Raw genomic sequence first — 144,179 nt, 5'->3', positions numbered from 1 at the left:
CCAAACTACCGTGACGAAATTTACGAAAGTAGCACGAGTTTCGTGACATAGCATAGAACAATGAACTCTGCATAAAACGTAATTGAAAAAGCACATACTCAGAGGTCATACGTACACGCAGTCAAGTTCACTGCACCAATTGAAATTTGGTCAACCTTACCCAAACAAGTAAGGCAAATGGGTTTGTAACACAATAGCTCAGCATTAAAACTTAAACTGTCTTGCTCTTTCATATAAGAGTACTTAAAATGTATGGAACCGTTAATAACATCGTATAAATTATAAGTGTATAACTTTGCATTCTTTCATGTATGGTATTATTATCGTTATGCAATAATCCAATTTTTAATTGTAGTTAAATGTAAACGAATCATGTATCAAATACATAAGGCGGATATACGTTCTGCAAACATACTGATGCTGTAAAGGATCCAGTAACTTGTAAAATACAGCATCAGGTTAATCATCAGATAAATGATAAATAATTACATTTTGATCGCAAACGCACAGTGTCGCCACCCACATAAAAATCAATTTGACCCACTTTCTCTTTGACAAAGAAATGAATTTGACCAACTGCTCATGTTTGGCATTAATCTAAATCGTGAGTTCTATCCGAATGGAAGAATGGTTAAAAAATAATTAACTGTACGTTTGTTCAAAATGTAAGCATAGAATAGCTTAAAAATAAAAGTATAGTTCGATTATACCTGAAATAGCTAAAATGAAATCACTCCAGTCCAAAACTATCCATAAAACAAAAAACAAAATCACATATAATTTTGAACAAATTGTTTGATAAGAATCACAAGTTAACACATCAAATGCTGATGATAAAAGGAAGTGACCATAATGCACTTACACGTGAACTCGTGCTGACCCGCAAGATCATTGACCAATAAGAAAGATGAAATCCAATCATGCATTGGTCATAAGTGAAATTTCTCTGCACGTGGAAACAGCTAATTTCTACAATTTATAGTTCAATTAAGTAGGACACTCTGACCCTTTGACCAGACTAGAGACATCATACATTCAGAGTATTAATAGCTCACTCTTTTATTTAAGTCGGTTAGTAATAATAAACCAATTAAAACAGAATTATCTTCTCTGCTGTCTTAAATTATTTTATTCCGCTTAATTTTCAATTAGCAAATAAAATTGGTTATTTGTTAGTTTTGTGTAGCACGATTACCCTTTCCTCAAATTCTGCTTTGTATTTTTTTGATAAGGAACTCTTGACCAGACTATTACTTTTTGACTCTTGACCTCTGCATATTGGGTGTGTCTCTTGGTTTGATTACCTTGACGACAAGTCATGAGTCTCTGTTTTTTGTTGATCTTGTATGTTTTTAATTGTAAGTTCAGTTTTATGTTTTGGAGTTTGAACTAGTACACTTTGTTTAAGGGCAATCTGAAGCCAACCTCCGGTCGAGGGATTTTCACGCTTTGTTGAAGACCCATTGGTGGCATTTCGACTGCTTTCTGCCTTTTTGTCGTGTTACTGTCTCTTTTACACATTCCACATTTTCATTCTCAAGTTTTTAGAATGTTAGGTTCAAATGAAAACTAAATCCTTTAATTTCCGTGAAAAAATTGAGTGGGTCTCATTAGGGTCTAAGTGTCGCGGGATTGCTGACTTTTTGTAAGTATTACACGTGAAAGTCAAATTATGTGCCGTAAAAACGGGAATTGAAGTCTAGCGGGACACTGGAATTTACAATTCAAAGCGCTGTAAGCGCTAAAGCCAGTAAACCAAAAACCAAGGCAACCGTAATTATGAAAACTGTGGCAATGTTGCCTCAACATTAAACATTTATATATAGTACATTCATGTTTATCTAATGATTTATTTATAAAGGCAAATAATTTATATGTTATCAAGGTTTCAAAAGCAATGCATATATCTATGTTTATTTTTTTATGGTGAGTCTGCAGTGGTACAAGTTCCCAATGATTGCAGTTGTTCTACTTGGTAGTTAACCTTGGTTTTATTTGACTGCTAGAAGTTCACTTTGACTTAGTATGAACATGTATTAGTATGAATGGACTGGTTTCCCTGGACAGAAAACTGAGTTTGTGTTCTATAGTACAAAAGTTATGAGACACGAATCAGACAAATGTTCACTATAACAGGTGAGGTCTGACTCATAGTAAATGTAAATGATTTGTTATTTTGTCCCATACATATGAATATATATAATTTAGGGGTTGGGATCTCAACGGGTTTCAAGTTCTCAAACAGGTAGGGGTAGGCAGAGGATTTAGGGGGCAGGGGTCCCGGCCCCCCTTTTTGGTAAACAAATCGGTTGCTTATATAGGGAATCACTGAAGCGTGACTGGAGCGGGCCCCTTTAATGTCGGTCAGTGGGGCCCACTTTTGAAAATTTCTGGATCCGCCACTTGGGGTAGGGTGACCCTAGGGACTTCCCCTACATTTCATTTTATTTGTTATATTGTCCCATACATGAATATATATGGTTTAGGGGTGGGGATCTCATTGGTTTCCAAGTTCTCAAACAGGAGGGGTAGAGTGACCCCAGGGACTCCCCCTATATTTCATTTAATTAGTTATATTGGCCCATACATGAATATATATTGTTTTGGTGTGGGGATCTCGACCGTTTCCAAGTTCTCAAACAGGAGGGTTGGGGTGACCACAGGGACTTCCCCTATATTTCATTTGATTTGTTATATTATCCCATACATGAGTATATATGGTTTAGGGGTAATGATCTTGACCATTTCCAAGTTATCGAACAGGAGGGTGAACAGTGACCTCAGGGACTCCCCCTATCTTTCATTTGAATTGTTATATTGTCCCGTACATGAAAATATATGGTTAAGGGGTTGTGATCTCAACGGGTTTCAAATTCTCAAACAGGAGGGGTGGGGTGACCCAAGGGACTCCCCCTATATTTCATCTGATTTGTTATATTGTCCCATACATGAATATATATGATTCAGGAGTGGGATCTCGACCATTTTTTAATTCTAAAACAGGAGGGGTGGGGTGACCCCCAGCGACTCTTCTAATGTTTCATTTGATTTTTCATATTGTCACAAACATCTATAATACTAAAATTACGAGGTCCAATTTGTCAGCCGTCATCGGGTAAAAACGACAAATCAAAGAATTCAACTCTATATATAACTAATATAGGACAATGGTGTAGATTTAAAATTACACCACTTCAGACCCTTTTGTTTCCCACATAATTAATATTGCCAATAATTAACAAGTTCCGAGTCTAATCCGATACCGATACCAATAGTATATTCACCTGTTAGCTATTACCTTATCTGTACGTTCCGCATTTGACAGGCGCTACACCAAACGGTGTATTTAGGATTTTGCTATATACACGGGTCATAATCAAAGGGCTGACACTACTAAATTCAATCATTGTCAAATTGTTCCCTATTGTAGCTTTATTCAGCAAACAGCAAGACTTTCTAAGATAACTAACATAGGACAATGCTGTTGATTAAAAAATACCCCATTCCTGGATAGCCCGGACCTTTTGTTTTCCAAATAATTAATATTTCCAATAATTGATAAGTTCCAGGTCGACGGGTTCAAACAGAAAGATTTGAAAGCAGAGAAAACTGTGTATCTTATAATCGACATGACTTTATCAGATGACAATACCAATTACTAAAATAAGGCTTAGGCATAGTTATATACTTTAATTCAGTCACGAACACGCGATATCACGGGTGTGTACTTGTGAATATATATGGTTGAGGGGTGTGGATCTCGACCGTTTCCAAGTTTTCAAACAGGAGGGGTGGGTTAACTCCAGGGATTCCCCCTATATTTCATTTTTTTATTTATTATATTGTCCTATACTTGAATATATCATGCAGGGGCTGATTCAGACGGGGGAGGGTTGCAGGTTTGCACACCCCTTAATTTTGCAAAGCATGGGTTGTTCTCAGCTTAATAAAGAATATTCCAATAATTTTACCTCAGTTTTTTTTTAGCCTCGCTCTGTTCGGCGAAAATATAAGTTGGCGCCCCTCCTAACCTAAAATCCTGGATCTGCCCCTCATATGGTTTAGGAGTGGGGAGCTCGACCGTTTCCAAGTTATCAAACAGGAGGGGTAGACTGGCCCAAAGAATGCCACCTATATATCATATGATTTACTTACATTAAGGTATATATAATATAGTTGTATTATTTGTGAAAATAAAGAAAGAAACTTTCAGCTACTTTAATTGACCCTTCAAAATTGAGAAAAACAAATATCCCTTCGAAATTGCAGTAATATGTTTACACTTTAAAAGCATCTCACATGCATTATCATCATTTATCATTTATAAAGAAAATTTAGACTGTGACTATGAAAATGTATAGTGTTAGATATACTGTTCCAAGCTGTCACTTTGTATTGGATTTTTAACCGGATTTTTGTGACAAAAATGTCGGTTATTGATTTGGGGATGTACGGCGGGCGGGCGGGCGGCAATCAAATGTTGTCCGTGCATTAACTCATGAACCGTTCAACCAAAGCTTCTAAAATTTTAATATGTTGTTACTGACAACTATACGAAGGTCAAGTTCAATAATGGCGATTTTGACTTTTACCGTTCAGGAGTTATGGTTCTTGAAATGCGGCAATCAAATGTTGTCCGTGCATTTACTCATGAACCGTTCAACCAAAGCTTTTAAAATTTTAATATGTTATTACTGACAACTATACGAAGGTCAAGTTCAATAATGGCGATTTTGACTTTTACCGTTCAGGAGTTATGGTTCTTGAAAGATTGAAAAATGGAGTTTTCAGTCGTGTCCGTGCATTTACTCATGAACTGTTCTACCAAAGCTTCCGAAATTTTATTATGCTGTTACTGATGACTAAATGGAGGTCAAGTTCAATAATGACGATTTTGACTTTTACCGTTCAGGAGTTATGGTTCTTGAAAGATTCAAAAATGGTGTTTCCCGTTGTGTCCGTGCATTTTCTCATGAACCATTCAACCAAAGCTCTGAAATTTTAATATGTTGTTACTAATGACAAAATAGAGGTCAAGTTCCATAATGACGATTTTGACTTTTACTGTTCAGGAGTTATGGTTCTTGAAAGATCGTAAAATGGCGTTTCCATTCACGTTGTTGCATTTACTCATGAACCATTCAATCTAAGCTTTTCAAATATTATTATTTCAAAATGTTGATACTGATGACAAAATGGAGGTCAAATTTGATATTGATGATTTTCACTTTCACCATTCATCAGTAATGGTTCTTGTGATATTGCCAGGACACAAATAAATGTAAATAAATCCGGTTTGCTGTCGTTGTGACAGCCTCTTGTTAATTTAAAATTTGTCAAAAAGTAATTTTGAGTTTCTGAATAAAATATTTTTCTGCTTTTTCTTTCTTTCACATATATCTTTTGGTTTACAATTCTACTGTTTATATTCATTTACCATGCATAGATGTATTTTTTCACCGGCTTGGGTTTATTTTGTAAATAATCGCCAAACCCGGAATTACCCTTATCCGCTTTTTGTCGTTACGGCCGCCATTGTTATGTGTTTACAATGTTCTTTTTGTCAATCAGATACGATTTTACTCGAATTTATACAATATTTGTCGGCGATTTTCTGTATAAAGCTAGCGGTTGAACAAAATGAACATCGCTGCCATGACTAATAATGATAAAAATAAGTTTTTAGCTCGTTTAATTGGAGACTTTGGTGAACATGGTGAACATATTTGCAAAGTAATTTCTTTCAAGTGGAAGGTGACAACGTCGGGCGTAGCTATAGAAACCAACTATCCTATTCGAAATTCCGCTTGCAAAAGTGGAAGGTCGCGGACCTCGGACCACCGCTAATTTGCAAACCTGCCTCCAAATTGAAAAGCTACGAAAATTTCTTTTTCTAATTTGAAATTGCCGCCAACAGCATGAACAGTTGAACTTATTATATAATAGACTACTGACGTAGTTGTACTACGTATTGATGACAAACAATATTCCTACGACTTTTGTCATTTGGGAAATCTGAACTACTTGTCTTAATGATTTTCGGCGATTAAATATTTCATACAATTGTTCTTTGACATCTTAGCTAAAAGCACAAGTCATAATGAACTACACAAGAATTCTTAATAAGCACTACTTCCTATACAACTTGTGTAACTTTAAAACTTTGGATAAATCAACGATCATTTAAGGTTTTTCTGGTCATATTTATTGTAATCCAGAATAAAAAGTATTAAAAAAGTGTTCAATTAGTTATACATAACATAATAGCGAGCTAGATAATAACAATGGCAAGTATTTCAGCATTTATTGGGTAGAACACAAATCTAGGGTGCTCGCATAATGCAGCTTAACTGCATAAAAATGAGAATTGCTTACGTACATAGTGTAAGCGGGATACGGGAATCTGACAAAACAGTAAGCAGGATCCGGAATTAAAACCCCCAACCAGACCCCCTTTAGAGAGAACATTTACTGTTTTAGTAGCACCATGTGCTGCCAGTTGTGATAGATAATGCAAAATGTTTTAATCATTTTACCTTAGAGTTAATTTCATTTCATGGACATGCAGATAGTCTGTTTTTACATCTAAAAAAATCACACAGAAGATATACGCATATCAATAAACTGAACTCAATGCAAAGAACCTTTAAAGTACACTTAGACAGAGAGCTCAATCTAGTGAAACACTTTGTTATGCTGGTCACATGTAACTTGAAATACCTAACTGCACCGAGATCCTGAAAAAAATATGCAAGTTTATTCAGATTCAGAAGTAGAATTCAAAGAAAGTAAATAAGCTGTTTACTTATATTGATTGATTGTTGGTTGCTTAACGTCCAGTGGCAATTATTTCATGCATATTCAGGACGAGAACAAATTCACAATAAATACAATAGGTAGGTTGATCTAATAGAGGCCATCTGGGCTGATGGTCGGGGAAATTTGGACTGCCACTGGAAAATGAGGGTACATTGGATAGGGACAGAAATTTTGCCTTGCAACAGGCCACCTACGGACCCCTCAAAGAGTTGTTGCAAGGGTTCTTAACGTGCAAAGAGCGTGACACTCTCTTTACACGAGGCATCGGATTTCGTCCCCTTCTGACGGACGTGACTGCGAACTTGATACATCCCGCACAGCCAAACGGACGCCCCACTTCAGCAAGCGTTTTACTGCCGGTCGGGAGAAGACCAAGTGACCATATTTCTATACCCCAGTCACCCTTGAATATACCCGACAACAACAGTGCTAGATACTAATTTAGGTATAAAACATAATGAGTTGATGATATTCAAAATTCTCTAACCAAATGATAAGTGTCAGTTGTATGTTATGTTGTAATAATCAATTATCTAGATTAAACAGTCAAACTTGTCCATTAGCAACTACTTCACCAAAACATAATCTGTATGGTAGAGAATTTAATCTTGAGATTTGAAAATCAAAGATTCTTTAATATTATTGTATTTCATTCAAAGACGATTGCATCCAAGAATTTGGATGCCATAGGTGTCTTCAGACATCAGTTGGATTGATCCCAAAAAAAGAAGACAAGAAAAACTGTACATTTTAAGAGGTACACACATTGCTGTGTACACAATCTAAAGTCACTGGTGTCACTGTGTACTTTTCAAATGTAAGTAATTTCTTCTTTCTTGTCAATTCATATTTTATTGCCTGCTATTTACTTACAGTGAGACTTAGGCATGCTGTTTTAGGCTGCAGCAGGTTTGATTTCAGCTTTAAAAATTGTGAAAGTGATTGGTAAGGTCGGTTTAAGTCAACAAGATTTCTACAACTTCCTAGTGAAGATGAAATTATTCTAGATTAAAATAATTCCTTATTCATAGCTGATTATTCTGCTGCATACAGTTTCTGCCTTTTTATTATGCGACCGCAAAAACTAAATCGAAGTGCTGGATAGCACCTATGGAAAGTTTGCAACGGTAGATTGTAATATTTCAAATAGATTTTAAATGTGTAGATTTCGTGGTTCAGTGGCAAATTTTTAATGCATATTCAGGACGAGAACAAGTTCACAATAAATACAATAGGTAGGTTGATATGATAGGGGCCATCCGGGATGATGGTCGGGGTAATTTGGACCGCCACTGGAAAATGAGGGTATATTGGATAGGGACAGAAATTTTGCCTTGCAACAGGTCACCTACGGACCCCTCAAAGAGTTGTTGCAAGGGTTCTTAACGTGAAAAGAGCGTGGCACTCTCTTTACACGAGGCATTGGATTTAACATACCGATTTGACCGGACGTGACTGCGAACTTGATACACCCCGCACAGCCAAATGGATGCCCCACTTCGGCAAGCGTTTTACTACCGGTCGGAAGAAGATCAAGTGACCATATTTCTATCCCCCAGTAACCCTTGGGGGTTCTAGGAATTGGAGCTCTTCCAAGTAAGATACAACACTTTTTCCTGCATGAAAATAATATTAGGAAATCTGGACACATAAACAGGACTATGTATCACTGGACAAGTCAGATGTTACAAAAAATCATTATATGCATACAGACAAAAGCGCATTAGCCAAATGAACGACCAGAATTCAAAAACAATGCATTGATGAGATGTAGAGGTACAGATCCATGTTAAATGGATATTACGACAGAAATAACTTCAAAAGCTGTTTTCTATTGGACAAATACAATGCATTATTAATGTATTTTGTTTGAAAGTCATTTTGGTAGAGGCCATTTTTGATTGGTGATTGAAGGTAAAATGCCCGCGGAAAACCACCGACCTACGTTAGAAAAACTGAAAATCTTAGTCAATTAAGATTGGAGTCGAGTGCACCTGTACACGCGGCTCAGTGTTGACTGGCTTGTGACTTCAGAAGTCACTACTTAAGACTACTCGCCCTCGGAGCTTTAAGACAAGTAAAAGAATACTATAACACGTTATTAAGATCATAAACAATGTCAGTACCAAGAACCTACACTTCGCAATAATCGTCTATTATTTGTTAATACGGATTATTTATAAATCAAGGTTTTGGTACCTTCCGACTATTTTTTTAAGGTAAAGATTCATCAAATTTCTATTCAGACCGACAAGACAACGTGAAATGCTTAGTAATCAAAACAGAAAATGTCGAAATGAGCCAATCTAAATACAACCAGTACAGTATTGAACTAATAAATTTGTAACACCGAGATCACAAATATTACCTGTACAGGTAAACTTTACCTGGTATTGATTTTCTATTCACAAAAAAAAAAAAACAGGTTGACATTTAATCTTGAAGTTAATACAAAATACGAAATATTTCATTATATAAAAGAAAGCTCAATTATGAACATAATCATTAATAGCAAAGATACAAAAAAGATAATAGACAATACTTTGTCATGTTATATGAAGATTTAAGGTTCTGTTTTTAGAAAATGTATTGATTTACAAATTTCACTTGCGTTCATGTATCTAAGTGAACGAATATCAAAGGTAAAATACAGAAATTGGACAAAAATGTCATTAAACACGTTTATATGAAAAATAAACATTTGCGTGTATTGCATTACATTTAACAGTGCTCGTCCTAACCAATTTTAAACAAATTAAAAGTACTCAGCACTTTTGGTGCTGACATGAATTATCATTGATATGGTTATATTTATAAATTAAATGTTCACAAAATTTTAGAATTTTTGAAATACTAAGGCTTTTCTACCTCAGACATAGATTACCTTAGCTGGATTTGGCTAAACTTATAGGAAATTTGGTCCTCAATGCTCACCACTTTCGTACTTTGTTTAGCTTTTTAACTTTTTTTCGATTCCAACGTCACTGATGAGTCTTTTGTAGACGAAACGCGCGTCTGGCGTATGTACAAAATTAAGTTTTGATATCTATGATGAATTTATTTGTAAAACATGACTAAGTATTGTCTGACCAATTTATAACATGATACTATCATAATTAAGGTTTCTCAAACGACTAGGGTTCGGTTAAATATTGGAGTGAAATAGACATTAAACCCAGTCATTTAAGAAAATTTAACCTGATAAAATTCATTCTCTTGCCATGTTTAAAAGTTTTTGACAAGTTTTTTTTTCGTTCTCCCCGTATCAAGTTAATAGTTCGTCCAATTATACACAATATGACAATCCCTTACTCACAGAACTACAGTTTAGCAAAAAATAACAGGATGACTCACCTGGTCTATTCTCGCGAGATCTCAGTTAAGATATGATACTATCATAATTAAGATTGCCCAAATAGACTAGGGTTCGGTTAAGTATTGGGGTGAAGTAGATAAAAAACAAAGTCACCCACCTGAACAATGAACTTTTTCATACATAGCCAAAACAAACCTTAAGACTTCCCAAAACTTATCCCAAAACTCAAATCTTAAAATTAACCAATGCCATCAGCTTTTTGAAAACAGAAAGTACACACATAAATTGGTTCCGGGAAACGTTCTAAACTTTCAGCAAGGTGCAAGTATTCAATTTCTCTGTTGTAAAGTCTCAGTGACTTTGAGATAAAGACATGACGATCATAACATTATCTTGTAACATTATTATGTTAATCTCTTTTGAAATCTGTTATTTGAAATGATTTTTAACCATTCATTCCTCATGATCAACTCCCGTTGTATTCACATTAATGATACCAATAAAGAGAACTATCAAACTTCTAATAATACAATAAAGATGCTAGAGGAAAACAAATTGAATGAGGAAGAAACTGTTGCTAGTGCACTTTATGCCAAACGCTATCAGTTATTGGATTTGGCTATACTTTTTGGACCTTTTGGATTATAGCTCTTCATCTTTTATATAAGCTTTGGATTTCAAATATTTTGGCCACGAGCATCACTGAAGAGACATGTAGTGTCGAAATGCGCATCTGGTGCCAGAAAATTGATACCGTTAATTTTATTATCGCAAAACAAGAACCTTATGTAGAAGGACGGCAAAAATGCAATGTCAAAACGAAGCCAAGGGTTACCTTGTACACATATTAGACAAGAGATTATCACATTGTATTCCCCGAAAACGGTTTGCAACAGCTACTTATATTATATACCCTTTTTTTTCTTTTTTTTTGGCTTCAGCTCTTGGTCATTCTACAAAGCACTAAACCAATCTGCTATAAAGACTTAAAATGTATATGTAGCCAACATGTTTTTATATACTACTAAATTGAATGGAGAGTTGTCTCATTGGCACTCATACCACATATTCTTATATCAAGTAATACGTATGCTTCTATTTTATTATGTATGTCAATCTTGTAAATCACCATCTCCAACAGCATTAGCAATTATCAGTACTAAAATAAGACCGATGTAAACGGGTAAATTAACATTTAAGTTCTGAAGCACTTAACTACATGTTCTTGCAGAAGAAAAAACAGTACCAGTGTCTGTCTTCGGAACGTTGAGCACCATCACAGGAAGCAATACTAAAGTCTCATATATATATGACATGCTAGTCACTTTCATTATATACAGAATAATATCAGGATATCAGTCAAAGAAACTTTTTTTTCAACATTTTATTATATATATCTCAAAACCAAAAAATAAAATAAAGTCGTGCGCTCATACCAAATGATGAAACTGGCGATTCTTAAACTTTCGTACGAGAAGCATCTAGTGCTCTAAACAAAAAAAACCTGTTGTGACATCTATATCTATAGCCCCAACATTGTTAACATATCTATATAAACCTTCAACTGGACAAAGGACCTCGCCATTTAATTTTTGAACAACAAATTCATTCACTTTACAATTTTTCAAAGTTTTTACAACAGTGTGGCAAAATAGTAACCTTTTTCCATTAGTGTAATGTATTGAAATTGTTTATCTAAGGTCACTACAGAACTTAATTACTTAAACAGATGCAGACCGTTATAATCGCGTCTTATCATGTGTGTAATTTGTATTAGTTTATCAGTTGTATTAAAACCATGAAATTGTGCAGACGACCTTATTTATCTCTCTAGCAATTAGTAGATATTTTATAATTAGGAAGTCTTTTCACTTCTTGTGCTACACACAAACTTAAGCCATGTTCCCGATCGCCGGCAAAAAGTTTAAAGAAAGCCTGAAATATAAAAATCGTTTGGAAAGTTTTAAATTTGGAGTATTTAATTTTTTAATGATGTGATCACAAATCTTCCTTAATTTGTTTTCCCTCAGTGTGAATGGGGAATAGAAATATGGTCACTTGGTCTTCTCCCGACCGGCAGTAAAACGCTTGCTGAAGTGGGGCGTCCGTTTGGCTGTGCGGGATGTATCAAGTTCGCAGTCACGTCCGGTCAGAATGGGGACGTTAAATCCGATGCCTCGTGTAAAGAGAGTGCCACGCTCTTTGCACGTAGAGAACCCTTGTAACAACTCTTTGATGGGTCCGTAGGTGACCTGTTGCAAGGTAAAATTTCTGTCCCTTTCCAATATACCCTCATTTTTCCATTGGCAGTTCAAATTTCCCCAACCATCATCCCAGATGACATGTTTTATTTCAAGACCTACATATAGTATTTATTGTGAACTTGTTCTCGTCCTGAATATGCATGAAATATTTGCCATTGGACGTAAAGCAACCAACAATCAATCAATCCTTAATTTGTCCAAAAATACTGGTTTTGCTTGCTTAATAGGTACATGTGCAAAATATTGTTCCATTTGTATAGCCCGCAAATATCTACTAATAACTGTACTAGAAACAGGATTGCCTTGTTTTAACAGGCTAAATTCTGTCCATTCATCTTGTCGTCCACAATCGTCAAATACGACTTTAATTGTCCCAACAAAGATGAAACAGTACCTAAAGCCAGTTTTATTGGACAAAAACAGTTTTTTTTTTTTTTATGTTTGCCTAAAAAAGAACAATTTAGCTCATGAACTTAAGTTTTCCCTTTTTTGTCCTGAAACATTAAAAATAAACTTAAATCTTCAGGAGTAGCCGAAATCAACGTCTTTGATCGACTTTCAAGAAATGTGTCAAGCTCTTTTTTTAAGCTAACTTTTTTCTTGTTATAGGCTGTAGAAATTATCATACTTTTTAAATGGAGAATCCTATTCTGGTCATTATACTCATCTAAAGAAAAATGATCAACAGTTTCCTCATTCGGTAGCCATCTATTTTCTTCACAGACTTGACAGAATCGATAATTTTGTTCTTTAAGATACGCCAACAAAGGCAAAGTAAATTTAAAAGGGGGGTTCACATATAACCTCCTCTCGTTCCGCAAATTATGTGAAAAACATTTACTCCTGACGAGCTGGGCGATGGAAATAGTGTTAAATGTTTCAAAGGATTCTCTTTACTGTCTTGCATTGCATTAGAATCCAGCGACATCATGTCTAATGTGTGTGGCCCAAAAATGCTATCCACCAAACAAACTTTTTCCCTAGACATATAATCTTGAACTGAAATATTTCTTGAAACACTGACAGCAGGATTACTTTTTGAAGGAATATAAATCAACTAAAGATCCAGATTGAAATTGACTGGAAAGTAATAAAACTCTATCATTATGTTATTCAATTGGGGATCATTTCCTTTCTGGTTTTCCCAAGCAAATACACAAGCAAGGTTGTCAACATATGCATCTACTCTATGATTCATTACTCTATCTGGAACAGACCTTAGCGTATTAAGCAAAGCATGGGCTTCCTTCAAATGAATAGCCCTATCATCATTTTGGGGCCAAAAATCAGAATCTTCCATCTCTCTTGTATCAGAAAAATCAAAGCACCCCACCCTTCTGGAACCATGCCGTGTAGATTGGCCGTAAAAATGTCCGTAAAAATGCTGGTGATTATTAGTGTTTGTCACGGTTAATTTACGGTGGTGATAAATTATGTGCCCATTGTAAAAGGACCGTGAAATGTATATGTACTACTGATTATGAAAACTCCTGTATAATGTTAAATGTATTCTCCAGGCCATAATTCAACAAATTATTTATAAATATACTAAATAAATAAATGATTTGGAAAATACGTTGAAGGTATAAAAAGTCAAGAGAATTCTGAATGCAATTAGGTTATATCCGGGCACTCTGGTTCTAAACCTTGGTTCCATCTGGGTTTTTTGGTTCTGAACCTTGGTTCTTTGGTTCGAAACCATGGTAACTGGTTCAACATCCGGGTTGTTTGGTTATAGCAACCCAACTTCTTGGTTCCATCTGGGTTCTATTCTAGATCATTCTAATTTTTTCGTTGAACTTGGAGAAGATAACCGCAAGTATCCGAATAAAAAGATAAAGTAGGTCAAAGACGCTAAAATTGTTTTATAACATTAAACATTTCAGCATCGGCGGCAAAGGAAGCTGTAAGGTATTTATCTTCTCTTTTAATTATTTTCATTATGAAACTAGATAAAAATAAAGCATCGTATAGATTTTAAAAATAAATCGAAATATACAGTATATCGAACATCCTTTTATTGAATTCAATCGTTCTGTTTTCATTTATTTTTCTTTACTCATCCCTTATTTCCGTTAATATTTCTAGAAGTTTTAAAACGACATGTCGTTTAATTTGCCGACGATATGTACATTTAGCCACTTGACCAGTTAACGACTTGCATATATATTTGAATGATTGCATATTTATTTTCAAGTTCGACTGAATTTTATTTAATTGGCTTTGTAATAATTCCAGATTTGATAGAAATACATGTGAAGTATATGTAACAAATCGTTTTGTTCAAAACAAAATGTTAAAAGACATATAAAAAGAAAGAGATGATCAATTTAAGTTTGTAAGCTTTAATTAGTTGAAAAATAAGCTATAAAATATTACAAAAAAGTAGTATATGTACAATAAATTTGTCAAATTTGAGACTCCTTGTGAAGGGGATGCATATAATCAATCATTCGCCCCCCCCCGCCCCCCCCAAAAAAGAAATCAAAATTAAGATTAAATATTTTAATAATAAAAGTGTGTGTGTGTGTGTTAATGACAGTGCCAGTGGGATGAGTATTACCAGCACAATAGTCAGAACTTCTGTGTTGGTGCCATAGTAGAGAGGCATAAGGTGTTACCCTTGTCCGTCCTTTCCGAACATCCCAAAAATGACTCAACAAATATTGGGAAGTACTACAAAACTTACACACAATATGAAAAAGAAAATCTGGCATGAGTGTCAATGAGAACTCTCCACAAGAGACCAAATGACTCAGAAATTAACAACTATAGGTCACCATACGGCCTTAAACAATGAGCAAAGTCCATATACAATAGTCAGCTATAAAAGGCTACGAAATGACAATGTAAAACAATTCAAACGAGAAATAACGGCCTAATTTATGTACAAAAAACAAATATGTAACACATAAACAAACGACAATCACTGAATTACAGGCTCCTGACTTGGGACAGGCACATATACATACAGAATAAGGCGGGGTTAAATTTGTTAACGGGATCCCCACACTTTACCTAATATGGCTTGAGTGCCAATGAGAACCCTCTACAAGAGATCAGATGACACAGGAATTAACAACTATAGGTCACAATACGGGTTTCAACAATGAGCAAAGGTCATACCTCATAGTCACCCGAAATGACAAAGTAACACATTTTAAACGAGAATAGAAACGGACAAATTTATGAACGTAAAACAAATATGTAACACATAAACAAACGACAAACACTGAATTACAGGTTCCTGACATGATATTTTTTCAGGATCTCGGTGCAGTTTGGTAACAGACAACGATATTTCAAGTTACATGTGACCAGCACTAGATCACTCGATCATGTAGATTGAGCTCTTTGTCTAAGTGTACTTTAAAGGTTCTTTGCATTGAGTTCAGTTTATTGATATGCGTATACCTTCTGTGTGAATTTTTAAGATGTAAAAACAGACTATCCATATCTGCATGTCCATAGATTGAAATGAAATCTAAGGTAAAATGATTAAAACATTTTGCATTATCTATCACAACTGGCAGCACATGGTGTTACTAAAGCAGTAACTGTTCTCTCTAATGGGGGTTTCGTTGGGGGTTCTGATCCCGGATCCCGCTTACTGTTTTGTCAGATTTCCGTATTCCGCTTACACTATGTACGTAAGCAATTCTTGTTTTTTTGTAAATTCCCGTGTTCCGCTAGACTTCAATTCCTGTTTTCACGGCACAATAATTTGACTTTCACGTGTAACGCTTACAAAAAGTCAGCAATCCCGCGTCTCGCTTAGACCCCAATGAGACCCACTCAAATTTTTCACGAAAATTAAAGGATTTAATTTAGTTTTCATTTGAACCTAACATTCTTAAAAATTGAGAATGAAAATGTGGAATGTGTAAAAGAGACAGTAACATGACAAAAGAGCAGAAAGCAGTCGAAAGCCAACAGTGTGTCTTCAACAAAGCGTGAAAATCCCTCGACCGGAGGCGGGCTTCAGATGGCCCCTAAACAAAGTGTGTACAAGTTCAAACTCCAAAACATAAACTGAACTTATAATTAAAAACATTCAAGATCAACAAAAAACAGAGACTCCTGACTTGTCGTCAAGGTAATTATACCAATAGACACACCCAATATGCAGAGGTCAAGAGTCAAAAAGTCATAGTCTGGTCAAGAGTTCAATGTCAAAAATATACACAGCAGTCATGCACGAAAGTTCATCATGGTACACGTAATAATGTCTTATGTCATGATGCACGCACTACACATGCCAAATACAGAAAACCTAGGTTAGCGATAGAAACACAAGACATATAACTAAACTCAAATGGAACGGTACCTGTATTGCAGGTCACTACAATTGCCTTCAAAATAGAACATATTAAACTCTCCCAACACTGCAAAATTAAAACCGTCTTTCACAAAAGTTTAACAGGATTCTTTGCAACGATTATCTTACCACTATCAATTTGAGAATCGAGTCGTACAGATATGTCAATAAATTAAAACGGTAAGCACTAAAAAGTAGGGTTTACCATTAATTTCAAACCTAACCATGTGATAGTTCTATGGTAAACTGATGGAAACACATGATACAGTCATATAATTTAATATTTGCAATAGTCCGACCAGAACAATACAAGACAGAGTTGTAAACAAATGAAAGTAATGATACATACGAATTTTTAATCACAATGCACAAATATAAGGAACCGTAGTTTTCATTCAATTTATTTTTCTAAAATGTACGCTAGCCTTGCGGTAAACAATGGAAATTAACACTGTATATTTATATAAACGATCAATCTTGTAAATAAATAAATAAATAAATGCTGTTTCAATCAAGTGAAGTGAAATCCTGAAAACCTAGTGTAAACATCTACAGACAACTTATTTAAGTACAATGCAAGTGAGACGACAAAAAAGAAAAATATTATTTTTAATAGAACTGTAGTAATTATGTAAAGAACACATAAAACACACAAATGTCAGTGTGAGTAAGAAGCTAAAGTCAGCTGTAACATGTATTGTAGACATTTTGTATCAACTCTTGGGTCTGATTTGACTACTTCAGCAATATTTGTCTAATGTAATCCTTCACTTCACTGCCCTTTTGAATAACCATTTCAGAAAAATAGCTTTTGTTGGTCTTCCAACAGACTATTGGAATCCCAATGGGTACCAATTGCGCTTCTCTACTTATTTATTTTTGTATTCTATGAAGCAGAATTTATCCAAGGGCTGGTACAGAAAGGAGAACAGAAATTAGCCCAGTCTTTTAATATTACCTTTCGGTATATTGATGATGTACTGTCTCTTAATAATAATAGATCCAGTGATCACTTACATTTAATATATCCAAGTGAACTTGAAACTAAAGATACTACCGACACAGATGAATCTGCTTCATATTTAGAACTTTTCCCAAAATGACTACTGATGGTAGGTTAAATACCAAAATTTATGACAAAAGCGATGTTTATATTTTCCTATAGTCAACTTTCCATTTCTGTGTAGCAACACCACAACGGCACCAGCATATGGAGTATATGTGTCTCAATTGATGCATTACTGTAGAGCTAGCTCAAAGTACGTTGATTTTGTTGAACGAGGAGTACTGCTTTCTCAAAAGTTGCTTAGACAGGGCTATGAATCAATCAAATTAAGGTCATCATTTAAGCAATTTTACGGTCGCCATAATGAGCTGATTGGCCATTCGTGTCATTCGTGTTGTTTCTTATTTATTATTTATAACTGTTGATTTTGTTTTTGTTTTTTGAGTCTTTGTTGACCCCTTGGTTTTGATTGGTATTGTCTTTGCATTAAAAATTTAAGATTAATGCGCTCCGCAGTATACTAAGGAGTAGATTCAGTAAGACCCCTTTTGGTCCCAAATATAGCAGTTAAACAAAATTGTTAAAATGTAAAATCTTAGCTATTTATTCGAAAGTAGAATACTTCTGTTATATAAATATGGGTTGTTTTTGACAATACAATACACATGTATCGGGTACTAGCATCATTGCAGTCATGCTAAATTACTGAAATCTTCATGACTTTAGCATTTGAGTTAATTTGTAGACGTTTTTTGTCTGAAATGGATGTGGCGGCATTTATATTCATTCTAAATATTTTAATGTAAGTTACTTGATGATAATACATAATATATATAAAGGTTAAAGATGAACACGGATGCGGCCACTTTCATTTTTGACAAAAAACATCTAAAAAGTGACATATTTTGGCATATTTGATGGATTTTTAAAACTTAAGCTTAAATATGAGCGTGTTTAATGACTAAATCAGTTCAAATCTATCACATAAATAAATTTATTCTACTAAGGTAGACACTTTTGTGTTTAAAAGGTGTCCACAATACTTCTTTTATTATATTGCAGTTTTACAAAACTGTTAAAATGTAAACTTTTAGTTATTTATTTGTAAGTAGAATGCATCTGCTACATAATGGACTATTTCTGACAATACAATGCACAAATATCGGGTACTAACATCACTTAGTCATGCTAAATTACTGAAATCTTCACAATATTAGCTTTTGAGTTCATTTTCAGACGGTTTCCGTCTTAAATGAAAGTGGCCGCAATTGTGTTCATTCTTAATATTGATTGATTGATTGTTGGTTGCTTTAAGCTGCATGAGCACAAAAAGGCTATATCGCGGCGAGAGCTAATTCGAATATTTTCACAATTTAAAGCATATTTTTAAAAATAAGACAACAAGTCCTACAATATACTAAAATTCTAGACTTAGGCCAATTAAAATTAATTGATAGATTTTCATCCCCGCCCGCCCCTCTGAAATCGTCCCGCCCCGATTTTTTTTATTTTCAAAAAATTACGATTTCCGGATTTTGTTCATTTCCGTTTCCGGTAACCGTAAAAAAAAAATTGTTTCCTTCAGAACTTCCTGTTTAGAATTTCGGTTTTCGTATTTCTTCGAGTAATTTAAAATGATTCTGCAGCTCTATGATGACAAAATCATCTACCGAGAATAGAGATTGATTACGAGAAGGGCATGAAATAATCGGGTTACAAGTAATATGCTGTGTCCAAGAACGCAAATCGCGGCATGACACAAATTTCTGTGGTTTATATAAAACCGTTGATTTTTTTATTGATAAAATGACTTTGTGGCAGAAATTTTGGACTGTGAATTATATCCAAAGAGCAAGAACCGTGGAACACATTGGTACAAAAACATTACTGGATTAAAAAAAATGACACAAGCACGAACTTGTTAGATTTATGACAGTATAATAAGTTCAAAAAGTCGGCAAACATACACTTAGGTTTACCAATGGCAATGGCTATTGTTTTTTTGTTGACAAACAGCAAACACCTTCTGTCCCAGTACCCTCAATAGAGTCATTAAACAATTTCTTCTTCTTTGTTAAGTTCGTGTTTTACATATTAATTATATTCGCATCTATAAGAAGAATCTTAAAAACACCAACCCTATTATTTTCAAAACTGTTTGAGTTTTCATTTTATTCTGTACTCATAATTCTTTTGTTGCATACCAATGCATATTTGTTTCATTTTATGGAGACAAAAAAATACATCGCTTAGAAAGACAAATAAATTTGGTGAAGGTAGTCGAACTGAAGAGAGCATTTCTCTATGTTTTTGCTGTCTACTAAAATATAGGTTTCTAAAGCAGCAATTACATGTAGAACAGTGGTTGCCAATCAGAGGTATTTATTTAAGATTTGAAAAATTAAATATGATTCCTTTAATATACATGTATATACATGATATAAGCTTATTATTACACTTGCATATATGAAGAACACATCACAAGAGGGTTTCATAAGAAATAAAAATTAAAATATCAAATCCTCCCACCCGCCCCATTTTTTTTCAAAAATTTGGATGAAAATCTACTAATTAATTTAAGTTGGCCTTAAACAAATTGATTATTTACAAATAAAAATCAACAGTAAGATAACGTGATAAAAATTAAAAACGACTTGAATATAATAACATTTTCATATTCTATAATAAATTCCAATTTCTTTTAAAAATGCAACAATATTTGTAAATGGAACATTATTAAATAAATCATACATATTATTGACATTGAAATGCTTCTTACGAATATCAGCAAAGTCAATACAATTAATTAAAACATGTTTAATAGTATACTTGCAGTTGCAAGGTACACATTGTGGTTCATCTTCATTTTTTAAACCACCCCAAGGGTGACTGGGGTATAGAAATAGGGTCACTTGGTCTTCTCCCGACCGGCAGTAAAACGCTTGCCGAAGTGGGGCGTCCGTTTGGCTGTGCGGGATGTATCAAGTTCGCAGTCACGTCCGGTCAGAAGAGGGACGTTAAATCCGATGCTTCGTGTAAAGAGTGTGCCACGCTCTTTGCACGTTAAGAACCCTTGCAACAACTCTTTGAGGGGTCCGTAGGTGGCCTGTTGCAAGGCAAAATTTCTGCTTTATCCAATATACCCTCATTTTCCAGTGGCAGTTCAAATTTCCCCGACCATTATCCCAGATGGCCTCTATTGTATCAACCTACCTATTGTATTTATTGTAAACTTGTTCTCGTCCTGAATATGCATGAAATATTTGCCACTTGCTGTTAAGCAAACAACAAACAATCAATCAATCATTTTTTAAAAGATACTCGTGTGTTATTCTAGTATGACCAATACGACATCTGGAAATAACACACTGATCTTTTCTGCACATAACATTATTAAAAGGTTTACCTAAATTAGTATATGGTATATCACAGTTAGATAAAGGGTCACCCAGGGCATGCTTTGCCTCAAGGTCTACAGCTGTGTCTTAATATTGAATTGTAAGTTGTATTTGATGATAATACATAACATATATAAAGGTTGAGGATGAACACGGATGCAGCCACTTTTATTTTTGACTAAAACCATTTGAAAAGTGACATTTTTTTGGCATTTTTGATAGTTTTTCATATTTAAGCTAGAATCGGAGCGTTACAAGGGTATTAAATGAATATATGTTATGTAACTTAATTTTAAGCTTCATATGGACAAGTTTATGTTACAGGACAAATTCTGAACAGTCAATGCAGGCAAATTTGTGCCGAAATAAAATCCAGCATGAAGGTACTAATAATAGCCTGCATAAATGTGGCTGAAGATGGATTTAGAGAAGTAGAGAAACATCTGCCATCAGATGGGATGATGAAAATCAACACCGATAAATGGGAAATACCCCTTTCATTAACAATGAATATAATGGGGGTAACTACAATGGTTCTATTATAAATAAAGTATTGATAAATATGTAGCATTTTAAAGTGCGATGGTACTCTAAAGTGCAATGGTCACGATAAAGTGTGATGGACCAAAATGGTAAAATTCTAGGGGTTAATTAAAACATCAAGGTTAAAAAATAGTCTGCTAATAGTATGCTTAGGTTTAACATATGTCTTAGGCTTTATAATTTACCAGTAGGCTGAAGTAATTGTTTCTAAATTTAGAAGAAAATCAGTTGCAGCCAAATTTTCAATGGCATATGTCTTGAAAACACACAGACCTACAGTGTTTTCTTCATGTTCAGTTCTTTTATTCATATATACCTTTAATTTATAAGCCCCTCGGTGGATCGCTAACCTTGCCGTGGTCGGGGGGGGGGGGAACTTGCGTGTCTCAGTGACCCCAAGAGCTATGCCAGCTGGAGCTTCGTCTCCTGGTAGGGTTACCTATGATGAACAGGTCGAAGGGTAGAGACCAGACTAAAGTGATCCGAACATCGTGAGATGCCCGATGTTTTGAATAAAATAGCATCTCCAACCCGTTTGCCGTGGGTTGCTACCCGTGTCGGTGGTTGACGAGATCCTTGTGGATAAGGGCTATAGCCAAACTCCTTACGGTCAGAAAATACCCGGACGGACGAGACTATAGTTCAATAAGCTGCTTTGGCTCAGATATCATCTAAACGGGAGGTCGGATGGACCCGGTTCGATCAATCGGCTGGTCATGTCGAGCCCTTCAGTTAATCCTCAACAATAAGCTTTCTTGTAACAATTTTCATAATATACACATGTATTTTAAATTAAGCTATTTATATTTCGGATAACTGAAGAAGGCGATGGCTCATGGGTCAATCAAGTGGTACGCTTTCTTTTTCGCTTGATGGATACGCTCTGCTTGAGTATACTATTCTTGGAACATCTGGTGCTTTCCGCAGTGGATCTTAGGTGCTAATTTTGAGGACCAGCTACATTATATTTGAAGCTCGTGTTCAGCATTAGCACTTGATCCCGGTTCGCCACGGAAACACAGCATCGCCCTTGTAGGCACTCCGAGGTGGGTGGATGACAAGAATAGTGAACCTTTCTCCTTTCATATGGCACAACAAAACCAACCCTCTGAATCAGCTTTAATACATAAGAAAAGAAAATGTGATGATTCAGTGCCCTGTCGGCAAGATGACAGTTGGCCCATATTTATTGTAATAAAAGGAACGGATGAAAAACCAATTTCAAAAATATCACCCTTTGCAATTCACAATCAAATTCAAAGCGTTGCTGGTACTGTTTAAAAAGTTTCAAAAATGAGATCTGACAATTTGTTGGTTGAATGTTCAAACAAAAGTCAATCAACAAATTTTTTACAATGATTGATTGATTGTTGGTTGCTTAACGTCCAGTGGCAAATATTTCATGCATATTCAGGACGAGAACAAGTTCACAATAAATACAATAGGTAGGTTGATACAATAGAGGCCATCTGGGATGATGATCAGGGAAATTTGGACTGCCACTGGAAAATAAGGGTATATTGGATAGGTTCAGAAATTTTGCCTTGCAACAGGCCACCTACGGACCCCTCAAAGAGTTGTTGCAAGGGTTCTTAACGTGAAAAGAGCGTGGCACTCTCTTTACACGAGGCATCGGATTTAACGTCCCCCTTCTGACCGGACGTGACTGCGAACGTGATACATCCCGCACAGCCAAACTTCGGCAAGCGTTTTACTGCCGGTCGGGAGAAGACCAAGTGACCATATTTCTATACCCCAGTCACCCTTGGGGTGTGCTTACAATGAAGACAATTACAAACTTTCCTGTTTCTGCCTCTCCTCACAAGTTTAAACAGCTGTAAGGGGATCATTCGAGACAGAAGTCAATATCTTGGTGACCTTACCGTGGAAGAAATCGGCGAGGAACTTTTAAGCCAAGGTGTAACTGATGTTGTTCGATTTCAAATAAAAAAGAATGGAAATATAATCAAATTAAATACATGCTTCAAGTGTTCTGACGAAGGACACGAGGGAACAAACTGTCACTCTGAATCTTCTAAATGTGTAAACTGTGGTGAATCCCATTTTTCATCGTCTAGGGACTGCCCTGTTTACCTTAAAGAAAAAAATATTATTAAAATTAAAACAGAAAGAAACATAAGTTACCCAAAAGCTAAACAGATAGCTTCTGTTTCGAATGATCTCCTTGTTTCAAACAGACCATCGTACGCCAGCAAAGTTGTCCGCTCATTCAGTCACGAGAATACACAAACTCGCATGACTTGGCCAATTGATGCGGACAATTTTAAAATGCTGCCTGTTGAAACAGAACCTACCGATAGAATATTAATTCCAAGAAAACCAATATCTTCCAAAACCAGTACTCAGTCAACTCAATCTTCCCTACAGAGCTCACTATCATCACCAAAAAAAATGAGAAAAAAAAAAAATAAATAAAAAAGAAACAGTAGAAATACACAATTGGAGCGGTGAATCTGTCTGGGATCTTCCCAGTGACATAAATGATTCTTCCACCTCCAAAAGTCTTCCTTCATCTGCATCCAAGAAGGTATCTTCTTCGTCCGGTACACAGTCTACCAGAGCCCCATCTCCTCTTCGTTCTCAAGAAAAGAAGGTTGTCCAAAAGAAGCCAGGAAATACATCCTCTCAGAAGTCTTCTGATTCGAGGTCGCGGGGTAGGGGTCGAGGCGGAGTAACACCAGCTGCGCGTAGTCCTGGAGATCGACGACTCTCCTCGCACAACAGATTTTCAACACTTATCATCGAAACTGAAATGGAAACCGAAAGTGTTCCGCCACCCGAAAGATCACGATCTCAGGGTGAGCGAAATAAGAATTCTGGCAAACTCGACAGCATTCGCCCTTCTTTTATTAAATAATGACAAATATAAAAATATAATCCAATGGAATTGCCGAGGTCTTAAAATAAATCTTCTCAAGTTAACACTTCTAGTTCAGTCTTTTTTACCTATTGCATTTTGTCTTCAAGAAACTCATCTAAAAGAAAGTGACAACGTATCTTTAAAAGGATACAACATGTATAGTACATTTTCTAAGGTAGATGAACGTGCTGCAGGCGGATCATCCATTTTTGTGAAGGACAACGTCATTCATAGCACTGTCCAACTCACAACGGATCTGCAAGCAGTTGCAATTCGTTTATCATTAGACAAAACAATTACATTATGTTCGATATATATTCCACCTAATTCAATTATCGATAAAGCAAAACTCAAAAACTCAAGAAGGATTATGCATTTTTAATGATGGATCTAATACGTATCTTCATCCTGGAAACGGGTCTTATTCTTCTATTGATATCACTATATGCGATCCCTCTCTGCTTCTGGATTATTCATGGCGTGTTCATGATGATCTATGTGGAAGTGATCATTTTCCAATAGTACTTGAACATCTTTTTAATTCTGCCCAACAGAGAGTACCACGTTGGAAACTTGACAAGGCGGACTGGTCCTTGTTTGAGAATCTCTGTCGAGCGGAACTTCAGTCAAAGATGTTTGAGACTGTGCAAGATCCAATTTTAACTTTTAATACAGTTCTAACGTCAATTGCTGACAGAACAATTCCTAAGACCTCGGCAAATCCAAAACATCCCAGTAAACCATGGTTTGATGACGCATGTGATCAAGCCATAGGTGACCGTAAAAAATCTGAAAGACGGTTCAATCAACAACCAACGACGCTAAGGCACGGCGGACTTGTAGGCAAGCCCGACGAACATCCTGGAAAAAATTTGTCTCGGGGATTACATCTCGCACACCGATTACAAAAGTTTGGAATATGGTAAATAAAATTAAAGGTAAAAATTCTAAAGCCACTGTAAAACATTTGAAAGACGGCAATAATTTATTAACATCTGAAAAGGATATTGCCAACAAACTTGGGGAAACTTTTGCGAAGTCTTCTTCTTGTAACAACTACAGGGAAGACTTTAAAAAAGTTAAAAAACAAAAAGAAAAAATTAAATTAAACTTTAAATAAAAAAATGGTGAAAATTATAATAAACTATTTTCTCTTGAAGAACTTAAAACATCTCTGTCAAAAGCCCATGATACAGCTTGTGGGCCTGATAATATTCACTACCAACTCTTAAAACACTTGCCAGATTCCTCGCTAGAAGCTCTCTTGCAGCTCTTGAATAACATCTGGGAATCTGGTGATTTACCATCAATCTGGAAGCTTGCAACCGTCGTGCCTATTCCAAAACCAAGTAAAGATCATACGGATCCTATTAATTATCGACCAATTGCTTTTACCAGTTGTGTCTGTAAAACACTCGAACGGATGGTCAATGATCGCCTTGTTTGGTTCCTGGAATCCAATGGACTATTAGCCAATATCCAGTGTGGATTCCGACAGGGTCGCAGTACTCTTGATCATCTTGTTCGATTCGAATCATTTGTCCGTAATGGTTTTGCGAAAAATGAGCATGTGGTGTCGGTCTTTTTCGACCTTGAGAAGGCCTATGATACTACATGGAAATATGGTATTTTAAAAGATCTATTTGATATGGGGTTGAAAGGCAATATGCCTAATTTTATTTCTAATTTTCTCTCTAACAGACAATTTAATGTTAGAGTTAATTCGACCATGTCTGATCTTTATGATCAAGAGATGGGTGTCCCTCAGGGCAGTATTTTATCTGTTACATTATTTAGTCTTAAAATCAACAGCCTTGTTGAAGTTTTAAAAAGTAATATTGAAGGTTCATTGTACGTTGATGATTTTTTAAAAATGTTACAGAGGAAAAAATATGAATAACATTGAAAGACAATTACAATTATGTCTTGGAAGAATTGAAAAATGGGCCTTGGAAAATGGTTTTAAATTTTCCACTTCAAAAACGGTCGGGATGCATTTTTGTAACAAAAGAAAATTGCATCTTGATCCAGAACTAACTTTGTACGGCAACCCAATTAAAATGGTTGATGAAACCAAATTTCTTGGTTTACTTTTCGATAAAAAGTTAACCTTTCTACCCCATATCAAAATGTTAAAAGCGAGATGTTTAAAAGCTTTAGACATTTTAAAAGTTGTCGGCAGCACTGACTGGGGTGCTGATCGCAACATTTTACTCAATTTATATAGATCTCTTGTTAGATCTAAACTAGATTATGGCTCTATAGTGTATGGCTCTGCAAGGAAGTCCTACATACAGATTCTCGATGCTGTGCATCACCAAGGTTTGCGTCTCTGTCTTGGCGCATTTAAAACTTCACCAGTTGAGAGTCTGTATGTAGAGGCTGATGAGCACTCACTCACTGACAGACGTTTGAAGCTTGGACTTCAATATGCTGTCAAACTAAAAGCCCATTCAGATAATCCTGCCTACAGCTGTGTTTTTAATCCGATTTATGAAGATATTTTTGCAAAACATGAAAATAAAATTCCTCCGTTATGTTTACGTTTAAAACCACATTTAGCTTCTTTTGATTTAAAATCTGTTGCTCAAGTTCAAACTTGCAAATGTCCTCCATGGGAACTTCCCAAACCAAAAATGATATTTGATCTCCGTGAACACAATAAAAATAAAACAAATCCTCTTTTAATTCAGCAACACTATGCTAAAATTAAAGCCGATTATCTAGATTTTTCAACTGTCTATACTGATGGATCAAAAGATGGTGATAGAGTTGCATCTGCTGCTGTCTTCAGTGACAGAGCTGCAACCCTCCGTTTGCCATCTGATGCATCCATCTTTACTGCTGAAGCAGAAGCAATAATTTTGGCTTTGAAATTTATTGCTTCTTCAGATAAATCCAAATTTATTATATGTTCGGATTCACTTTCATGTTTACAAGCTATACGAAATACTAAAATTAAAAACCCAACAATCCTGAAAATTTTATATGTAATGAGGAATTTAAAAATTCTTCTGAAAGAAATAATATTTCTATGGGTTCCGAGTCATGTTGGAATCCTTGGAAACACAGCTGTAGACCTTGAGGCAAAGAATGCCCTGGGTGACCCTCTATCTAACTGTGATATACCATATACTGATTTTAAATCTAATATTAGAGAATATGTTTTTAATATATTGAAAAATAAATGGAGTAAAAAAGATGATAATAAATTGCATGAAATTAAACCTAGTTTAGGCAAACCTTTTGATAATATTATGTGCAGAAAAGATCAGTGTGTTATTACTAGATGTCGTATTGGTCATACTAGAATAACACACGAGTATCTTTTAAAAAATGAAGATGAACCACAATGTGTTCCTTGCAATTGCAAGTATACCATTAAACATGTTTTAATTAATTGTATTGACTTTGCTGATATTCGTAAGAAGCATTTCAATGTCAATAATATGTATGATTTATTTAATAATGTTCCATTTACAAATATTGTTGCTTTTTTAAAAGAAATTGGAATTTATTATAGAATATAACTAGAGGCTCTAAAGAGCCTGTGTCGCTCACCTTGGTCTATGTGCATATTAAACAAAGGACACAAATGGATTCATGACAAAATTGTATTTTGGTGATGGTGATGTGTTTGAAGTTCTTACTTTACTGAACGATTTTGCTTCTTACAATTATATCTATAATGAACTTTGCCCATTAGTAACAGAGAACTATATTTGGTAAAAATTTACATAAATTTACCAAATTAATGAAAATTGTTAAAAATTGACTATAAAGGGCAATAACTCCTTAAGGGGTCAATTGACGATTTAGGTCATGTTGACTTATTTGTAGATCTTACTTTGCTGAACATTATTGCTGTTTACAGTTTATCGCTATCTATAATAGTATTCAAGATAACCAAAAACGGCAAAATTTCTTTAAAAATTACCAATTGGAGGGCAGCAACCCAACAACCAGTTGTCCAATTCATCTGAAAAATTCAGGGTAGATAGATATTGACTTGATTAACAATTTAACTTCTTGTCAGATTTGCTCTAGATGCTTTGGTTTCATAGTTATAAGCCAAAAACTGCATTTTACCCCTATGTTCTATTTTTAGCCGTGGCGGCCATCTTGGTTGAATGGCCAGGTCATCGGACACATTTTTCAAACTAGATACCCCAAAGATGATTGTGGCCTAGTAGTTTCAGTGGAGATTTTGTAAAAGATTACTTAAGATTTATGAAAAATGGTTAAAGATTGACTATAAAGGGCAATAACTCCTAAAGGGGTCAACTGACCATTTTGGTCATGTTGACTTATTTGTAGATCTTACTTTGCTGAACATTATTGCTGTTTACAATTTATCTCTATCTATAATAATATTCAAGATAATAACCAAAAACAGCAAAATTTCCTCAAAATTACCAATTCAGGGGCAGCAACCCAACAACCGATTGACCGATTCATCTGAAAATTTCAGGGCAGATAGATCTTGACCTGATAAACATTTTTATCCCATGTCAGATTTCCTCAAAATGCTTTGGTTTTTGAGTTATAAGCCAAAAACTGCATTTTACCCCTATGTTCTATTTTAAGCGGTGGCGGCCATCTTGGTTGGTTGACCAGGTCACGCCACACATTTTTTTAACTAAATACCCCAAAGATGATTGTGGCCAAGTTTGGATTAATTTGGATCAGTAGTTTCAGAGGAGAAGATTTTTGTAAAAGATTACTTTAATTTATGAAAAATGGTTAAAAATTGACTATAAAGGGCAATAACATCTAAACGGGTCAACTGACCATTTTGGTCATGTTGACTTATTTGTAGATCTTACTTTGCTGAACATTATTGCTGTTTACAGTTTATCTCTATCTATAATAATATTCAAGATAATAACCAAAAACAGCAAAATTTCCTCAAAATTACCAATTCAGGGGCAGCAACCCAACAACCGATTGACCGATTCATCTGAAAATTTCAGGGCAGATAGATCTCGACCTGATAAACATTTTTATCCCCATGTCAGATTTCCTTAAAATGCTTTGGTTTTTGAGTTATAAGCCAAAAACTGCATTTTACCACTTTGTTCTATTTTTAGCCGTGGCGGCCATCTTGGTTGGTTGACCAGGTCACGCCACACATTTTTTAAACTAGATACCCCAAAGATGATTGTGGCCAAGTTTGGATTAATTTGGCCCAGTAGTTTCAGAGAAGAAGATTTTTGTAAAAGATTACTTTAATTAACGAAAAATGGTTAAAAATTGACTATAAAGGGCAATAACTCCTAAACAGGTCAACTGACCATTTTGGTCATGTTGACTTATTTGTAGATCTTACTTTGCTGAACATTATTGCTGTTTACAGTTTATCTCTATCTATAATAATATTAAAGATAATAACCAAAAACAGCAAAATTTCCTCAAAATTACCAATTCAGGGGCAGCAACCCAACAACCGATTGACCGATTCATCTGAAAATTTCAGGGCAGATAGATCTTGACCTGATAAACATTTTTACCCCTGTCAGATTTGCTCTAAATGCTTTGGTTTTTGAGTTATAAGCCAAAAACTGCATTTTACCCCTATGTTCTATTTTTAGCCGTGGCGGCCATCTTGGTTGGTTGACCGGGTCACGCCACACATTTTTTAAACTAGATACCCCAATGATGATTGTGGCCAAGTTTGGTTTGATTTGGCCCAGTAGTTTCAGAGGAGAAGATTTTTGTAAAAGTTAACGACGACGGACGACGACGACGGACGACGGACGACAGACGACGGACGACGACGACGGACGCCGGACGCCAAGTGATGAGAAAAGCTCTCTTGGCCCTTCGGGCCAGGTGAGCTAAAAATGTTATTATATTTAAATCGATTTTAATTTTTATCACGTTATTTTACTGTTGATTTTTATTTGTATATACTCAATTTGCTTTAGTCAAGAATTTTAGTATATTGAAGGACTTTTTGTCTTATTTTAAAAATATGATTTAAATTGTAAAAATATTCGAATTAGCTCTCGCCGCGATATAGCCTTTTTGTGCTAATGCGGCGTAAAGCAACCAACACTCACTCACTCACTCACTTATCGACAAAACTGAAATGGAAGTCGAAAGTGTTCCGCCACCCGAAAGATCGCAGTCTCAGGCTGAACGAAATAAGAATGCTGGCAAACTCGACAGCATTCGTCCTTCTATTATCAAATAATGGCTAATATCATCCAATGGAATTGCCAAGGTCTTAAAATAAGTCTTCTCGAGTTAACACTTCTAGTTCAGTCATTTTTACCTATTGCATTTTGTCATCAGGAAACTCAAAAGAAAGTGACAATGCATCTTTAAAAGGATACAACATGTATAGCACATTTTCTCAGGTAGATGAACGTGCTGCAGGCGGATCATCCATTTTTGTAAAGGACAACGTAATTCATAACACAGTCCTACTCACCACGGATCTGCAGGCAGTTGCAATTCGTTTATCAGTAGACAAAACAATTACATTATGTATATATATTCCACCCAATTCAATTATAGATAAACCAAAACTCAAAAACCTCACTGATAAATTACCTTCACCATTTATACTTATGGGCGACTTCAATGCCCACAATCTATTATGGGGTAGCAAGACTCATAATGCTAAAGGTAAGATCATTGAAGACTTTGTCTCTCAAGAAGGATTATGCATTTTTAATGATGGATCTAATACTTATCTTCATCCTGGAAACGGATCTTATTCTTCTATTGATATTACTATTTGCGATCCCTAATATTTCTATTGGTTCCGAGTCATGTTGGAATCCTTGGAAACACAGCTGTAGACCATGAGGCAAAGAATGCCCTGGGTGACCCTTTATCTAACTGTGATATTCCATATACGGATTTTAAATCTAATATTAGAGAATATGTTTTTAATATTTTGAAAAATGAATGGAGTAAAAAAGATGATGATAAATTATATGAAATTAAACGTAATTTAGGTAAACCTTTTTAATAATTTTATGTGCAGAAAAGGTCAGTGTGTTATTTCTAGATGTCGTATTGGTCATACTAGAATAACACACGAGTATCTTTTAAAAAATGAAGATGAACCACAATGTGTACCTTGCAACTGCAAGTATACTATTAAACATGTTTTAAATGTTTTAAATTATAATCCTGGTACCTTTGATAGCTATTTAATTAATTGTATTGACTTTACTGATATTCGTAAGAAGCATTTCAATGTCAATAATATGTATGATTTATTTAATAATGTTCCATTTAAAATATTGTTGCATTTTTAAAAGAAATTGGAAGTTATTATAGAATATAAAAATATTATTATATTTAAGTCATTTTTAATTTTTATCACGTTGTCTTACTGTTGATTTTTATTTGTAAATAATCAATTTGCTTAAGTCTAGAATTTTAGTATATTGAAGGACTTTTTGTTTTATTTTAAAAATATTCTTTAAATTGTAAAAATATTCGAATTAGCTCTCGCCGCGATATAGCCTTTTTGTGCTCATGCGGCGTAAAGCAACCAACAATCAATCAATCCATTACAAGGGTATTATTTAAATACATGTTATGTAACTTAATTTTAAGGATTATGTACCCTTGTGTTGATTCAATGCTAAAAAGTAAAATCACAAAAATACTGAACTCAGAGGAAAATCAATTCGGAAAGTCCATAATCACATGGAAAAATCAAATAGCAAAACGCATCAAAAACGAATGGACAAGAACTGTCATATTCCTGACTTGGTACAGGCATTTTCAAATGTAGAAAATGGTGGATTGAACCTGATTTTATAGCTAGCTAAACCTCTCAATTGTATGACAGTCGCATCAAATTCCATTATATTGTCACCGATGCGTGAACAAAACGAAGACACAATAGGTAAACATGTCAAATAATAGGGGCACAGCAGTCAACATTATGTTATCATCTTAATCATTATTAAAACAACAAATGTAACGAAGAAGCACAAAAAGGCATACATCAAATTTAACATCCTCATTTTGTTTATATTATACAATTTAATTTATCTATGTAAAATGCACCCATGAAGGATGGAGGGTTTTAAGTACTGGCGTAAAATTGCGCGTTTGAAATTCGCACAGGTAGACATGAAATAATTTTGACGTTCAAAGTATGACGGGATACATAAATAAAGTCACGTAAAATAGATATAACAAAAACTGACAGGAAAAGTTATATATAAATTATATATAAATATACTAAATAAATAAATGATTTGGAAAATACGTTGAAGGTATAAAAATCGAAGAGAACTTTGAATGCAATTAGGTTCTATCCGGGCACTCTGGTTCTAAACCTTGGTTCCATCTGTTTTTTTTGGTTCTGAACCTTGGTTCTTTGGTTCGAAACCATGGTAACTGGTTCAACATCCGGGTTGTTTGGTTATAGCAACCCAGCTTCTTGGTTCCATCTGGGTTCTATTCTAGATCATTCTAATGTTTCCGTTGTACTTGATGAAGTAGGTCAAAGACGCTAAAATTGTTTCATAACATTAAACATTTCAGCATCGGCGGTAAAGCAAGCTGTAAGGTATTTACCTTCTCTTTGGATTATTTTCATTAGGAAACTAGATAAAAATAAAGCATCGTATAAATATACAGTATATCGAACATCCTTTTATTTAAGTCCGTCGTTCTGTTTTCATTTATTTTTCTTTACTCATCCCTTATTTCCGTTAATATTTCTAGAAGTTTTAAAACCACATGTCGTTCAATTGGCCGACGATATATGCATCTAGCCACTTGACCAGTTAACGACTTGCATATATATTTGAATGAATGCATATTTATTTTCAAGTTCGACCGAATTTTATTTAATTGGCTTTGTAATAATGCCAGATTTGATAGAAATACATGTGAAGTATATGTAAAAAATCGTTTTCTTCAAAACAAAATGTTAAAAGACATATAAAAAGAAAGAGATGATCAATTTAAGTTTGTAAGCTTTAATTAGTTGAAAAATAAGCTATAAAATATTACAAAAATGTAATTCAAACGAGAATAGAAACGGACAAATTTATGAAAAAAAAATTAAACGAAAAACAAATGTGTAACACATAAACAAACGACAAACACTGAATTACAGGTTCCTGACATGCGACAGGCACATACATAGCGAATAAGGCGGGATCTCGACAATCACCCTAACCGGGGACAATGCTTATTACCACACAACACAAAATAAATTTGAAATTTGGTAGCGTCATTTTTAGCTCACCTGAACTGAAACTGAGCTTTTCTTATCAATTGGCGTCCGTCGTCCGTAAACTTTTACAAAAAACTTCTCCTCTGAAACTACTGGGCCAAATTTAACCAAACTTGGCAACAATCATCCTTGGGGTATCTAGTTTAAAAAATGTGTCCAATGACCTGGCCATCAAATCAAGATGGCCGGCATGGCTAAAAATAGAACGCAGGGGTAAAATGTATATTTTTGCTTATATCTTAAAAACCAAAGCATTTAGAGCAAATCTGACATGGGGTATAATTGTTGATCAGGTCAAGACCTATCTGCCGTGGAATTTTCTGACGAATCGGACAACCTGTTGTTGGGTTGCTGCCCCTGAATTGTTAATTTTAAGGAAATTTTGCAGTTTTTGGTTATTATCTTGAATACTATTATAGATAGAGATAAACTGTAAACAGCAATAATGTTCAGCAAAATAAGACCTACAAATAAGTCAAATGACCAAAATTGTCAGTCATCATTTAAGGAGTTATTGCCCTTTATAGTCAATTTTAACAACTTTTTCGGCATTTTTTTCAACTTGTACAAAAATCTTCTTCTCTGAAACTACTGGGCCAAATTTAAACTTACTTGGCCACAATCATAATTGTGGTATATAGTTTTTGAAATGTGTCCGATGACCCCACCTACCAAACAAAATGGCCGACATGACTAAAATTAGAACATAGTGGTAAAATGCAGTTTTTGCTTTATATCTTTGAAACTAAGACATTTAGGGCAAATCTTTCTAGATTTAAATGTCCATCAGAATAAAATCTATCCCTTCAAAATTTTTCAAATGAATCCTACAATCCGTTGTTGATTGATTGATTGATTGTTGGTTGCTTAACGTCCAGTGGCAAATATTTCATGCATATTCAGGACGAGAACAAGTTCACAATAAATACCATTGGTAGGTTGATATAATAGAGGCCATCTGGGATGATGGTCAGGGAAATTTGGACTGCCACTAGAAAATGAGGGAATATTGGGAAGGGACAGAAATTTTGCCTTGCAACAGGCCACCTACGGACCCCCAAAAGAGTTGTTGCAAGGGTTCTTAACGTGCAAAGAGCGTGGCACTCTCTTTACACGAGGCATCGGATTTAACGTCCCCCTTCTGACCGGACGTGACTGCAAACTTGATACATCCCGCACAGCCAAACGGACGCCCCACTTCGGCAAGCGTTGAACTGCCGGTCGGGAGAAGACCAAGTGACCATTTTTCTATACCCCAGTCACCCTTGGGCAACCCGTTGTTGGATTGCTGCCCTAAAATTGATAATTTTAAGGAAATTTTGCAGTTTTTGGTTATTATCTTGAATACTATTATAGATAGAGATAAACTGCAAACAGCAATAATGTTCAGCAAAGTAAAGATCTACAAATAAGTCAACATGACCAAAATTGTCAGATAACCCCTTAAGGAGTTATTGCCCTTTATAGTCAATATTGAACAACTTTTTGTTTTTGTAACTTGTACAAAAATCTTTTCTTAAACTATGGGCCAAATTTAACCAAACTTGGCCACAATCATTACTAGGGTATCTTTTTAAAAAAAGTGTCTAATGACCCCGCCTACCAACCAAGATGGCCGATATCAGTAAATACAGTAACAGGTGAGCGACACAGGCTCTTGAGAGCCTCTAGTTTCCGTTTATGAGAATTCGTGTCCCAATAAAAACATAGTAAATGCTGGATTTTTCATTTCCGTTCTCGTAAATAAGCCAGGGAGCCTGAAGACAGGGAAAATATTAAATCTGTTGTTACCGTTTTTCAACTTCAGTTTGCCTTTACCAAATACTTTTAAACTTACACATAATGTTTATGGTTACAAAACGGTCAAAATAACGTGAATCCTGCATCTATATGTGGAAGTTTACTGATGTTTTTTTTCTCACAAGCATGCCATCTGTGGCCCATTGACATATTTTACATTTATTTAAGTAAACATCTTATTTACTTCCATTGAATTTTACTTCTAGAATTAACTTGCATATTTTTTCAGGATCTCGGTGCAGTTCGGTAACAGACAACGATAATTCAAGTTACATGTGACCAGCATAACAAATTGTTTCACTAGATTGAGCTCTCTGTCTAAGTGTACTCTAAAGGTTCTTTGCATTGAGTTCAGTTTATTGATATGCGTATACCTTCTGTGTGAATTGTTAAGGTGTAAAACACACTATCCATATCTGCATGTCTATGAAATGAAATCTAAGGTAAAATGATTAAAACATTTTGCATTATCTATCACAACTGGCAGCACATGGTGCTACTAAAACAGTAAATGTTCTCTCTAATGGGGGTCTCGTTGGAGGTTCTGATCCCGGATCCCGCTTACTTTTTTGTCAGATTCCCGTACCTGCTTACACTATGTACGTAAGCAATTCTCATTTCTTTTGTAAATTCCCGTGTCCTGCTAGACTTCAATTCCCGTTTTCACGGCACAATAATTTGACTTTTTCGTGTAACGCTTACAAAAAGTCAGCAATCCCGCGTCACGCTTAGACCCCAATGAGACCCACTCAAATTTTTCACGGAAATTAAAGGATATAGTTTTCATTTGAACCTAACATTCTTAAAAATTGAGAATGAAAATGTGGAATGTGTAAAAGAGACAGTAACATGACAAAAAGAACAGAAAGCAGTCGAAGGCCACCAATGTGTCTTCAACAAAGCGTGAAAATCCCTCCATCCCTTCAGATGGCCCCTTAACAAAGTGTGTACTAGTTCAAACTCAAAAACATAAAACTGAACTTACAATTAAAAACATACAAGATCAACAAAAATAAAACAGACTCCTGACTTGTCGTCAAGGTAATCATACCAAGAGACACACCCAATATGTAGAGGTCAATAGTCAAAAAGTCATAGTCTGGTCAAGAGTTCCTTATTAAAAAAAACACAAAGCAGATTTTGAGGAAAGGGTAATCGTGCTACACAAAACTAACAAATATATCTTTAAATATCTAAAATAGAAATAAGATGTGGTATGAGCCAATCAGACAATTCTTCATTTAATTAAAAAAAAATATACAAGTTGTAAATTGAGGCCAAAGGTCAAGCTTAAATGCAGTTTCTATTGCCACTAGACTCACCAACTTATGACAATACATTTACATGCCACATTATCAGAAGCAAGGTCAATTGAAAATTATATTTTGAAGTCAAGGTAATATACACACTTTATTCCGATGACACACCCAATGTGCATAGGTCAAGAGTAAAAAAGTCATATTCTGGTCAATAGTTCCATGTCAAAAATATACACAGCAGTCATGCACGAAAGTTCATCATGGTACACGTAACAATATCTTATGATTGATTGATTGATTGTTGGTTGCTTTACGCCGCATTAGCACAAAAAGGCTATATCGCGGCGAGAGCTAATTCGAATATTTTTACAATTCAAAGCATATTTTTAAAATAAGACAAAAGGTCCTTCAATACACTAAAATTCTTGACTAAAGCAAATTGATTATATACAAATAAAAATCAACAGTAAAATAACGTGATAAAAATTAAAATCGATTTAAATATAATAACATTTTTATATTTTATAATAAATTCCAATTTCTTTTAAAAAAGCAACAATATTTGTAAATGGAACATTATTAAATAAATCATACATATTATTGACATTGAAATGCTTCTTACGAATATCAGCAAAGTCAATACAATTAATTAAAACATGTTTAATAGTATACTTGCAGTTGCAAGGAACACATTGTGGTTCATCTTCATTTTTTAAAAGATACTCGTGTGTTATTCTAGTATGACCAATACGACATCTAGTAATAACACACTGATCTTTTCTGCACATAATATTATCAAAAGGTTTGCCTAAATTAGGTTTAATTTCATGCAATTTATTATCGTCTTTTTTACTCCATTTATTTTTCAATATATTAAAAACATATTCTTTAATATTAGATTTAAAATCAGTATATGGTATATCACAGTTAGATAGAGGGTCACCCAGGGCATTCTTTGCCTCAAGGTCTACAGCTGTGTTTCCAAGGATTCCAACATGACTCGGAACCCATAGAAATATTATTTCTTTCAGAAGAATTTTTAAATTCCTCATTACATATAAAATTTTCAGGATTGTTGGGTTTTTAATTTTAGTATTTCGTATAGCTTGTAAGCATGAAAGTGAATCCGAACATATAATAAATTTGGATTTATCTGAAGAAGCAATAAATTTCAAAGCCAAAATTATTGCTTCTGCTTCAGCAGTAAAGATGGATGCATCAGATGGCAAACGGAGGGTTGCAGCTCTGTCCCTGAAGACAGCAGCAGATGCAACTCTATCACCATCTTTTGATCCATCAGTATAGACAGTTGAAAAATCGAGATAATCGGCTTTAATTTCAGCATAGTGTTGCTGAATTAAAAGAGGATTTGTTTTATTTTTATTGTGTTCACGGAGATCAAATATCATTTTTGGTTTGGGAAGTTCCCATGGAGGACATTTGCAAGTTTGAACTTGAGCAACAGATTTTAAATCAAAAGAAGCTAAATGTGGTTTTAAACGTAAACCTAACGGAGGAATTTTATTTTCATGTTTTGCAAAAATATCTTCATAAATCGGATTAAAAACACAGCTGTAGGCAGGATTATCTGAATGGGCTTTTAGTTTGACAGCATATTGAAGTCCAAGCTTCAAACGTCTGTCAGTGAGTGAGTGCTCATCAGCCTCTACATACAGACTCTCAACTGGTGAGGTTTTAAATGCGCCAAGACAGAGACGCAAACCTTGGTGATGCACAGCATCGAGAATCTGTATGTAGGACTTCCTTGCAGAGCCATACACTATAGAGCCATAATCTAGTTTAGATCTAACAAGAGATCTATATAAATTGAGTAAAATGTTGCGATCAGCACCCCAGTCAGTGCTGCCGACAACTTTTAAAATATCTAAAGCTTTTAAACATCTCGCTTTTAACATTTTGATATGGGGTAGAAAGGTTAACTTTTTATCGAAAATTAACCCAAGAAATTTGGTTTCATCAACCATTTTAATTTGGTTGCCGTACAAAGTTAGTTCTGGATCAAGATGCAATTTTCTTTTGTTACAAAAATGCATCCCGACCGTTTTTGAAGTGGAAAATTTAAAACCATTTTCCGAGGCCCATTTTTCAATTCTTCCAAGACATAATTGTAATTGTCTTTCAATGTTATTCATATTTTTGCCTCTGTAACATATTAAAAAATCATCAACGTACAATGAACCTTCAATATTACTTTTTAAAACTTCAACAAGGCTGTTGATTTTAAGACTAAATAATGTAACAGATAAAATACTGCCCTGAGGGACACCCATCTCTTGATCATAAAGATCAGACATGGTCGAATTAACTCTAACATTAAATTGTCTGTTAGAGAGAAAATTAGAAATAAAATTAGGCATATTGCCTTTCAACCCCATATCAAATAGATCTTTTAAAATACCATATTTCCATGCAGTATCATAGGCCTTCTCAAGGTCGAAAAAGACCGACACCACATGCTCATTTTTCGCAAAACCATTACGGACAAATGATTCGAATCGAACAAGATGATCAAGAGTACTGCGACCCTGTCGGAATCCACACTGAATATTGGCTAATAGCCCATTGGATTCCAGGAACCAAACAAGGCGATCATTGACCATCCGTTCGAGTGTTTTACAGACACAACTGGTAAGAGCAATTGGTCGATAATTAATAGGATCCGTATGATCTTTACTTGGTTTTGGAATAGGCACGACGGTTGCAAGCTTCCAGATTGATGGTAAATCACCAGATTCCCAGATGTTATTCATGAGCTGCAAGAGAGCTTCTAGCGAGGAATCTGGCAAGTGTTTTAAGAGTTGGTAGTGAATATTATCAGGCCCACAAGCTGTATCATGGGCTTTTGACAGAGATGTTTTAAGTTCTTCAAGAGAAAATAGTTTATTATAATTTTCACCATTTTTTGATTTAAAGTTTAATTTAATTTTTTCTTTTTGTTTTTTAACTTTTTTAAAGTATTCCCTGTAGTTGTTACAAGAAGAAGACTTTGCAAAAGTTTCACCAAGTTTGTTGGTAATATCCTTTTCAGATGTTAATAAATTATTGCCGTCTTTCAAATGTTTTACAGTGGCTTTAGAATTTTTACCTTTTATTTTATTTACCATATTCCAAACTTTTGTCATCGGAGTGCGAGATGTAATCCCCGAGACAAATTTTTTCCAGGATGTTCGTCGGGCTTGCCTACAAGTCCGCCGTGCCTTAGCGCGAAAAATACGGAAATTACTGAAGTTTTCCGTCGTTGGTTGTTGATTGAACCGTCTTTCAGATTTTTTACGGTCACCTATGGCTTGATCACATGCGTCATCAAACCATGGTTTACTGGGATGTTTTGGATTTGCCGAGGTCTTAGGAATAGTTCTGTCAGCAATTGACGTTAGAACTGTATTAAAAGTTAAAATTGGATCTTGCACAGTCTCAAACATCTTTGACTGAAGTTCCGTTCGACAGAGATTCTCAAACAAGGACCAGTCCGCCTTGTCAAGTTTCCAACGTGGTACTCTCTGTTGGGCAGAATTAAAAAAATGTTCAAGTACTATTGGAAAGTGATCACTTCCACATAGATCATCATGAACACGCCATGAATAATCCAGGAGCAGAGAGGGATCGCATATAGTGATATCAATAGAAGAATAAGACCCGTTTCCAGGATGAAGATACGTATTAGATCCATCATTAAAAATGCATAATCCTTCTTGAGAGACAAAGTCCTCAATGATCTTACCTTTGGCATTATGAGTCTTGCTACCCCATAATGGATTGTGGGCATTGAAGTCGCCCATAAGTATAAATGGTGAGGGTAATTGATCAGTGAGGTTTTTGAGTTTTGCTTTATCGATAATTGAATTAGGTGGAATATATATCGAACATAATGTAATTGTTTTGTCTAATGATAAACGAATTGCAACTGCTTGCAGATCCGTTGTGAGTTGGACTGTGCTATGAATGACGTTGTCCTTCACAAAAATGGATGATCCGCCTGCAGCACGTTCATCTACCTTAGAAAATGTGCTATACATGTTGTATCCTTTTAAAGATACGTTGTCACTTTCTTTTAGATGAGTTTCTTGAAGACAAAATGCAATAGGTAAAAAAGACTGAACTAGAAGTGTTAACTCGAGAAGATTTATTTTAAGACCTCGGCAATTCCATTGGATTATATTTGTCATTATTTAATAAAAGAAGGGCGAATGCTGTCGAGTTTGCCAGCATTCTTATTTCGCTCACCCTGAGATCGTGATCTTTCGGGTGGCGGAACACTTTCGGTTTCCATTTCAGTTTCGATGATAAGTGTTGAAAATCTGTTGTGCGAGGAGAGTCGTCGATCTCCAGGACTACGCGCTGCTGGTGTTACTCCGCCTCGACCCCTACCCCGCGACCTCGAATCAGAAGACTTCTGAGAGGATGTATTTCCTGGCTTCTTTTGGACATCCTTCTTTTCTTGAGAACGAAGAGGAGATGGGGCTCTGGTAGACTGTTTACTGGACGAAGAAGATACCTTCTTGGATGCAGATGAAGGAAGACTTTTGGAGGTGGAAGAATCATCTATATCACTGGGAAGATCCCAGACAGATTCACCGCTCCAATTGTGTATTTCTACTGTTTCTTTTTTATTTGATTTTTTTTTCTCATTTTTTTTTGGTGATGATAGTGAGCTCTGTAGGGAAGATTGAGTTGACTGAGTACTGGTTTTGGAAGATATTGGTTTTCTTGGAATTAATATTCTATCGGTAGGTTCTGTTTCAACAGGCAGCATTTTAAAATTGTCCGCATCAATTGGCCAAGTCATGCGAGTTTGTGTATTCTCGTGACTGAATGAGCGGACAACTTTGCTGGCGTACGATGGTCTGTTTGAAACAAGGAGATCATTCGAAACAGAAGCTATCTGTTTAGCTTCTGGGTAACTAATGTTTCTTTCTGTTTTAATTTTAATAATATTTTTTTCTTTAAGGTAAACAGGGCAGTCCCTAGACGATGAAAAATGGGATTCACCACAGTTTACACATTTAGAAGATTCAGAGTGACAGTTTGTTCCCTTGTGTCCTTCGTCAGAACACTTGAAGCATCTCTGCTTACCACGACATTGTTTGCTTCCATGACCAAACTTTTGACAAGTAAAGCATCGAATTGGGTTTGGGATAAACATGTCAACTCTGATTCCGAAGCAACCTAAAGTAATAGATGGAGGAGGAGTTGGAGTTCTAAAGGTCAAAAGATAAGTATTTAATTTGATTATATTTCCATTCTTTTTAATTTGAAATCTAATAACATTAGTTACACCTTGGCTTGAAAGTTCCTCACCGATTTCTTCCACGGTAAGGTCACCAAGGTATTGACTTCTGTCTCGAATGATCCCCTTACAGCTGTTCAAACTGTTATGAGGAGAGGCAGAAACAGGAAAGTTTGATATTGTAGACATTGTAAGTAAATTTGTTGATTGACTTTTGTTGGAACATTCAACCAACAAATTGCCAGATCTCATTTTTGAAACTTTTTTAACAGTACCAGCAACGCTTTGAATTTGTTTGTGAATCACAAAGGGCGATATTTTTGAAATTGGTTTTTCTTCTGTTCCTTTTATTACAATAAATCTGGGCCAACTGTCATCTTCCCGACAGGGCTCTGAATCATCACATTTTCTTTTCTTATGTATTAAAGCTGATTTCGAGGGTTTGTTTTGTTGTGCCATATGAAAGGAGAAAGATTCACCATTCTTGCCATCCACCCACCTCGGAGTGCCTACAAGGGCGATGCTGTGTTTCCGTGGCGAACCGGGATCGAGTGCTAATGCTGAAAACGAGCTCCATATATAATGTAGCTGGTCCTCAAAATCAGCACCCAAGATCCACTGCGGAAAGCACCAGATGTTCCAAGAATAGTATACTCAAGCAGAGCGTATCCATCAAGCGAAAAAGAAAGCGTACCACTTGATTGACCCATGAGCCATCGCCTTCTTCAGTTATCCAAAATATAAATAGCTTAATTTAAAATACATGTGTATATTATGAAAATTGTTACAAGAAAGCTTATTGTTGAGGATTAACTGAAGGGCTCGACATGACCAGCCGATTGATCGAACCGGGTCCATCCGACCTCCCGTTTAGATGATTTCGAAGCCAAAGCAGCTTATTGAACTATAGTCTCGTCCGTCCGGGTATTTTCTGACCGTAAGGAGTCTGGCTATAGCCCTCATCCACAAGGATCTCGTCAACCACCGACACGGGTAGCAACCCACGGCAAACGGGTTGGAGAGCCTATTTTATTTAAAACATCGGGCATCTCACGATGTTCGGATCACTTTAGTCTGGTCTCTACCCTTCGACCTGTCCAGCATGGGTAACCCTACCAGGAGACGAAGCTCCAGCTGGCATAGCTCTTGGGGTCACTGAGACACGCAAGCCCTCCGACCACGGCAAGGATAGCGATCCACCGGAGGGTCGACCTCCCACAAAAAGACACCCTAACACCAGGTGATGCTGTATTGGCAGTGTTGGACAATTCAATAAATGAAATAGCTTCAAAAATGACTTTAAAATATATGAAAAAGTCAGATTTGGTGGACACTTTTGCACAGGACACTTTTATGTCTGACATGCGTACCTCCCAACGGGTATACAATATTCCAAGTTTTAGGGGTTTCTTTCGTCCTATAATGGACAGAAATGAATAATGAAGACATTTAAGTTCTATGAAATACCCAGCTAATGCTAATGACAATGCCAATGAATGAAAGAAAAACAATAAGAAGGTAGTGTTTAAAGTATAAAATTAAATGTGAAAAACTTTACTGTATAATAAGAAGGCAAAAGAAAATATGTAATTTTTGTCAATTCCAGATAAAACATGTGTTAATATTAGCTGAAGGAGCAGTTGGGCATGCCATTGAACGGGGGATATCAGTTTCCAAACTTGTGGAAAAAGTTTATATATCGCCGCCATGTAATGAGATCATTACAGGACACAAGAAAATTTCAAGTATTGCTAGACCACTTAGACCACAGTAACAACATATTAAAATTTGGGAAGCTTTGGTTTAACAGTTCATGTGTAAATGCACGGACACGACTGAAAATGCCATTTTTCAATCTTTCAGAACCATAACTCCTGAACGGTAAAAGTCAAAATCGTCATTATTGAACTTGACCTCCATTTTGTCATCAGTAACAACATATTAAAATTTGGGAAGCTTTGGTTGAACAGTTCATGCGTTAATGCACGGACACGACTGGAAATGACATTTTTCAATCTTCCAAGAACCATAACTCCTGAACGGTAAAAGTCAAATCGTCATTATTGAACTTGACCTTCATTTAGTTGTCAGTAACAACATATTAAAATTTAAAAAGCTTTGGTAGGACGGTTCAAGAGTTAATGCACGGACAACATTTGGTTCCCGCCCGCCTAGCCGCCGACTGCCCGACCGCCCGACCGCCCGCCGTACATCCCAAAATCAATAACCGACATTTTTGTCACAAAAAAACGGTTAAAAACTGCATATTAATAAATATTTGTTTGCGACACCCTTGATTTGTTTTCATAATACTGTTACGGGGACGGATCGACTTTTGTTCTCATGGTGAAAAACATTGTGTATAAGTTAATAACATTTGGTTGAGGCAAACCAATTTTTGGGATAAGGGGATGGATTGTGTAAAACTTGGTTGGTTGATAATATATCACAGGAGCTGGAGTTGTAATATATTATCAACCAACCTAGTTTTACAACTCCAGCTCCTGTGGAGATAAGAGTAAACATTACATAATATACAGATATAACAGATTGTCCAAGGGTAAAACTTAATGCCCCCTCCCCTACAACAGGGGCACAAAATTTATAAAATAAGTTCTTGGAATAAATATATGTTATGTAACTTAATTTTAAGCTTCAAATGGACAAGTTTTTGTTACAGGACACATTCTGAAAGGTGTATGCAGGCCAATTTGTGCAGAGATCAAGTCGAGCGTGAAGTCGCTATTGGCCTGCATAAATGTAGCTGAAACAGGATTGAATGAAACTGGTAAACATTTGCCATCAGATTTGATGGTTGTAATGAATACAGACAAATGGACAATACCACCATTATACGCATGGATGATGGGAAAGGTAACTACAATAGTTCTATTAAATCAAAGCACTGTAAGCGCTGTAGGCAGTTAACCAAAAACCAAGGCAAACATAATTATGAAAACTGAAGGGCTCGACATGACCAGCCGATTGATCGAACCGGGTCCATCCGACCTCCCGTTTAGATGATTTTGAAGCCAAAGCAGCTTATTGAACTATAGTCTCGTCCGTCCGGGTATTTTCTGACCGTAAGGAGTCTGGCTATAGCCCTCATCCACAAGGATCTCGTCAACCACCGACACGGCAAACGGGTTGGAGAGCCTATTTTATTTAAAACATCGGGCATCTCACGATGTTCGGATCACTTTAGTCTGGTCTCTACCCTTCGACCTGTCCAGCATGGGTAACCCTACCAGAAGACGAAGCTCCAGCTGGCATAGCTCTTGGGGTCACCGAGACACGCAAGCCCTCCGACCACGGCAAGGATAGCGATCCATCATCTTATGTCATGATGCACTACACATGCCAAATACAGAAAACCTAGGTCAGAGACACAAACACAAGACTTATAACTAAACTGAAATGTAACGGAACTTGTATTGCAGGTCACTACGATTGCCTTCAAAATAGTAAAATAAACTCTCCCAACACTGCAAAATTAAAACCGTCTTTCACAAAAGTTTAACAGGATTCTTTGCAACGATTATCTTACCACTATCAATTGAGAGTTGAGTCGTGCAGTTATGTCAATAAATTAAAACGGTAAGCACTAAAAACTAAAGTCTACCATTAATTTCAAACCTAACCATGTGATAGTTCTATGATTAACTGATGGAAAACATGATACAGTCATGAAATTTAATATTTGCAATATTACAAGAACAATACAAGACAGAGTTGTAAACAAATGAAGGTAATGATACATACGAATTTTTAATCACAATGCACAAATAAGGAACCGTAGTTTTCATTCAATTTATTTATCTAAAATGTATGCTTGCGTTAAACAATGGAAAAAATGTTTTATAACATTATACATTTCAGGATCGACAGCAAAAGAAACTGTGATTAAGGTATTTATTTTCTCATTCTAATAATTTTTATTAGGAAATTAGATAAAAATAAAGCATCGTATGGATTTTAAAAAATGAAAGGAAATATACATTATATCGACAATCCTTTTATTTAATTCTGTCATTCTGTTTTAATTCATTCCTTATTTCCTTATTTCCGTAAATATTTCTAGAAGTTTAAAAACAACAAAATTAGGACCTGTCGTTCGTTTGTCCAACGATATATGCATCTAGCCACTTGACCAGTTGACGACTTGCATATATATATTTGATTGCACATTTAAAGTTCGAATGAATTTTATTTAATAGCTGCTTTGTAATAATTTCAGATTGATAGAAATACGTGTGAAGTATATGTAACAATTCGTTTTGTTCAAAACGGAATGTTAAAAGACATATTAAAAGAATTAAAAGAAAGTGATCATCAATTTGAGTTTGATAGCTTTATTTAATTGTAAAATAAGTTATGAAATATTACAAAAATGTATATGTACAATAAATTTGTCAAATTTGATACTCCTTGTTAAAGGCATGCATATAATCATTAGGCCCCAAATAATCAAATCAAAATTAAGATTGAATCTTTGTATAATAAAATAGTGTGGTTTAATGACAGTGCTAGTGGGATGAGTAGCACCAGCACAATAGTCAGAACTTCTGTGTCGGTGCCATTGTAAAGGTGCATAAAGAGTTACTCTAGTCCGTTGGTCCCGAACGTCCAAAAAAAAGGGTTCCGTTCTCTTAACTTAAGATGCATCAACCAAATACTACATAACTAATACACAAAATAAAAAAGAAGATGTGGCAATTAGAACTCTTCACAAAAGACTAGATGACACAGAAATTAACAACTATAAGTCACCTTTCGGCCTTCAACAATGAGCAAAGTCCATATCGCTATAAAATGCACCGAAATGACAATGTAAAACAATAAGTTTTTACTTATATATTAACAGGTTTACCTCAAGAAGAAGAAACATTTTTCTTCGTGTACAATGACGAGGAGCCAAAAGTTGCTGTTGTTGCATTTGGATGCACTAAGATCCGGGCAGAAAAGATGATACAAGAAAAAGTAATGGAAATGAAATACATGTATAGGATGGAGATAGAAAAGTATGAGTCAAGGGCCTTAACTTTAGGCACATTCAAATTAAACAACAGCTTAATATATTTTTTTTGGAACAGCAACTTATTTACAAAACAATTTCCTTCTAAGACCATAATTCTCAAGGTTGTTGACATCTGCCAAGAATTTAAAACAGGCAGAGATAAGTCTGTATCCATGTAAATTTGATTGGATGATATATCCTCAAGGTTTATACGAATACCCCATTAGACATGTAAAATTTGCAAGAAAATGTCTGGACGGTACTGGTCTATTGATTGAAAATGTTGCCTTGATATAGTTCTCTTTCTTGTCCTCAGTGCCCCACGAGTCCTTAGCAGTTTTTAGACGCACCCTCTCAAAATCCAGAGTGATTACATAGATCCAGGATAGTTGAATCAAATTTGATAAAAAAAAAAATCTGATTTGACATAAATCTTTCAACAGATTTATTTGCTTACTTGATTAAATACTTTTATTGTCAGTTTTTACTTATATATTAACAGGTTTACCTCAAGACAGAGAGACATTTTTCTTCTTGTACAATGACGAGGAGCCAAAAGTTGCTGTTGTTACATTGGGATGCACAAAGATCCGGGCAGAAAAGATGATACAAGAAAAAGTAATGGAAATGAAATACATGTATAAGATGGAGATAGAACGGTATGAGTCAAGGGCCTAAACTTAAGGCACATTCAAATTAACCAACAGCTTAATATATTTTTTTGGAATAGCAACTTATTTACAAAACAATTTCCTTCTAAGACCATAATTCTCAAGGTTGTTGACATCTGCCAACAATTTAAAACAGGCAGAGATAAGTCTGTATACATGTAAAGAGGAAGGGCCAATATGCCGAGGATTTTTTTCACAGAAGGGCCAATTTCAAAAAGTGCCAACAGAGTAAAATTTCCTATAAAAACCAAAAATAAAAATGCTTTTTGATCAATATCTCGATTTACATATAGTATGATATGTGTGATCAATAGTTAATTTAACCCTAAAAAAGGATGAAAGTCCAAGATCCGGATTTTCGGGTGTTTTTATGTGGAAAAAACAGTGAATCCCCCAAGAAGGACATTTCAAACCAAAGAAAAGTTATGCTTTTTATGACTGTTGTTATTCATACTACTTTTTACTTCAAAGATGAAATTGGTTTAGTGTGTCCTTTTTACATAAAAAACAACTTTTTAAAGAAAAAATTGTAACATCGATACATTGTACCAATATAGTTTCTAAATAACAGACATAATGATAAGAATCGCCGTAGCTCCACCAGTAGTGCACTGAACTACTAATAAATGACGGTTTTGAAGAAAGGCTTCGAACCTCGCTTAGAACTTTTGCATTTTTTTGTGTTGTTATATTAAATTTTAAAGTTTCTATCATATTTTTTCGGTTGTTTGCTTGATTCATAGAGTCATTTTGGTTCATTTTGACTATTCCGTTAGTGTACTAGTAAATAATTTTACGTGTATCAAAGAAAAAACAATGTATCGCTTATTGTGTGCAATCCTATGACTGTCCATACTCTTGAATTACTTTCTATTCATGTGTTTACGTTATTACATATATCCAAGGGACAACTGCCGTCAAACTGATGTAGGTGCCTGTACATAACCAATAACACGAGAATTAATTCTATAGAAATTAAGCCTACATGTTGCGGGTGTAATATACACATAACTTAAAATAAGGCCATTGTATACAATTTTCATAACAACAAAACACATTTCGTCGAAACCTTTTTTGAACATGGTATTATATGTAACAAATGCAGTCAACGACAATTTTGTCGCCAAATCACAAACTGTAAAGATACTAGTACTGAAATTTTTACCACCGTCTATACACGGGTACATAACTCATCAGAAAAATAAAACAACATAACAGAACAAATCAATTACACTACAAATCGTGATTGTAGGTAAAACATCAAGAAGCTGTTGCATCTGTATCACAACGAAGGGCCGATTTGTTAAAATTACAGAAAAGGCAATACAACATGAAGTAGTAACACAGGGTGATCTATGACCAACTGATGTAAGATGTTCTGCGGTTAAAATATATACATGCACATGTATTTTCTTGTCTAATCTTATAGACGATAAAACCTTAAAAGACCAGGACAAATACTGTGTAACAGTTATACATATTCAGAATGAGAAAATCACGATTTGAATAATTTCGATATCATTTGGCTCCTTGAGAAGTTACATGGTATGGCACCTTGCATAAAGGATGTTAATAATAAAATAAAATCAATATAAAAAATCAATAGTCATGGCCTTGTTTTTGTAGGAATACCTGTTCAAGGTATGAAAATAAATGATGTCACGTATTTTTATGTACTATAAATAGCATCTATCGGGCTATTTAAAACATTATTTACCTATCTTATAGAATGAAACAAATTGCCGACAAATTGTCCCTACCTCTTTGATTGGATGATATATCCTCAAGGTTTCTAGAAACACCCCATTAGACATGTAAAATTTGCAAGAAAATGTCAGGAAGGTAGGTACTGGTCTATTGACTGAAAATGTTGCCTTGATATAGTTCTCTTTCTTGTCCTCAGTGCCCCACGAGTCCTTAGCAGTTTGTAGACGCACCCTCTCAAAATCCAGAGTGATAACAGATCCAGGATAGTTAAATCAAATTTGATAAAAATAAAAATCTGATTTGACATAAATCTTTCTACATATTTATTTGCTTACTTGATTTAATACTTTTATTGTCAGTTTTTACTTATATATTAACAGGTTTACCTCAAGAAGAAGAAACATTTTTCTTCTTGTACAATGAGGAGGAGCCAAAAGTTGCTGTTGTTGCATTGGGATGCACAAAGATCCGGGCAGAAAAGATGATACAAGAAAAAGAAATGGAAATGAAATACATGTATAAGATGGAGATAGAAAGGTATGAGTCAAGGGCCTAAACTTAAGGCACATTCAAATTAACCAACAGCTTAATATATTTTTTTGGAACAGCAACTTATTTACAAAACAATTTCCTTCTAAGATCATAATTCTCAAGGTTGTTGACATCTGCCAACAATTTAAAACAGGCAGAGATAAGTCTGTATACATGTAAATTTGAATGGATGATATATCCTCAAGGTTTTTAGGAACACCCCATTAGACATGTAAAATTTGCAAGTAATTTGTCAGGAAGGTACTGGTCTATTGACTGAAAATGTTGCCTTGATATAGTTCTCTTTCTTGTCCTCAGTGCCCCACGAGTCCTAGGCAGTTTTTAGACGCACCCTCTCAAAATCCAGAGTGATTACATAGATCCAGGATAGTTAAATCAAATTTGATAAAAATAAAAATCTGATTTGACATAAATCTTTCTACATATTTATTTGCTTACTTTATTAAATACTTTTATTGTCAGTTTTTACTTATATATTAACAGGTTTACCTCAAGAAGAAGAAACATTTTTCTTCTTCATGTACAATGATGAGGAGCCAAAAGTTGCCGTGGTTGCATTTGGATGCACTAAGATCCGGGCAGAAAATATGATACAAGAAAAAGTAATGGAAATGAAATACATGTATAAGATGGAGATAGAAAAGTATGAGTCAAGGGCCTTAACTTTAGGCACATTCAAATTAAACAACAGCTTAATATATTTGTTTTGGAACAGCAACTTATTTACAAAACAATTTCCTTCTAAGACCATAATTCTCAAGGTTGTTGACATCTGCCAACAATTTAAAACAGGCAGAGATAAGTCTGTAAACATGTAAATTTGATTGGATGATATATCCTCAAGGTTTATAGGAACACCCCATTAGACATGTAAAATTTGCAAGAAAATGTCAGGAAGGTACTGGTCTATTTACTGAAAATGTTGCCTTGATATAGTTCTCTTTCTTGTCCTCAGTGCCTCACGAGTCCTTAGCAGTTTTTAGACGCACCCTCTCAAAATCCAGAGTGATTACATAGATCCAGGATAGTTAAATCAAATTTGATAAAAATAAAAAATCTGATTTGACATAAATCTTTCTACATATTTATTTGCTTACTTTATTAAATACTTTTATTGTCAGTTTTTACTTATATATTAACAGGTTTACCTCAAGAAGAAGAAACATTTTTCTTCTTCATGTACAATGACGAGGAGCCAAAAGTTGCTGTTGTTGCATTGGGATAAACAAAGATCCGGGCAGAAAAGATGATACAAGAAAAAGTAATGGAAATGAAATACATGTATAAGATGGAGATAGAAAGGTATGAGTCAAGGGCCTAAACTTAATGCACATTCAAATTAACCAACAGCTTAATATATTTTTTTGGAACAGCAACTTATTTACAAAACAATTTCCTTCTAAGACCATAATTCTCAAGGTTGTTGACATCTGCCAACAATTTAAAACAGGCAGAGATAAGTCTGTATACATGTAAATTTGATTGAATGATATATCCTCAAGGTTTATAGGAACACCCCATTAGACATGTAAACTTTGCAAGAAAATGTCAGGAAGGTACTGGTCTATTGACTGAAAATGTTGCCTTGATATAGTTCTTTTTCTTGTCCTCAGTGCCCCACGAGTCCTTAGCAGTTTTTAGACGCCCCCTTTCAAAATCCAGAGTGATAACATAGATCCAGGATAGTTGAATCAAAATTCCATATAAGAACACTTATTTTAAGTGAAATGTCAACCAAATTTGATTAAAACAAATCTGATTTGAAATAAATTTTTCCACAGATTTATTTGCTTACCTGATTAAATACTTCAATTATCAGTTTTTACTTATATAATAACAGATTTACCTTTATTCAGTGAACATAATTTTTACTTACAATGATGACGAATCAGAGAAAGTCATAGCTTCAGATGCGCAAGAATGCACAAAATCAAGAGCAGAAAAGATGGTGAGAGAAAAAGCACACGAAATAAATTTGATAAACAAGATTGACACAGAAAGGTATTAGTTTACGCACATTCAAAATTAAAGCCGACAGCTTAATATATATATATTTTTGGAACAGCAACTTAGTTACAAATCAATTTGCTTCTAAGATCATAATTCTAAGGTTTGTTGACATCTGCGAACATTTTAAAATAGGCAGAGTTAAACCTGTATACATGTAACTTACATTTGATGTGAATGTTATATCTTCGATGTTAGGAACACCTACATGTGAACGCTGCGAGACAATGTTAGTAAGGTACTGGACCAATCTTTATTGTTTGCAGCTGTCAATTTCTTAATAATAATGTTTGAAAAAAAAACAGCATTTTTTTAAAAGTAGTTCGTTTAAATAAAAGGAAAGGACAGTTATTACTATCTCAAAAATGAAAAAAAGATGTTTAACACCGCCGCATGTTTGCGCCTGTCCTAAGTCAGGAGCCTCTGGCCTTAGTTAGTCTTGTATGATTTTTAATTTTAGTTTTTTGTGTATATCTCGGAGTTTGGTATGACGTTCAATCTCACTGAACTAGTATACAATATATGTTTAGGGACCCGCTGAAGGACGTCTTCGGGTGCAGGAGTCTCGCTACATTGACGACCCATTGGGGGCTTTCGGCTGTTGTCTGCTCTATGTTCGGGTTGTTGTCTCTTTGACACATTCCCCATATCCATTCTCAATGTTATTACCGTATAAATTTGTCTTATTTACAGTAAGTTCACATGGGTGAAATTTAAATTTCGGCAGTATATTTAATTTGATTCTTTTTCGAAACAATATCATCATTGTAACGGTATGTGTTGTTGAATTTATCAATTAAATACAATTTAGACGGGCCTTTACGGAGTTTGATTATAAACTATATGATTCACAGTAAATAAACAAGTATGATATTCAAGGTCAAGACATCAAAATAATAAAAGACAACATTTTTCTCAAGATGATTTGTTTGTGTCGATATTTCTTAGCTTAAAGGAATACCTCAGTTGAAAAATACTTTTCTGAATAAAATAGTACCTTAAACAAACAAATGGTATCATATTTTAACAGCAAACCGGATTTTTCTGCATACAAATAATATATGCGAATCAAGGCCCCTAACCAAGATCAAGTAAAACAAAGTATATTGCAAAAAGGAAATAAGATATACAGAATAACAAACAAACCTATTAGAAAATTATTTGCATTAAGGGAATAATCAATAAAAAAACTGTCTTCTCTTCCTCAAAAAATACAAATTAATATTATTTGTGTAGGTAGATCTTACAACAGTCAAGTCTAGGAATTGGAACTCTTCCAAGTAAAAAACAACACTATTTCCTGCATGAAAATAATATTAGGAAATCTGGACACCAAAACAGGACCTGTAACGCTGGGCAAGTCCGATGTTACAAAAAATCATTATATGCATACAGACAAAGTGCATTAGCCAAATGAACGACCAGAATTCAAAAACAATGCATTGACGAGTACAGATCCATGTTAAATTGATATATTTGAAATAACTTCAAAGGCTGTTTTCTAATGGACAAATACAATTCATTTTTAATGTATTTTGTTTGAAAGTCATTCTGGTGGAGGCCATTTTTGATTGGAGATGTAAGGTAGAATGCCCGGAGAAAACTACCGACCTGCGATAGAAAAACTGAAAATCCTAGTCAATTAAGATTGGAGTCGAGTGCACCTGCACACGCGGCTCAGTGTTGACTGGCTTGTGACTTCAGAAGTCACTACTTAAGACTACTCTCCCCCGGAGCTTCAAGACAAGTAAAAGAATACTATAACACGTTATGTAGATCATAAACAATGTCAGTACCAAGAACCTACACTTCACAATAATCGTGTATTATTTGTGGAGTCAATACGGATTATTTATAAACAAGGTCTTGGTATCCTCCGACTATTTTTTTAAGGAAAAGATTCATCAACTTTCTATTCAGACCCACAAGACAATGTGAAATGCTTAGTAATCCAAAAAAATGTGTCGAAATGAGCACGTCTAAATACAACCAGTACAGTATTGAACTAAATTTGTAATACAGAGTTCACAAATATTACCTGTACAGGTAAACTCTTTACCTGATATTGATTTGCTTTTCTTAAAAAAACCAGGTTGACATCTAATCCTGAACTTCATACGAAATACGAAATATTTCATTATTCATTATATAAAAGAAAGCTCAATTATGAACATAATCATTAATAGCAAAGATACAAAAAAAAAGATAATAATAGGTTAGACAATACTTTGTCATGTTATATGAAGATTTAAGGTTCATTTTTTAGAAAATGTATTGATTTACAAGTTTCACTTACGTTCATATATCTAAGTGAACGAATATCAAAGGTACAATACAGAAATTGGACAAAAATGTCATTAAACATGTTTATATGTCAAATAAACATTAGCGTGTAATTGCATTACATGTAACAGTGCTCGTCCTAACCAATTTAAAAAAAAATTAAGTCATCTCGCAGGCCTCAAGATATTTTTGAAAATTTTGTGTTCATCCCAAAAACCGGTTTGGTCACAACATCAACATTTCAAGTGTATTTACAATTTTCACAGTGTGTATATGTCAAGTATGTTTAAATGAACATATATTTCCATAGTTTAAGATTTTATTTAGTTAGGTTGAAAAATACAGGCAAAGTTTCAGATGTTTCTGCAGTGTCCTATATTTTTACTTTAGTGGAACCTTAAGCCCTCGGCTTGGAGATTTATTTCCACGAGAGTATCACCAGCCCAGTAAAAGTCAGCACTTTTTGTGCTGACATGAATTATCATTGATATGATTATATATAGACTAGGGTTCGGTTAAGTACTGGGGCGAAGTAGATAAAAAACAAAGTCATACTCCACCTGAACAATGAACTTTTTCATACATAGACAAAAGAAACCTTAAGACTTCCTAAAACTTATCCCAAAACTCAAATCTTAAAATTAACCAATGCCATCAGCTTTTTGAAAACAGAAAGTACATACATAAATTGGTTCCGGTAGACGTTCTAAACTTGCAGCAAGGTGCAACTATTCAATTTATCTGTTGTAAAGTATCAGTGACTATGAGATAAAGACATGACGATCATAACATTATCGCATGTTAGTCTCTTTTAAAATCTATTATTTGAAATGATTTTTGCTTCAAATATTTTCAACCATACATCCCTCATGATCAACTCCCGTGATATTCACATTAATGATACCAATAAGGAGAACTATCAAACTTCTAATAATACAATATAGATGCTAGAGGAAAACAAATTGAATGAGGAGGAAACTGTTGCTAGTGCACTTTATGCCAAACGCTATCAGTTATCTCAAAACAAGAACCTTATGTAGAAGGACAGCAAAAATGCAATGTCAAAACGAAGCCAAGGGTAACCTTGTACACATATTAGACAAGAGACTATCACATTGTATTCCCCGAAAACGGTTAGCAACAGCTACTTATATTATATACTCAAAAACCTTTTTTTTCTTTTTTTTATTGTTTCAGCACTTGATCAGACTACAAAGCACTAAACCAATCTGCTATAAAGACTAAAAATGTATATGTAGCCAACATGTTATATATACTAGTATAATTGAATGGAGAGTTGTCTCATTGGCACTCATACCACATATTCTTATATCAAGTAATACGTATGCCTCTATTTATTATGTATGCCTATTTTGTAAATCACCATCTCCAACAGCATTATTCATTATCAGTACAAACATAAGACCGATGTATACTGGTAAATTAACATGTAAGTTCTGAATCACTTAACTACATGTTCTTGCGGATGAATAACACAGTACCAGTGTCTGTCTTTTGAACGTTGAGCACCATCACAGGAAGCAATACTAAAGTCTCATATATTAATGACATGCTGGTCACTTTCATTATATACAGAATAATATCAGTCATTGAAAAGAAACCTTTTTTTCAACATTTTATTATAAATATCTCAAAACCAAAAAATAAAATAAAAACCTTATAATACAATACAAAATATACATTATGACAATTTTAAAAATGTGACATGTAAATTTGTCTCACCCTCAAAGATGTTCAACTCTTTGAAATAATGTTTAAGTCGTTCGCTCATACCCGATGATGATTATGTATGGCGATTCTAACACGTTCGTACGAGAAGCATCTAGTGCTCTAATTTGGAGTATTTAATTTTTTATTGATGTGATCACAAATCTTCCTTAATTTGTCTTCGCCCCAGGGTGACTGGGGAATAGAACTATGGTCACTTGGTCTTCTACCGACCGGCAGTAAAACGCTTGCCGAAGTGGGTCGTCCGTTTGGCTGTGCGGGATGTATCAAGTTCGCAGTCACGTCCGGTCAGAATGGGGACGTTAAATCTGATGACTCGTGTAAAGAGAGTGCCACGCTCTTTGCACGTTAAGAACCCTTACAACAACTCTTTGAGGGGTCCATAGGTGACTTGTTGCAAGGCAAAATTTCTGTCCCTATCCAATATACCCTCATTTTCCAGTGGCAGTTCAAATTTCCCCAACCATCATCCTAGATGGCCACTTTTGTGACAAGACCTTCCTATTGTATTTATTGTGCACTTGTTCTTGTCCTGAATATACATGAAATATATACCACTGGACGTAAAGCAACCAACAATCACTCAATCCTTAATTTGTCCAAAAATACTGGTTTTGCTTGCTTGATAGGTACATGTGCAAAAGATAGTTCCACTTGAATAGCCCGCAAATATCTACTAATAACTGTACTAGAAACAGGATTGCCTTCTTTTAACAGGCTTAATTCTGACCATTTACCTTGTCGTCCACAATCGTAAAATAACGACTTTAATTGTCCCATCAAAGAAGAAACAGTACCTAAAGCCAATCTTATTGGACAAAAACAATTTTGTTTTGTTTTATTTTTGCCTAAAAAAGAACAATTTAGCTCATGAACTTAAGTTTTCCCTTTTTTGTCCTTAAACATTAAAACTCACATCTTCAGCAGTAGCCGAAATCAACGTCTTTGATCGACTTTCAAGAAATGTGTCAAGTTGTTTCCTTAAGCTAACTTTTTTCTTGTTATAGGCTGTAGAACTTATCATACTTTCTAAATGGAGAATCCTATTCTGGCATTATACTCATCTTAAGAAAAATTTCCTGTTTCGGTAGCCATCTTTTTTCTTTACAGACTTGACAGAATCGATAATTTTCGTAATTATAACCACAACTTAAACAGGTCCAATTAACTCTGAATATGGCCAAAAAGCTCCCCATGCTCTACAATGAAAATCTCAAATGTCAATTTAGCAGCCCAAAGGTCAAATGATAACCCGAACTTACTCGTTACATATCCTTTTTTGGAGAGGAACATTGCAACATCCTTTTCCTCCTTTTTAGCAAGGGCAAAATACTCCACTAGGAAACGATACAACACTGGCCATCATACTGGTTTATTAACCATGCAAGGAACTATCATTGTAGAATGTTTAACATTTTGTTCTTTAAGATACGCCAAAAAAGGCAAAATAAAGTTAAAAGTGCGGTACACATATAACCTGTTCTCGTTCCGCAAATTATGTGAAAAAACATTTACTCCTGACGAGTTGGGCGATCGCAATGTTTCAAAGGATTCTCATTACTGTCAGGATTGCATTAGAGTCCAGCGACATCATGTCTACTGTGTGTAGCCACCAAACAAAATTTTTCCCTAGACAACATATAATCTTGAGCTGAAATATTTCTTGAAGCACTATCAGCAGGCTTATTTTTTTAAGGAATATAAATCAACTAAAGATCCAGATTGAAATTGTTTGTAAAGTTATACAACTCTATCATTATTATGTTATTCAATTGGGGATCATTTCCGTTCTGGTTTTCCCAAGCAAATACACAAGCAAGGTTGTCAACATATGCATCTACCCTATGATTCATTACTCTATCTGGCACAGACCTTAACGTATTAAGCAAAGCATGGGCTTCCTTCAAATGAATAGTCCTATCATTATTTTGGGGCCAAAAATCAGAATCTTTCATCTCTCTTTATCAGAAAAAATCAAACCACTCTGGAACCATGACCTGTAGATTTTCAGGGTTAATTTACGGTGGGCCGTGAAACTTATCCGTGACAATGCCATGGAATGACTGTCTTGGAAAAGGCTGAGAAAAGTTTGTGAAAAGGCTTTGAAGAGGTGCCACCTGAAAACTTGGCAGAAAAGACCGTTGAAACCCTGTGAAAAAATTGAAAAGACCGTGAAATTTACATGTACTACTGTGATAAACAGCCATTCACTGATTTTGAAAACTCCTTTAAAATGTTAAATGTATTCTTCAGGCCATAATTTAACAAAAAAATTAAATGCTGTTTCATTAAAATGAAGTGAAATCCTGAACTTATTTAAGCACAATGCAAGTAAGACGACAAAGAATAAAAATAATAATTTTAATAGAACTGTAGTAATTATGTACAGAACACACAAAAGCTCACAAATGTCAATGTGAGTAAGTAGCTAAAGTCAGCTGTAACATGTATTGTAGAAATTTTGTACATTTTTTGGGTCTGATTTTACCACTTCAGCAATATGTGTCTAATGTAATCCTTCACTTCACTGCCCTTTTGAATAACAATTCCAGAAAAATATTTATAGAAGTTCCTGATAATCCCAGGAAATACTTTTAACTGAAAAGCTTTTTTTGGTCTTCCTACAGACTATTCGAATCCCAAAGGGTACCAATTGTGCTCCTCTACTTGCAGATTTGTTTTCCTATGAAGCAGAATGTATCCAAGGGCTTGTACAGAAAGGAGAAAAGAAATTAGCCCAGTCTTTTAATTTCACCTTTCGGTATATTGATGATGTAGTCTCTTAATAATAATAGATTCAGTGATCACTAACATTTAATATATATCCAAGTGAACTTGAAATTAAAGATACTACCCACACAGATAAATCTGCTTCCTATTTAGACCTTTTTTCTCTCGAAATGACTACTGATGGTACTCGGGTAGGTTGAATACAAAAATTTATGACAAACGCGATGTTTTTGATTTTCCTATAGTCAACTTTCCATTTCTGTGTAGCAACATCCCAGCGGCACCAGCATATGGAGTATATGTGTCACAATTGATACGTTACTCCAGAGCTAGCTCAAAGTACGTGATAGTATAGAACGAGGAATACTGCTTTCCCAAAATTTGCTAAGAAAGGGCTATGAATAAATCAAATAAAGGTCATCACTCAAGAAATTTTACGGTCGCCATCATGAGCTGATTGGCCATTATGACAAAAGTGTGTCAGAAATCATATCTTATATTCTTCCTCAGTCATAATAACCTTCTATCATTACCGAACTGAGCAAAGAGATAACACGACGGGTGCCGTATACGGTGCAGGAATTCTTACCCTTCCGGAGCACCTGATTTCACTCCCGGTTTGTAGTGGAGTTCGTGTTGTTTCTTAATTATTATTTATAACTGTTGATGTAATTGTTCTTTGGTTTTGTGAGTCTATGTTTACTCCTTGGTTTTGATTGTTGTTGTCTTCTTTCCGACTGGATTCCTAAACTATTTTATATAAAGACTGCTATATCATTTTGCTCTTCATTCCTAGAATAAATAAAGAAACATAACATACATAAACCATGTATATAAAAAACTATTAATATATTCAAATTAATTTTTTGCATTTATGTACATACATGTACTATAAACAGCTACAATATTACTCCATGCAATACAGGACTTCACGGTTAATGACCCCAATATTAAATAGGAGGCAGATTTTCATACTGGAGGTGAAAATGGTCTGAAAAATACTAAAAAACATCATTGAAACAGAACAGCCACATGGAAAATACATAGGTTTTCCCATATTTCTATAGCATTTTCCAGAAAATCTGCCCACTATCCAATATTGAATCATTTGTTGACGAAGTACTGTATCGTCAACTTATATTATTTTTTAAAGACTAAAGACATTTTTTAGACAAACTATTAAATTTAAATGTTTCTTTGAAGTAATAATGTGTATGGCTTAAGCCAAACTTGTCTAGTCTAAGTGGCCGTAATGAGTCACAGCTACATGCATTTATTTTACAGAAGACCGGTGTCTGCAAATTTATTGAAAATCAGTTCAATAGAATTTCTCACAAACGTCATCAACAATTTGGTGATATGATGCATAAAAGAATAAAATCTTAATAATTTAACTTACCTCAAACTTGCTGTCACTCGTCTTGCATCTATAAAGAAACTTTTAATCGACCTTCTGCGACTTTCGAATTTCCGACGTTGCGGAAATGTTACAATTAATCTAAACGAAACACGAATCCGGATACGGTTTGATATTTCGGGAAGTTCTTGTTTTTACATGTTTCGGTTCCAATGAAAATTGATGTTTACATTGTTCATAATAATGTACAGACAAGAAGCAAAATACTTTTCTTTAAATACAAAATATGTATTGGCACAAAGTCATTAATTATAACAATGAAAGGTTCCATTAAAAAGTCATGATCAGTCCTGTACAGTAGTATTGCATATAATAATATTTAAACAGACATATATTTATAATGAAAAGTTTATAGGATATTTACAAAAATGTGAGTGGAAATAATAAGACCATATTACAATAATCATATGGGATGTTTTAAATCTGAATAAGGACGAGAAAAAAAGACATGAACAAATATGACTGGTTTCAACAACAAGTGAAAAGGCCGTGATATTTTTTTTTAATTAAGCATGAAAGGATTATCACGGCCTTTTCACGGGATATCGATATTTCGCGGTCTTTTTCTAACATCAAATATTTTTCACGGCCTTTAGAAATATTTTATTTACAAATATTGAAAAGTCACGGCGTATTTTCAAGGGGTTCCACGGCCCTGTGATATTTCACAGACATTTCACGGCCTGCCATTTAAAGGATGATGCATCAGTTTCCAATGAAATTTGTAAGTGTTTTTCACTTCTCAAAGAAAAACATGGTTTCCAACCATCCAAAAACGACCATTAAAAGCAACAGTAGTATACGCTGTTCAAAATTTATAAATCGATAGAGAAAAAACAAATCCGGGTTACAAATTAAAACTTAGGGAAACGTATCAAATATAAGAGAACTACGACATAACACCGAAACGTAACACACACAGAAACGAACTATAATGCAACAATGATCATTTTCCTGACTTGGTACAGGGCATGTTATTAAAAAATGGTGAGTTAAACCTGGTGTGGCATGCTTGTTATCCTGTATCAACTCTGTAGGAATATCCACAAAACCACTATTCTTATAAGCTAGACTAATAGCCCTATTCACCTCCTTTGTAAACTTTTTGCACAAGAAATAGCTAGTAAAAAAAGAAATACATTTCCCTACAAACTTTTGCAATGTATTAAGATCTACCACCTTACTCGACAAAATTTGGTTGTGGAGCACAGCAAATCTTTCTAACTTCATTTCTGAAATGATTGATTGATTGATTGTTGGTTGCTTTACGTCCAGTGGCAAATATTTCATGCATATTCACGAGAACAAGTTCACAATAAATACAATAGGTAGGTTTTGTCATAATAGAGGCCATTTAGGATGATGGTCGGGGAAATTTAGACTGCCACTGGTTAAATGAGGGTATATTAGATAAGAACAGAAATTTTGCCTTGCAACAGGCCACCTACGGACCCCTCAAAGAGTTGTTGCAAGGGTTCTTAACGTGCAAAGAGCGTGGCACTCTCTTTACACGAGACATCGGATTTAACGTCCCCATTCTGACCGGACGTGACTGCGAACTTAATACATCCCGCACAGCCAAACGGACGCCCCACTTCAGCAAGCGTTTTACTGCCGGTCGGGAGAAGACCAAGTGACCATATTTGTATTCCCCACTCACCCTTGGGGCCATTCCTGGAATGACAAATGCCAACCATTAAGAATCAATTAGCATACTCAACAAGTGAAACTGCGAGCTACTGCTCACTGATGATACTCCCGCCGCAAGTGATAATATTAATTGTGTAAAAATAATGCAAGTGTTCGGTAAACAGGAAGTTTTTGAGTGATGAAGTTGAAAACGCATCACACGGTATAGCTGACTTATATTAACCCTGAAACCAAATTTTAGAAATCCTTGTATTGTAGTTCCTGAGAAAAATGTGACAAAAATTTTCAACTTGGCTATCATGTGTAAAATCAAATAAGTGTTCGGTAAACAAGAAGTTGTTGAGTGATGAATCTGAAAACGCATCACACGGTATAGCTGACATATCAAGCCTGAAGCCAAATTTCAGAAATCCTGGTAGTGTAGAAAAATGTGACGAAAAATATTCATGGGACGGACGGACTGACTGACAGACTGACGAACTGACGGAAGGACAGACAGAGGTTAAACAGTATACCCCCCCTTTTTTTTCAAAACGGGGGTATAAAAACTTCAACAATGTTGTTGGAATAAATACTGACTTTTGTAAATTTACAAAATATCCTAATCTGCACACCACTTCACATACAATATAAAAAGCTTTAACAGCTATTAAAGACTTTTCATTGTCTTTAGAATCTCACTAAGATAACTCCTTATTCTTAAATCCACTACCTATCCACCAATCATCAATGTTTTGTAAATAAGATACGCATAAAGACCAAAACTGAGAAGATTGTTACTACCATACCTGTAGTTTGGTAGAAAACACAAGCACTAGCCTTGAATCCAAAAGGAATTGTATTAAAGGGGCACTAGCTGTCAAATTCATGGTCACCGATTTGACTCAAATTCTCATATTTGATTTATAACAATGTAAAACATTTATCCAATATCAAAAGTCTAAAATAACCAGTTTACAGAGCATGGGGTAGATAATATATAGGTTCGTTTCGTGTGTATTTAAGTCCAGACGCCATCTAATTAACTATCGATTTGACCTCAGATGACCATATAAGCGATGTAAACATAAATAAAGATATGAATAGATGAAACCAACACGTGCAATTGTTTTTTTATAGGTCTGTTTGATTTTATTTTATAGATTTAAAATAGATGTTTCTCATTGCTTTCAACCGTATAAGAATGGTTTTATGTGCATCGAATTAGTAATCAAATGATTTACCGTAGTTTCACTTTCATTGTTGACATTCTGTTTCTTTAAAGAACCAGTACACGTACAATGCATGCGTTGTCAATCTCTAGCTAGGGATTAAATTGAAGTTCACATGAATACGGATTTCAAGAGGTCGACTCATTCACTTGCAAGTGAATAACTAATTATCTATATTTCTTAGCATAATTTGACAAAATTTGACCCTTTCTGGCTGCAAAAACGAATTGTTATTTCACTATTTCACTTTTATTTTTGATTAAAAAAAAAATCAAACTTTAGATTTTATATATATCTCGTAGCTAGTGCCCTTTGAATATCATGAAATATCCACCAAACTGCACCCCAAAATATTTTCTAGATTTGTCACATAGAAAAATATGGTCGTACCCTGATTAATCATTACCTGACGTCATCAAGTCATCTCTTCCCAACAACAGGAGTACGTCCCTTAGCGTATCAATGTTAAATGGGGAATCTTTTATCCATAAATCCACAACTGTTAATGGTAAAATGAAATGCGGAGGTTTACATTCACCAACCTTTCCAAAGAATGCCAAAGACCCATTACATATTCTTTCTGAAAGAGAATTCACTATAAATACCTTATGCTCCTAACATATCTTAGCATTAGGAAAATGTCTTTTAGGAGGAGTGTTTGAATTGACCAATTCTCTTCTAAAATTTCCTTTACAATGTTTGAAAAAATCTTCCATATTAACACCATTTTAAATCCAGTTGAAACATTATCAGGTGCGCCTAAATTTTCCCATTTATTTACATTTAAATGAATATTCCCAGCTATAAAATTATAAGGGTCTCTAAACCGCAAGTAACCCAGGTTGACACCATCATCTGTAGTATGAAAGTAAAGTAAAAGGATATTGCTAACTTCTTATCTTTCTTTCTAAGAAGTTCCTACATGAAGTTATCCTCATAATAATAAAAAAACAAGTCGACAAGTAGAGGGGCACAGTTTGTTCCCATTGGAATGCAGTCCTGTTGAAAAACACGTCCTCCGAACGTAACAAATATGTTGTCAATCAAAAAATCAAGCATCTTGATAATATCAGTTTTAGAGAATTTTTGGTTTGAATCGGAGTGATCCTTTACAAAGTAGGATTTATCCCTCCCTAAGACAACATACTTGTATCTACGTTGGCCATTCTTTTTTATGAAGCAAAGCAATACCAACTCTTTCAATTTGTCTCTTAGTTTTGAATGTGGAATACTTGTGTAAAGAGTAGAAACGTCAAATGTTTTAATAATGTTACAAGATGAAAGAGAGTTATATTGTATGTACTCTAAAATCTTTGGAATTTTTAAGTATCCACATCTGATGCACGCCTCCTCTAGAATAGGCAGTTTCACAATAACTTTTATCTTTGCTTGTGGTTGTATTAAACATGAAAGATAGTGATTTCCGATCTTGACACAGTTTGTAGGCTGTTAACAAACAGAAGACTTCTACTTTTTACTCTCTTTATTGCGTCGTTTTCTCTCCTTTTTACTCGTCCAACTTACAAATATTTCATCATATTTTTTATGCCCCACCTACGATAGTAGAGGGGCATTATGTTTTCTGGTCTGTGCGTCCGTTCGTCCGTCCGTCTGTTCGTTCGTTCGTTCGTCCGTCTGTCCCGCTTCAGGTTAAAGTTTTTGGTCAAGGTAGTTTTTGATGAAGTTGAAGTCCAATCGACTTCAAACTTAGTATACATGTTCCCTATGATATGATCTTTTTAATTTTAATGCCAAATTAGAGGATTAACCCCAATTTCACGGTCCCCTGAACATAGAAAATGATAGTGCGAGTGGGGCATTCGTGTACTGGGGACACATTCTTGTTTATTTTGCATGGCACATATATAGTAAATATTAACACATTTAAGGTCAAATATTTGTTATTATACGTCATTTTTGTAGGAAATACCGTTTTACCTATAGCAGAGTGAAAACGTCAAAATGACGTCAATTATCGCCAAACCATGAACGATATGCAACTAAGAATCAGAAAGACGTTATCATATACTGAGTGCCAATGAAAACGCAACACTTGGTTTTTCAAAAATAAAATTTATATAAGTAATGATAATCTCTCAATATAAATTGTTCTTGAAAATTAACTATTTTAACAATAGATCGATATCAAACAAAAATGTTTAATTTGTCATCTTTCGGGCGCAATAGGTAAACGAAACATCCAATGTCGAATCATCAACTAACAGTCCTAACAAATCGTAAAGTTGTCGAAAATTGTCTTAAAAGTCATTTTCAACCAACTATACAAAGTTCTAATATAAATAAAATAAAAATTATAAGATTTTTTGGAAAAACAAAAGTGTTGCGTTTCATTGGCACTCAGTATAGTATCGTGTTAAGTAACATTTGAATTAATCATACTACTAGCTGCTTCATATAAGACAATAATAGTACACAAGTTTTATTGTTTCAATTTTTTATGAATGACCTTTGACCCCAATTTAAAAAAAAGCACCATATTTCACTTTTACGACCGGGAAAAATGGAATCTACACATGTTTTCCTTTCGAATGATATATAATATAGCTGTGTGTTAGAAAGGTGCATTAAAAATATTTTTTAGGTCTGAATGTCACTCGCGCCTAAATAGAGAAAATCTATATTTAAAAGAATGAACCATTGTGAACATGCTCACATACCCAATGCGCCCACATTGACAGTGGTGAAACAAAATTTCAATATTTTCCTGAGCTCATGCCTCCTCAAAGTCTACTGAAACTAAATGTAAGTGGATATGCACATCTACTTATTTTGTCTTTATTATCTGAAATTTTGTTCAGTTTCAGAGGATATGTAATGACAAATTTTTGCAGTTGTGTATTGAATAGATATAGGAAGATGTGGTATGAGCTATAAAGGGTCACAAAAATAACCATTCAAACTGTATAATCTATATAAAAAAAATGTGTATGCACTACATAAAGAGACGATAACTACTTTACACGAGGTCAATAAGTGCAAAGGGGCATACCTCATAGAAAAAAATAATTGAATCATAAATTCTTGTTGATATGCACATCAACATAGTATGTTCTTATTATCTAAAGTTTCATGAATATCTCATTTCTGTTGTGTGGTTTAGGGGAGTTGTTATAACAAGAACTGGACTGAGAGACTACAGTATACTGTCAGTGTCAATGAAAACCAACACTTTTGTTTTAAAAAAATAAATCTTATAAATTTTAGTTTATTTATATTAGAAATTAATGTGTAGTTGGTTGAAAATGACTTTTAAGACAATTGTCAACAACTTTACGGTTGAATTATTTTTTGGAACAAATGCGAAGTAAGGATTATTTTAAACGGACATAAACTGGGTTCACCACTTTTCAACAATGAACATACGCACCATTTTCATGATTTTGTCATTTAAAGTTTAGCTAATTGTCATGAATGTTCCCGCCCTCATTGTTAAGAAACTGCAATAAACAGCTGAGAAAATGCAAGGATTTTCTGACAACTAGCAACATGCAGTTTTGGGCATGATCCAATGAAGCCTTTCACAGCATGCAATTACGAGAGAACAGAAGTTGTAGACAATAACCCAAATCAACAAAAATGAATCATTAAATGATAAGCCACATCCCAGGGTACAAAAAGCAAGAAACGCTTAGCAAAACCGATACATTTGGTCTTTAACATATCCAATATCGACTCTGGTGGCTGTCCAAAGGTCACGAGAGTTCAATGGTGGTCACGGTAGAAGCTTTGGAGCAATTTCAGTAAAGCACATTTGCGCCGAAGTTATTAAGAGCACCACAGTCTTTCCTTAGTGACATCTAAATGGCCGTCTTATGTCGTATAAACATCGAATTCTGTAGACCAAAAATCATTCATTATGTACCATAAACCGTCAGTGGTGGTTACATAGATATTTGGCACCGGCCTTGGCCAAAAGTCATGCTTTTCGCTTGATTTTGGTCCGATCGAGCAAATTTTGCATCAGATTTGACATGGTTTAGACGATGAAAATCACCACCAATATCATAAAGTCAGAGTATAGAGTTTGGTTTGTGGGACAAGTGGAATAACATTCCTTGGGATCATATTAAACGTCTTGGATGATCAATGTCACGGCGCAGTCGAGATTGCACTGCACCACGGGGTTGTACATTTTTGTTATTTTTCGAAAAACGAAGGATTTTCTTATCCCAGGCATAGATTACCTTAGCCGTATTTGGCACAACTTTTTGGAATTTTTGATACTCAATGCTCTTCAACTTTGTACCTGTTTGGCTTTATAAACATTTTGATATTAGCGTCACTGATGAGTCTTATGCAGACAAAACGCGCGTCTGACGTACTAAATTATAATCCTGGTACCTTTGATAACTATTTGTTAGGACTGTGAGTTGATGATTCAACATTGGATGTTTCGTTTACCTATTGCACCCTAAAGATGACAATGAAACATTTATGTTTGATATCGATCTATTGTTCAAACTGTTAATTTTCAAGAACAATTTATTTTGAAAGATTACCATTTCTAATATAAATTTTATCTTTGAAAAACCAAGTGTTGCGTTTTCATTGGCACTCAGTATAAATTGAGGTTACAAAGCCCAAGTTGGAGTAACTGCTAGAAAAAAAGATTCTTATTTCCTGTCGATATGCACATCTATATTGTATTTCCTAAGAATATATCTAAAGTTTCATAAAATTCCGTTGTGTGGTTTTAGAGGAGTCGTTAGGAATAAGTCAAATCTTATAATGTGATGCTATGATAAATCAAATGCAGCCTTATTGTATGTTTTTTTTTTATAATTATCATATCTGTCAATTCATTGTTTTATTGACCGATGGATATTGCTCTCTTGCTACATCTTCAGTCAATATATTTTACTAAGGTTGATCGATATACAATATCTATTCCAAAATGTTTGGTTAGATTGAAATCAACCACCATAATTTTGCACGAGACCAGAAGAGTACAATCATCAGATTATTCTGATTTAACTGTTTAATCATATTTGAGACTATTATATAACACAAACAAAAATTAAATCTGATACTGTTATAGTAGTACCAGTGATTAGGTGGTGATATATGTCGTCTGCTACGGTAAAATACGAAACTACGGTTAAATATGAAACTACGATTTTAACGTAGCTAAATATGTGGAGACTCAGTAACCGGATAAATTGGTAGTGACCAATCTCTGTGTTATAGTAGTCTCAGATCATATTGATGATCGATTGAATATTGATTTTTTAAAGTAGCACAATACAAAGATTTTTTCACCCCCAATCAGACAACTATAAACTGATGTAATTTCTTCATTTCAACTTTGAATTCTATAAATGAGGTACTAAAAGAAAGAAGAAAGATTAATCTTTCAAATGGTGATAATTTCCATATGACATAATTATTACATAATTAATTATTATGTTATTAGTAGCTATATTGTGATTTCCACACTTGAATGAAATTAGCAAAGGTCTTATCCTTTTTTTTTTTTATAATAGTTATATATTACCAATAACTGATTATTGTTGCACCATATCACCGTGTAGAACGCCACATGCGGGGTGTCGACTATTTTTGACACGGGGTGGCAATTTCGAAGCGAAGAAAAATGATCAAAGTAAGTTCAAGTATCAAAATTTCTTTATTTAGAATTCTTAGTACCATATAATGTACTGCACGGAAGGAACTGAAACACAATTTATTCCCTGCAAGCAAAATCAGTTGTTTTCAGTGCTCTGCTTTCTCAAACACCTCTCCCTAGTTTTCCGTGTTGCAGATTTTGAGGCTTCATATGCAAATTTCTGGATAAAAAACTACGTTAGACGACTTCCCTCTGCATCCTTTATATAGAATTGAATTCCCTTTATGGAATTTAACCAAATAATAGCTTCATACTTAAAATTAATTGGTTTTAAAACTAGTTTTTCATCAAAATATAAAGTGTCGCTCGGGGTGTCAGATTTTGCATCTCAAGGGGTAGAGGCTTCTGATAAATAACGAATAGATTTGCAGATAAACCATGTATATCGGTCTTTATCTGATACATTTTAATACAAACACATCTGCTGTATTATGATAACAAATAAAAAACTGAACGTACTTCATTCTGCCTGTGTTTTAGTCATATAAGACATGTGCTTTTGATTTCATAAATAGTAAAAATTGACTCAAAATATTTGGTTTTTAAGCTAGAAATTGATTTCTTTTCCTTTCCAGTCACTATCATAGTCAGATAAAAAGTCACTGATGTGGCTCAATGCACTGAAACATGGAGAAAAATAATAGAGCAGACCTTCACATAAGATTTTGCCGAAGCCACCAATAGTAAAACTCCATCATTGGCATCAACATCAAGTTCCACTCAAAAGCGCTTGTGCATTCTGCAAAAACCACTCACTCCGAAACGAAATTGATTACTCTCGTCAATGAAAAACTCACCGGCATCTTTATCATCAAATGCTTGAAGGAGACCTGAAGCCGATGACACTCTATTCTCAGACAATATTTCTCTTCGACTTTTCTTTGGGACGGTCAGATTTATGTCAAAAAGAAATAATAACATCGGAACTATGTTTTCGGGAAACAACTAAGAGGTTTTGGAAAACTGGCTACAGACTTTTTCACGGTAATTTTTTATATTTTATGGGTCGACCAAAAATCATTGTATACATTACCGAAAACTTGCGTGAGCGCGGAATGGGCGATCCCCAAAATGCAGGGATTAATTATGCAGTTCCAAGCCAAAATATACTATCTGACTTCATCGCCATGGATATTGATATCCCAAAGTGTGACCACTGCTTAAGATATCTTGGTTCTAATGTTCTCCAGGCATTCTTTATCCTGTATTGAATATGTTAGGTTACCAACAAAATTATGAGTTTATGATATGCGCTGACGGTTTCGAAGATGAAAAATATCAACGAAAGAAAAACGCTACCAGAAGACAAAATAAATACAAAGTAAACAATTATTGGGTATAGACAAGTTTTTGAACTTTTTCTTTTTAAAAGAGCACATGAGGCGTTTAAAGATTTAGGCCTACGATTGAAAGACCATAAAGAGCACGTCATCCGCCAAAAATTTGGTCTTTAAAAGTTTGAAGGAATGGCAGGTGACAATTGGCATTAATCGACATTTGTGTCTGTGGTCAGTGGTTCATTGTTTAAGCTAACGAAACTTAGCGACTCTGTTCTTTCTGTTGCCAGTAACATATTTGGAACACAATCACATTATGTAAATGAAAGCACAGTAGACATCTTGTATCAAAGAAACCATGTCAGCCTCATGGAACATGATGAAATGTTTCAATGTTAGGACCAAGAAATCTTAAACAGAGGTCAGACGTTAGGATACTAAGTATTAAGGTCCATGGCGATGAAGTCTGATAGTATATTATGACTTAGAACTGCAATACTTATTTCTTCGTCTTAGGGGTCGGCCATTCTGCGCTCACATAAGCTTTCCTCAATGTGTTCAATACTGTTTGGTCCACCTATAAAATTTACCATTCGGATTAAAGTTGGTGGCTTCGGCAAAATTTTATTTGGAGGTCTGCTCTATCATTTTTCTCCATGATTCTGACCTCATGTAGATAGCCTTCTATTTTCTAACCCAATTTCTTGGATAAAAATCAAACCTAAGAGACAAATAGATTTTCTTGTCTTTTTTCTCTTTCTTTCTTTTGTATTTCCACCCAACAGGAAAATTACAGAGGTGGATACTCAACCCTCGACCCGCGTGAAAATAAAATCACTAGGGCTTCAGTGTCCATTGAGTCAAAGGTTGCATATAAAAAAATTATTGAAATGTAAGTAGTATTTGATGATAATACATAACATATATAAAGGTTTAAGATGAACACGGATGCAGCCACTTTCATTATTGACTAAAACCATTTGAAAAGTGACATTGTTTTGGCATTTTAAATAGTTTTTTTAATGAGTAAATCAGTTAAAATCTTTTACTTAAACGAATTGAATCAACTGAAATAGACACTTAAGTGTTTAAAAAGTGTCCACAATATTCGTCAGATGAACCTGACATTTGAGGCCAAAATCGGCCCTTAACGGACATACTCCTTGATGATTTCCAGGAAACCAGTTGTTTTAGGAGTACTTCGTTTTGAAGGTCAGTCTATTTCTAAGAGGGCTATAAATGAAGGTTGAAATTCGCAAGCAGAAAGCTGATACATGTACAATTTAGGATATACCTGATTTCTGTGAAGTTTAACTAAAGGTCAAATATTTAGAAAGCTGTGAAAATTGCAAACAGTGGTTGGACAGGTAGGGATATTTAATTGGTGGTATGTCACCTTTAAGGGATCTATCAAAAGCTTTCGTCTGTTTGTCCCACGATTTACTTTTATTAAAATTACCGGCTTAATGCGTTTCTGAAAGATTGTTCAAACTTTAACCTTGAGTTTTGATAGTTATGTAGATAATGGGGACTTTTTTGTGTAGAATTTTAAACGTTTCAAATCCAATGGTTCTTAGTCTGCAAACTTTTAAAAATGGAAGTTCAGAAGTCAATAATGAATTTTCATAGCTACTAGTACAGACTTTATATGTGAAGCGGAGAGCTCTATCCTGTATTATTTTTCATTTTTTTCGTATTCTTTTTCTTTACAGCTATAAAAAATTACTGGACAATAATTAACATTTGAAAGAATCAAAGAGAAGTAGACTGTTAGACGTCCCAAACTTTTGCCAATACGTTTAAGACTGTGTAATTGTTTTGAAGCTTTTTCATAAATGTGAGATGGGTTAACAAAATTTAAAAGTTCTTAGTCTATATTTACACCAATGAGTTTAACATCTTCATCACATGAAATGTAATTGCCTTCTAAATCGAAAGTTAAATAACATGTTTTCCCAATAGTAATGGCCAGGAAATTGTCCGGATTTGCTTTTATAAAATTGTGTAAAAACCATTTCATCATTTTTTCACTGTCATTTTCAAGTGTTTTAACTAAATTGTCTACATTATTGTCACAGTAACACATGGTATTGTCATCTGCACAATTATAAATCGTACTGTCTTGAACACAGTAGAAAATGGAAAACAATACGCTCAAAGCCAAACATTTGAAATACGAAAATAGATAAGTACCGAAAATCGTTGATGAACCATATGTCAAAAATACCTAATTTAATTAGCCAAATTCATCTAAAGTCAACGTTGTCTGATTTTTATAATAATTTAATAATTTATAAACAGACAATTTTAGTAAAGTTTGTTAAATCATGTCAGTACCGAAGCACTGACTACTGAGCTGACGATAGAAAATATTCTATCGTTAATAAAGACATTAAACAACACTGGTCCAATTATCGACCTTAGCAGAACCCCTTTTATCAGTATTTCCCAGTCACTATAAGTTTTGCCAATCTTTATACGTTGTATTCTGCATTCTATTTTCCAGGCAACTTTTAAATAATTTTAGATCTAAAGATACAGCTGATATACCTAGAGTTAAAACTACAAGACATGGGTTCACATCATTGCATTGCACAATTATGGAATCAGCTGCAAAACCACTTAAGACAGGCAAATTCTCTAACCCGAGTTTCTAATCTAATAAGACCAGGATTGGCAGCTCACTCTATAAGTACTTTGTAATTTGAGCTTAAAGTTATCTTGGCTTTTTTTACGAAAATAAGCTTGCTATACTTTTATATTTTATCTGCATAAACAGTATTATTGTTGCTTTTGTCAAGTATGTGATTGGTTGATTGTTTGTTGCTTTACGCCGAATTAGCACACAAAGGCTATATCGCCACGAGAGCTTATTCGAATATTTTTACAATTTAAAGCATATTTTTAAAATAAGACAAAAAGTCCTTCAATACACTCAAATACTAGACTAAAGCAAATTGATTATTTACAAATAAAAATCAACAGTAAGATAACGTGATAAAAATTAAAAGCGATTTAAATATAATAACATTATTTTTATAATAATTACATTAAATGTATGTTTCACTATAATACGTTATTCTGATTGGCTGTCTGTACATCACGTGTTATTCCTTAAGCAGTTGTATCACACAATAAAACTTTTCATTCATGATGACACGAGGTCCCACAATGAAGTGCACAGGTAAATGAAATAAAAACTTGATAAAAGGCGTATTTTCATGATCCTATAGGTAAAAATGTAATTATAAGTATTAAATGCTTTTTTTTGTAACTTTATAGGGTTGTAAAAGCGTTGACCGTGCGCACATTTTAGTATGAAGCGCTTCCGCGCTTCATACAAAATGTACTGCAGTCAACGCTTTTACACCCCAATAGATTTACAAAAAAGAGCATTCAATTCTTAAATAAATTCCAATTTCTTTTAAAAATGCAACAATATTTGTAAATGGAACATTATTAAATAAATCATACATATTATTGACATTGAAATGTCAATACAATTAATTAACACATGTTAAATAGTATACTTGCAGTTGCAAGGTACACATTGTGGTTCATCTTCATTTAAAAAAAATTAATCGTGTGTTATTCTAGTATGACCAATACGACATCTAGAAATAACACACTGATCTTTTCTGCACATACAATTTTTGAAAGGTTTACCTAAAGTAGGTTTAATTTCATGTAATTTATTATCATCTTTTTTACTACATTCATTTTTCAATATATTTAAAACATCTTCTCTAGTATTAGATTTAAAATCAGTATATGGTATATCACAGTTATATAAAGGGTCACCCAGGGCATTCTTTGCCTCAAGGTCTACAGCTGTGTTTCCAAGGAACAAAAGTGAATAACATCAAAGAATTGGACACAATGAGGCCTGGGGATGATGTAATTGGATTGCTTGAAAATACATTCAGTAATAGAGACGTGGAAAATATCATCAAAACTATGAACAGCTGCAGTGTTGATAAGAACGACTCATTTGGGAAAAAAACATTTGATGAGCTTAACTCTTAAGTAAATGTAATTGTTATATATTTTTCAAGGACAGAAAATTTCCACAAAAGTGGATAACATTCTTTTTCACCAGCCACTCGTTTCATATGACTTAACTCACAGAGTGCTTATCATTTTTAATTTATTCATTTGTATGTTTTAAAATTAAGTGTAACATCATTTTCACTAAACTCAGAATATATATATTCAAAACAGAAACTTTATACAAAATAGCTTAAAAAATCATTGCACAAAGATTGGTTGACACAGACAGCTTATTCTAGTATTCATTTTCAAAACAAATAGACATCCAGGCAGGATAGGAACAAGGCATTTGCGTGGGCAAAATAATAAACAACATCAAGGAGATTGATTCAATGAGGCCTGGTGATGCCGTAATATGATTGATAGAACATTCACTAAGTGATAGTGATGTAGACCAAATCACAACAATAATGGAAAAGTGCAATACCAATAAAAAAAAACTCAATTGAGGAAAAAAAAAACATTTGATGAGTTTAAATCTAAGTAAATGTAATTTTTAAATATTTTTCAAACACAGAAAATTTCCACAAAAGTGGATAAACATTATTTTTCAACAGCCACTCGTTTCATATGACTTTAACTCACAGAATGCTTGTTTTTTTTCAATTTATTCTTTTGTATGTTTTAAAGTTAAGTGTGACATCATTTCACTAAACTCTGTATATATGTATATATATGTTACAGTGAATTTGTATAATCAGTGATTATATAGAATCCCTTAAATTTTCAGGGATTAAGTAGAATCACTGGTTAGTTTAGGGATTATATATAATCACTGACAATTTCAGGGATTATGTATAATCACTAAAAAAATGTCAGGGATTATGCATAATAACTGAAATGAAGAATTAGTTTCATTTATAAAGAAAATAAATAAAATTAAATAATTTATTCTATAGAATCATATTAAAACATAATGTATCACATACATTTTAAAATGTTTAGCACAATATGTTAAAAATTTATATTAAAATGTTAGGCACAATGTAATAAAATGATCAGCACAATATATTAATATATCAAAATGTTAGGCACTATAAACAATATTTTAAAATATCAGGCACAATATTTAAAAACAATCATTTATTTTTACAAATTAAATTTGGATGGCACCAACTATCACTACAAAAGTCTTAAAGTCTGAAAAGACCAGTTGTTGTCTTGATTTGCATGAACTTTTACTCGACATTCTTCAAAAGTATGACTTGTGTCTTAATTTTTCTTGACAAATTCTCATTTATATCAAAATTGTATGAAAATTACTTGACATATTCTTGACATTCTGAATATGGTCTTAAAATTTCTTGACAAATTCTTGACATTTAAATACTGTCTTGAAATTTCTCAACATGTTCTCGACATTCTTATTTTTTCTCAGTATGGCTTGACATATTCTGAACATTTGAATTGTGTTTTAAATTTACTTGACAGTTCTGAGTTTAAATCTAATGTTTAAAATAATTTAAATTTGGATGTGTTGATATAAAACAATTTAAAATTGAGTTTTTAAATAATTACAAATTTCCTAAATCGTATAAATTAAATGTTTAAAACCAATCATACTGTAGACATATTTTATTCTACATTCATAATATTAAATGTTAATATGGTAAAATACTAATGTACCAAAGTGTGGTTTATATATTAATAGCAAATTATGATGATATACAAATCGTTCATTTAACAGAAGAAAAATTGTGTAATGTCATCTGTTGGAATATACATTACACATAGACAGGATGTTCCACATAAAGTTAAGGTATTCCACACCCCAGAGTAAACGCAACTGTCAAATAGAAATTACTGCTTTACCTGTAATAAGCCATACAACTTATCAATTGACCGACCATGCCACTACAATTTAAAAAGTTTGTTCATAGACGAAAATGAAAATCATTATTTTGATGAAAAAAATGAATTGAAAATTGAATATTTCCCAAAGATTAAAAGAAAAGTATTATCTACCCCAGGAATAATAAAAAAAACGTATTTATAATGGGTTCATTTTCAATATATAGAAATCATTGGTCTTATGAAATGGATCTCAAACAGACATGCATAATATAGATCTTAACATTTTTTTTCTTTTCCGGAAGGTCAGTTATCAAAAATATTTATTTTTGTTAAAAAGTTATAAAACTCAACACTGAAATTGGAATAAAAAATGTTTTTTTGCTTTTCCTAAAAAATGAACAAGGTTTTTGAATCAAGATGGGAACTAATTCCTGACCTTCATGAAAGCCCACCCCCTCTTATTTCAGCCACACAAACCCAAAAGATGAATTTTGGGGTCCAAAAGAGACGCATGGTCACATTTTAAAAGTGCCTTAGGGACCGTTCAATATTTATCAGATGGATGGGCCGGTGCAAAATGGGGCGGGGCAAGCACTTTTTTGTGGAAATATTTGGATGGGCGAGAACTTTTTTTAAAATATTTAGTGGATGGGCCAGAACATATTTTATAGGAATTTTTTTTATCCATTTTATCGGTGTGTAAGAAATTTCTTTTGCGGGCACTCAAAAACTGGTAGCTTGGTTCATTTCTGTCAACTTTAAGGATTTAATTAAGGATTAAAAAAGCTAAAATTTTCTGTTCGGACTATCTTATAAATTATGTTGACCTTATGGAATACCAAGTTGTTTAATAGTTTGGTGTATTGCTGTTAAATTTATGGATTTAATTAATAGGTAAGAAAAAAAGCTCAAATTTTTAGTTAGGGATAAATTCAGATAGTCAATTTTTTTGTAAATTTTTCAAATCAACTTGGATTTTCAAAAACCTATACAGCTTATTCATTAATATATTGATCTTATAGGAAACCAGGTTGTTTGGTAGTTAGTTGTTTTGCTGTTAAATTTATGGATTTTATTAATAGGTAAGAAAAAAAGCTCAAACTTTCATTTTAGGCTAAATTCAGATAGTCAACTTTAATTTTTTTTATAACTTTTTCAAATCAACTTAGATTTTCATAAAACTCATGAGCTATCTCAATTAAATATTGGTCTTAACGAAAGCCAGTTTGTTTGGTACTTTGGTGTATTGCTGTCATTTTTATGGATTTTATAAATAGGTAAAAAAAATCTAGAATTTTAAGTTTACGCTGAATCTAGATAGTCATCTTTAATGTTTTTTTATAACTTTTTTAAATCAACCTGGATTTTCATAAAACTATACAGCCTTTTCATTTATATATTGAACTTGCAGAATGCCACGTTGATTGGTAGTTTGGTGTATTTCTGTCATTCTTATGGATTTAACAACAAGGTTTAAGAAAAAAGCTGCAATTTTAAGTTTGGACCAAATTTGGATGGTGATTTTCATATAACTGTACAGCTTTCTCATTTATATATCAATCTTACAGAATGCTAGGTTTTTTGATAGTTTAGTGTTTAGTTGTCAACTTTAGGGAATTAATTAATAGGCGAAAAAGGCTGCATCAAATTCAAAAACATATTTGCCTATATTTGCTTAAAAGGACCATAATTTCTTTTTCCAAAAGTAGAACAGATAAAGGAATATTCATATTTGAACTGAATGTATACATATATATGGAATTAACTAGCACATTTTAAATTTTGTATTAACACCAAAGTTTATTCTTTGATTTCAAGACATAAAATTTTAAAAACTTTAAAATAGAAAAAGAACCTAAATCATTTTTGATTGTCTTATAGTTTTAGAGGGGCAAGGACTTTTTTTTATAGATTTTTTTAGATGGGCAAGGACTTTTTTCAGAATTTAAAAGGATGGGCGTTAGCTTTTTTAATGAAACAATATTAAGAATGCACCGGCCTATCGATCTGGTAAATATTGAACGGTCCCTTATAGACACCTATTTTAGTAAAGCAAATTTGACTGGCAGTTTTGCGAATGGCAAAAATCTAAACGCAGTTTGTCAGCAACTTCAACTTATATTCGAAGTGAAAACAATTGATTAAACGTTTAATAAAAATTAATCAAAATCAAACTACATTGGGGATTATTCAGGGTATTCCAACTAAGTTGCATCGAAAGGGTATCTTACTACACAAAATTAATCCTTGATTCTTCAAAGTTTAGTTTAGACATACTAAGTATATAACAGCAAAAGAATGGCACAAACAGAGCAGAATAAGTCTGTTCACATTTTTAGGCGAAATTTATACTGTTGAGATAGTGTCAAGACATATTTAAGACTGTCAAGAATGTGTCGAGACATATTCAGACATTATTTAGAATGTCAAGAATATGTCAAGCCATATTCAGAAATTATTAAGAATGTCAAGAATGTGTCGAGACAGATCGAGACATTATTAAGAATGTCAAGAATATGTCAAGACAGATCGAGACAAATTTAAGACAGTCAAGAATTTGTCGAGACTAATCCAGACTCTTATCAGATGATACAGGAAGTGTCGAGAAATTTTAAGACAATGTTCATACTGTCAAGACACTTGTCAAGAAAAATCAAGAACCATATGAGACAAATTCATACAATGTCAAGATTTTTTTAAAATTATTGAGACAAATCAAGAATGTCGAGTAAAAATTCATGCAAATTCAGACAAAAACTGGTCTTTTCAGACTTTTTGACTTTTGTAGTGTATTGCACTCTTGTCCTGTTTTTCTACATGTACATCTGTTGGTTTCACATCTGTTTTTACCGCAACATCCACATTTAAAAAAACCCTGTCCTTCACATATTGAATCCGATTTTAAAGCACGTCTTAAGGAAATAAAATGTTCAGTACACACATCTGCAGGTACCAAAAAAAAAGGGAATCAGCAACCTCGAACTGGGTTCTTGTATATGATCCGAGCAGGATACCATGTTTTGTGGCCAAGCGATATCCTTTTTCAATCTTTTGATGAACGATGGCCATGATGTTTTTTGTGTCTCCCTTTCCTCTGTCAACATGCGGGATTGGTATCAAAACATTACAACCAATGTCAGCCTCCTCTAAAAGTTTGTTCGATCTGTTGATCATTCGTTCTGCCTGTTTTTCTGTACATAGTTGCATTAGTTCTCTCGGTTTGTATTTCTTGTTCATTTGTACACAAAAAGCACAAAACAGATGACCCATAACCTTCACCATTTGCTTTACCACAAATAACATGCACTGTTGGTGTACAATTTAAACAAGAATGTGCATTTGACGCTGGCTTTTGACAAACAATACATGTGATGTCGTCGCTATCAATTCGAATATTTATATTATTGATTTCCATGCCTTCTTCGTTATCACGAAATCCTGTGTTGGTAATATCTTTCAGATCATCCTCTGTATTTAAGAGAGAAATAATTTCATCTGGCAAGGAGGATGTTGTTAGGCCAACCTTTGCCTCTACTCCAAACATTGCTTTATACGGTGTGCGTTTAATGCCGGAGTAGTAGCTTTGATTTTTTTGAAATTGGAAAAATTTAATTCCAACAGGCCTATCTTTAACACCATTATCCAGCATCCATGTAATTGTCATATCTTTGATATCAGCATTTGCACGTTCGACACTTCCTTGACTTTGAGGGTGTCTTGGCTTCCCGTGAACGATTTTACACTCTGGCCATAAATCTTTTAATTGAGAAATAATACTCGCAGTAAATTCAGCACCATTGTCACTTTGTAAAATGTTGGGGGCACCAAAAAGAGAAAATATATCAAGAATCTGCATTGCAACCTCTGCTGCCCGTTTTGATTTCAGAGGCCGAAGAACCACACATTTAGTCATATGATCTTGGTAAACCATAATGTACTTAAAATCGTCAAAACTTAATGATTGCATATCAACTAAATCCATTTGTCCACGTGAATTGAATTCTTTGCTAACTACAGGTTTAACAACAAGTCCCTTACTTGCAATTTAAGCTTCATTAATTGACATTCTTCACACAACTCCTTAAAAAGTTCCACAGCCTCTGTTGAAACATTGGCATATTTTCTATTTGCCTCCTTGATCATCTTATCACGCCCGCCATGCCCTGTTGCAATGTGGATTTTGTAAACAATGTTATACATATCCTCCAGACAAGCGTAGTATTTAATATCATCATCAGAGGAACTGCGTTTTCTGATAATTTTCTGTATGTCTCCACATTGAAGGATTTCATACCTAAAATAGTCGAAATATATTTTGAATCCTTTGGTATTAACAATTTAAATAAACATCAACAACCCGAACCAACGCCGCATTTGGTATCCCTTTTATGAGGGGGTACATTTGAAGTGCACATATTTTCTATTTGTAGAAACTTGAACCTGAGCAAAAGAACTGTATTTATCTGCAGAAAGCTAAAAAAAAATCTTCACTCCTCACCCCCCCCCCCCCCACACACACACAAATAGTTTACCCGTTTACCCAGGAGACGCAAATCGTAGAAATGGTACATGTACTTTTGATTCTGTAAATCTAGTTATACCAGTATTGCTATTCAGACAAAAAATGTATTTGTTCAGATATTTGTTATTACATGTATTTGTTTTTTGTAATTATGTAAAGAGTGTGATCTGTATAAAAAAATCAAAGTTGAAATGACCCTTTTAACTATTTGAACAATTAAAAAAAACTTACTTTGTCAGCAGATAGTAATAAGCAGGAGTTTTGTCTTCTTTACTTGGTTCTTTAGTCATCAAATTAACAATATCATTGTATTTATTCCTTGTCCATATCTTGCATTTTGTTTTTTCCTCAGCAATTTGCAGTAACTTTTGAGCATACGTTTGCTCTAACCCAAGCAACATCTGTGCCTGTGCCATACTTGATTGTTTGTGAAAAAATGAGGTTTAACAATTGAATTAAATATTACTTGAAAAACTGTTCACTTGAGATTAACCTAGTACATGTAGTAGAAGATCAGGAATAAAAACTGTTCACTAAAATCTTTCAAGGAATAACAAATTAAATTGTAATAATTTGTCTATATTTATTTTTTTATCAAACAAAGGATCTTTAGATTATTGATAATTCCTGAAACTATATTAAAAAATTGTAGAATAATCATTAAACTATTTATTTTTGTCATCAAACAAAGAATCTTCAGATTATTGATAATCCCTGAAATCATATTAGGGAATTTGTAGAATAATTATCAAAATTTTCAGTGATTATGTAAAATCACTGGTCATTTTCAGGGATTATATATAATCACTAATGAGTTTAGTTATTCTACATAATCCCTGAAAAATCAGATTGATTGATTGTTGGTTGCTTTACGCCGCATTAGCACAAAAAGGCTATATCGCGGCGAGAGCTAATTCTAATATTTAAATTTTAATTTAAAGCATATTTTTAAAATAAGACAAAAAGTCCTTCAATATACTAAAATTCTAGACTAAAGCAAATTGATTATTTACAAATAAAAATCAATATGAGTAAAATAACGTCATAAAAATTAAAAACGACTTAAATATAATAACATTTTTATTTTCTATAATAAATTCCAATTTCTTTTAAAAATGCAACAATATTTGTAAATGGAACATTATTAAATAAATCATACATATTATTGACATTGAAATGCTTCTTACGAATATCAGCAAAGTCAATACAATTAATTAAAACATGTTTAATAGTATACTTGCAGTTGCAAGGTACACATTGTGGTTCATCTTCATTTTTTAAAAGATACTCGTGTGTTATTCTAGTATGACCAATACGACATCTGGAAATAATACACTGATCTTTTCTGCACATAAAATTAATAAAAGGTAACCTATATTAGGTTTAATTTCATGTAATTTATTATCATCTTTTTTACTCCATTCATTTTTAAAATATTAAACACATATTCTTTAATATTAGATTTAAAATCAGTATATGGTATATCACAGTTAGATAAAGGGTCACCCAGGGCATGCTTTGCCTCAAGGCCTACAGCTGTGTTTCCAAGGATTCCAACATGACTCGGAACCCATAGAAATATTATTTCTTTCAGAAGAATTTTTAAATTCCTCATTACATATAAAATTTGGAGAATTGGTGGGTTTTTAATTTTAGTATTTTGTATAGCTTGTAAGCATGAAAGTGAATCAGAACATATAATAAATTTGGATTTATCTGAAGAAGCAATAAATTTCAAAGCCAAACTTATTGCTTCTGCTTCAGCAGTAAAGATGGATGCATCAGATGGCAAACGGAGAGTTGCAGCTCTGTCCCTGAAGACAGCAGCAGATGCAACTCTGTCGCCATCTTTTGATCCATCAGTATAGACAGTTGAAAAATCTGGATAATTGGCTTTAATTTCAGCATAGTGTTGCTGAATTAAAAGAGGATTTGTTTTATTTTTATTGTGTTCACGGAGATCAAATATCATTTTTGGTTTGGGAAGTTGCCATGGAGGACATTTGCAAATTTTAACTTGAGCAACAGATTTTAAATCAAAAGAAGCTAAAAGTGGTTTTAAACGTATACCTAACGGGTGAATTTTATTTTCATGTTTTGCAAAAATATCTTCATAAATCGGATTAAAAACACAGCTGTAGGCAGGATTATCTGAATAGGCTTTTAGTTTGACAGCATATTGAAGTCCAAGCTTCAAACGTCTGTTAGAGAGTGAGTGCTCATCAGCCTCTACATACAGACTCTCAACTGGTGAGGTTTTAAATGCGCCAAGACAGAGACGCAAACCCTGGTGATGCACAGCATCAAGAATCTGTATGTAGAACTTCCTTGCAGAGCCATACACTATAGAGCCATAATCTAGTTTAGATCTAACTAGAGATCTATATAAATTAAGTAAAATGTTGCGATCAGCACCCCATTCAGTGCTGCCGACAACTTTTAAAATATCTAAAGCTTTTAAACATCTCGATTTTACCATTTTGATATGGGGTAGAAAGTTTAACTTTTTATCGAAAATTAACCCAAGAAATTTGGTTTCATCAACCATTTTAATTGGGTTGCCGTACAAAGTGAGTTCTGGATCAAGATGTAATTTCCTTTTGTTACAAAAATGCATCCCGACCGTTTTTGACGTGGAAAATTTAAAACCATTTTCCGATGCCCATTTTTCAATTCTTCCAAGTCATAATTGTAATTGTCTTTCTATGTTATTCATATTTTTGCCTCTGTAACATATTGAAAAATCATCAACGTACAATGAACCTTCAATATTACTTTTTAAAACTTCAACAAGGCTGTTGATTTTAAGACTAAATAATGTAACAGATAAAATACTGCCCTGAGGGACACCCATCTCTTGATCATACAGATCAGACATGGTCGAATTAACTCTAACATTTAATTGTCTGTTAGAGAGAAAATTAGAAATAAAATTAGGCATATTGCCTTTCAATCCCATATCAAATAGATCTTTTAAAATTTACCATATTTCCATGCAGTATCATAGACTTCTCAAGGTCGAAAAAGACCGACACCACATGTTCATTTTTCGCAAAACCATTACGGACAAATGATTCGAATCGAACAAGATGATCAAGAGTACTGCGGCCCTGTCGGAATCCACACTGGATATTGGCTAATAGCCCATTGGATTCCAAGAACCAAACAAAGCGATCATTGACCATCCGTTCGAATGTTTTACAGACACAACTGGTAAGAGCAATTGGTCGATAATTAATAGGATCCGTATGATCTTTACTTGGTTTTGGAATAGGCACGACGGTTGCAAGCTTCCAGATTGATGGTAAATCACCAAATTCCCAGATGTTATTCATGAGCTGCAAGAGAGCTTCTAGCGAGGAATCTGGCAAGTGTTTTAAGAGTTGGTAGTGAATATTATCAGACCCACAAGCTGTATCATGGGCTTTTGACAGAGATGTTTTAAGGTCTTCAAGAGAAAATAGTTTATCATAATTTTCACCATTTTTTGATTTTAAGTTTAATTTAATTTTTTCTTTTTGTTTTTTAACTTTTTAAAGTCTTCCCTGTAGTTGTTACAAGAAGAAGATTTCGCAAAAGTTTCACCAAGCTTGTTGGCAATATCCTTTTCAGATGTTAATAAATCTTGCCGTCTTTCAAATGTTTTACAGTGGCTTTAGAATTTTTACCTTTTATTTTGTTTACCATATTCCAAACTTTTGTCATCGGAGTGCGAGATGTAATCCCCGAGACAAATTTTTTCCAGGATGTTCGTCGGGCTTGCCTACAAGTCCGCCGTGCCTTAGCGCGAAAAATACGGAAATTACTCAAGTTTTCCGTCGTTGGTTGTTGATTGAACGGTCTTTCAGATTTTTTACGGTCACCTATGGCTTGATCACAAGCGTCATCAAACCATGGTTTGCTGGGATGTTTCGGATTTGCCGAGGTCTTAGGAATAGTTCTGTCAGCAATTGACGTTAAAACTGTATTAAAAGTTAAAATTGGATCTTGTACAGTCTCAAACATCTTTGACTGAAGTTCCGCTTGACAGAGATTCTCAAACAAGGACCAGTCCGCCTTGTCAAGTTTCCAACGTGGTACTCTCTGTTGGGCAGAAGTAAAAAGATGTTCAAGTACTATTGGAAAGTGATCACTTCCACATATATCATCATGAACACGCCAAGAATAATCCAGAAGCAGAGAGGGATCGCAAACAGTGATATCAATAGAAGAATAAGACCCGTTTCCAGGATGAAGATACGTATTAGATCCATCATTAAAAATGCATATTTCTTCTTGAGAGACAAAGTCCTCAATGATCTTACCTTTGGCATTATGAGTCTTGCTACCCCATAATGAATAGTGAGCATTGAAGTCGCCCATAAGTATAAATGGTGAGGGTAATTGATCAGTGAGGTTTTTGAGTTTTGCTTTATCTATAATTGAATTGGGTGGAATATATATCGAACATAAAGTAATTGTTTTGTCTAATGATAAACGAATTGCAACTGCTTGCAGATCCGTGGTGAGTTGGACTGTGCTATGAATGATGTTGTCCTTCACTAAAATGGACGATCCGCCTGCAGCACGTTCATCTACTTTAGAAAATGTGCTATACATGTTGTATCCTTTAAAAGATACATTGTCACTTTCTTTTAAATGAGTTTCTTGAAGACAAAATTCAATAGGTAAAAATGACTGAACTAGAAGTGTTAACTCGAGAAGATTTATTTTAAGACCTCGGCAATTCCATTGGATGATATTTGTCATTATTTAATAAACGAAGGGCGAATGCTGTCGAGTTTGCCAGCATTCTTATTTCTCTCACCCTTAGATTGTGATCTTTCGGGTGGCGGAACACTTTCGATATCCATTTCAGTTTGTTCGACAAGTGTTGAAAATCTGTTGTGCGAGGAGAGTCGTCGATCTCCAGGACCACACGCAGCTGGTGTTACTCCGCCTCGACCCCTACCCCGCGACCTCGAATCAGAAGACTTCTGAGAGGATGTATTTACTGGCTTCTTTTGGACATCCTTCTTTTCTGGAGAACGAAGAGGAGATGACAGTACTAATACTAAGATAAGGCTTGCGCATAGTTATATACTTTAATTCAGTCACGGACTCGCGTTATCACGGGTGTGTTCTAGTAGATTATTAAAGATAAGCATAAACAAGCATGCGGTTAGAGGTGGAATATATATTGAACATAATGTAATTGTTTTGTCTAATGATAAACGAATTGCAACTGCTTGAAGATCCGTGGTGAGTTGGACCCCTACCCCGCGATCTCGAATCATAAGACTTCTGAGAGGATGTATTTACTGGCCTCTTTTGGACATCCTTCTTTTCTGGAGAACGAAGAGGAGATGGGGCTCTATTAGACTTTGTACTGGGTAAAGAAGATAACTTCTTAGATGCAGATGAAGGAAGACTTTGAGGTGGAAGAATCATCTATGTCACTTTGAAGATTCCAGATAGATTCACCGCCCCAACTGTCTGATTTAACTGTTTCTTTTTTATTTGATATCTTTTTTTCATTTTTTTTTTGTGATGATAGTGAGCTGTGTAAGGAAGATTGAGTTGACTGAGTACTGGTTTTGGAAGATGTTGGTTTTCTTGGAATTAATATTTTATCGTTAGGTTCGGTTTCAACAGGCAGCATTGTAAATGTGTCCGCATCAATTGGCCAAGTCATGCGAGTTTGTGTATTCTCGTGACTGAATGAGCGGACAACTTTGCTGGCGTACGATGGTCTGTTTGAAAAAATGAGATCATACGAAACAAGCTATCTGTTTAGCTTCTGGGTCACTGATGTTTCTTTCTGTTTTCATTTTAATAATATTTTTTTCTTTAAGTTAAACAGGGCAGTCCCTAGACTAGAAAAATGGGATTCACCATAGTTTACGCATTTAGAAGATTCAGAGTTACAGTTTTTTCCCTCGTGTCCTTCGTCAGAACATTTGAAGCATCTCTGCGTACCACGACATTGATTGATTCCATGACCAAAACTTTTGACAAGTAAAGCATCGAATTGGGTTAGGGATAAACATGTCAACTCTGATTCCGAAGCAACCTAAAGTAATAGATGGAGGAGGAGTTGGAGTTCTAAAGGTCAAAAGGTATGTATTTAATTTGATTATATTTCCATTCTTTTTAATTTGAAATCTAATAACATCAGTTACACCTTGGCTTGAAAGTTCCTCACCGATTTCTTCCACGGTGAGGTCACCAAGGTATTGACTTCTGTCTCGAATGATCCCCTTACAGCTGTTCAAACTGTTATGAGGAGAGGCAGAAAAAGGAAAGTTTGATATTGTAGACATTGTAAGTAAATTTGTTGATTGACTTTTGTTGGAACATTCAACCAACAAATTGCCAGATCTCATTTTTGAAACTTTTTTAACAGTACCAGCAACGCTTTGTATTTGTTTGTGAATTACAAAGGGCGATATTTTTTAAATTGGTTTTTCTTCTGTTCCTTTTATTACAATAAATCTGGGCCAACTGTCATCTTGCCGACAGGGCTCTGAATCATCACATTTTCTTTTCTTATGTATTAAAGCTGATTTAGAGGGTTTGTTTTGTTGTGCCATATGAAAGGAGAAAGATTCACCATTCTTGTCATCCACCCACCTCGGAGTGCCTACAAGGGCGATGCTGTGTTTCCGTGGCGAGCCGGAATCAAGTGCTAATGCTGAAAACAAGCTCCAAATATAATGTAGCTGGTCCTCAAAATCAGCACCCAAGATCCACTGCGGATAGCACCAGATGTTCCAAGAATAGTATACTCAAGCAGAGCGTATCCATCAAGCGAAAAAGAAAGCGTACCACTTGATTGACCCATGAGCCATCGCCTTCTTCAGTTATCCGAAGTATAAATAGCTTAATTTAAAATACATGTGTATATTATGAAAATTGTTATAAGAAAGCTTATTGTTGAGGATTAACTGAAGGGCTCGACATGACCAGCCGATTGATGAACCGGGTCCATCCGACCTCCCGTTAAGATGATATCGAAGCCAAAGCAGCTTATTGAACTATAGTCTCGTCCGTCCGGGTATTTTCTGACCGTAAGGAGTCTGGCTATAGCCCTCAACCACAAGGATCTCGTCAACCACCGACACGGGTAGCAACCCGCGGCAAACGGGTTGAAGAGCCTATTTTATTCAAAACATCGGGCATCTCACGATGTTCGGATCACTTTAGTCTGGTCTCTACCCTTCGACCTGTCCAGCATGGGTAACCCTACCAGGAGACGAAGCTCCAGCTGGCATAGCTCTTGGGGTCACTGAGACACGCAAGCCCTCCGACCACGGCAAGGATAGCGATCCACCGGAGGGCTGACAATTCTGTAATTGGCATTTGTGTGGGGGTCAAAAGGATTGACCTCCCACAAAAAGACATGCTAAAACCAGGTGATGCTGTATTGGCAGTGTCAGACAACTCTATCAATGAAATATCTTTAAACATAGCTTTAAAATGTAAGAAAAAGTCAGATTTGGTGGACACTTTTGCACAGGACACTTTTATGTCTGACATGCGTACCTCCCAATGGGTATACAATATTCCAAGTTTTAGGGGTTTCCTCCGTCCTATAATGGACAGAAATGAATAATAAAGACATTTAAGTTCTATGAAATACCCAGCTAATGCCAATGACAATGCCAATGAATGAAAGAAGAACAATAAGAAGGTAGTGTTTAAAGTATAAAATTAAATGTAAAAATTTTTACTGTATATATAATAAGAAGGCAAAAGAAAATATGTAATTTTTGTCAATTCCAGATAAAACATGTGTTAATATTAGCTGAAGGAGCAGTTGGGCATGCAATTGCATTGGGGATATCAGTTTCCAAGCTTGTGGAACAAGTTTATATATCGCCGCCATGTAATGAGATCATTACAGAACACAAGAAAATATCAAGTATTGCTAGACCACTTGGTAAGGTTACTTGTAACTATGCAAAAATGTCTCAAATAAAATGAATAAAAAGTATAAAATTAAATGTGAAAAACTTTACTGTATATATAAAAGGAAGGCAAAAGAAAATATGTAATTTTGGTATTATATTATGTCCCCAAGAATTTTACAGCAAAAGTTATGAAATATGGTCCTCAAGGAAAATAATACTGAACAGCATCCCTTTGAATTTAAATCATTGTACATGTATATATACATTTAACATGTTTAAATATTAAAAACAAGAAGATAGAATGGTACGAATGCCAATGATTGATTGATTGTTGGTTGCTTAACGTCCAGTGGCAAATATTTCATGAATATTCAGGCTGAGAACAAGTTCACAATAAATACAATAGGTAGGTTGTTGTAATAGAGGCCATCTAGGATGATGGTTGGGGAAATTTGGACTGCCACTGGAAAAGGAGGGTATATTGGATAGGGACAGAAATTTTGCCTTGCAACAGGCCACCTACGGACCCCTCAAAGAGTTGTTGCAAGGGTTCTTAACGTGCAAAAAGCGTGGCACTCTCTTTACACGAGGCATCGGATTTAACGTCCCCTTCTGACGGACGTGACTGCGAACTTGATACATCCCGCACAGCCAAACTGACGCCCAACTTCGGTAAGCATTTTACTGCCGGTCGGGAGAAGACCAAGTGACCATATTTCTATACCCCAGTCAGCCTTGGGGTAGCGAATGCCAATGAAACAACTCTCTGTCAAAGTAACAGTCATAGCAAAAGGAAAGTTAGCAATCACAGGTTAAAATTCTATACGCTATACACAATTTAATTTCGTTACAAAAGTCACTTATGCCTTTCAAAAATTATACTTCGATACCCTCAGAATTATTTAGTCTAAGATTGGTTGACCCATATATAAATAATTATATAACTAATTGTATAATTTATTTTCAGATACAACAGTTGCTTCTGACAATTCTCTGATTGGCATTTGTGTGGGGGTCAAAAGGATTGACCTCCCACAAAAAGACACCCTAAAACCAGGTGATGCTGTATTGGCAGTGTTGGACAATTCAATAAATGAAATAACTTCAAAAATGACTTTAAAATATATAAAAAAGTCAGATTTGGTGGACACTTTTGCACAGGACACTTTTATGTCTGACATGCGTACCTCCCAACGGGTATACAATATTCCAAGTTTTATGGGTTTCCTTCGTCCTATAATGGACAGAAATGAATAATGAAGACATTTAAGTTCTATGAAATACCCAGCTAATGCTAATGACAATGCCAATGAATGAAAGAAAAACAATAAGAAGGTAGTGTTTAAAGTATAAAATTAAATGTGAAAAACTTTACTGTATAATAAGAAGGCAAAAGAAAATATGTAATTTTTGTCAATTCCAGATAAAACATGTGTTAATATTAGCTGAAGGAGCAGTTGGGCATGCCATTGAACGGGGGATATCAGTTTCCAAGCTTGTGGAAAAAGTTTATATATCGCCGCCATGTAATGAGATCATTACAGAACACAAGAAAATTTCAAGTATTGCTAGACCACTTAGACCACAGTAACAACATATTAAAATTTGGGAAGCTTTGGTTTAACAGTTCATGTGTAAATGCACGGACACGACTGAAAATGCCATTTTTCAATCTTTCAGAACCATAACTCCTGAACGGTAAAAGTCAAAATCGTCATTATTGAACTTGACCTCCATTTTGTCATCAGTAACAACATATTAAAATTTGGGAAGGTTTGGTTGAACAGTTCATGCGTTAATGCACGGACACGACTGGAAATGACATTTTTCAATCTTCCAAGAACCATAACTCCTGAACGGTAAAAGTCAAATCGTCATTATTGAACTTGACCTTCATTTAGTTGTCAGTAACAACATATTAAAATTTAAAAAGCTTTGGTAGGACGGTTCAAGAGTTAATGCACGGACAACATTTGGTTCCCGCCCGCCTGGCCGCCGACTGCCCGGCCGCCCGACCGCCCGCCGTACATCCCAAAATCAATAACCGACATTTTTGTCACAAAAAAAAAACGGTTAAAAACTGCATATTAATAAATATTTGTTTGCGACACCCTTGATTTGTTTTCATAATACTGTTACGGGGACGGATCGACTTTTGTTCTCATGGTGAAAAACATTGTGTATAAGTTAATAACATTTGGTTGAGGCAAACCAATTTTTGGGATAAGGGGATGGATTGTGTAAAACTTGGTTGGTTGATAATATATCACAGGAGCTGGAGTTGTAATATATTATCAACCAACCTAGTTTTACAACTCCAGCTCCTGTGGAGATAAGAGTAAGCATTACATAATATACAGATTGTCCAAGGGTAAAACTTAATGCCCCCTCCCCTACAACAGGGGCACAAAATTTATAAAATAGGTTCTTGGAATAAATATATGTTATGTAACTTAATTTTAAGCTTCAAATGGACAAGTTTTTGTTACAGGACACATTCTGAAAGGTGTATGCAGGCCAATTTGTGCACAGATCAAGTCGAGCGTGAAGTCGCTATTGGCCTGCATAAATGTAGCTGAAACAGGATTGAATGAAACTGGTAAACATTTGCCATCAGATTTGATGGTTGTAATGAATACAGACAAATGGACAATACCACCATTATACGCATGGATGATGGGAAAGGTAACTACAATAGTTCTATTAAATCAAAGCACTGTAAGCGCTGTAGGCAGTTAACCAAAAACCAAGGCAAACATAATTATGAAAACTGTGGCAATGTTGCTTCAATTTTTTTTTCTTTCAAAAGAACAAACATTAAACATTCATAAATTGTACATTTATGATCATTTAATGAATTAATCCACATAAAGCAAATAATTCATATTTTATCATGGTTTTCAAAAGCAACGCATTTTTCAAGTATATTTTTTTCATGGTCATGAGTCTGCAGCGGTGCAAGTTTGCAATGATTGCAGTTCTTCTAGTTGATAGTTAACGTTGGTATTAGTTGACTTTAGTACGAGCTTGTAAAAGTATGAATGGACTGGCTTCCCTGGAAAGAAAACTGAGTTTGTGTTCTACAGTACAAAAGTTATGAGACACATATCAGACAAATATTTACTACTACAGGGATCAAAGGTGAGGTCTGACTAACCTGCCCATAGCAAATGTAAATGACCCCCACCTTCACCCCAAGTCCATGATGTCTAATTTTCGAATAAAAGTCAGGTAATTATAAAACAGTTGGTCAAACATTCTTTGGCTTGAACCATGTTTTCTTTAAAATGATCCATATTATAATGAAAATTTTTATAGGACCAGAAATAATTCTAAATATAATTAAGGAAAATTCTTTAAACCTACTCATTTTGCCTGGTCATTAATCATGCATATTCATGATATTGGTACACAGGTAACTTCTGCCTTTCAAAAATTATACTTCGATACCCTTAGAATTATTTAGTCTAAGATTGGTTGACCCATATATAAATAATTATATAACTAATTGTATAATTTATTTTCAGATACAACAGTTGCTTCTGACAATTCTCTGATTGGCATTTGTATGGGGGTCAAAAGGATCGACCTCCCACAAAAAGACACCCTAACACCAGGTGATGCTGTATTGGCAGTGTTGGACAATTCAATAAATGAAATAGCTTCAAAAATGACTTTAAAATATATGAAAAAGTCAGATTTGGTGGACACTTTTGCACAGGACACTTTTATGTCTGACATGCGTACCTCCCAACGGGTATACAATATTCCAAGTTTTAGGGGTTTCTTTCGTCCTATAATGGACAGAAATGAATAATGAAGACATTTAAGTTCTATGAAATACCCAGCTAATGCTAATGACAATGCCAATGAATGAAAGAAAAACAATAAGAAGGTAGTGTTTAAAGTATAAAATTAAATGTGAAAAACTTTACTGTATAATAAGAAGGCAAAAGAAAATATGTAATTTTTGTCAATTCCAGATAAAACATGTGTTAATATTAGCTGAAGGAGCAGTTGGGCATGCCATTGAACGGGGGATATCAGTTTCCAAGCTTGTGGAAAAAGTTTATATATCGCCGCCATGTAATGAGATCATTACAGGACACAAGAAAATTTCAAGTATTGCTAGACCACTTAGACCACAGTTACAACATATTAAAATTTGGGAAGCTTTGGTTTAACAGTTCATGTGTAAATGCACGGACACGACTGAAAATGCCATTTTTCAATCTTTCAGAACCATAACTCCTGAACGGTAAAAGTCAAAATCGTCATTATTGAACTTGACCTCCATTTTGTCATCAGTAACAACATATTAAAATTTGGGAAGCTTTGGTTGAACAGTTCATGCGTTAATGAACGGACACGACTGGAAATGACATTTTTCAATCTTCCAAGAACCATAACTCCTGAACGGTAAAAGTCAAATCGTCATTATTGAACTTGACCTTCATTTAGTTGTCAGTAACAACATATTAAAATTTAAAAAGCTTTGGTAGGACGGTTCAAGAGTTAATGCACGGACAACATTTGGTTCCCGTCCGCCTGGCCGCCGACTGCCCGACCGCCCGCCGTACATCCCCAAATCAATAACCGACATTTTTGTCACAAAAAAACGGTTAAAAACTGCATATTAATAAATATTTGTTTGCGACACCCTTGATTTGTTTTCATAATACTGTTACGGGGACGGATCGACTTTTGTTCTCATGGTGAAAAACATTGTGTATAAGTTAATAACATTTGGTTGAGGCAAACCAATTTTTGGGATAAGGGGATGGATTGTGTAAAACTTGGTTGGTTGATAATATATCACAGGAGCTGGAGTTGTAATATATTATCAACCAACCTAGTTTTACAACTCCAGCTCCTGTGGAGATAAGAGTAAACATTACATAATATACAGATATAACAGATTGTCCAAGGGTAAAACTTAATGCCCCCTCCCCTACAACAGGGGCACAAAATTTATAAAATAGGTTCTTGGAATAAATATATGTTATGTAACTTAATTTTAAGCTTCAAATGGACAAGTTTTTGTTACAGGACACATTCTGAAAGGTGTATGCAGGCCAATTTGTGCACAGATCAAGTCGAGCGTGAAGTCGCTATTGGCCTGCATAAATGTAGCTGAAACAGGATTGAATGAAACTGGTAAACATTTGCCATCAGATTTGATGGTTGTAATGAATACAGACAAATGGACAATACCACCATTATACGCATGGATGATGGGAAAGGTAACTACAATAGTTCTATTAAATCAAAGCACTGTAAGCGCTGTAGGCAGTTAACCAAAAACCAAGGCAAACATAATTATGAAAACTGTGGCAATGTTGCTTCAATTTTTTTTTCTTTCAAAAGAACAAACATTAAACATTCATAAATTGTACATTTATGATCATTTAATGAATTAATCCACATAAAGCAAATAATTCATATTTTATCATGGTTTTCAAAAGCAACGCATTTTTCAAGTATATTTTTTTCATGGTCATGAGTCTGCAGCGGTGCAAGTTTGCAATGATTGCAGTTCTTCTAGTTGATAGTTAACGTTGGTATTAGTTGACTTTAGTACGAGCTTGTAAAAGTATGAATGGACTGGCTTCCCTGGAAAGAAAACTGAGTTTGTGTTCTACAGTACAAAAGTTATGAGACACATATCAGACAAATATTTACTACTACAGGGATCAAAGGTGAGGTCTGACTAACCTGCCCATAGCAAATGTAAATGACCCCCACCTTCACCCCAAGTCCATGATGTCTAATTTTCGAATAAAAGTCAGGTAATTATAAAACAGTTGGTCAAACATTCTTTGGCTTGAACCATGTTTTCTTTAAAATGATCCATATTATAATGAAAATTTTTATAGGACCAGAAATAATTCTAAATATAATTAAGGAAAATTCTTTAAACCTACTCATTTTGCCTGGTCATTAATCATGCATATTCATGATATTGGTACACAGGTAACTTCTGCCTTTCAAAAATTATACTTCGATACCCTTAGAATTATTTAGTCTAAGATTGGTTGACCCATATATAAATAATTATATAACTAATTGTATAATTTAGTTTCAGATACAACAGTTGCTTCTGACAATTCTCTAATTGGCATTTGTATGGGGGTCAAAAGGATCGACCTCCCACAAAAAGACACCCTAACACCAGGTGATGCTGTATTGGCAGTGTTGGACAATTCAATAAATGAAATAGCTTCAAAAATGACTTTAAAATATATGAAAAAGTCAGATTTGGTGGACACTTTTGCACAGGACACTTTTATGTCTGACATGCGTACCTCCCAACGGGTATACAATATTCCAAGTTTTAGGGGTTTCTTTCGTCCTATAATGGACAGAAATGAATAATGAAGACATTTAAGTTCTATGAAATACCCAGCTAATGCTAATGACAATGCCAATGAATGAAAGAAAAACAATAAGAAGGTAGTGTTTAAAGTATAAAATTAAATGTGAAAAACTTTACTGTATAATAAGAAGGCAAAAGAAAATATGTAATTTTTGTCAATTCCAGATAAAACATGTGTTAATATTAGCTGAAGGAGCAGTTGGGCATGCCATTGAACGGGGGATATCAGTTTCCAAGCTTGTGGAAAAAGTTTATATATCGCCGCCATGTAATGAGATCATTACAGGACACAAGAAAATTTCAAGTATTGCTAGACCACTTAGACCACAGTAACAACATATTAAAATTTGGGAAGCTTTGGTTTAACAGTTCATGTGTAAATGCACGGACACGACTGAAAATGCCATTTTTCAATCTTTCAGAACCATAACTCCTGAACGGTAAAAGTCAAAATCGTCATTATTGAACTTGACCTCCATTTTGTCATCAGTAACAACATATTAAAATTTGGGAAGCTTTGGTTGAACAGTTCATGCGTTAATGAACGGACACGACTGGAAATGACATTTTTCAATCTTCCAAGAACCATAACTCCTGAACGGTAAAAGTCAAATCGTCATTATTGAACTTGACCTTCATTTAGTTGTCAGTAACAACATATTAAAATTTAAAAAGCTTTGGTAGGACGGTTCAAGAGTTAATGCACGGACAACATTTGGTTCCCGTCCGCCTGGCCGCCGACTGCCCGACCGCCCGCCGTACATCCCCAAATCAATAACCGACATTTTTGTCACAAAAAAACGGTTAAAAACTGCATATTAATAAATATTTGTTTGCGACACCCTTGATTTGTTTTCATAATACTGTTACGGGGACGGATCGACTTTTGTTCTCATGGTGAAAAACATTGTGTATAAGTTAATAACATTTGGTTGAGGCAAACCAATTTTTGGGATAAGGGGATGGATTGTGTAAAACTTGGTTGGTTGATAATATATCACAGGAGCTGGAGTTGTAATATATTATCAACCAACCTAGTTTTACAACTCAAGCTCCTGTGGAGATAAGAGTAAACATTACATAATATACAGATATAACAGATTGTCCAAGGGTAAAACTTAATGCCCCCTCCCCTACAACAGGGGCACAAAATTTATAAAATAAGTTCTTGGAATAAATATATGTTATGTAACTTAATTTTAAGCTTCAAATGGACAAGTTTTTGTTACAGGACACATTCTGAAAGGTGTATGCAGGCCAATTTGTGCACAGATCAAGTCGAGCGTGAAGTCGCTATTGGCCTGCATAAATGTAGCTGAAACAGGATTGAATGAAACTGGTAAACATTTGCCATCAGATTTGATGGTTGTAATGAATACAGACAAATGGACAATACCACCAGTATACGCATGGATGATGGGAAAGGTAACTACAATAGTTCTATTAAATCAAAGCACTGTAAGCGCTGTAGGCAGTTAACCAAAAACCAAGGCAAACATAATTATGAAAACTGTGGCAATGTTGCTTCAATTTTTTTTTCTTTCAAAAGAACAAACATTAAACATTCATAAATTGTACATTTATGATCATTTAATGAATTAATCCACATAAAGCAAATAATTCATATTTTATCATGGTTTTCAAAAGCAACGCATTTTTCAAGTATATTTTTTTCATGGTCATGAGTCTGCAGCGGTGCAAGTTTGCAATGATTGCAGTTCTTCTAGTTGATAGTTAACGTTGGTATTAGTTGACTTTAGTACGAGCTTGTAAAAGTATGAATGGACTGGCTTCCCTGGAAAGAAAACTGAGTTTGTGTTCTACAGTACAAAAGTTATGAGACACATATCAGACAAATATTTACTACTACAGGGATCAAAGGTGAGGTCTGACTAACCTGCCCATAGCAAATGTAAATGACCCCCACCTTCACCCCAAGTCCATGATGTCTAATTTTCGAATAAAAGTCAGGTAATTATAAAACAGTTGGTCAAAAATTCTTTGGCTTGAACCATGTTTTCTTTAAAATGATCCATATTATAATGAAAATTTTTATAGGACCAGAAATAATTCTAAATATAATTAAGGAAAATTCTTTAAACCTACTCATTTTTTAAATAAAATTTTATAATAAACAAGAAATAATTGTAACATAATCATGATAATGCTGTTAGTTCTAGCAAAGTGATATGGATATGTGATGCCTATGAGATTGACCTTGTATGTCATTCAATCTTTTTAAAATGACAAACAGGAACGACTATGGTTTAGGAGTTGGTATCTCAATCTTTAACAAGTTCTCAAAACACACACAAGATGGGAAGGGGTGACCCTAGGGACAACCCTTATATTTCATCTGATTTTTTAAATTGTCCCATACATGAATATATATATATGGTTAAGAGGTGGGGATCTTGACCATTATTAAGTTTTCAAACAAGAAGGGGTGGGGTGACCCCAGTGACTTCCCCTATATTTTATTGATTCGTTATATTGTCCAATACAGGAATATATATGGTTGATGGGTGGGGTTCTCATCTGTTTACAAGTTATCAAACAGGAGGGGGTAGGGTGACCCTAAGGACTCTCCCTATATTTCATTTGATTAGTTCTTTTGTCCCATAGATGAATATATATGGTTTAATTTAAAGGTGGGGATCTTGACTGATTCCAAGTTCTCAAACAGGAGGGGTGGGTGATCTCAGGGATTTCCCATATATTTCATTTGATTTGTTATATAGTCCCATACATGAGTATATGTGGTTAAGTGGAGAGGATCTCGACTGTTTCAAAGTTTTTAAACAGGAGGGTGTACAGTTGTGGCAAGTATGGACACAACATCGAAGCTGGATACAGCTCTGAATTTGGATTGTGATTAAATAGTTGACACATCATAGGTTTGACACAGAATGAATGTGGTCTAATGAACTTAAACATTTTCTTTTGCTTTTGAGCAATTTACAATGCTGTTGAATATTAAAAAATTATTAGAAGAAATCTTCTTTTTAATTTCTGAAATCTGAAATGAGAAAAGTTTACCCCCCCCCGTCCCCCTTTTCCAATTTTTTTCCCACCGCCTCCTTTGCCTTATTCCAAAAATGATCTCAATTCAAATTTCTAATGAAGTTTGCAACAATAACTACTCATTTAAATATATCATAAAATATTAAAATATAAAATGTCATAGTCATGGTTAAAATTACTATTAATTAAATAAAAAAAAAAAAATTTGGAATGAATCCAAAGGGACACAGATGATGCCCTCACGAGCAAATAACGTTATAAAGGGACATAACTCAAGTATTGTAAAAGTGAAGCTGCCAAAAATTGAACCTGAACTGAGTATACAGGTAATATAAGCATTATATACACATTTCATTAAATTTAGTTAAGACAAACTGAAACAGAAACGAAAAAAATCTTCAATTTTTCCACTTGTAAGGGGCATAACCATAGAACGGTAATCAAAAAGCTTGTAATCACTGAATGGTAAAGATTGCTTTAATTTATCAGTTGGTAGTAAAAGTGAATATTGCATTGTATATTGTATATAACATTAATTTAAGTTGATTTATATACTATATATACTATTCTGGACAAAGAAAGATAACTCCGATTTTCAAAGAAGATTTCATCAAGCATTGGTTTTAGGTGATTCAACAATCATTCTGGACAAAGAAAGATAAGTCCAATTTATTGTCTTGAAACTACAAAAATGTGTGTTTGGCCCTTTATTCCTTGACCGATTGCCCCATTACCCATAAAATATATCCCAACCTTCTACTTATGGTATTAAACATTGTTGTACTTTTTCAGAACAATTAAAATACTTTTACACAACTAATTGTCCTGACACTAGATAAATAGATATAGGAAGATGTGGTGTGAGTGCCAATGAGACAACGACCCTTCGGGCCCCTAATTCCTAATATTAGGGACCATAACCCCCAAAATCGATCACTATCTTCCTCTTGTGGTTATAAACATTGTGTTAAAATTTTATTGATTTCTATTAATTTATACTAAAGTTATTATCTGGAAACCATCCGTCTTCGGCCGACACTTACGACGACGACGACAATGTGATACATTACAATATTGCTGTTGTATAAAAACGGCATAATTTCCTTAAAAATTACCAATTCAGGGGCAGCAACCCTGTTGTCCAATTCATTTGAAAATTTGAGGCCAGATAGATATTGACTTGATCAACAATTTAACCCCTTGTCAGATTTGCTCTAAATGCTTTAGTTTCAGAGTTATAAGCCAAAATCTACATTTTACACCAATATTTTATTTCTAGACATTGCGGCCATCTTGGTTGGTTGGCTGGGTCAACAGACATACATTTTTAAAACTAGATACCCTTATAATGTTTGTCGCTAATTTTGGTTAAATTTGGCTAAGTAGTTTCAAAGGAGAAGATTTTTGTAAATGATTACAAAAATTTATGAAAAATGGTAAAAAATTACTATAAAGGGCAACAACATCTTCAGAGGTCAACTGACCCATTTGGTCATGTTGACCTATTTGTAGATATAACTTTGCTGAACATTAATGATGTTTACAGTTTATCTCTTTATCTATAATAATATTCAAAATAATAACCAAAAACGGCAAAATTTCCTTAAAATTACTTAACAGCAACCTAACAAAGGGTTTATTTATACTCAAGCAAAAAATTAGATTGTGATGATTCATCATTTTTGTCGAGCCTGCAACTTTTGTTGCAGAAAGCTCGACATAAGGATAGTGATCCGGCGGCGGTGTTAGATAAATAAAGGCAACAGTTGTATACCGCTGTTCAAAACTCATAAATCCAGGGACAAAAAACAAAATCGGGGTAACAAACTATTAGCTCACTTCTTAAAAGCTTTATATTTCTGAAGGTGGAAGACCTGGATGCTTCATACTTTGTATATAGATGCTTCATGTTACGAAGTTTCCGTCAGTCACATGTCCAATGTCCTTGACCTCATTTTCATGGTTCAGTGACCACTGGAAAAAAAAGTTCAAATTTTTTGTAATGTTGAATTCTCTCTTATTGATAGTATTAGGATAACTATATTTGGTATGTGCGTACCTTGCATGGTCCTCATGTCTGTCAGACAGTTTTCACTTGACCTCGACCTCATTTCATGGATCAGTGATCAAGGTTAAGTTTTGGTGGTCAAGTCCATATCTCAGATGCTATAAGCAATAGGGCTAGTATATTCGGTGTATGGAAGGACTGTAAGGTATACATGTCCAACTGGCAGGTGTCATCTGACCTTGACCTCATTTTCATGGTTCAGTGGTTATAGTTAAATTTTTGTGTTTTGGTCTGTTTTTCTCATACTATATGCAATAGGTCTACTATATTTGTTGTATGGAATGATGGTAAGGTGTACATGTCTAGCGGGCAGATGTCATGTGACCTTGACCTCATTTTCATGGTTCAGTGGTCAAAGTTTAGTTTTTGAGTTTTGGTCTTTTTATCTTATACTGTATGCCATAGGTCAACTATATTTGGAGTATGGAAATTATATGTCAATCGCGCAGGTTTTATTTGATGGTGACCTCATTTTCACGGTTCATTGCACAGTGTTAAGTTTTTGTGTTTTGGTCTATTTTTTTAAAACTATAAGTAATGGGTCAGCTATATATGTTGTATAGAAGCATTGTTAGCTGTACATGTCTGCCTGGCATGGTTCATATGACCTTGACCTCATTTTCAAGGTTCATTGGTCTTTGTTTAGTTATCTTGGTTAATGTTAAGTTTATGAGACAGTTGTAATAAAACTAAGCTTTATACTTAGGACTATCAACATAATATCAATGATTAGTATAGAAGGCGAGACATTTCAGCGTGTGCACTCTTGTTTAATCATAACATTAAGCTCACAGAAGAGCAAGGAGATTTTTGTGAGGGAAATTTAACTTTTAAAGAGTGTGCTGATTCGTTAAAATTTATGACAAATGGTAAAAGTCCAGGTTCTGATGGGTACACAGTAGACGTTTATAGAAAATATTGGAAAGTTTTGGTCCTTTCATCTGTCGGTCTCTACATTTTGGATACGAGGTTGGAAAATTTTCTGATTTTCAGTATCAAAGTGTAATTACATGCATTCCTAAGACAAGGAGATCCTCTTTCACCCTATTTATTATCGACTCCTAGGAGTCGAGATTAAGAATTGAACGATGGACAGTTAGTGCGTGAAGTTTTCTTGCTACCTGATTGGAAGATATTACGAGACGTGAATAATCAAAGTTTATTGATTGGTTAGGACAATCCAAATCTAGTTAATGTCCTTCAATCCCGTAGAGTATCGGATTTTTCCTCTCTATTTTAGCAATTAGATTTTGCCTGGTCATTAATCATGCATATTCATGATATTGGTACACAGGTAAATTTTATCTATAAATAGTCGAATCTTCTGGAGTTTCGTAAACAACAACGTTAAACGATATATACTGCTACATAACGTGTGACCTCACGTCTGTGGTAAAATTTGTTGATTGATGCACGTGGATATTCTAGTAAATGAATTAATCTACAAAGCGAGAGCACTTTCCATTTTCATCAGCTAAGAGTCGACTAGCCCTTTTTGAAAGGCTAACGCTTGTTTATTATTGGTGTTGAATTATTATCTTTAAAATTAAAAGATTATCCTGAAATAAGGGGAATAATAATGAATCACTTTTAAGCCAGTATGCAGAGGACACATTCCTTATGTTAGATGGAAAGGAAATATCATTGAGGGAAACACTTTCATGTTTTGAATCTTTTTATAAAAGTTCAGGTTTTAAAATAAATGCTTCAAAGACAAAAGCACTATTGGTTGGAAACAAAAAGTATTCAGATATGATTCTTTGTCCTGATTTAAAACTTCATTGGTCACATTCAAATTTTAAACTTTTGGGGATTGAATTTTCATTAGATTTAAACTGTATCACAGAAATTAATTTTGCCAAGAAAATTAAAGAAGTCTCTGCAATCCTGAAAAACTGGCAACATCGTAAACTAACATTATTAGGGAAAATTACTGTAGTTAAATCTCTTGCTCTTTCAAATTTGGTACACTTAATGACTGCATTGCCAAACCTATCACAATCCAGGTTAACAGAGCTCATTTCCCTATTTTATAATTTTATTTGGAATGGAAAACCAGACAGAATTAAGCGTAACACACTTATTGGTGATATTTCACAAGGTGGACTTAATATGGTACATCTTCATTCCTTTAATATCTATTTAAAAATTAATTGGATAAAAAGACTGATGTCAAACCCACTTGGTGGCTGGCAGCAGTTGTTACTGACAGACCTCACAAAGTATGGGGGTGAAAGGGTTTTACATCTACAGAAAGAAAAGCTGATTGAGATTTCTAAAAGATGTAAAAATCCTTTTGGAAGGATGTTTTACTATGCTTTTCTATCGCAAAACCTAATACTAAGAATTCTGTCAGTGACATTTTACCATTAGATATTTTGAACTTTTCTTCTTTGGATGACTTCCCATATTATATTCAATGGAAACAAGGAGGTGTGCAGTCAGTAAGTGACCTAATATGATTTTTTTATAAATTTGAGCAATTTCAAGAAAGAGTAAAAATCAACAATTTTATCATATATCATGGTCTGATTTCAAGAATCCCTCAGACTATGAAAAAATGCCTTAAAGAGAACTGTTTAAAGCAAATTTGGATAAGCCTGATAATGGTGATATTTTTTTAAAGAGAATTATAGGTAATGTGAAAGCAAAATTTGTATATAAAAATTTAGTAAATAAAGTTATTAAAATACCAACAGTCAAATTTTTGAAATGGGAGGAACTGATGATTATTGATTCAACAGAATGGTCAGAATAACCAAAAAATCCTGTAGAGATGTTTATTTAAGAACCTTTCAATACAAATTTCTGCATAGAATCATAGCAACTAATACCTTTTTATACAAAATTAAATTAAAAGACACCAAGATGTGTACTTTTTGTAAACCATTGAACACTTTTTTTTTTTGAATGCCCAATAACTTTTCAATTGTGGCAGTCTTTTTCAAATGTAGTAAATCTTTTTTTTTTGTAAACTTTGTTTTTAACAAAGAGAATGTGTTTCTTGGTTGCAAAGATGAAAGTTTATTACTGAATCTGTTAGTCATAATTACAAAGAATTATATATACAAATGTAAATTAAATGAAACAAAACCAAATACGGGTTGGGTTAAAGAATAGAATAAAGATTTAAGAGTCCAAGTGTGTGAAAAATTTTGGTCTCCTTTACATGTAATATTTAATTAATCATTGTTACATATAAATGAGAAATTTTATTTTATATTTTATATATATTAGGAGCAAAAATTCATCCTTGAGCCTTTGATTTTTTTAATTTTTTTTTGTCTTTAAAATATATATTTTTCTTTTAAACGTAAGTCAAGATACATATTGTAGCATAACAAATGAGGAGTATTTGTATTGTATGAGAGAAAGTCAGAGAGCGAGAGAATATTACCAAATAAAACTTGTATGTAACCTTAAGTATTAAAATTGTAAAAATCAATTTGTCAGTGATAAAAATTGTATACTGAATTATTTTCTATAATATGTAACCCCTTAATACCCTTGTCAGATGGTAGTGTAGGGGTACATGTGTGCTAAATCCTGACTATGGAAAAACAAATAAAAGATAATAAAAAACAACAACAAAGGGTTGCCTGATTTGTCTGAAAATTTCAGGGCAGATAGATCTTACCTGATTAACAATTAAACCTAATAAGATTTGTTTTGAATGCTTTGGTTTCAGAGATATAAGCCAAAATCTACATTTTACCCTTATGTACTATTTTTAGCCATGGTGGCCATCTTGGTTGGTTGTCATCAGACACATTTTTTTACACTAGATATCCCAATGACGATTGTGGTAAGGTTTGGTTAAATTTGGCCCAGTAGTTTCAGAGGAAAAGATTTTTGTAAAAGTTTATGGACGACGACTGACAACGGTCGCCAAGTGATAAGAAAAGCACACTTGACATTCAGGTTAGGTGAACTAAAAATAAACAATTACCAGATTTTATATGTTAAACACATGCTCAATTCCAATGGCTTTTTGTTGATGGTTTACTTTAAGGTGACAATCCGTAGACTTTGGTTTCAAAACACAGCATTTAATGAGCAGTCATATTCATTAAATCATAATAGACAGAGAGAAAAAAATTAACTATTATACGATACATTTGTGTTAAAAATCATAAAATCGTGCACAGAAGACTCAGTTTATGATATACAAATGCATTGGTTCAAGAATTGGAAAAACATTATTTTTAACAAGCCACTTTTTTCATATGACTTTAACTCACAGAATGCTTGTTTTTTTCAATTTATTGATTTGTATGTTTTAAAGTTAAGTGTGACATCATTTTCACTAAACTCTGTAAATATATATTCAAAACAGATTGATTGATTGTTGGTTGCTTAACGTCCAGTGGCAAATATTTCATGCATAGTCAGGACGAGAACAAGTTCACAATAAATACAATAGGTAGGTTGTTGTAATAGAGGCCATCTAGGATGATGGTCGGGGAAATTTGGACTGCCACTGGAAAATGAGGGTATATTGGATAGGGACATACATTTTGCCTTGCAACAGGCCACCTACGGACTCCTCAAAGAGTTGTTGCAAGGGTTCTTAACGTGCAAAGAGCGTGGCACTCCCTTTACACGAGGCATCGGATTTAACTTCCCCTTCTGACGGACGTGACTGCGAACTTAATACATCCCGCACAGCCAAACGGACGCCCCACTTCAGCAAGCGTTCTACTGCCGGTCGGGAGAAGACCAAGTGACCATATTTCTATACCCCAGTCACCCTTTCTAATTATTACTACACAAGTCCGTTTGACAACAAAACATTTGGCGAGTACAAATCTAAGTAAATGTAATTTTTATATTTTTTCAAGCACAGAAAATTCCCACGAAAATAGATACAGCTGCCTTTTACCAAGAAATCAATAACCTAACGATCATTGATTTCAAATATATTTTAAATTGATCCATTTTAGGGGAGATAAATGTGGCATCCATTTCACTACACTAGTATACATAAACATTTAAACCAGCTTATTCTAGTATCTATTTTCGGAAAAAATTGAAAATAGAAAAGATCTAAGCCGGAAATGCAAGGAATTCGTATTGGCAGCACAGATAATAACCTCCAAAATTTGACACAATCAGGCCAGGAGACGTCGTAATTGCACTGCTTAGTAATTCATTCAGTGATAGAGATGTAGACAATATAAACAAAATTATGAGAAGTTGTAATGTCAATAAGAATGACTTAACCCCATATGAGAAAAAAAAATATTTGGCGAGTACAAATCTAAGTTTATGTAATTTTTATAATTTTTTCAAGCACAGAAAATTCCCTCGAAAGTGGATAAACATTATTTTTCACCAGCCACTCGTTTCATATGACTTTAACTCGCAGAATGCTTGTGTATTTCAATTTATTCATTTGTATGTTTTAAAGTTAAGTGTTACATTTTCACTAAACTCACTATATATATATATTCAAAACAGAAACTTCATACAAAATACCCTAAAAATCACTGCACAAAGATTGGTTGACACAGACAGCTTATTCTAGTATTCATTTTCAGAACAAATAGACATCAACGCAGGAGATGTACAAGGAATGTGCGTGGGCAACCAAATAAACAACATTAAGGAGATAGATTCGATGAGGCCTGGTGATGCAGTCATAGGATTAATAGACAATTCACTAAGTGATAGTGATGTAAAACAAATACTATTAATAACAATAATGGAAAAGTGTAATACAAATAAATAAGACTCCTTTGGGAAAAAAACATTTGGTGAGTTCAAATCTAATTAAGTAAATGTAATTTATATAAATTTTTCAAGCACAGAAAATGTCCACAAAAATGGTATACCGCTCCCTTCTAAGAAACCAATGTTGTGCATTGGTTTTGATAATAATAAAACTGCAAAAAGAATACTGTCGCCCTTCTTTCTAATTATTACTACACAAGTCCGTTTGACAAAAAAACATTTGGTGAGTACAAATCTAAGTAAATGTAATTTATATATTTTTTCAAGCACAGAAAATTCCCACGAAAGTAGATACAGCTGCCTTTTACCAAGAAATCAATAACATAACGATCATTGATTTCAAATATATTTTTAAATTGATTCATTTTAGGGGAGATAAATTTGGCATCCATTTCACTACACTAGTATACATAAACATTTAAAACAGAAACTTTAACACAAGATACAATAAGAATAATTCACCCAAAGATTGGGTGACACCGACAGCTTATTCTAGTATCTATTTTCGGAAAAAAATTGAAAATAGAAAAGATCCAAGCCGGAAATGCAAGGAATTCGTATTGGCAGCACAGATAATAACCTCCAAAATTTGACACAATCAGGCCAGGAGACGTCGTAATTGCACTGCTTAGTAATTCATTCAGTGATAATGATGTAGACAATATAAACAAAATTATGAGAAGTTGTAATGTCAATAGGAATGACTTAACCCCATATGAGAAAAAAAAAAATATTTGGCGAGTACAAATCTAAGGAAATGTAATTTTTTTGCATTTTATCAAGCACAGAAAATTTCCATAAAATTGGTATAATGCCCCCTTTCTTCACCCCATTCGACAAGTAAAATTTGCAACACAATGTCAGGAAGGCACTGGTCTATTGACTTTGAAACTGTTGCCTTATTATAGTTCTCCTTCTAGTCCTGAGTGCCACAAGGAGTCCTTAGCAGTGTTTAGACGCACCTTCTCAAAATCCAGAGTGATAACATAGATCCAGGATAGTTGAATCAAAATTCTATATAAGAACACTTTATTTTAAGTGAAATGTCAACCAAATTTGATTAAAAAAATCTGATTTGAAATAAATCTTTCCACAGATTTATTTGCTTACCTGATTAAATGCTTCAATTATCAGTTTTTACTTATATAATAACAGGTTTACCTTAATTCAGTGAACATAATTTTTGCTTATAATGATGACGAATCAGAGAAAGTCATAGCTTCAGAAGCGCAAGAATGCACAAAATCAAGAGCAGAAAAGATGGTGAGAGAAAAAGCACACGAAATAAATTTGATACACAAGATTGACAAAGAAAGGTATTAGTTTACGCACATTCAAAATTAAAGCCGACAGCTTAATATATATATATATTTTTTGGAACAACAACTTAGTTACAAATCAATTTCCTTCTAAGATCATAATTCTAAGGTTTGTTGACATCTGCGAACATTTTAAAATATGAAGAGTTAAACCTGTATACATGTAACTTACAATTGATGTGAATGTTATATCTTCGATGTTAGGAACACCGAATTGGACATGTGAACACTGTGAGACAATGTTAGTATGGTACTGAACCAATCTATATTGTTTGCAGCTGTCAATTTCTTAATAATAATGTTTGAGCAAATGTTTGAACAAAAAACATTTTTTTAAAAGTAGTTCGTTTAAATAAAAGGAAAGGACAGTTATTACTATCTCAAAAAAAAATGTTTAACCACGCCGCATGTTTGCGCCTGTCCTAATTCAGAAGCCTCTGGCCTTTATTAGTCTTGTATGATTTTTAATTTTAGTTTTTGTGTATATCTCGGAGTTTGGTATGACGTTCAATCTCACTGAACTAGTATAGGGACCCGCTGAAGGACGCCTCCGGGTGCAGGAGTTTCTGGCTGCATTGAAGACCCATTGGGGGCTTTCGGCTGTTGTCTGCTTTATGGTCGTGTTGTTGTCTCTTTGACACATACACCATATCCATTCGTAATTTTATTACCGTACAAATTTGATTTATTTAAAGTAAGTTCATATGGGTGAAATTAAAATTTCGGCAGTATATTTAATTTGATTCTATAACGAAACAATATCATCATTATATCGGTATGTGTTGTTGAATTTTTAATTAAATGCAATTTAGACGGGTCTTCACGGAGTTTGATTATAAACTGTGTGATTCACGGTAAATAAACAAGTACAATATTCAAGGTCAAGACATCGAAATAATAAAAGGCAACATTTTTCACAGGATGATTTGTTTGTGTCGATATTTCTTAGCTTCTTAAAGGTATACCTCAGTTAAGAAAATACGTTTTTGAATAAAATAGGACCTTAAACAAACAAATGGTATCAAATTTTAACAGCAAACCGGATTTCTCTGCATGAAAATAATATATGCGAATCAAGCCCCTAACCAAATTCAAGTAAACCAAATTATATTGCAAAAAGGAAATTGGGTATACAGAATAACAAACAAACCTCTTGTTATCAAAAATTATTTGCATTAAGGGAATAATCAATAAAAACAATTCTATTCTCTTCCTAAAAAAATACGAATTAATACTATGTGTGTTGGGAGATCTTACAACAGTCAAGTCTAGGAATTGGAACTCTTCTCATATATTTTATGATAGTATGATACTAAACCCCTAACGGGAGGGATTGTACCTGATATTCATATGATGAAGACATAATCTTTCAATCAGTTTAATTGAGGTCTGGAGCTGGCATGTCAGTTATTTGCTAGTAGTCTGTTGTTATTTATGTATTATTGTCATTTTATTTATTTTCTTTTGTTACATCTTTTGACATTAGACTCGGACTTCTCTTGAACTGAATTTTAATGTGCGTATTGTTATTCTTTTACTTTTCTACATTGGCTAGAGGTATAGGGGGAGGGTTGAGATCTCATAAACATGTTTAACCCCGCCGCAATTTTGCGCCTGTCCCAAGTCAGGAGCCTCTGGCCTTTGTTAGTCTTGTATGATTTTAAATTTTAGTTTCTTGTGTATAATTCGGAGTTTAGTATGACGTCCATTATCACTGTACTATTATGCATATTTTAGGGGCCAGCTGAAGGACACCTACGGGTGCGGGAATTCTCGCTACATTGAAGACCCATTGATTGCCTTCGGCTGTTGTTTGCTCTATGGTCGGGTGGTTGTCGCTTTGACATATTCACCATTTCCTTTCTCAATTTTATCTTCCAAGTAAGAAACAATAATATTTTCTTCATGAAAATAATACTTGGAAATCTGGACACCAAAACTGGACCATGTAACGCTGGCCAAGTCAGATGTTACAAAAAATCATTATATGCATACAGACAAAGCGCATTAGCCAAATGAACGACCAGAATTCAAAAACAAAGCATTGACGGGATTTAGAGGTACAGATCCATGTTAAATGGATATTACCATGTAAATAACTTCAAAAGATGTTTTCTAATGGACAAATACAATTTATTATTAATGTATTTTGTTTGAAAGTCATTTGGGTGGAGGCCATTTTTGATTGGTGATGGAAGGTAGAATGCCCGGAGAAAACCACCGACCTACGGTAGAAAAATCTAGTCAATTAAGATTGGAGTCGAGTGCACCTGCACACGCGGCTCAGTGTTGACTGGCTTGTGACTTCAATAGTCGCTACTTAAGACTTCTCGCCCCCGGTGCTTCAAGACAAGTACAAGAATACTATCACACGTTATTAAGACCATAAACAATGTCAGTACCAAGAATCTACACGTCACAATAATCGTGTTTTATTTGTGGAGTTAATACGGATTATTTATGAACAACCGACTATTATTTTAAGGAAAAGATTCCACAACTTTCTATTCAGACCCACAAGACAATGTGAAATGCTTAGTAATCAAAACAGAAAATGTCGAAATGAGCACGTCTAAATACAACCAGTACATTATTGAACTTAAGAAATTATAACACTGAGTTCACAAATATTACCTGTACAGGTAAACTTTACCTGATATTGATTTGCTATTCATAAAAAAAAACAGGTTGACATCTAATCTTGAATTCCATACGAAATACGAAATATTTCATTATATAAAAGAAGGCTCAATTATGAACATAATCATTAAAAGCAAAGATACAAAAACAGATAATTATAGGTAATACAATATTTTTTCATGTTTTAGGAAGATTTAAGCTTCATTTTTTAGAAAATGTATTGATTTACAAGTTTCACTTATGTTCATTTATCAAAGTGAACGAATATCAAAGGTACAATACAGAAATTGGACAAAAATATCATTAAACATGTTTATATGACAAATAAACATTAGCGTGTACTGCATTACATGTAACAGTGCTCGCCCTTACCAATTTTAAACAAATTAAGTCATCTCGCAGGCCTCAAGATGTTTTTGAAAATTTTGTGTTCACCCTAAAAACCGGTTTGGTCACAACATCAAAATTTCAAGTTTATTTACAATTTTACAGTGTGTATATGTCAAGTATGTTTAAAATGAACATATATTTCCATAGTTTAAGATTTTATTTATTTTAGGTTGAAAAAAAATTAGATGTTTCTGCAGTGTCCTATATTTTGACTTTAGTGGAACCTTAACCCCTCGGCTTTGTAAAACATGACTAAGTATTGTCTGACCAATTTATAACATGATACTATCATTATTAAGGTTTCTCAAATAGACTAGGGTTCGGTTAAGTATTGGCATGAAGTAGATACAAAACCGAAGTCATTTAAGAAAATTAAACCTGATAAAATTCATTTTTTTGCCATGTTTAAAAGTTTTTGTCCAGGTTTTTTTTTTTTTTTCTTTCTCCCCGTATCAAGTTAATAGTTCGTCGAATAATACACAATATGACAATGCCTTACTCACAGAACTACAGTTTAGCAAAGAATGACAGAATAACTCACCTGGTCTATTCTCGCGAGATCTCAGTTAAGATATGATACTATCATAATTAAGATTGCCCAAATAGACTAGGGTTCGGTTAAGTATTGGGGTGAAGTAGATAAAAAACAAAGTCATACTCAACCTGAACAATGGACTTTTTCATACATAGACAAAACAAACATTAGGACTTCCCAAAACTTATCCCAAAACTCAAATCTTAAAATTAACTAATGCCATCAGCCTTTTGAAAACATAAAGTACATACATAAATTGGTTACGGGAGACGTTCTAAACTTGCAGCAAGGTGCAAGTATTCAAATTCTCTGTTGTAAAGTCTCAGTGACTTTGAGATAAAGACCTGACGATCATAACATTATCGCATGCTAATCTCTTTTAAAATCTGTTATTTGAAATGATTTTTGCCTCAAATATTTTCAACCATACATCCCTGAACTCCCATTACATTCACATTAATGATACCAATAAGGAGAACTATCAAACTTCTAATAATACAACAAAGATGCTAGAGGAAAACAAATTGAACGAGGAGGAAACTGTTGCTAGTGCACTTTATGCCAAACGCTATCAGTTATCTCAAAACAAGAACCTTATGTAGAAGGACAGCAAAAATGCAATGTCAAAACGAAGCCAAGGGTTACCTTGTACACATATTAGACAAGAGATTATCACATTGTATTTCCCGAAAACGGTTTGCAACATCTACTTATATTATATACTCAAAAACCTTTTTTTCATTGCTTCAGCTCTTGATCAGACTACAAAGCACTAAACCAATCTGCTATAAAGACTTAAAATGTATATATAGCCAACATGTTATTATATACTAGTATACTTGAATGGAGAGTTGTCTCATTAGCACTCGTACCACATATTCTTATATCAAGTAATACGTATGCCTCTATTTTATTATGTATGTCAATTTTGTAAATCACCATCTCCAACAGCATTAGCCATTATCAGTACAAAAATAAGACTGATGTATACTTGTAAATTAACATGTAAGTTCTGAATCACTTAATTACATGTTCTTGCAGAAGAATAAAACAGTACCAGTGTCTGTCTTCTGAACGTTGAGCACCATCACAGGAAGCAATACTTAAGTCTCATATATTAATGACATGCTGGTCACTTTCAGTATATACAGAATAATATCAGGATATCAGTCATTGAAAAGAAACCTTTTTTCAACATTTTATTATATATATCTCAAAAAAAAAACAATAAAAAAAAACTTATAATACAATACAAAATATACATTATCGCAATTTTACAAATATGACATGTATCTCTGAAAAATTTGTCTCACCCTCAAAGATGTTCAATTGTTTTAAATAATTTTTTAAGTCGTGCGCTCATACCAGATGATAAAACTGGCGATTCTAACACTTTCGTACGAGAAGCATCTAGTGCTCTAAACAAAAAACCTGTTGTGACATCTATATCCATAACATTGTTCACATAACTATATAAACCCTCAACTGGACAAAGGACCTCATCGTTTAATTTTTGAACAACAAATCAATTCACTTTACAATTTTTCAAAGTTTTTACAACAGTGTGACAAAATAATAACCTTTTTCCATCAGGAAGTTTTTTCAATTCTTGTGCTACACACAAACTAAAGTCATGTTCCCGATCGCCGGCAAAAAATTGTAGTTTAAAGAAAGCCTGAACCTTTAAATATCAAAATCGTTTGGAAAGTTTTAAATTTGGAGTTTTTAATTCTTTATTGATGTGATCACAAATCTACCTTAATTTGTCTTCCCCCAGGGTGACTGGGGAATAGAAATATGGTCACTTTGTCTTCTCCCGACCCGGCAGTAAAACGTTTGCCGAAGTGGGGCGTCCGTTTGTCTTAGCGGGTTGTATCAAGTTTGCAGTCACGTCCGGTCAGAATTGGGACTTTAAATCCAATGCCTCGTGTAAAGAGAGTGCCACGCTCTTTGCACGTTAAGAACCCTTGCAACAACTCTTTGAGGGGTCCTTAGGTGACCTGTTGCATGTCAAAATTTCTTTCCCTATCCAATATACCCTCATTTTCCAGTGGGAGTTCAAATTTCCCCGACCATTATCCCAGATGGCCTCTTTTGTGACAAGACCTACCTATTGTATTTATTGTGAACTTGTTCTCGTCCTGAATTATGCATGAAATATTTGCCACTGGACGTATAGCAACCAACAATCAATCAATCCTTAATTTGTCCAAAAGTACTGGTTTTGCTTGCTTGATAGGTACATGTTCAAAAGATTGTTCCATTTGAAAAGCCCGCAAATATCTACTAATAACTGTACTAGAAAGAGTATTACCTTGTTTTAACAAGCTAAATACTGTCCATTCACCTTGTCGTCCACAACCGTCAAATAACGACTTTAATTGTCACATCAAAGAAGAAACAGTACCCAAAGCCAGTCTTATTGGACAAAAACAATTTTGTGTTTTTATTTTTGCCTAAAAAGAACAATTTAGCTCATGAACTTAAGTTTTCCCTTTTTTGTCCTTAAACATTAAAAATAAACGGAAATCTTCAGGAGTAACCGAATTCAACGTCTTTGATCGACTTTCAAGAAATGTGTCAAGCTCTTTATTTACGCTAACTTTTTTCTTGTTATAGGCTGTCTTTTTCTGGTCAATATACTCATCTAAAGAACAAGGACCATCAGATTCCTCATTTTGTAGCCATCTGTTTTCTTCAGACTTGACAGAATCGATAATTTTAGAAATTACAACCACCACAACTTAAACAGGTCCCATTAACTCTTGGTATGGCCAAATAGTTCCCCATGCTCTATAATGAAAATCTCAAAATGTCAATTTAGCAACTACATGAATTTGGGATAGATAAGTACCGTGACACGTCTTATAGTAAAGTGAATTCACACTCAAAAATAAGAGAAAACTAACGACACAACGGAAACACGACGTTAAAATGTAACACACACAGAAACGAACTACAATATAACAATGGCCATATTCCTGACTTGGTTCAGGACATATATAAAGGAAACAGTGGTGGGTTGAACCTGGTTTTATGGCATGCGAAACCTCCCTCTTATGTGGCCATGTGAAATATAACATTAAAATGACAACACAACATTACAGGACTACAATATAAATGAATAGGAGAACACAATTGACAAAGAAACACGCGAATAATAGCAAACCAAAGGCAACAAGTTTAAAATTTTAATACGCCAGAAGTGCATTTTGTCCACACAAGACTTACTAGTGACGCCCAGATACAAAAGATTGAAAGCCGAAACAAGTACAAAGTTGAACAGCATTAAGGACCAACAGTTCAAACTTTAAATGGTTCAAAAGATTCTCTTTACTGTCCTGCATTGCAGTAGAGTCCAGCGACATCATGTCTACTGTGTGTGGCCCAAAAGTGCTAACCATCAAACAAAATGTTTCCCTAGACAACATACAATCTTGAGCTAAAATATTTCTTGAAACACTTTCAGCAGGATTACTTTTTGAAGGAATATAAATCAACTAAAGATCCAGACTGAAATTGACTGTAAAGTTATACAACTCTTTCATTATGTTATTCAATTGGGGATCTTTTCCTTTCTGGTTTCCCAAAGCAAATACACAAACAAGGTTGTCAACATATAGATCTACCCTATGATTCATTACTCTATCTGGCACAGACCTTAGCGTATTAAGCAAAGCATGGGCTTCCTTCAAATGAACAGCCCTATCATCATTTTTGGGCCAAAAAATCAATCACTTTCATTTCACTTGTATCCACTTGCACCCCACACTACTTGAACAATGCCCCGTAGATTGGCCGTAAAAATGCTGGTGATTTTTACATTGTTTGTCACGGTTAATTAACGGTGGACCATTAAACTTATCCATGACAATGCCGTGGAATGACTGTCGTGAAAAGGCCGCGAAGAGGTACAACCTGAAAACTTGGGTGAAAAGACCTAGAAACCCTGTGAAAAACAAAATGTACACCGTGAAAAAGTGGTGATAAATTATGTGCCCATTGTGAAAAGACCATGAAATGTACATGTAGCCATTTACTGATTGTGAAAACTCCTCTAAAATGTTAAATGTATTCTTCATGCCATAATTTAAGAAAAACATTAAATGCTGTTTTAAACAAGTGAAGTGAAATCCTGAAAACCCAATGTAAACATCTACAGACAACTTATTTAAGTACAATGCAAGTGAGACGACAAAGAAATAATAATTTTAATAGGACTCTAGTAATTATGTAAAGAACACATTAAAGCACACAAATGTCAATGTGAGTTAGTAGATAAAGTCAATTGCAACATGTATTGTAGACATTTTGTATCAACTCTTGGGTCTGATTTGACTACTTCAGCAATATTTGTCTAATATAATCATTCACTTCACTGCTCTTTTGAATAACTATTCCAGAAAAATATTTATAGAAGTTCCTGATAATTCCCAGGAAATACTTTTAACTGAAAAGCTCTATTTGGTCTTCCAACAGACTATTGTAATCCCAATGGGTACCAATTGCGCTCCTCTACTTGCAGATTTGTTTTTGTATTCCTATGAAGCAGAATTTAGCCAAGGGCTTGTACAGAAAGGAGAAAAGAAATTAGCCCAGTCTTTTAATTTTACCATTCGGGATATTGATGATGTACTGTCTCTTAATAATAATAGATTCAGTGATCACTTACATTTAATATATCCAAGTGAACTTGAAATTAAAGATACTACCGAAACAGATAAATTTGCTTCATATCTAGCCTTTGTTCTCGAAATGGCTACTAATGGTACTCACGTAGGTTGAATACCAAAATTTATGACAAACGCGAGGATTTTAGTTTTCCTCTAATCAACTTTCTATTTCTGTGTAGCAACATCCCAGCGGCACCAGCATATGGAGTATATGTGTCTCAATTGATACGTTCTCTAGAGTAAGCTCAAAGTACGTTGTTTGTGTTGAACGAGGAATACTGCTTTCCCAAAAGTGCTAAGAAAGGATTATGAATCAATCAAATTAAGGTCATCATCAGTTACCAAAAAGCTAAACAGATAGCTTGTTTCGAATGATCTCATTTTTTCAAACAGACCATCGTACGCCAGCAAAGTTGTCCGCTCATTCCGTCACGAGAATACACAGACTCGCATGACTTGGCCAATTGATGTGGACACATTTACAATGCTGCCTGTTGAAACCGAACCTAACGATAAAATATTAATTCCAAGAAAACCAAAATCTTCCAAAACCAGTACTCAGTCAACTCAATCTTCCTTACACAGCTCACTATCATCACAAAAAAAATGAAAAAAAGATATCAAATAAAAAAGAAACAGTTAAATCAGACAGTTGAGGCGGTGAATCTATCTGGAATATTCCAAGTGACATAGATGATTCTTCCACCTCAAAGTTTTCCTTCATCTGCATCTAAGAAGTTATCTTCTTTATCCAGTACAAAGTCTACTAGAGCCCCATCTCCTCTTCGTTCTCTAGAAAAGAAGGATGTCCAAAAGAGGCCAGTAAATACATCCTCTCAGAGGTATTCTGATTCGAGGTCTCGGGGTAGGGGTCCAGGCGGAGTAAAACCAGCTGCGTGTGGTCCTGGAGATGGACGACTCTCCTCACACAACAGATTTTCAATACTTTTTTCAATCGACGAAACTGAAATGGAAATCGAAAGTGTTCCGCCACCCGTTAGATCACTATCTCAGGGTGAGCGAAATAAGAATGCTGGCAAACTCGACAGCATTCGCCCTTCTATTATCAAATAATGACTTATATCATCCAATGGAATTGCCGAGGTCTTAAAATAACTCTTCTCGAGTTAACACTTCTAGTTCAGTCATTTTTACCTATTGCATTTTGTCTTCAAGAAGCTCATCTAAAAGAAAGTGACAATGTATCTTTAAAAGGATACAACATGTATAGCACATTTTCTAAGGTAGATGAACGTGCTGCAGGCGGATCATCCATTTTTGTGAAGGACAACGTCATTCATAGCACAGTCCAACTCACCACGGATCTGCAGGCAGTTGCAATTCGTTTATCCTTAGATAAAACAATTACATTATGTTCGATATATATTCCACCCAATTCAATTATAAATAAAGCAAAACTCAAAAACCTCACTGATCAACTACCCTTACCATTTTACTTATGGGCGACTTCAATGCCCACAATCCATTGTAGGGTAGCAAGTCTCACAATGCCAAAGGAAAGATCATTGAGGACTTTGTCTCTCACGAAGGATTATGCATTTTTAATGATGGATCTAATACTTATCTTCATCCTGGAAACGGGTCTTATTCTTTTATTGATATCACTATTTGCGATCCCTCTCTTCTTCTGGATTATTCATGGCGTGTTCATGATGATATATGTGGAAGTGATCACTTTCCAGTAGTACTTGAACATCTTTTTACTTCTGCCAAACAGAGAGTACCACGTTGGAAACTTGACAAGGCGGATTGGTCCTTGTTTGAAAATCTCTGTCAAGCGGAACTTCAGTCAAAGATGTTTGAGACTGTACAAGATCCAATTTTAACTTTTAATACAGTTTTAACGTCAATTGCTGACAGAACTATTCCTAAGACCTCGGCAAATCCGAAACATCCCACCAAACCATGGTTTGATGACGCTTGTGATCAAGCCATAGGTGACCGTAAGAAATCTGAAAGACTGTTCAATCAACAACCAACGACGGAAAACTTGAGTCATTTCCGTATTTTTTGCGCTAAGGCAAGGCGGACTTGTAGGCAAGCCCGCTTCTTGGAATAAAGGAGTAGGTTCAGTAAGACCCCTTTTTGGCCTCAAAATATAGCAGTTTTAGAAAATTGTGAAAATGTAATCGTTTAGATATTTATTGCAAAGTAGAATGCCTCTGCTACATAAATATGGGCTGTTTTTGACAACACAATGCACATATATCGGGTACTAGCATCATTAAGTCATGCTAAATTACTGAAATCTTCACACTTGTAGCATTTTAGTTAAATTTTAGACGGTTTCCGTCTGAAATGAAAGTGGCCGCATTCGTGTTCATTCATAATATTGAAATGTAAGTTGTATTTGATGATAATACATAATATATATAAAGGTTGAGGATGAACACGGATGCGGCCACTTTCATTTTTGACAAAAACCATCTGAAAAGTGACGATTTTTGGCATATTTGATAGATTTTTCATATTTAAGCTTGAATCGGGGCGTTTTAAATGACTTATTAAGGTAAAATCTTCCACATTAACGAATTGAATCAATTGAATTAGACACTTAAGTGTTTAGAAAGTGTCTAAAATCTTTCGTTAGATGAACTTGATATTTGAGGCCGAAATCAGCCCTTACCGGACCTACTCCTTTGTCTCGGGAATAACATCTCGCACTCCGATGACAAGTTTGGAATATATGGTACACAAAAATAAACGGTAAAAATTCTACCAACTCTTAAAACACTTGCCAGATTCCTCGCTGGAAGCTCTGTTGCAGCTCATGAATAACATCTTGGAATCTGGTGATTTACCTGTGTCTGTTTAGTTAACGCATCAATGTAAATATAACGGAATTTGATGAGACTGTCATCAAAGTGAGAGGGTTAGCGCTATAAAACCAGGTTATATCCACCATTTTTTACATTTGAAAATGCCTGTACCAAGTCAGGAATATGACAGTTCTTGTCCATTCGGTTTTGATGCGTCTTGTTATTTGATTTTGCCATGTGATTATGGACTTTCCGAATTGATTGTCCTCCAAGTTCAGTTTTTTTGTGATTTTCCCGTGAGTTCATCGATACAGTCAATAATAAACAAACGTTTGCGAAAAAATGAACATGTGGTGTCGGTCTTTTTAAAAGATCTATGTGATATGGAATTGAAAGGCAATATGCCAAATTTTATTTCTAATTTTCTCTCTAAAAGACAATTTAATGTTAGAGTGAATTTGACCATGTCTGATCTGTATGATCAAGAGATGGGTGTCCCTCAGGGCAGAATTTTTCGTCGAAAATCAGGTTAAAATGTCTTAACATTAAAATGAACGTTTGTTTATTATTGACTGTATCGATGAACTCACGGGAAAATTAAAAATCTTAACGTCGCCGTTATCTTATTTTCATTAGTTACAAAGAGTAGTTCGGTGAACGTCTTCTATCGGAAAAAACAACAACATGAAAAGCCACTATCGACATAACATATAAACATATTCCCTAATATTCAAATTATATAAAAATTATTATTACAACATATATTTAAACTTTAAATTTTTAGCATGCTGTTATGTACAATAATTACTTTCTTTAAACGTTCTAAACTTATGAATATGTGCATATGTTAGAATTATGTGTTTGATTAGTAATCGATATCTGTGTCAAACTTTTAATCAAACAGATATACAGTAACGTTTTTTCCAGCTTTTGATTATGTCTTTAAAAATAGATATACTCCCAATATTGTCTTTATGCTACTATTTTACAGATGGACAAGAAGAAGGAAAGATCTCAAAATTTTGCGTTGAAAAGAATGTGACACTTATTGTGTCTAATAAAGAAAAAGGCTTCGATGCCCGGATGTTAGAAGGTATATGTGAATCAAAATGTGAGATCGGACTTATCTATACTATTAAACGAGAAGACCTCATTTTGGGTGTCGCTTCTCTTCCTTCCACAATAAATCAATCATCATGCCTCTGTGTCCTATAGGTAACATGCATAGTCGCATTTGTCATCCATTCTTATGATTAATCAGATTGAGTTATTTTGGGAGAAAAACGACAAAACAGGAGTCCGGATATGATTCCGTCATCGGACTGACTTTTAGTCATAGATAAGACTTCCGGTTTTAAAGATGCACAAATACAACCAATCGTATGATATATAACAAAAATGAAAAATAAATAAGCCAATCAGAGCGTTCTCCATATCATGGTGTTTAGATCGCAAGAACCACAACTATTATACCTCGAGATATAATAGTTGTGATTCTTGCGATCTAAACACCATGATATTGAGAACGCTCTGAATGGCTTATTTTTTTTCCATTTTTGTTATCCATCATACATTTGGTTGTCAAGTGACATGTGCCAAATGTTTTACTTATTTTAATATATATACAACTAGTATGACCCCTTAAATAGTAAACATTTCAAAGAAAACAGTACAATTATTTTTCGCGTTTATCTACATGTAAACTACGATTATACTACTTTAATATATAGAGACTCTCTGTATTCTGTCTACTGTTTTCTTTGAAATGTTTACTATTTAAGGGGTCATACTAGTTGTATATATATTAAAATAAGTAAAACATTTGACACATGTCACTTGACAACCAATCGTATGATGGATAACAAAAATGGAAAAAAAATAAGCCATTCAGAGCGTTCTCAATATCATGGTGTTTAGATCGCAAGAATCACAACTATTATATCTCCTAAGAGAGGACAATTATTTTTCGCGTTTCATATCATGGTGTTTAGATCGCAAGAACCACACCTATTACACGTACCTCCTTAGAGAAGACAATTATTTTTCGCGTTTATATATTTACATGTAAACTACGATTATACTACTTTAATATATAGAGACTGTCTGTATTCTGTCAGGGACTTTCTATGTTAGTATGTTAGTATGTTAGTATAGAAAGTCGGCCCTGATTCTGTCTACAGTTTTCTTTGAAATGTTTACTATTTAAGGGGTCATACCACTTGCATATATATTAAAATAAGTAAAACATGCTCAACTTCATCTAAAACTACCTCAACCAAAAACTTTAACATGAAGCGGGACAGACACGGACGGACGAACGAACGAACGGATGTACAGACTAGAAAACATAATGCCCATAAATGGGGCATAACAATTTATTGTTGAAAGGGAAAATAGTGATTTGGCAAAAATTAAAGTAAGGTAGAGATTAGAAGTACGCAGGACCTTTTTCGGGGCGTCGGGATCGGGTGTTTTTAAGCTCGGGATTTGGGGATTGATCCTTACCGGATCCGGGAATATATTTTTCGATTTCGGGACTGCGGGATATGCATTTCTTTAAATTCTGCATCTCGGGATTTCATGGTTTTAAGCCCGTGATTTCGGGATCAGGACCCGTCCGACCACCCCTCAAATTAGCCTTAGTCATTTAAACATGATTCACATCCTACCATTGGCATGTTAATAAGGCTCACAAAAGAAAAAGAAAACACTGATGGATTGTCCTAGAAGTATAATTTATTAGACTAATAGTGGTCTATATATTATTAGTTACATAGTGTGCTAGTGACCTAATACGGTATATATGGGGTCAGTAAATTCCATATGGGGTGAGAGCGAAGCTCGAATCCCCATATGGAATTTACTGACCCCATATATACCGTATTACGTCACTAGCACACTATGTAACGAATTTATCTTACCGACTATCTTAACGTGTGAAATTAAGACTAGTGATTCTCAAAATTCTCAAATACTGTTAGCGCTAAGAAAATACTTCCATTGATCCTACAAAAACAGATGCCAACAATAACGACTTGTAAGGTTTAAATGTGTTTTATGAATTTGTTTCAATCTTAATCATAAATGTCCGTTCGTCTGTTGGAACTTTTAAGATTTTTTCTCCGTTTTGTTTTTTACAAAGGGACATAACACCATTACTAACCGTGTATGAAATAAGCCCCGCCCCCTTCTTACCTAATAAGGAATATAAAGGGACGTAACTCCACTACTAACCGTGTATGAGATAAGCCCCGCCTCCCTACTAACCTAATATCAAATATACACGGTTTGCACGCGGACGCTTTTAACCAATCATATTCCTGGAAATGTATAGGAGGTAAGATAAAAGCAGTTACATTTATTTCATGTTTGAAACGGTGGAAATTGTTAATTTGATTTGACTTTTACCAAAGGAAGCATTGTAGCAAAGGAGAATAATTGTGGTCTGAGGCCAGACACACGAAATAATTGAATTTAACAGAAAGGAAACAAATATCGGACTTTGGAAAAAGGGAGAGGGCTTTTGATACCTTTTATGAAATTCTCCATACATAATATCTTTTACAAAAAATCATCCTATAACAGTCTACAAGCTGTATATGCCCGCGATTTCGCGGGTGTGTTCTAGTTTTGTTTATTGTGCTATTGCTTATTCACTACAATAGAATTATCTCCTTTTTTCCATTTCCATTATTTATTTATTTTATTTAATCAATAAATACGATCAGAGACATATAATACATTATTATTTTATTTTATTAGAGTATTGTAAAAAATCGATTATCTGTGTCAAATTTTTAATCAAACAGATAAACAGTAACGTTTTTTCCAGCTTTTGATTATGTCTTTAAAAAAAGAAATATTTCCAATATTGTCTTTTAAAATTGTCTTTATGTTACTATTTTACAGATAGACAAGAAGGACAGATAGCAACTTTTTGCTCAGATAAGAATGTCGCACCATGTCACACTTATTGTATCAAATAAAGAAAAAGACTTCCATGCAGGTATATAAGATTGATTGATTGATTGTTGGTTGCTTAACGTCCAGTGGAAAATGTTTCATGCATATTCAGGACGAGAACAAGTTCACAATAAATACTATAGGTAGGCCTTGAAATATTAGAGGCCATCTGGATTCTACCTGGATTATTGCGGCGATCATTAAGTTGAAAACTTCTTTTGCCGCCTCATAATTTACTTTATATAAAATTACTTATGATTTAACTATAAGCTGTGCGCATAAATAGAACGAATAATTTTCCTGTACTGGTATACATTTTGTTCGATGGTTTCCACAATATTTTAAATACTTGTCACATACATTTATATACTGCTGCATTTGTATTATGTTATCTAATATCATGTAGGATTAAACTTCTTCCCATTCCAATGTTCATCATTAATATGATTTTTTTAAAATATTGACAGATTCTGCAAAAACTGTTACTGTTGAAAGACTATTCCATTGATCAATGATACTTTGTGAAAATGAATGGAGACGCTGAGTTGAATTACACCTCTTTTTATTAATTTCCAAGTATCTCCTCTAGTAGAATTTGTAGATAACGCAAACATATTTTGCCAATTAATAGCATCTGTCCCATGTAAAGCTTTATATACTTGTATCATATCATAACGATCTCTTCTGTATTCAAGTGTTGGAAGGCCCAAGGCTCTCAATCTTTCTACATAACTTAACTTTATACTAGGCACTAATTTGGTAGCTCGTCGCTGGATCTTTTCGATTCTCCTTTTATCTTTCTTTAAATATGGTGACCTAACTGTACATGTAGTTGAATATTCCAACAAGGGACGTATGATTGATTTATATAGAATAATAAACATATTATATCTTTTTCCAAATAGTCAAAGGAAATACGGAGTAATGATTAAGACTCTGGGATTTATCACAGTTAGTAATATGTTTAACAAACTTTAGGTTAAGCTCAAAACATATTCCTAAGTCCTTTTTTTCAGTAACAGTATTAATCTCGACATAATCATCTTCATTATCTAACATTGTGTATCTAGACAAGTTATTATTTTGACCGAAATGTATTATTTAAATTAAATTAAGTGATAATTTCCATTTTCTGGATCAATCACATAACCTATCTAAATCGTCTTGCAAATCCTGGTGTTGTTTGCAAAAACCTTAATCAACCCAGCAACTGCATCCGGCATATCATTTATAAACGCCAAAAATAATACCGGCCCCATTACACTGCCCAGGGGTACGACACTTATCACTTCAGCTCTAGTAGAGTATGTATTATTAAGTTTAACTCGCTGGGATCTATTTGTTAAAAAACATTTTATCCAAACCAAAACTTTCCCTTGAATTCCTAGATTGTAAAGTTTGCCAATAAGACGCTCATGAGGCACAGTGTCGAAAGCACGACCAAAATCTAAATAAATTGTATCCACTGAACAAAAATTAATCAATAACGATGACCAATGGTCAAGTACTTCGAGTAGTTGTATTGAACAGGAACGTCCAGGTCTAAAACCATACTGACAATCTGAAAACAGATTATTTTCTAAAAATGCTTCATTAGTTTTTCTCTAATAAGTGATTCGCACACTTTACATATAACGCATGTCAACTTACTGGACGATAGTTACATGGCTGTTTTTTATCACCTTTATATTTAAAAATAGGTGAAAGTATTGCGTTTTTCCATTCTTCTGGTAAAACACCTTCTGATAAGGATTTATTAAAAATTATACTTAACGAATAACTTATAGATTGTCTCACTTCATATAAAACTTAAGGGTGAAGGTTGTCGGGCCCTGCTGACTTGTCTACATGTAAATTGTTCAGCTTTTTTAAAACATCATCAACAGTAACTGAGATATCTAAATGTACATCTTCCATATCTTTCACATTAGGTTGTTCATTTAAATCTTCTGTACGTGTAAATACACTACTAAAGAAAGTATTAAGTACATTTACTTTTTCAGTGTCATTAATAGCTAAAGAGCCATCAGACTTCATTATGCTACCCACACCAGTTCTTGTTTTCAATTTAGAATTGACATATTACCAGAACGACTAACAGTTAGTTTTAGCCTCTTATGCTACCTTCCTTTCATAAGATTTCTTATCATCACGTATAGTGTTTGTACAATTATTTCTACTAGATGCATATTTTTTTTATTTTTTTTTTAAATTATACATACTTTTTTGAAAATTTTCACAATTGTTAGTTTGATACAGAAAGTACCGGTACCTTATCCCGGCCTCGTTAAACATTAATATTAGATTGTATGTTTAGAAAATTGTTAGTAATTGTTAGTACTCAAAATTATAAAATATATATACAGTATATTATTGTGTATCAATTATTTCAATGTTGATCAATAAAGTGAGAATTTTATTTAAGAGAGAATGTGAGAAGAGAAGAGAAAATAATCAATAATTAAAACACAAATGCAAAAAAAAAAAAAAATAAAGAAAAACGAAAAAATAGAAAGTCCTTGAAATTTGGAATTTGGCAGCAGTATTTTTTTCTTAAGATACAACAATAAATAAATTTGGCAAAGTTGGTTTTCCATTGTAAATAATTAATACAAACACAAAACATATATTAGAGAATGTATATGCATTTTAGGCACAAAACATGAAAAAAAGACAATAAACAATAAACAACATATAACAGTATATTATATAAAAACATATATGTTGGTGTGAGAAGGCTAAAATAAAATGCACAATAACATTACATAGGGTAATGCTAATTAAGTTGTTTAAGTGTAAATTATTCTAATAATGGAAGTCAGGGGTCCCAGTAGATTGGCAATGTGAAGAGGCTTTGTTTTAAAAAATATATTCTTTTCTAGTATTAGATTTTCTTTTAGATAGTTTTTCAGCCCTGCAAAATTTACTTGATTTTCACAGTTTTGTTCTATAGATAAAAATTTTTGATAAAAGTATTATTAAGTTTTTTATTTTATTATTTTCTGTTTTTCCTAAATTTCCGAATAAAATTATATCCATGTTAAATGGAATAATTATTTGTGTTTGATTCCCCCAAGGGTGACTGGGGAATAGAAATATGGTCACTTGGTCTTCTCCCGACCGGCAGTAAAACGCTTGCCGAAGTGGGGCGTCCGTTTGGCTGTGCGGGATGTATCAAGTTCGCAGTCACGTCCGGTCAGAAGGGGGACGTTAAATCCGATGCCTCGTGTAAAGAGAGTGCCACGCTCTTTGCACGTTAAGAACCCTTGCAACAACTCTTTGAGGGGTCCGTAGGTGGCCTGTTGCAAGGCAAAATTTCTATCCTTATCCAATATACCCTCATTTTCCAGTGGCAGTCCAAATTTCCTCGACCATCATCCCAGATGGCCTCTATTGTATCAACCTACCTATTGTATTTATTGTGAACTTGTTCTCGTCCTGAATATGCATGAAATATTTGCCACTGGACGTTAAGCAACCAACAATCAATCAATCAATCATTTGTTTTTGGTTATAAATCCAGTCCATGAGTCTTATGCACAGATCTGCTATTTTATGGCATGTCCAAAATATGTGTTCAATATCTTCAGTAACTTCACTGCAGAAAGTACATTTATCGCTTTGTTTTATTTTTATCTTCAATAAAAATTAATTTGTGCCCAATATTCTGTGTATTATTCTATATTGGAACCAGTGGAGTTTGAGCTTTTTGTGGAGCAAAAAGACATATTATGCACAGTTTTCCAATCAAAATTTTTGTTGAGTGTTAAGGACCATTTTTCTTCACATCTAAGTTTAGTACTGCTTTTTTCAAATAAAACATTATACATATCTTTCGAGCCTTTTCTTGATAAAAAAAATATTCTTATATTATTTGGCATAATTGGTCCTAGTGTTTTATAACAATTGTTTATGGATATATAGTTTTTAAAGCCTTTTTATATGATTTTATTGATGAAATGACCCCATTATAAGTAAGAAAGTTAATTTTATAAATGTTTTGGAATTGTTGAAAAGTCATTAGTTTTCCCTCATCGTTTTATAAATCATTTATCAAAAAGATCCCTTTATCTATCCAGTCTTTATAGAAAATTGATGTTGTTCCTATTTTTATTTTTTTATTATTCCAGAGCGAATCTGATAAAAACTCCTCTTCATTTTTTGGCATGAATTTATTTTGTAAATCTGTCCAAGCTTTAAAAACTTCTTCCCAAAAAGGGTTTTTGCATCTTTTTGTTGGGCCTAAATATCCAAGTTAGTGTCAATCCTTTTATATATTTGTCAATATCTATCATTTTCAGCCCTCCTAATTTGTGTTCAGAACATAATATTTCTCTTTTTATCTTGTCGGGTTTGTTTTCCCAAATAAATGAATAAATTTTGTCAGTTAGTTGTTTTAAAGTATTTTTGCATGGTGCTTGTAATGTTTAAAACAGATGGTTCAATTTTGAAATAATTAGTGTCTTAATGATAGTTATTTTTCCAACTGGTGTTAATGTTTGTTTAGACCAAATTTTATTATATTTTCAATTTCTTTAATTCTTGGACCATAATTCAACAGTTCCATTTCTTTCAAATTGACAGAAAAGTTTATTCCTAGTAATGTAAACCTACTGGAACCCCATTCCAATCCCCATTTTACACACATTGTGTCTTGACTATATTTCTTTTTGCCTATCCACAGCACCTTTGTTTTGTTCAAGTTCTTATGGAGACCAGACATTTCAAGATATTTTTGGAGTAAGCGAAGAGATGCATCTAGAGATTCAGGTGTACCGTCAAGTATTATTGATGTGTCATCTGCATATTTGGAGATAAGATATTCTGTGTCATCAATTTTAATTCCTTTAATTTCTTTGTTCTTTCTGATTAAAATTCCTAGAATTTCAGAACATAAAAGAAAAATATAAGGTGATAGAGGATCCCCTTGTTTACAGCCTCTTTGAATCTGAAAGAAATCTGATAAAAAAACAGTTTGGGGATACTGATGAGCTTATATTTGTGTAAAAAGTCTTTATCCAAAGTTTTATAGAGGGTCCAAAATTGAAAAAGTCTAATACTTCATTTATGAATTTCCATGATACCGAATCAAAAGCTTTTTCAAAAATCTATGAGAAGGAGAAGACCTGGGAAATCATTTACCTCTGTATAGAATAAAATATCATATAGGAGACGAGTGATGCATAATTAGTATATGAAACTCTTGACCTTGAAAATTTGTATTTTTTCCATGCTCTACGTTTTTTTAATTATAGCTGATTTAGTTCTATCCATCCACATTGGCGGATTCGTAAATTTGTTTGCCTTCTGTTTGGTATATACTTTACTATACACTGACTTAATTTTGACTGGAAAATGTTCCATATTTGCTCAATGCTCTTGTTTTCAAATAAAACATCCCAATTTTCTTGATCTAGCTCGTCGCTTATAGCTTTATAGCCACCTTTAAAATACTGAAATCTTTCACTTGTATCTTGTTCAAAACTTAAATAACAGTTATAGTAAAAATGAATTACAGCATGATCACTTTTACCAATTGGTGAATCAATTACTAAAGAGTCACTATCAATCATATTTTCCTCGTTTGTAAAAACCAAATCCAAACAGCTTGGGTTTTGATCTTCTCTAAATCGAGTCGGAGACTTCACATGTTGAAAAAGAAAGTTATCTTGAATGCAATTAAAACATTTTGCAGCTTTATGATCTTCGCCTACAGTTGACTCACAGTTAATCCAGGCAATCTCTTCATACTTAAAGTCCCCAAAAAATAAGTTATGGCTATATTTTAGCTCTATAGCTCCGTTTATTGCTACTAGCAAATTGTTATTTTTTATTGGAGTAGAATTTGGGCTTCAATAAAGTAACCCCACTAATAATTTGTCTGTACCTTTTAACACTAATTCACACCAGACTGCTTCATTACATGCCTCATTTAATATTGATACTTAACTAACTTTTAAATTGCTTTTCACGAATAATAAAACACCTCTGTCACCCCGATTGTCCAGTGTAATTTTATCATACCCCTGCAAAGATATATCTATTATACTTTCTTTATCAGTTGCACACTTTGAAATACCTCACACAAACCAATTATATGTGGACGCTGATTAGCTAAATATGTTAATAATTATGAACACTTGTTACTCAGTGAATCTACATTAGAAAACACAATTTTCATTTTCTGCTTATCATCTGTATTCACACTTTCCTCGTTGCTTTCTGAACTCACATCAGAATTGTCACTAAAAATGACGAACTTGAACTCGAACTTCGAACATTAGAAAACGAACTATTAGAACTTGAACTAGAAACGTTTAACTCAACACTATTTACATCATTAAAACTGTCATCAATATTATTACTCTCCCTTATCTCCTCCTAACTGCCCGGGACGAATCCCTGTATGGCCTTTTAATTCTATTACCTTTTCTCGTCTTATAACCCATTTCTTTTGTGGACACTCCTCTTTTTTCTCATTATTTCTTGTGGGACACTTTTTTTAGCATTCAATTTATATGCACTTTTTAAAATATCACCTCTAACTGCATGGTTTTTTGATGCTTGTCTTTAATAATCTATGCCTACTATTTAAATTTAATGTTAGTACTTAACCCTACAATTTCATCCTGCCTTTTATGCATTACTGATATCATCTTGTACATTTTCTGTGATGCACCCTTGCATGATTTGCAGTACCATTGGAAACTGTCATCTGACTTCTGCAAAAAGTCATAAGTCACTATTTGGAACCCTTAAACATTTTATATGGAACCATTTTTCACAAATACAACAACTAAGAGCTTTATCTGAACCTGTTATGTCTTTCTCACTGTTATTACAAGAATTTTTCTGTTTGGGAGGCATTTTGCGGTTACCACGTGGTCGCACCAGATTCCAATAAAAGTAACTCTTTTGCTAGTAATTCCTATAATGGTGACACGAATAGTTTTCAATTCTATGACAAATATGTCGCTACATTGAAGACCTGTTGGTGACCCTCTGCTGTTGTTTTTTATTTGGTCGGGTTGTTGTCTTTTTGACACATTCCCCATTTCCATTCTCAATTTTATGGGATATGTATTTGACGTATTTTAAGTGTGTGTTGCATGCATTTTCCTGATAAAAACACTAAAAATCTGTATGATGTTCTTCCCCGAAAAAATTCACTGCCATCTTCTCCGTGCATGCGCACAGCTCTGGATGATGGTCGGTGAAATTTTGGAGTGCCACTGGAAAATGTTGGTATATTGGATACAGACAGAAAGTTTGCCTTGTAACAGGCCACCTACGGACCTCTCAAAGAGCTGTTGCTAGTGTTCTCTACGTGCAAAGAGCGTAGCACTCTCTTTACACATCGGGCATCGGATTTAACGTCCCCAATCTGACCGGACGTGACTGCGAACTTGATTCATCCCGCACAGCCAAACGGACGCCCCACTTGGGAGAGCGTTTTACTCCGGGTCGGAAGAAGACCAAGTGACCATATTTGTACTCCCCAGTCACCTTTGGGGGCAGGTATATAAGAAAGTATGAGTGAATCAAAACGTGAAATCTGACTTATTTTGTTTATTGTGCTATTGCTAATTCACTAGAATAGAATTATCTCCATTTTTCCATTTCCATTTTTTATTTTTTCATATACTCAATAAATACGATCAGAGACATACAGTCTGTATGATACATTATTATTTTATTAGAGTATTATAAAAATCGATTATCTGTGTCAAATTTTTAATCAAACAGATATACAGTAACGTTTTTTCCAGCTTTTGATTTTGTCTTTAAAAATAGATATATTTCCAATATTATGTTTTAATAATGTCTCCGATACAATTTAACGAGATATGCAAATTATTGAGGGGGCAATATGGGGTCCAACATGTTAAGATCAAATTCAACAAGAAGTAATTGTAGCAGGATTCTGTTACTAAGTCTCCCAAACATTAAGCTCCCATAATTCGCCATTCCGAAGGCATTCCTTGGTAGGGAAACCGCTATTACCGGTTATTCTGAAGGTGAGGTCTTAGTAGGAGCCAGTTTTAGATAGGCTTGCAAAGCTGAAAGGGGACCATGTTTTGACCGACTACTCTTTAGAAGAACTAAATTTGGAGTTCGAGGGTCTAACAGAGGAAACAGTGAATGATGTGATGGTGCTCACAGGGAAAGAGATTAATTTGGAAAATGTCCGAATGCTGTTGCATTTTTCAATACTACAGGCCCAGGCCAATCTAGTTGGTGCCCCAAAGGGGAAGGCTTTACGTGAATCGTCTAACGCACTACCAAGATCTTCAGGTAGCGGTTCGACTGAGGGATTTTCTTTTATAGCAACAACTTCACCTACGGATAAAAGTAATAGATATGGTGTATTGATAGCTAGCACAGGGTTGGCTAACACTGGTGTTTCATTAACAAGTGCAGGAAGTGCGGTGTCGTGCAGTAGACTATTAACAGACACAAGCAATATTTCTGGTATTGATAATTAGGGTTTTTGTCAGGATCTTTTATAGGTTCGTGCGTGGATGATAAATTAATGACAAGGAATTCATCCTTACCGTAATGGCTGTTATATTGCATTGATACAGATCAGTATACTCGGTTTATTATTATATATTATTTTAATACTTGTTTATTACAGGTACACGTATTAAAACTTTTCATGCATTTGTATATCATTTTATTCTACTATATTAATAATAGTGCAGTGCAAGTGCATGGTGAATACTTCTATTATTTTTCTAATAGAATGGATTTGAGTAGACATTCGTATTTACCCGCCAAAAATGTTTGATCATCCATGCAGTTATGGTTCCTTGAGATTGCAAACGTTCTTGAGATATTCTTCGACATGCGTGTGCATGTATGTTGGTGAATTTGTGCTTATATGTTATTGTATATACATGAAACAAAACATTTTGATATTATTAATTTATCTTCTTTAAAAAGCATTTGATGAGTATTCTTTGAAGGAATGAATTTATAACGAGCGATAAGGAATGTTTGCACTTGATGATGTCTACATATTCATCATGTTTAAAGATCGGTTAAAAACCCATAACGAATATTACATAATGAAATCTAGGCGATAGCAATACATCGGAATGCCATCACAGTCATCAGCATTTAAAAAAAGATATTTAGCATCCATACATCATTATTTGTACATTGTACATAAATCTCTAATTTGGCATTAAATGTAGAAAGATCATATCATAGGGCACATGTTTTCTAAGTTTCAAGTTGATTGGATTTCAACTTCATCAAACACTACCTTGACCGAAAACTTTAACCTGAAGCGGGACAGACGGACGGACGAATGGACGCAGACACGAAAACATAATGCCCCTCTACTATCGTAGGTGGGGCATAAACAATTCTGATTTGAAATAAATCTATTCATAGATTTATTTGCTTAGCTGATTAAATGCTTCAATTGTCAGTTTTTACTTATATATTAACAGGTTTACCTTAATTCAGTGAACATAATTTTTGGTTTCAATGATGGAGAATCAGAGAAAGTCCTAGCTTTAGATGCTCTAGAATGCACAAAATAAAGAGCAGAAAAGATGGTTAGAGAAAGGCACACGAAATAAATTTGATACACAATATTGACACAGAAAGGTATTAGTTTACGTACATTTGAAATTAAAGCCGACAGCTTAATATATATATTTTTTTTTGGAACAGCAACTTAGTTACAAATCAATTTGCTTCTAAGATCATAATTCTAAGGTTTGTTGACATCTGCCAACAGTTTAAAATAGGCAGAGTTAAACCTGTATACATGTAACTTACATTTGATTGAATGTTATATCTTCGATGTTAGGAACACCCACATGTGAACGCTGCGAGAATCTTAGTAAGGTACTGGCCCAATCTTTATTGTTTGCAGCTATCAATTTCTTAATAATAATGCTTGAGCAAATGTTTGAAAAAAAACCGGAACACTCGGGGAAAGGGTCTATCCCCTTGTAATAATCACTTATTGAAAGATTGGAAGAACTATGTGACTATACCTGTAGAAAAAAAATATTGTTTAAACTGATAGCACAATGTCATATGAAATTTGGAAATGACTCCTTATAACTTATCGACCCTTTAAATAAGCTTATTCTAAAAGGTTATAAATTCAATATTGTAATTAGATCATTGCACATTGTTCTTATTAGTATTAATATTGATTTTGTTATCAGTAAATAAAAAGGAAACAAAATATCATTTGTGTATACATACGCATCCATGGATCTACAATTTGTTTATACCTGTATCCTGGTTTTGCATTAAATCCACTTGATTGATTGATTGTTGGTTGCTTAACGTCCAGTGAAAAATATTTCATGCATATTCAGGACGAGAACAAGTTCACAATAAATACAATTGGTAGGTTGATACAATAGAGGCCATCTGGGATGATGGTCGGGGAAATTTGAACTGCCACTGGAAAATGAGGGTATATTGGATAGGGACAGAATTTTTGCCTTGCAACAGGCCACCTACGGACCCCTCAGAGAGTTGGTGCAAGGGTTCTTAACGTGCAAAGAGCGTGGCACTTTCTTTACACAAGGCATCGGATTTAACGTCCCCCTTCTGACCGGACGTGACTGCGAACTTGATACATCCCGCACAGCCAAACGGACGCCCCACTTCGGCAAGCGTTTTACTGCCGGTCGGGAGAAGACCAAGTGACCATATTTCTATACCCCAATCACCCTTGGGGTTGATTTGTTAAATATATTGTTATGTTATTGTTATAATGAAAATAATTATATGTGTTTTCATTTCAGTAATAAATATTGAAAAACTTTCTCAAGATAACACAATGATGATAAAGCCAAACGGACGCCCCACTTCGGCAAGCGTTTTACTGCCAGTCGGGAGCAGACCAAGTTACCATATTTCTATACTCCAGTCACCCTTGGGGGTAAATCCACTTGATGTTGGATGTGTACATATTAATAATTTAGTCTTACTCAATTATACCACATCTTCTGTTATTTATTTATATATATATGACGTAGGATCGTTTATACATTTACCTGAAGACAGCAACTCACACTAGCAATATGCTTTACTGACTGGTCAAGTTACAGCTACCCATTATTCTACAAAACATCAATTTTGAAAGGGCGTAATGGAAAATATTACAATGTAATGCCAATTTGCTAATGTTTTAATTTAAAATCATGACCCTTATATAACTTGTCTTTTAATAGCAACATACAATAGCTCTAGTTTCCATTAAATAGGGATATGAATCAATCTCTTCATCATCATATGCCGATCCAGCAGGCATATAAGCATTACAAATAAAGGCAACAGTAGTATACCGCTGTTCAAAACTCATAAATCCATGGACAAAAAACAAAATCGGGATAACAAACTAAAACCGAGGGAAACGCATTAAATATAAGAGAACAACGACATAACACTAAAATGTAACACATATAGACAAAATCCCACGAGAATAACAAATATAACATATATATATAACATCAAAACCAAATACATGAATTTGGGATAGACAAGTACCGTGACACGTCTTATCGCAATGTGAATTTACACTCAAAAATAAGAGAAAACAAACGACACAACGTTATAATGTAATACACACAGAAACGAACTATAATATAACAATGACCATATTCCTGACTTGGTACAGGGCATTTTTAAAGGAAAAAATGGTGGGTTGAACCTGGTTTTGTGGCATGCCAAACCTCGCACTTTTATGGCCATGTGAAATATAACATCAAAATGACAACACAGGACAAAACATTTCCCTTTTTTACACGATCAAGTTTGTTCAAAGCAAACACAGCTTTTGAACACATATGTGTTGAATTCAATATGTACTTGAAAATGCATGCTGAAAGGAAGACTGCATTTGAAAATAAATCTGTACTCATGATGGCATGGATAAATGTTTATTCACATTAGCACACCTCAAAAGACTGTCAACACGTTCAGAAGACTTAGTTTTGTGTAGTTTTCTGTCATTTATAAGATTGTGCTTTAACACAAAAAAAACAACTACAAGGAGGAATAAAGGCAACAGTAGTATACCGATGTTCAAAACTCATAAATCGATAGAAATAGAAAAAAAACAAATCCGGGTCACAAACCAAAACCGAGGGAAACGCATTAGACAAAATCCGACGAGAATAACAAATATAAAATCAAAACTAAATACATGAATTTGGGATAGAAAAATACCGTGACACGTCTTATAATAAGCAAAAGATCGAATAAAAGTGTCAGGTTGTGAGGATACATGTGAACAAGTATGATCACATATATGGCTTTGTATCATTTCTAATTTAAAGACTCGACAATTTTGCCATCTGTATTAGGTCTATTACTGCTGATTCTCAACTTTTTCGCCCCAAAAAAAGCAGAACATTAAGAGAAGTTGGTAGTAGCATTACCTTGTCACACACCAAATCTTCAAAACTTCAATTATACTTTTCCCCCGACCGCTTGCATGCCTCTGGCCTTTGTTAGTCTTGTATGATTTTTAGTTTTAGTTTCTTGTGTATAATTCGGAATTTAGCATGACGTCCATTATCACTGTACTAGTATACATATGTTTAAGGGGCCAGCTGAAGGACACCTACTGGTGCGGGAATTCTCGCTACATTGAAGACTAATTGGTGGCCTTCGGCTGTTGTCTGCTCTATGGTCGGGTTGTTGTCGCTTTGACACATTCCCCATTTCCTTTCTCAATTTTATATTAATTGTCTAAGGTTGAATATTGACACACATTTGTTATTTTCCACACAATATCAACTAGTCATTATCCGGATTAACATCTTAACCGAAGGATTTGGTAAATTTATATAAAAAGTAAAAATTTTATTAACTAAAATATAACTTATTTACAGAAAATACACGAAAGAACTACTATATATTTTCAAATCTCTCAAAAATAATTTAACTTATCCCATAAAATTACAAACAAATCTACCACTAAATTCTTCAAACAATTGACTAACGAAAAAGAAAAAAAAACAAAATGTCATTTTTTTTTCTTTAATAGTTATTTCTTTTTGAACTGAAATCTATTCATTAACAAGTATCTTATCAAAAATTTATGTTTAGGGAAATGGCTATAACTTTATCCTTTATCTATAACTAAACACGGAAAAAAGCCAAAATCGTGAGAATAGAACTTGACCTGTAACGTGTCATATTCAAACAATACATCAAAATATCAAATCAATATCTTCAAGCATTAAGAAAAAGAGTCTGGAAAAAAAATTTGCAACACTGACGGATGGACAGACAAGCATTTGGACAGAGTGTAAACCTGAAGTTCCCTTTGATTTCGTTGGTAGGGGACTGAAAGGCATGAGATAACAACATGCCTTTTTAAAGAATTTTTATAACTAAGACTGCAATTACTATAGGATTAAACACCCTTTTTCTAGAGGTTATTGATGTGTAAACCGGGGCGATTAACTCACAAACTGAATAAAAGTCCGAAGGAGTTTGTGAGTAAGAGCCCCGGTTTACACACCAATAACCTCTAGAAAAAATGTGTTTAATCCTTATAATTCTTCAGCCAAACATTTGTGATATTTAAAAATCTTCAATATCATAGAACTACACTTGAAGTCTTTCTTCGTTGGATTATTTGTATATTCAAGCAACTAACTTAATGCAAATCTAAGGTATTAATCATTGTTTACTCATCTTATTTCCTACTGGCGTTCGTCTTAAACAATTTAATAAATAGGCTTTCTATCAAATTCGCGTTCTGAAATCTATTTATAATTATATCACTACAGGCACAGTGGTAATCGATAAAACGTTTAAAGAAGGATGTTTTATTCCCATTTTCAAAGTTATAATATGTACAATATAAATCTGAAATCAGTGTTTCACAGTCAAACCAGATAATAATCTTCTTTTTTGTTTGTAATTTCGGCCAAAAAAGAAATGTATTTTAATAAGAATATCGAAATAAATATCTGACTGTAATTAGTTTTGTGGTTTATGGAACTTATTGCAACTATTTAGATATGTATGCCTTTTGAGTGACTATTTTTGGATCGAATTTAATGTAGATCATGTATTCCAAAACTAATAGGGGGGTAAGCTGCAGATCAATAAGACTTTGTGTAGATGCGACATGTCTTAAAAAAAATACAGTAGAAAAAAACTTGGAAGGGGGAGGGAAAGTTAAAGATTGAAACGTGGAGCATTTTTTTCTGTTTACTTTATTTTTTTTATTTAGGGACATCGCCACATGCACCTGTTTCTATCAATGGGAAGGTCGACTATCAATATGTAATATATATGGATAGTCGACCTTCCCATTGATAGATCGAAACAAGTGCCTGTGCACATCTCTCCTCGGTCCTTCTTCTTTTTAACATATTATTTAGGGAAAGAAAGACAATTATTCTATACACAATAGTCGTTTTAGCTATACACAACTGTTGGAAATGTAGGTTATACGTTAATAAAACAGCAATTAAATGACAAAGACAAACTAAGGACATCCAGAAGGCAACATAGTATAGTATAGTTTTCAACAATATAGATAGATGTCTATGTTCCAGACCATATGAGTATTTTTACGGTACAAGTACTTTTTCAAAATACGCGGCATACGTCGGACTGTTCGCGTACGGTCTGTCAGATTTTAAGAAGTTGGTCAAGTTGTAATACAAATAAATATATTACAGATCAACATGACATAAATCTCGAATTGATATAAAAAGTTCAATTGTAATTGGAATAAAAACTTATTGTTTTGACTACTTAAATAGGTCGCGTTAATTTAATCTGGTAAGCTCCTGTATTTAGCATGAAATTCAATATTGCTCGCTTAATTGAAGCCGACAAAATGTGGGTGAAAAGTTTTTAGAATATTTAGGATTGTTTCCATAAAAAAACGTCAAAACAGCTGTTTCCTTGTGAGACAACAGGTCAATTTCTAGTTTTAATATAAAAATAAAATTTGATACAAACGATACAAAAAAATAACATTAAATCGCAATTCTCCAAATAATGTAACAATTTAGGAAAAAAAGGAAGAAGCCTAAATGTTAAAAAAAAGGTTAATAATTTAAAATTACCAATTTTTAACTACATAAACGCGTATTTCCCGCTTAATGTTACACTACAAGAAACTTTCCTAGGAGCCGTGGATTGCGAAATATCGTCTGTATATTTCCCAAATATTTACGTAAATTGATGGCGTCGTGTGTTAAAACATTTATTGGCCAATCAAATCCGTATATATTATTTAATATTCACGGTTGGGAACCCCTTTAACACCCAACTCATGCGTCGTAAAAATTACATGCTTTGCATATTCGTTAGCTTTTATATACTTAGTAGGCAACCCTTTTTGTTGGTTGGTTGTAGCATAATATTCTCATGCACCGACTTTTAAAAGAGACCACCAAAACTCTACTTGTGGATACTCTTATAGTATTAAGCATCCTATCCCATTAATAGGCGCTTGAATACTAGATATTTATTTGAAATAACCCAAGATATATGAGGTTGTGAATGAGGTTTACAGAATAGAGAATAATGCCCCTTCCCCCCCCCCCCCCCCCCCCCCCCAAGGAGAAAAAAAGAGAGAGAATATAAAGTAAAGTTGACAAAATAACTAAACTCTGCGTTTTCTGCATACCAAATTAAATATTGATATACGTATATCATTTGGAATGAAATGGTTGAATTGGTCCTTCTCCAGAACTGGTTAAATGATTTTAGCAATGCAAATTATGTTCATTAATAAGCATCGGTATTTTCGTCCACTATTGCAGACTTAGTTAACCTTACATCCTTCTCCTACATTGTGTCAATAATAATTACAACAATGAAATTTTGTGAAAGATTTCCGACAAAAATAACCATTGACAACAAAAAGCTCTGTACAGCTGGAAAAAAAACATACAACTAGTCATACAATCAAAGAGCTATAATTCTCGATTTTTGGAACGGAGCATGCACAACAAATAGAAACAGTTGAAGAGCTAACAGACCAAATAGAACCTAATAAATAAAATCATGCAGACAAAGATCAACTTTGTCTAATGGAGTTGAAACCTTATAAAAAAGAATGTTTGGTATGATTGCCAATGAGACAACTACCCACAAAAGACCAAAATGACTCAAACATTAACAACTATAGGTCACCGGACGGCTTTCAACAATGAGCAAAGCCCATACCGCATAGTCAGCTATAAAAGGCCCCGATAAGACTGTAAAACAATTCAAACGAGAAAACTAACGGCCTTATTTATGTAAAAAAAAAATGAACGAAAAACAAATATGTAACACATAAACAAACGACAACCGCTGAATTACAGGCTCCTGACTAGGGACATGCACATACATAAATAATGTGGCGGGGTTAAACATGTTAGCGGGATCCCAACACTCCCCCTAACCTGGCCCGGACAGTGGTATAACAGTACAACATAAGAACAAACTATAAAAATCAGTTGAAAAAGGCTGAACTCATCAGATGTACAAAAATACATGTGGACAAGGCCGGGTACTTATACATCCCGACACAAAAAGACCCAATGAACAGATCTGAGAGTACTTAATATTTTAAGGGAGTTGCAGAATACAAACGTCTCTTTCGCCGGAATGATTCCTACGTCCTAAGTTTCATATTTGAGAGATCCATTATTTATTCCAATTTAAAAAAAAAAACAAAAAAAATATATTTTATATATAGATCTAGAAAACTAATGCTCGAAGACGGATGACATTGTTTTTGCTTTTTTGGGGGGTTGGGGAAAACCTATTTTTCTCTCACTACAAATAAAAGTTAAAAAAATTAAAATCCTCCAAAACGATTTTATTGATAAGCATTTTTTTTCTATATTGGGCTATCAATAATAAATCTAATCTGTTTTGATGTTAAAATTTTTACTTTGTCAGATTCTAGATAACTCTTAATGTCGGATAACTAATAATGCTGTACATGTTATAAAACTTTATGCTCAGCGCTAGCTTCTCATTACTTTTTCCTCATATATTACAAACTAGATAAGATCAGATGGTATCAATGTACCAAATGAAAATCCATGGGCGCAGCCATCTTGGTGAATATGACATAGAGAAGAAAAATGGTAAGTCTTTGTGATTGGTTGTTATATTAAATGGATATTTTTTTTCTGGAAAGCCTCTTTAGTATGACTACAGTTAAGCATAGTTTTCTTGTAAAATTATTTACATAGGAATTATTAGAATTTTTTTTACTACTTGAGGTGAAGTGCTAAAAATCAGTGACATTTTTCTGCGGGATTGTCATGCGTTCTTGACAACCCCAAAATTCACCCGTAAAAGCCATGGGACCATATATTTTTTTGTGTTGTATTTTGATGACAATAAATTGTTCTTTCTTTTGATACCACTTTCAACCACAAAATTTCTTTTATTTAGAAGTAATTAAACAAAAGGCTAACATTGTCGGCAATGGAAAACTATTTAGTACTTTGTATTCTAAACTGGGGGTACTTTCACTTTCATTTTAACTTTTGAAAACGGTCTGTGGAGTCAGATTACTGATGCAAGCGTTTTGTTGATAAACTCATCATGGGAGACTTTTTCCAGCATCTAGAGAGAATTTTTTCATTGAAAACAAGGAAATTGGGCAATGAATATGCATGTATTGTATGGGAGGGCTATGTTGACAAATATGGCTATGGGGTGAAGAATGTAAAATGGCCCACTGAGGGTTTAAAAAAAGAAAGGGCCCACAGGGTGGCATATATGATTAGACATAAACTCAGTCGAAATGATATGCCAAAGCTAGATAAAAATAGCAATACAATTGAGTGTAGCCACCTCTGTCAGAATAAGCTATGTGTTAATGCAGATCACATTATTCTAGAGACCCATGCTACCAACCAAGACCGAATACACTGCAAGGGACAGGGATTTTGCTCTAAAAGCCATGAACCACACTGTTTACTTTGTACATTTTTATTTTTTGCTACTTCTGTGTATCCTTTTCACCTTTGCGTAACCATGTTCTTGTTTTTTTCCAGCAATTTTCTTATTTGCGTCGGATAAAAGTTTGTTTTTTTCATAGTCTCGATTCTCCTTCGCGATTGCGTACGCTTTATAGAGATACTTTCTTTTGTCAGACATAGATTTTTTATATTTCAGAGACTTTTTATGCTCCTTTTGAAGTTTATCAGTTCTTTGTACTAATTTCAGAGATTTTTCGACAGAGGAACCTGCAGTCACTGGTGCACCCAGCTGATCACAAATTAGCATCAAGGATTCTCCAGGACCAAGATTTACACTGTGGACTGCTGCATGGACCCTGCCTTCAAAGTTTTTGGTGAAGGTAACATTTTTGGGAAGTGACCGTCGTAAGCTTCGGTTAAATCCTTCAACTTTTTGCGTATTAAGGTTAAGTTTAGTTTTATTTAAGGCATCTGGGCCAAGACGGTACAGTATGCATTTTCTTATTTCACTAATATTGTCTGTTGTATTCAAAATTTTAAACATGGAAGTTAAAAAGCTACTACTTTTCAGCCAGAATTTCTTGCCACCTTTACACACAAAAGAATGACGACGGCATAGCTCATGATTTCCTGTATAACACATTGGGATGGCATCACATATGAAGGAAATTTTGTTTTTCATTTTTTGGAAGTTACCACCATATTTTTCCATTGCCTCTGTAAATTCAGAGGTGCATCTTGCTGATAAATCTAAAGAAAAATTGTTTTGGAGATTTTCTTTTTCTTTTTTAGTTCTTCCAGGCATCATATTGAGAATTTGGGGATTTTTCTTTATATTTTTCCTGTGATTATCTGCCAGATGTCGGGTGTCCAGGAAATGTTCGGGCTCAGTTTGTGTTATGTTTTCATGATATAAATCTTCCGCAGCTTTAAATGCAGAGCTGTCGGGGTCAGTTGTAAAATGTTTTGCCTCGATTTCATCTGCATTTAAATCTGTCAGGGCCTCCTTGGCCCAGGAATATTCATCGCCGATGCTTTTGAGAAAGGTCAAAGTTGAGCTGCAGTTTTCAGTACACTGTTCAAATTTTCCACTGTTTGGATTAACTGGGTGTATGGAGCACAGTTTATTTTTTGCAACAACTGTCAGTATGCTCTTGTCCTGTGTCTCATTTTCAGCAACAGTGTATACCATTTGGGTCGCAGGCTGAAATGGTGTACGACCGACCCCAGAATACAATGGGTTATTGTATGCACCGTCGCCTTGAAGACTTACGGCAGATGGATTTTCCGCACCACGTAACTTTTTGATATTTATTAATCGTTTACGCAGTCTTTTCATGTCACTCTCATTTATTTCTTTTATCTTAGGCAGTACAGCATTGGCTCTCTTTTGAAGTCCCTTTGCAGATGGAGCAACAGAATTAGTTCCTAGCAAGATTTTTCTAAAGCTTGTGGTTGAAATAGGAGTTTGAGCTAATGCGGCTTGGGCACCTATATTCATTTTAGCAGGCTTTCTACCCTTTTTTCCTGTCTTGACCTCTTCATAAAGTTTATATTTTTTAGACTGGTAACTACATGTGTCACATATAGCACATTCAGAGTTGCCAAGGCCCCATCTTTCTTCTTTGGACATGTCCCATTCAAGAAACCCCTTACAATGTGGACTTAGTTCTGAATGTTCATGAAACACAGCATTCCACATGACTGCATTTAACTTTATGTTGATAGTCCTGTTGGTTTTAGACTCAATTCTGTTAAAAAAACCCCAAAAAACAGGTAAATATGTATTTTTCATACATTCTGATGCATAGTGGAAAAGTAGATAAAATGTAAATTGCTAGTTACCTCCCCTTAAAACTGTTAATTTTATAAATGGCTCTAAAAAATCCTCCTGTATATCAGATTTATTTGTCTTTGTCTCAATATCTTCAAAAATATCTGCTCTTTATAATTTATATATTTACTTGCATATTTTTGAATATTTGAATAAGATTTTTCCAAACTTAGTAATATGATGTAGAAAGTGACCCTTGTACATGGTTTCTTTCAGATTTGAAACTGTGATCATCTTTAAATGTTTAATTTGTGTGTAGATTGATTGAATAGGAAATATTTATGTATAAAATAGTCTTACCTTTGCTTTTCTTTTGCAGATTTAACAGGTTTAGCCTTTTTTGTGTCACTAGATTTTGATCGCAACAAAGTGGCAGGTTTGATCCCAGTGTTGGATAGACTCTTATCTTCCTTATATGGTACATTTTTTACAAGATTTGTCATTTCACGGGTAAGTCTAACATAATGTGTTTGTTCACTGTCACTTTGTTTAGAAGAAACACCTTTTCTCATTTTGTTATGTGGCACAAGTCCAACTTTAAAACCAACTTTATGTCCTTTTTTGAATTTTCCCATTGTATATTGCTGATTTTTTTGGTTATTTAATGAATTGTTGTATCAATTTTAATTTTAAATGTGAATTTTGTTATGGTGTCTATACTTTTATACTGTTTTGGTGGTTTTTAGTGCATTTAGTAATGAAGAATGACAGTTGTAACATGGTCACCCATAAATTTTTCAAAAAACAGAAATAATTAGGATAAATCACATTAATTTTTCTGCACATTCTCACCCATGACAGAAATGATTTATATTTTTATACATCATCACTGGTTCTCAGTCAACAAGATAAGGCAGCTTTACTGGTCTTTCAGTACAATCATATCTCCAGAGGTCACTTTTATTTATGAAAAAATAGTAAATAATTGAAAATTTCCCTGTGGTTATAAATTTCTGGGTAGAATCTACCCCTATTAAATATCTGATGAAGACAACCTCATATACAGTATCACTGACCTTCCTCCACCTATATACATATGTAACTTTAAAGAAAACTAGAAACTTTAAGAAAAACATCAGTTTTTCCATGATGATTTTTTTCAAAAGATAGCGAAAACCTGGCCGTGTCATGAAAGGGGTATGCATATTATATTGTTGGTAACTTGGGTATACATGGACAGATAACTCTGATATTTCACACCATATTGCGGACTAGGTTTATTGTTTATAAATAAGTAAATTTGCTAGATTCTGATTTTATTTGGAAATTGTATAGGTATCAATGTACCAAATGAAAATCCATGGGCGCAGCCATCTTGGTGAAGGGAACATGACATAGAGAAGAAAAATGGTAAGTCTTTGTGATTGGTTGTTATATTAAATGGATATTTTTTTTCTGGAAAGCCTCTTTAGTATGACTACAGTTAAGCATAGTTTTCTTGTAAAATTATTTACATAGGAATTATTAGAATTTTTTTTACTACTTGAGGTGAAGTGCTAAAAATCAGTGACATTTTTCTGCGGGATTGTCATGCGTTCTTGACAACCCCAAAATTCACCCGTAAAAGCCATGGGACCATATATTTTTTTGTGTTGTATTTTGATGACAATAAATTGTTCTTTCTTTTGATACCACTTTCAACCACAAAATTTCTTTTATTTAGAAGTAATTAAACAAAAGGCTAACATTGTCGGCAATGGAAAACTATTTAGTACTTTGTATTCAGATATAACTAATTTCATCTAATCTACTGCTTAAATTGTTACAAATAAGCTAAGTTAAAATATTTATATTTTCTGTGTTTCGTTTCAATTAAACATTTAACAAAATTGATAAATGGTTTTATTTGTGTAGTGCAAATTCTAAAGGGACACATAATTTAAAGTATAAGCATATTTCTAATGCTGAAAAGATAAGAATGGCTAAAAGAAATGCGCCCCTCCGCCGCCCCCGCCCCCCCCAACCCCCCCCCCTTTTCGTTGCCCCTTATCTAGACCCTCACTGTGTCGGATAGTTTCGTTGAATATATTTGACTGTTTTTGTCTCCAAAAAGAATATTGGTACAAAGTGTTGTTAATATATGTATTTTAAATTACTGACAAGGTGAACACAAAGAAAAATATTGCTTGACTCACGGCAAAGTTTGCTATGTATTCTAAACAATTAAAATCGTAAAAAAAATCTTTAGTTGTATTAATGTTGATATAAAAATATCGCCATAATTCGCCATCCATAATAATTATTTTTAAAAATGTTTATTTGGCGTGCCATACTCGATAAAAGTGCGGACGTGAAAGAAAGCACTCTTCTCTGTTTACGATACACTTACGATGATACACACGACGTAACTTGCGATCAACTTAGTAGTTCTTTACGATGCCTTTGTGAAACACACGTAACGGGAACGTAGAACCACACGTAAACCGATCGTAAACTGATACGAGCATCGTAAGTTAAGAAGGCTTTGTGAAACGGTGGCCAGGTTTTTGTCAGGCCTTTGGCTTTTGTAATAAAAGTGAGACATGGTTAAAGTTTTTAAATTTAATAACTTAACTTAAACAAGCCTATATTTGTTCTAAACTTGGACAGAAGCTTGTTTATGATCAAAATCTAGTGTTTAGAAGGAAATTTCGCTTAAATTATATACA

The 144,179-nt window shown here is 34.2% G+C and overlaps 1 long non-coding RNA gene across 1 annotated transcript; it reads left to right on the top strand.

Moving 5' to 3' along the window:
- The first annotated feature begins 51,975 nt into the window (after positions 1-51,975).
- On the top strand, positions 51,976-133,050 carry LOC143082925 (uncharacterized). Its single transcript, XR_012980507.1, has 5 exons — positions 51,976-52,020; positions 118,778-118,879; positions 121,696-121,792; positions 131,211-131,370; positions 132,534-133,050. It is a non-coding gene; the product is annotated as an uncharacterized LOC143082925 (long non-coding RNA).
- The last annotated feature ends 11,129 nt before the right edge of the window (positions 133,051-144,179 follow it).

Source organism: Mytilus galloprovincialis, chromosome 7 (genome assembly GCF_965363235.1).
Source record: "Mytilus galloprovincialis chromosome 7, xbMytGall1.hap1.1, whole genome shotgun sequence".
Classification (NCBI taxonomy): Eukaryota; Metazoa; Mollusca; class Bivalvia; order Mytilida; family Mytilidae; genus Mytilus; species Mytilus galloprovincialis.
This window is presented reverse-complemented; position numbering and strand designations above follow the sequence as displayed.